This window comes from Chelon labrosus (genome assembly GCF_963514085.1).
Source record: "Chelon labrosus genome assembly, chromosome: 5".
Taxonomy (NCBI): domain Eukaryota; kingdom Metazoa; phylum Chordata; class Actinopteri; order Mugiliformes; family Mugilidae; genus Chelon; species Chelon labrosus.
Genome location: NC_140341.1, coordinates 15,756,756 through 15,858,875, shown reverse-complemented (window position 1 = coordinate 15,858,875; position 102,120 = coordinate 15,756,756). Strand labels below are relative to the sequence as shown.

Below are 102,120 nucleotides of genomic sequence, written 5' to 3'. Positions count from 1 at the left end.
TCTTTCAGTGAGCAGAGTGTCTGCATGTACACCACGTAATGCATTATTTATGTGTGTCTGATTAAAACAAACTAAACGAAGCATTAGCAGCTCTGTGAGGATTAGGGCACGGCGGTGTTAGAGCTAAATGCTAATATCAGGGCTGCTAACATGCTACAATGCCAGCGCTTATGTGATTATATTTAGCTGGTGCAATGTTGATTATATTGACTTGGTTTAGCACTTAGTATGCTAACATTTGCTTAAAAGAAAAGCTCAAAAGTAATAAACAAAAAATGCAACTGAAGCTAATAGAAATGCCAACAGTTTATCCACAGATGTGAGCCAAAAGGTTGGTTGACCACTCAAGGTTCATCAAACCAATATATGGTTGTAATTTTATCTGAATCTGAAATGTCAACTAAGTCTGTCGTATACAAGGCTTCATTGCCTTTTAGTATAGCTAAAAAGACACCTTGGCATCAGTGCACATGCAGTTGATGTTTTATCTAAACTACAGAATCTGTTTTGGGCACTCATATAAAGGATAAGGTGAGCGGGAATGTTACTCAGGTGTATATTCACAAAGCAGCCGGAGACTACCCAAAAGGATTCTGTCTGGTATCAAAAATAACATGTTTACCATGAAAGCTGGTAAACCTGGAGCCAACCATAGGTTTCACTTTCCCCTGCCGGCTAATCAGAAATGAAACCACTCTGTGGTGGATAACCCGCAACTAATCCAGCTGTGTTATCACACTATATAGGGGCTAGGTGTTTTATCCTTCTATTATAAAGGAGTCCTTTTTGTAGTAATTTTAGAATAAGGCAAATGTCTCTATAACGATCAGTAAAAAACAAAACAAATGGCTGTTAAAAGATGAAAGATTTGTGTGTGTGTGTGTGTGGTTTACAGCAATAAGGAAGTGATGTTCGCTAATTATACACACTGTGGGCAAGCCCTGACACCTGTTACTTTCATCCCATCACATTGGAAACAATCATTACTTCTTCAGTATCCAACTTGACAACAGAACACATAGCAGGACCTCTTTTCAATCCCTCATGTGAATAATGTTCTTCCACTTGGTGAGTTAACTTTGCTCATTTGCTGTAAAATAACATAATTTATAAGTAGTCAAGGTTTTCTTTGATCAGAAATGTTGCAAAATACTAGTAGAAGAGGAAAATGAAATGTCAGCTTGTACCATTTCCAGCTGTATTACAAGGTAGAATTCTGCACGTGCCTTTGTAGTGATACTGCTTGCGATGTGCATTGAATGTGTTTTCTTTGTGATTTAACTGCATTATTAGCTACCAGCTCACATTTCTCACAGAGCCATCTGTGTTTTCATGCAGATGTTTGTGGCACTGCTGGGCCCCTGGCCTTGTCTCTCTGTGTGGACAGCTAACATCTCTTACCCCAAAACTCTGCCGTGTGATGTTAGTGAGGCCAGCAACGGGAGTGAGGTGAAGGTGGACTGCACCGAGAGAAGCCTAAAAGAAATCCCCTTTGGCATCCCTAGAGGCACCACCAATCTGACTCTCACCATCAATCACATTCCTACATTAAACTCCACCTCCTTTCATGGTCTAGAGAACTTGACTGAGATTGACATGAGGTGCAACTGCGTGCCCGTCAAAATCGGACCCAAGGACCACATCTGCATTGAGAGTGTGACGATTGAGGAAAACACCTTTAGCAAACTGGGGAACTTGCGAGCGCTCTATCTAGATGGCAATCAGCTTTCCAGCATACCAAAAGGACTGCCTCCAAATCTGATGCTGCTGAGTTTGGAAGTGAATCATATATTTCAGCTTTCTAGAGAAAACCTCTCTGAGATCAGAAATGTTGAGGTGCTTTACCTTGGTCAAAACTGCTATTACCGCAATCCCTGCAACTATTCCTATCATGTAGAGGACGGTGCATTTTTACAGTTTAACAATTTGACATTGCTATCCCTTAAGTCAAACAACATATCCTTCGTACCACATCAGCTGCCCACAAGTTTGAGGGAGCTGTATCTCTACAACAATAACATTCAAGAAATCACAGATGAGCATTTCAAAAACTTAACCAACCTTGAGATTCTAGACATTAGCGGAAACTGTCCTCGTTGTTATAATGCACCTTTTCCATGCAGACCGTGCCCAGATAACGCGCCGCTTAAAATCAGCAAGAACGCTTTCAAAATGCTGACAAAACTAAAGACGTTACGCCTGCACAGTAACTCCTTGATGTCTGTGCCATCTGAATGGTTTGCCAAGATGACAGACCTCAGAGTGCTTGATCTCTCATCCAACTTCTTAGCAAGAGAGATAGGAGACACTGCCTTTCCAAATTTTCTGGGGAAACTAGAAGAACTGGACCTTTCCTTTAACTATGAGCTTCAGAGGTATCCTCAAACACTGAAACTTAGCTGCAATTTCTCCAAACTCATGTCTCTGAGAATTCTCAGACTAAAGGGTTTTGTCTTTCAGCAGCTAAAACTAGAAAGTATTGAGCCTTTAAAACCTCTACCAAACTTAGAGGTTATAGACTTGGGCACAAACTTTATCAAATTGACAAACCTCAGTATTCTGATGGAATTGAAAAGCTTTCAAATAATCAGTCTGTCTAACAACAAGATATCATCTCCCTCTGATGGTCAAGATGCTGTTGGTTTCTCGGGAGGAGAGCCCTTGAACTGGTCTCCCATGTCGGCTGCTGCTGAGTACAAAAGTAAGGAAGTGAGAGAGATCCACTACTTCAGATATGATGAATATGCACGCAGCTGCAAATACAAAGATAAAGAGCTTGGAATTATTACATCCTTCGTCAACCAGGAATGCAGTCAGTTTGGCAAAACTCTGGATGTGAGCAGGAACAACATATTCTTCTTGCATTCAAGATTTTTAAATCTTGAAGACCTGAGGTGCCTCAATCTGTCCGGAAATGCGATGAGCCAAAGTCTGAATGGCTCTGAGTTTACCTTTTTGTCTAATTTACAGTATCTGGACTTCTCATCAAATCGTCTGGACTTGCTATACTCCACAGCATTTAATGAGCTGACAAATCTGGTCATCTTGGACATAAGTAATAACAACCACTATTTTGAATCAGAGGGCCTGACTCACATGCTTAATTTCACAAGAAAATTAGCACATCTCAAGGTACTAAAGATGAACCACAACAAGATCTCTACATCCACTAACACTGAGATGGAGAGTGAATCCCTAGAAAGGTTAGAGTTCAAAGGTAACCGCTTAGATATGCTGTGGAGAGATGGGGACACCAGGTATGTCAACTATTTCAAGAAATTACTAAATCTTACTGTCCTTGACATCTCCCAAAACAACCTCAACTTTATTCCGGCTCAAGTGTTCAGCGGTCTTCCGGACAAACTGTCTGAACTCTACATCAACAACAACAAACTAAAATCCTTTTCTTGGAACAAAATACAACTTCTACGTTCTTTGCAAGTCTTGGATCTCAGTAGAAACAGCTTAACCACTGTTCCACGAGTGCTGTCAAACTGTACAACGTCCCTCAAGAAACTCATTTTGCATGACAATCAAATCGTAAAACTGACACAGGACTTCCTCAAGGATGCCTACAACTTAAAATACCTGGATCTTAGCTATAATTCAATAAAGCACATTGAAAAGTCCAGCTTTCCAGATGATGTTGTTAATCAGATGGACATGTTACTTCTACATAAAAACAAATTCCTCTGCACTTGCAATGCTACTTGGTTTGTGACATGGCTCAACAGCACCAAAGTCACCATTCCCAGACTGGGCACGGATGTTGCTTGTTTTGCTCCAGGGGCACAAAGAGGTAATGCTGTTGTTTCAGTGGATCTACTGGCCTGCCAGCACCACTACCTGTCAATCATCCTCTACATCCTCATGACTTCCTTCATCATCAGCTTCATCACCCTGTCCATCTCCAGCCACCTCTTCCTGTGGGATGTGTGGTACATCTACCACTTCTGCAGGGCCAAGCTCAAGGGCTACAGTCGCCTGCATTCTCAGAGTGCTGCCTACGATGCCTTTGTGATCTATGACAAGGAGGATCCCGCAGTGACCGAGTGGGTGATGAAGGAAATGTGCGTTCAACTGGAGGGCTGCGGAGACCGTCGCCTGACGCTGTGTCTGGAGGAGCGAGACTGGATCCCTGGGTGTCCTCTGATCGACAACCTTTGCCAAAGCATCCACAGGAGCAAAAGGACTGTGTTCATTCTCACCAAACAATATATTAAAGGGGGGAACTTCAAGACAGCTTTCTACATGGCCCACCAAAGGCTCATGGATGAAAAAAATGATGTTATTGTGCTAATTTTCTTAGAGAAAGTACCTTGCAATTCAAAGTACTTGAGATTGCGGAAGAGGCTGTACAGGCGGTCAGTGTTGGAGTGGCCAACAAACCCTCAGGCCCAGCCCTACTTCTGGTTCACTTTGAGAAGTGTATTAGCAACTGAAAGTCACAAACAGTACAACAATCTCTTTAAAGAGACACTGTAAAGAGAAACATTAACTGTAAAACTTAGTTCCTCATCTCAGTGTAGATAGTCCAGGATATACTTCTGCATATGGTATGTAAATATTTCACTGTTTAAATATCAGCAGAATTATTATTAATGTCATAGTAATGGCTGATTTTGTGCACGCGTATATTGCTGTTGATTGTGTAATTGACTTGCATTATCCTGGGTTTCTAACTGTCATCTTGCCTTAAAGGACAATGAAACAGACAACATATAATGAAACAAGGAAATGAAACTAGTGTACTTCTTCAAATGGCATGCTGCTTGTCTGGCACAGCCTATTTGCTGTGTGAACCAGCCGGTTTGTTGATTTTATGCTTGACTTCATCAAATGGGGATTTTTTTTTTTATAGTGTGTGGACGCAAAGATCTAGAAGAGACATTTTGAGATGTAATGACTTGTTGAGACAGGTGGCAAGTATCGTTTTTACAAGCAGGTTTTTTTTTTTTATATTTGTTTTTTTAAATTGCACCAGAAAGAATTTAAAGTGTCAGAGCATCATCTGGTTTCAAGGCTGCCATTGAGAAATCATGAGGGACCAATACAGTACATGCATAATGGTGAGTTTTCTCTGTATCTTTCCAAGCGTTGCGTATAGGAGGTTAGATTTATCTGTTTTTTTTTTATTTTTTTTATTTTTTTTTATGCATTTTATTCATCAGATAAAATTAATCAGCAGGACCTTGTGGTTGCATGTGCATGCGTTTGCTTGGTCGTTTCTGGAATGTGGTATTTCTTTGTGCAACTTGATCATATGTGGAGTAACTCTGTATATGTTTATATTATTCCAGTAATTCACCAGAGACTGTTTTGCATTTTTTTTTTAAAAATGTTCTGCAGTAAATACAGTTCATTAAAAAAAATAAATAAATAATCATGTCTTATTTATTCTGTCACTTCTCCCTTCCATTTTTGGAGAGGAAACATTTGTGGTTTATATTGTGATTATAAGATATAAAGTCGCATGAAACTATTCTAAATTCTTATGTCCAAAAATACCAGTTATCAAGCCGATACTGAGATATTCAGTGTCTTCATTAGATGCAGAGGTGTGGTGTATATTATTCACTGCAAAGAAGACCAGGAACATGCTTAACTATAAAACATATGTGTTACTATCCATCTGTGTGTAATAAAATACTTTTAAGAACCTAAGTACTGAGAAATAATACAGTTAACTCAGTGTATACAGTAACTGACAAATACAAAGCGTTTTTAGCCTACCTGACTGGATCACAGAGTTTATAGAACTTCCTCTACTTGTGCTACTCATTTAGCATTGTGTTGCATTTTTCACTTGGGCAGTCGCTATGTTATTTACCTCTTGTTGTAAAGGTTTAATCAGTCTGACAAAAAGCAAGAACTGCTGTTACAATTTCACCTGCAACCTACTGCCACCTGCTGGATTAAAGGGGTAACTTAGTGAGAAGCTATGTATTTTTAAGATACATGCACATACCATATGAGCATAGACTATTTGACAGCAGCAAGGAAAAGCACAGGTGTAGTTAACAGCATTAATGATGGCTGTATTCCATTTGGATTTGGTACATGTGCCTCACTGGAGGGGCCTCCTGTGCCATTGGTATATTACCAAAGAGCCATGTTAATGTTGTCTGCTATGAAAAAGGTCCATGAAAGGAAGCATGCATGGGTACAAGATTAGTGCTTTATCACAAAAATAAGACCAAATCATTCAATATAACACAAAAAGAAAATGGTGTACTGCATATTTCACTGATTGCTTTGTTATCTGTTTGTTGCACAGACTGTCACGTATGGGATGTTGCTGTTCTGTCTCTGTTGCCTCTATGAGATCCGGCCTGCCGCATGCAAACCCATATGGATGTCACGGCAATTCCCTTGCGATGTCAAAAACTACAATGCCTCTGAGGTCGTATTTAACTGCAAAGAACGCCGTCTGCGTGGAGTACCTCGTGGGATCACTAGCAACGTAACTGATCTTAACCTATCAGAAAATTACATTCGGAACATTACAGTCGATGCGTTTTCCGCCATGCTGAATCTGACTCAGCTGAATCTCAACTGGGCAAACAAGGGTAAAAGGCTGATCATTGCTGAGAATGCTTTCAAAAATCTTACAAGACTGCAAAAACTGAGACTTAACGGCAATCACCTAAAACGTATTCCAGGGAATCTCCCTCTCAGCGTGGAAGTCCTTGAGCTCGAGCAAAACAAGATTGTGCCATTAGACAACGGGAGTGTTTCAGGCATAACACACGTGGCCCATCTGTTTTTATCCAAAAACTGCTTCACGGCAAATCCATGTGGGCACCCCATCAGGATTATGGAAAACAGTTTTGCAGTTATGACCAATCTACAGACTTTGGACTTGTCGTACAACAACTTGACACATGTTCCTAAAGGATTACCCCAGTCACTGACTAAATTAAAGCTGGATAGTAACAAAATAGAGAACATAAATGAAAATGATTTCTTTGGGTTACAAAATTTAACAATTCTACATCTACAAGGTAACTGTCCAAGATGCCAAAATGCTCCGTTTGCCTGCGTACCATGTAAAAATGGTTCTATTGGCATTCACCCTGATGCTTTTCAAAATCTAACACAGCTTGAGACGCTGCACCTGGGAGGAAATTCACTCAGTTCCCTGAAACCTTCTTGGTTCAAAAGCCTGAACAACCTCAAAGACTTGTTTCTGTCATTTAACTTCTTACAAAAAGTTGTGACTGAGGAGGCCACGTTTCTAAGCTACCTCCCCAAGCTAGAAAAACTTGACCTGTCTTTCAACTTTGCTCTCAAGTCCTACCCTCTGACGTTAAATTTGTCACAGGACTTCGCAAATCTTGTGTCGCTAAGAACTTTGCATTTGGAGGCTTTGGTCTTCCAGAGTATTGGACCAGACACGCTCTCTCCTCTGTACGAGCTCAAAAACCTGTCTGCACTGAACTTAGGCACTAACTTCCTTATTCACTCTCATTCCACCATATTCAGCAAATTCCAACACTTGAAAATGATATACCTTGCAGAGAACAGGCTGTATCCCATTTCAGTGGAAGATCCGCCAAGTCCGAGAAGATATGGATATAGTCAGGGGTTGGACCTTTCTATTTCACCACTCACAGTACACTATCCTAAAGACTTTGCTTTCGAGATATCACACAGTCTCGTAAAACAAGAGTGCTTTGACTCTGGACGAGTGCTTATCCTCAGCTCAAACAATCTGTTCTTCATTTCTCCAGAGCAGTTTGAGGGCTATGGAAATATTGCATGTCTCAACCTCTCACGAAATGGGTTTTCATCAGCGCTTAATGGCACAGAGTTCTCCTCGCTGCCTAATCTGACCTACCTGGACCTGTCATACAATAAGATTGACCTGGCGTACAACAATGCCTTCAACGAACTCAAGAAACTACAAGTACTAGACATCAGTTACAATTCGCACTACTTTCAAGCGTACGGAGTAACGAATAATTTGCACTTCACAAGAAATCTCCCAGTCTTAAGAGTGTTGAATATGAGTCACAACTTGATTTATACACTAACAACAAAAAAGATTTATAGCAAATCATTAGCAGAACTTCAGTTTACAAATAATAATCTAGGGAATCTTTGGAAAGATAACGCTTATGACTCACTTTTCACTAATCTTACTAATTTGACAATTTTAGATATATCCTACAACAAAATAGAAGACATTCCAGAGAATGTTTATGAAAAATTGCCTCGTAACCTCACCGTACCGCGCATAAGTCATAACTCACTGACTGATTTTAAATGGGACCAACTTAAGTGGTTCCGTCAACTGCATATTCTAGACCTGAGCCACAATTCTTTAACTGTTGTGACAGTTATCGACTCAAACGTCACACAAACTTTGACTGTCCTCGACTTGAGTCATAATGATATTATGCACTTGGACAATGGATTCACAAAAGGCCAGAGAAATCTTGAAACTCTGGGCCTTAGCAGCAACAAACTGACTATGATCAATCAGTCTACTTTCCAGCTGGGACCTGAAAATCACATCAAGACTCTGTTCTTGCAGGACAATCCTTTCCAATGCACGTGTGATTCACTGGATTTCATTTTATGGATTGAAAAAAGTGACGTAGACATCCCTTGGCTGATCACTGAGGTGACATGTGACACACCAGCAAACCAGAAGGGTCAAGCACTGATAAAGTTTGACCTTCAGCAGTGTATAAATGACAATCAGGCGTTCCTGTTGTACATTTTCTCAACCTCCTTCATTGTTGCTTTTATGTTTGTGGCAACAGTTGCTCACTTATTTTACTGGGATGCTTCTTATGTCCTACACTATATAAAAGCTAAACTGAAGGGATACAAATCGCTGAACTCACCAGACAGCATTTATGGTGTCTTTGTGACGTATGACACTAGAGACCCACATGTCTCTGAATGGGTGATGAAGAATTTGAGGGTGCAACTGGAAGAGGAAGGGGAAAAGCACCTTCCTCTGTGTCTGGAGGAGAGGGACTGGCCTCCGGGGGCCCCACTAGTGGACAACCTCACACAGAGCATCCAATATAGCCGCAAGACGCTGTTTGTGTTGACACAGGGCTATGTGAAGACTGGGGTTTTCAAGCTGGCAATGTATCTGGCCCACCAAAGGCTGCTGGATGAAAACGCGGATGTGATCGTGCTGCTGATGCTGGAGCCCGTCCTGCAACATTCGCACTTCCTGCGCCTGAGGAGGAGACTGTGCGGGAACAGTGTCGTGGAGTGGCCGAGAACAGCCGCAGCAGAACCCTGGTTCTGGCAAAACTTGAGGAATGTCGTAAGAGTAGATAATCAGGTCATGTATAACAAGACTTATTCAAGGTACTTCACAAGCAAGTAGTTTAGTTTTCTACGTCTTGGAAGGTTCTCCGTTATCCAGGTCATGGTCTATACAAAAAAAAAAAAACTGAAGCTGAAACAAAGGCATCTGGACTCGTTGGGTTACCTTCATACGTTTCATCACTCATCCAAGTAGCTTCTTCCGTTCTAAAAGACTTCTGGGGAGCATCTGTAGGTGTTGCCCACCTTATATTGTTTCATGTGACTATTCTATTCTATATATGGGGGCTGATTTGGTTCTTCACAAGTTTTGCCTCGGAACTATATCTGCAAAGCTAAAGACATGATCTCATCTAAATATCTTGTAATTTGTGAGCAAATGTTTGCAGTATGTAAATAAATAACTCTGTTTTGTACACTCTGCAGTCTGTTATTTGGTTTCTATCTAACTTACTAAGTGTGGAAATATCTTTGGGGGTTTCAAGTGTTTGCTGTCAGTTGTTTTATCATCATTATTTTATTCAACCAGCCAAGATAGTCTACAGTGAAGGCCCTGGCGAGTACCAGAAGACACTTAGGGAGGAAGAATTATCACAAAAGATGCTCTTAAAAACATATCTGTCAATGAACTGTCTTGTAACAAATTCCAATCACTTGCAGCAGCAGCAGTCTGGGTAGGGCTTTACTTTAATTGCACTTTGTTCACAATATCCATTAATAACAACGAAGTCTTCCACTGCAGAACGTTTAATATTTCATTCGCCCGCATGGTGTCGCGGTTGCCACGCTTTAATATACTGCCGTGGGCGAGTTATTATAAACCCCTTGTCCTGCTAAGAAGTCACTTTGTTGTCTGCGCTTTGTGCGCTTTTTGGCGCAGGGAAACATCTGGAGCCGTTACGCACGCCTTCCATGTCCTGTCAGGAGGATAAGATTATTGACTGCTCTACTCATCCGTGCCTGTGCAGGTTATTCCGGTAATTTTTTTTAACAAGTTTGTACAAGAGCAGGGGGGATGTGACGTCAGATGGTGATTTGCATACGGCGCAGTATTTATGGTGTGATTGAGGCTGGACGCGTCACTCTGCTCCTGTGACAACGAGTCGTGCATCCCGTCACTCTTTTGACAAAAAAAAAAAAACGGTAAGCCTTTTCATTATTGACTGATCACAGACCGTTATTATGCCCTTTGTCATTCGGTGGTTTGGTTAGGGGTTAAGTTTATTCCCAGCGTCCACCCTTTGCGAGTGTGTTTAAAATGCTCTGGGAACAAACCAACATATTCCAAATGTTATCTGACTCGAAACGTTCCTGCCTCGTCAGTTTTGTGAAACTAAAATGCTGCACGATGAGTGGAAAATATGCTCCGAACGGCGCATGTGTCTGAGTGAAGTTAATTAGCAGGGAAGGGGGAGGGGGGGCTGTCACGGTTGCAGGTAGCCCGCTCCTTCATATTGCTTAAAAGGGCGGTGGTCCCCGACTTTTACACGCTTGCAAACAAAGGTTCTCTCAAGCCAGGCGCAAAAAGCATGCATATACTCGTTTTTTTGTTTTTGGTTTTTTTTTTTTGCATGAATTGCAATGATACTCTGAGCTTTTCTTTTTCTACAAAGATTAAAAAAAAAAAAATTGTAAACGGCCCAAAAACTGTTCTGCATGCTCAGGTGAGCTGATTGATCTCGGATGAAAGACAGGCGTTTAATTACATGTCTCCTTCCTTGTTCAGAGCCTCTACAAACATGTCTGACAAACCCGACATCCAAGAAGTCACCACCTTCGACAAGACCAAGCTGAAGAAGACGGAGACTCAGGAGAAGAACACATTGCCAACCAAAGAAAGTATGTACTCTACTGCACATGCACTGGTTGCGTCGTCTTACAACCTCTTGAACTATAATGAACCAAATTTGTTCTTCCTCTTGCAGCCATCGAACAGGAGAAGGCAGAGCCATAATGAAGACCAGTCCACCCAAGCGCTGTACATTCCACCAGCTTTGCAATTTTCCACCTTTTCCACCGTGTTTTACAAGCTGCATTACTCACTGACATGAAAATGGCAACCAGACAACCACCCACTTGCCCAGATGGCCCCCTGTACAGTAAGGAAGTGCGGCTTCATGTCGGCGTTGGTTCCTGGTCATCTGTTGCTGTTGTCTGCATCTCCTTGACTAGCGGGCGTGTCGCGAAACAACTGACGGGGTCATCGCAAGAATTGTAGCCCTTCTATAGCCACGTGAATGCTAACAAAGCAAACTGTTTTGTAAAAAAAAAAAATCTGGAATGCACACTTTGTTAAATATGCAAAATAAAAAATGGAAAGTGAAGAATGTGTCCTTGCTTTGTATTGTAGGTTTTTCTGTTCCACCTGCTCTGGACTCTCACCACAACAAACTAGCCAAAAAAAAAATAAATCTAATTCATTGTATTTAGTGCTGGCATGGTAAGACTGCCAACTGAACTAAAATGTGTGATTACTGCTGAAGGTTTTGTTTTAATGATCCCACAGCAAAGGTTGATAGAACAGGCACATTTGGACTTAAATATGTTCTGGCAGTGGCACAAATGCCAAGTTAAATGGCTATAAGAAGGTGTTAAACCCTTACAGGTCACCCACTGCTGCTGTTTGCTACTCTTAAAAACACTTTGCTCAAACCATGTTGAACTCTTGCCTGGCAGGCAAATAATACCTGCCTTTTAGAGAACATGATCGCTTTACCCCACACTGAACCTTTATACGGTGCACTCAAACTTTTCCTTCCTTGCAGCTGCACTGGGCCCATGTTAAGCCAGCCGTATCCCTCCCTAGTCTGCCTCCAGCTGTAACTACAGCCGCTTCCCACTGTGGGGCAATTTTCAGAATCTCTCCTGCCCCAAAACGTTGGATTAGGGTGGAGCAGTGCATTTCAGTTTACTGTAGAAATAGATCAAATGATGTCCGGTTGTTTTGTGTCCAGTAATTGTTAGAACTGCTGTGAAAACGAATGCGGTGGTTTAAGTCTTAACTCTTAAGGTACGGTTGTGTTAAAAACCTATCTTTACATAACTGTCTGCTGTAACATGGCTGCACGGTTTACTTACAGATGACGGGTAAGGTGAGGCCGATTGTTGCTGGATGCCCTGAAGTAATGTGTGCTCACACAAGCGAAAGCATTGCTGAATCAACAGAGTGAGCTTGAGTAAAACACAGTTCAAAACTTGGCCCTGCTGATTGTAAAATAGCAGAATGAGTAATGCTCTAAAAACTTTTAATTAATGCAAGTCCGGATCTTTTTGACCTCATTTAATGTGCGAACTGCGGCACTATTTTGAGGCTGTCACCTCCAAACTGAAGTAAAAAAACACAAACCTGTTTCACCTCATTCTGCTGCACAGGGACATCAGTTGTATTTTAAGCAGGGAGAGAGATTACATAATGCAATGTCTCTATAGACTGTAACAGCTGGGCTGAAACAACAATAAGCTCTGCTGAGGGATAGGGACAAGTTCACATTCATCCTCTTTCCCATGAGGCTGCATTTAATCTGAGGTCATTTTTAGTATGGGAATGGGACATGTTAGTTTATCGTTTATTTGCTATTTTTAAGTAGCTCAAACAGGCCATGAAATTTATATGATTGCACACGTCTGTGATGCTAACCCTCCTCCCCTCTGCGTCCTCTAACATCCTTTTCTGCTGTCTGGTCAGACAACAGCTTCTCAGTGTCCTTAAACTATGTGTGCTTTTAGGATCACTTTAGCCAGTACTACATTATTCCATTTCACTCACTGCACACTTTGTTTATACTGTCTTTAGTTTGCTTGCAGACGCTCCAGCTTAAGCTGAAAAAATCCAACCTGATCTTGTTTTTCTTCTGGTCTTGATAATGTTAATAAAACGTATCGCTAACGACACTGAGCGTTGATTGTAGTGAACATAGCATGAGACAACAAGAGGCCATCTGCTTCGTGCTGTGACGAGCACATTCAGGGCTGAAACTGGGACTGACTGCAGCCCGCTACGAAGAACACAGATGCCTCTGAGACTGCCTTTAGCTGCATATAGTACGTAATGCGCAATGAGAATGAGACCACATTGGCACCGCTACAACCCGAAAGGGGCTTATACTGCACATTAACATTGTATTGTTAGTTTGACCGAGTGGCCAGAAATAACTCGTGCAGAGAGATACAGAATAAACAAAAACAATGTTGTAACATTATATTACATTTCCTTGGCTACAAATTAACATATAAGGAAGTAAGTTTTACAGTTTTAGAAAGAGTCCTTTGCCTGTGGTATCATGGGCAATGAAGTCTACAGTAGTCATTTTGTATTTAGGACAGTTACTGTAAACTGTGTATTTATGGTTGAACAACATGTTTCTTTCTGTCTGTGTCAGGCATAACATTATGAACACCTTCCTAGTATTGTGTAGGTCTCCCTTGTGCCTCCAAAACAGTTGTGACTCATCAGAGAATGGACATGGGCCTTCTGAGGGTGTCCTGTGGTGTCTGGTAACACAGTGTTGTTAGTGGGGGCCTTTGGGTCCTATGGGTTGAGGGGCCTCTGTGGATCATCTCACAGATACTTGATCAGTTTGAGATCTAGTGAATTTGGAGGCCAGGTCAACATCTTGTGCTGTTTTTCATGTTTTTTGTTTTTTTTAGTTGTTCCTAAACCATGGCTGCTGCCATCAAGGAGTGTCATTGCTATGGGGTGGGGGGTGCCCGGTCTGGTCTAGGTGGGTGCTACACGCCTAAGTAACATCCAAACGAATGCCAGGCCCAAAGGTTTCCCAGAAGAACATTGTATTGTCACAAGATAGACAATGTTATGTATTTCTCCTGTCAGTGGTCCTAATGTTATGCCTGATGAGATAGATATAGTCATACTCTGCTCTGTAATCCCACGTGGGATGATCAACCTGTGTACACAGTGAGTCACAATGTGAGAGGCAAGGCTGTTCCAGTCTCTCGTTCTTGTTTATCTTTCACATGTTTTGTTTGCTAATGAGAATAAAATGATTGCCAGTGAGTACGTGATTTTAAGACCATAGGGGAAATATAAAAAGAAGCAACTACAAACCACATTCTTTAAACCTCAAAATGAATGTGCCGTCACCCATAACCTCCCATTGTCCTTTTAACAGGAACTTCTTCAGGGGCAAAACAAGGCATGTTCCTACAGGTTATTATTTTTTCATGCGAGACAAAGTGAGGGGATCACAGCTGCTAGCAGCGACATGGTGAAACCCATTTCTGTGTCTCTGCTGTTTCTTCATGTTCAGTCTAAAAGCTGCACGCTCGCTCTTTATTTTTTGCTCTGTTTCCATGGTAGCAAACTGGAGATTTCAATATTTCCACATGACCTGAGACTGTTGTTCAGAATCGATTCGGTTCATGCACTCTATTTATTTCTTTTTTGACTAGAATTACTAAATCAGTGCAAGCAACAGTTATTCCAGAGATTAGCTTATGTCCTTACTGTTTCTTCACATCGGTGTCAGTGCTTAAAACAACTGTAATCCTTAACGGTTACATCTGGGCGTGCCATCACTTAACAATGACATTTCTTGCATGCAATAGAAAATCCCACAGCTGTGAGGTGACGTAAAACTAAAAGAGAAGCTCAACTTCCAAGTAAAGTGTTTTGTGCTTTCTTAGTTACTAGTAGAGTTCAATCCAGTTCAGGATATTTTCCCTTTGGGGAAAGAGTTAACATTTTCTAGCTGCCACAACATGTATTTTCTTGTTTAGGCACAGCATTGCATTTTTTCAGGGGGGCGGTTAGGTATGTAGCACAGCACGAATGAATGCTTTAGGAAAGAGTGAAAGGAAAAGAAAAACATGAACTAGTATTAACAATGAGAAAAATCCTTGTACTCGCTGGGAAAACAAGAATTTTCATAAGCTCTATTTGTTTATGCAACACAGGGAACAGTTTCTGTATCCTTCATTTTGCATGGGAAAAGAAAAAAAAACATACGGGCACTCGTCAGTCCTCAGATGGTCACACAGTAGAAACTATTTGGAAAGAATCAAGGATGTCTTTTGTTCAGCAGAACACACTTCTTCCTTGAAAATGTAAAAAAGAAAAATTAGATGAATAATTAAACTGGTTAGGAGGCCATTTAAAGGAAAAAACTTAATGCCACAAAATGGGTGTGTCTGTATCTGATTTCAGAAACTGAAAGAGAATAACATTACATAACATTATTATTAGGAGGGCATCCAACATGTACTCACATCGCAAAATCTGCAAAATCTTAATTGAGTTATACGTGAACGTCTTATTCTATTTTTTTGCCATTAACCGTAAAAGGCCGAAGCTGGGACAAAAATGTTCATTCATCTGCCCCTTTAAGGAAAGGACAATTCATCTTTGTCTTCTTTCTCATACACATGGTGGGAAAGAGCAGTTCTGCTATTGTGTGCGAGGACGACACAAAAACCGAGGGTGTGAGCTGGTGAAGCCAGTGACACACCATGAAGGTTCTTATGTGTGACAAAGAAAGCATGAGATCACAAATGAGACAGAGGGGGGGAGGGAGAGACCCGCCCGCGTGTCCAACAAACTAATCGATCAGCAGAGATGTGGAAATGGCTATATATATATATATATATATATATATGTGTGTGTGTGGGTGCGTGTGTGTGTGCAGATTTTCATAGGAATCTCGTGAATGACAAAAGAAGTTGTATGAAATTAGAAACGGTTATTTGAAACCTTATTAACAGAGCGGCCCAACCCGTTTCTCAATCTCTCAAGGCAGTTAATCGCCACTTATATTACCGCTCAGTAGAAAATTCACTACTTTGCCTCACCTGTCAGATTTGCAGAATTACAAGAGTTGCAGGTTTGAAGATATTTGGGTCACTGAGCAAATAAGAACTCACTAACTCACGCGGAAGTAGGCAAACAAAAGCGTAAAAAAAAAAAAGAAAAACATCAGAACTTCTACAAAGAACTATGAAAATAACAGAGCTAGGGTTGATTCAGTTTTGTGATTTGACGTAACAATAAAAGTATGCAGTGAACAGAGATAATAGTATGTAGAAGCATGTTAACAAAAAGTGTCTGCGTCGCAATCACAAAGAATTTGAGAGGTGTCATCTGCTAAAGATGTCTGGAAATTAGCAATCAACTGTTGGAGTACTGTGCAAAAGTTTTAGGCGTTCAGATGATCAGACTCCTATCGATTATGCACTACCATCAGCGAGACTAATTCATTCAGCAGCATGGCAGTTAAGTACCCCGAACATACAGCCAGAGTCTTCAGTGACAAAAAGAACCAAGAGTCCTGCAACAATATTCACCCCTGACCCCTGGTCCTACCATCGTCAATCCGGTCTGGCATATTAGAGGTTGACCGATCAATTGTTTACGACATTATTTTTGAAAGTTTCCTCACTTTAAGCGTTTACATATCTGCAAAGTAATGCTCCACAAGCCAACCAGCAGTCTGAAAAGGACGCACATGAGAAGCAAGCTGGAGGAACAGGAAGTTGAAGCTGAAACTAATCTGCAGACTGTTAATACCAGCGGGAGCTTAATTTGCAACTAACTCAAAAATGATTATTTATTTATTTTATTTAACTCACTAAAATGTGGTCTCAAGTGTTGCCTCAAAGATTCCTGCTCACTCCTGTTAAAATGTCTGAAGTAAATGCAAACTAGTGGGGCTAGATCATCCACATATTCTCATTTCTTATTTCAGGATATTTGCACGAGGCGAAACGTTACAGGCTGATTAAGCAATCGCAACCCAAAATCAACCTCGAAAAAGAGCTCACTCCTTCTTTGTCTTGCCGGATCTGCAATCTGAGCAGCTAGGCAGATGTGTCCCGAGTGCAGAGATGTAGTGTGGTATGATTCAATGTGACACATGCATGCAACCTTGCAGCTGGAGGAGAGTCACCCTGGTGTGCACAGTAGCTAACCGGCTGTGAGCCCCCCCCCCCTCCCCCATTGGCACTACGGCCCTTGTGGCGTATGAACACAGAGAATTATACTTCAGTGCTAAAGCCTGTGTCAAGCATGTAAAGCACAACGGACAAGGTGAGAGTTTGCGTTATGCCAGAGATCAGATTTGAAGTTAGAATTGTGTGACATCTGAGACAGGAACTGAGAGGTGTTGAGTGTGAAGTGAGATGTCAGGTCGCATATGTTTAAAGGGTGTCTGTGTGTGCGTAGGGGTGTGGAATATGAGGGGCAGTAATCATGTGATGTAAGTAGTGGAAGTGAATGTTTTTTTTTTTTTTTTGTGAGAAAATACAGAGCCCGATCAAGGTATAGCACAGACGACTCGTTTATGTATAGTCTGAGTTTATGTGGTCATTCTATGCACTGCAGGTAACAAAAGAGTGACATTCCTTTATCTGTTCAGAGTTCAGACTACAGTTAAGTCTGCAGTAACGATCTTTCCGTACAGTTAAGTCCTTTTGGTTTGCATGCATCGTCACAAAAGAGCAGGGTAATGCTCTTGACAAAGACCCACGTGTCAACTACTTACACAATCGGAGTGATATTTCTATAACCTACAGTACGGTTTCCCAACTGTCGATGACTGTCTGCACAGGATCAGCATTTCTCTGAGATGATCTTCTTTGGGGATTTGACTTTTTCAAAGTGTTTCTGTTGGTATTTGATAGTAGCCCTGCCATATCACTCAAGACGTTAAACAGTAAGATTGTCATTCCTTCCAGAAATTTAATTTCAAGAAAATGTCATCATGCCCGTCCCTTTAAATCTCTTTTCCACTTTGCAATGCTTGTTTGTGAGTTTCAAAGATGCTGTGTTAAAGGTGCACAGCAGGATGTGGTTAAAGTGTTGCAGAACTGTACCGTAGAGGCAAAACCATAGATAAATTGACTGAACTTGCTACATAAATAGGCTCATACAGAGTTAAAATAAAACGGAAGATTTAGCCAACCTGAGGCATGAAGTATGGTAACACCGTCGTGCATGTGTGGAGTTTTCACATGTGCTCAGTCATGGTTTGGGCCTGCAAGCGCTCTTGTGCTCTGCAGCTACTTCTGCAGGCTGAGGCATCTGCGTGTGTCAACTTCACTGGCAACGATGTCGTCAGGAGTTTACAGCGTTCAGTGAGATTTTAACATTACGTGCTGTGTCCTAAATTATCATGCAGTGGTAAAGAACACTGTGTGCAGATCACTGAATCCTGCACACATCATGCTTGAGAGATGTGAGACTTCGACGCAGCAGTCTATTATTATATTTTGAGAACTGATGATGCTGCCAGTATCACTATTAAAACAACAATTTCACTGGAAAATACAACACTTAATGATAGACAAGTCTGCAGTCTCTCTAAATAAATGCCGCCTCTGACTGCTACTTTTAATTTCAAGGCATTGCCACAATATGGGCCCACTCGGGCACCTTGCTTGTCTTTCAGATATTTCTTTTTTACCGTCTAAATCAGATCTAAACTCACTTTTAAAAACTTATATTTGCATACGAATTCCTTCTTCTAACTGTGTTTTATTGTGTGCTTTCTACTTGATTTTATTAAAGCAATATGTCATGTTATATTGACTGTATTTCGTTGTGTGCATTGTGCATTAAACCTGGTGCTGGATCCAGACAGTTTGAGGAAAACTATTTGATGAATGAACCCAGCTATCAGTGACAGCCATATGTGACATGTCTGAACATGTTTGGTTGCACAGTAAATGCAGGAACTTATTTGTCAATCCTTCGTAAAGTCCTGCAGCTGCGTTTAAATTTGCTGTGATAACCGCTACGCAAACTAACTCTCATTATGACAAATATGTTCTGCCCCCATGTTTGCAGTAATTTAAAGAGCGTTTTGTGAGACAAGCTAACGCTAAAGCATTCACATTCGGTCTGCTTTAAACCCCCCCCTTTAATTAATGTGGATAAGTACTGTGAGGTGTGCCTTTACGTGTGAGTGTACTGCTCTACGTGGGACTGTGGAAGCTGTCGAGACAAAGCACAGTTTAAGTTTCTGAACTGCAGCTTCCGACTTCTGCTATTTATGACAAGTTCTCTCTTCCCTTTGTTGTGGCCTGTTTCCACTTCACGCTGAGCACCAGTGCAGAGGAACCTGCAGTCGTTACATACGAGTCTCGCTCCACCAGCACTGTGAAAAAATCAGCCAGGAAGGACGCGCATGCTAAGTTACAAAAATGAAATAAAGTTTTATAAACAATTATATTTTATACAACCCCCAAAACTATAAATACCATGTCTGGATACTTATTATCCCTGTCTTTTGTGAATCCCTGCAGCAATGGCTACAGAGCTCCCTCTAACTAGAAACAGGAAATGAAATCTGGATATTTTCATTTTCATAAACTTTTGGTGATAACAACACAAGTCTGCAATAACAGCACTGCCATTTTGAACATGTATTATCAGAAGCCTTTAATCCCTACAATAGTGGAGGGACATTAAAGTTATGTGTGCAAACGAAGCAGGAGGCAAAAGTGATACTGCAGCATGTCCTATCTTGTTAGGCATGCCGTTTACATGATCACTGCACTAAGCTGAAGTGGGTACATAGTTGTGTAATTATACCCAGCACGAACGTCCACAGTTAGAAGGAAGAAAGGGCAGCTTTAAACTCTGACCTTTGGGGTCTCGCCGCTTTAAAAGGTGAAAAGGTAAACCGAATCCAAACCGACATCAAAGAACAAAGCAAAATGCCACTGTAGTATAAATCTGTGCTGTCTTGACAAGGGGCTTCATTATCACGGAAACAAGGACCTTTAACTGCAGCTTTGATTAAAACCTGAGGACGGGAAATACACATGTTCCACCACAACTAGAACGCAGCGAACACAACAGGTGAAGCAGGACAGCATTAGCGACACAAATGAGAAGATCTTTTAGGTCTCCAGGGCATGAAAGGTTATACATTTTGTTAATAACAAGAAGTTAATAAAAGCTGATGTGGATTTAGATAAATGTCACATGACAGGAAGTGCACTGGGGAAGTTCCCTCTTCTCTAACCACAGATTTGAAGTCAAAGGACACAATGCAACATCAGTATGTTAGTGTATGTACAGTATTTGTCTTTTTTTTTAAAGTTCAGAATCAGATTCATTTGTCCCCGGGGGGGGGGGGGTTTAATGCACGAGTGAGCAGCATGACGTGCAAGTACAAGATACTTTTAAGGAACAGAAAATGGAACAATACAAAGTATATACAAAAAACTACGCCATAAATGTTCTGACTTTCCAGACTGTCCATGGGGGATGTAAACATGACTGCATGAGTAAAGTGACTGAAGTGCAAGTGCAAACAGGAATTACAGGAATTACAGTTCACATTGTCACTTTAGGTTATTGAAGAGGCAGCGTTCTCGCAGCAGACATACCTAGTCTCCTCACGCAATACAGGAAGACAGTGGTACAACTATGGCAAAGCAACGGATGCGGTTCAATATAAAAGACTCAATTTTCATATGTAAGATCTCTAACCAGCCGTGCCCATAAATAACTAATAATGAGCCACACATCAAACCTCTTAAGAGGTCTGCTGCTTCCCCATCAAGCCACCATCACATCGTGGCAACCACCGCGTCCACTGTTGCATTATTAATAAAGGGAACGAGTGGTGTCCAGCTGAGGCCGCAGCCCGTGTTTAGCACATCATACCCATCATGCTGAGGGGTAAAAGTGTCTCTGCCAGACTTGCGGGAATCCCCAAAGGTCTGTCTGTGTAGCCGAGCGGGGTTCAACCCCACTTAGCAGCAGCCTGTCATTGTGTGTTCTGTAAGCAGCAGGCGTTCAGAGGGGAGCACCTGCACTGAAGATCATCTGTGTTTGAATTACAGGAGATTTCTGCCGGGTCACAACGAGGACAGGGCTATAACCCTAACCCGTGTATAATTACTGTTTTTGTGTCATTAGCCACCACGTGACACTTGAGCATCATCGGTTACTCAAAGACAGTATCCATTGTGTTTACTTTAATTTACTTTCATATAAGAAAGCACCTGCACACACTCTTTGGTTGTGGTCCTCTGTCTTTACAAACTTTCAAATTTGCCACTAGACGACTGGGAAAGATGACAAGTCCAATCAGAATTGCACACACCAGTCAAAGTGATGTAAGGTCACATCAAGTTTTGCAGGAGGAAGTCAGGTTTGATCGTTTTTAGACGGATAGCTCTTCTTTGAGTCTCTTTTGCAGATTTTTAAAGGAAGCCTGTCATTGATGTTTGCCTCATAAAGGGTACGCATTATCTTAGATAATCAGTGGCCCATTTCTACAGCAGCTAGCGTTGTATGCAGTGCATTCATAGCTCATGGTATCTCCCACTCAGCGCAGGATGTGGTTGTGTAGTCACATCACTTTCAAAATAACTCTTCAACAGCTTCGTCTCTCCTTTTATAGTAAAAGCTAATTGCACCACGGGCCGCGGCGAGAGACCAGTGAATGTGTGTGCCCACGCAGAAGAATTTGTGGACAGCGCATCTTGCGGGGCAGAGGGTTTAACAGGGGTCCGTTATGCCCGGTATCGTCTGTCAAATTGTCAAATTAGAATTTTAAAGTGAGAAGAGAGTGCCAGCATGAATAAGTACAAGGAAGTGAGAAGGCAAACTTCCTGCAGGTTGTGCAATGCTGTAACAAAGTCACATTCTAAGATTATAAGCAAAGAAAGGCACAGACAATATGTGAAAAAAAAAGCCATATGTGAGATTTCGGAGTCTTCATCTAACACATGAGCAAGAGCAAAGCAAACCACTGACCAATCAGTAGCCGCCTCCTTCTTACATTTGCCACATCCTGTACTATGATTCTGCATATAAGGCAGCGTACTTCAACCTAAATCAAACTGTGTGCAGACAGGGACCTCTGGTGACAGATAAATAACACAGCAAGTTAAATTCTTCCCATACAGGAGGACCCATCTGCTTGAGGCCAGAAAGGCAGAGAGAGACGGGAGGCTTCCTTACGTGGGAAAGAAGAGGACAGAGGAGAGACTGAGAAGAAGGAAGCATTCATTCATAAAACATGAAGATGACTGCATGATCTTGTTAGGCCTCCACAGTATAAACATACAATGACAAAAGTACGTGCACTTCATAACTACAGCTCAGGGTTTTGTAAACTTGCTGAAACTAAGCTGAAAAGCCACTAATCTGCACAGAAATCCAACAGCAGAATCAAGAGTTTTGGTCAAAAGGCCGGCGCTTTTGCCTGGACAGGTGAGGGCGCTGTTGTTGTGACCATAACGCCTTCATCAGCTTCACCCAACACCTAACCACAGCACGGCACAGATGTCAACACGGCAGCCCCAAGGAAACAGCTCTAATATATAGTATGCGTGACCCACATGCCAGAGATGTCGGCCGTACAGAGTCAGATTTCACACTAGAAATGGAAAACAGAGTGTCTGCGTGAATGTGAAAGTATTGTATCTGAAGGTAGGAAACGGTCACCGCACGTAATGTCAGGCTTTCGTAAAATTGCCTTGTCTGCAGTCACTTACAGATGAGAACTGATTATGTACAGTACAGATAGAGTCATTGTTCTGTGGTTATTCCTTTGATTGCCACTTAATTTCACGCAAATATATTATGTTATAAAACCAAATGCACCCTGAATTTGTCATGGGGGCTATGTCTATCTACCTGTTTAAAAAAATGCAATACGTTTTTACCTATTCTATTTTTTTGACAATATTCTCTTGTTTGTCCCCCTGTTCTAGGCAATAACATTATTAAGGGTGGAATAAGACATTCCTGAGAAAGTGGGTGGCTATTTTACTTCACCAGCCTAAAAAACACACACCTTTCTTCAGCGCTCTGTCAGATGCTCAAAATTCAAGGATGCATGTTGCCAAGGCAAGGACACAATCAAGAGATAGCGAATATACTATGATGAGCTGAGAGACTGATCAAGTTTTGAGGAACTGCTGCATGTGGATTTATGATGTTAATCTTAATAATTAATGATTAATTAATAATAGTGTATCCCCCACTTCATTATGGGGTGATTTCTTTGACATTGTACTTGAGACTCATTGGGTAATTGAGTAGCATCAAACTCAAATGTGTATCACTTTTGCATTGCAACAATGGTCCAGACTGAATTTGTTTTGTTTTTCTAAACACGACATTAGATAATGCAACCATTTAGCAAGCTGAAACACTTCTCTCTCCATCCGGCAGAATAATCACAGACTTCTATTGTTCAGCAACAGTACTTAACAGCAGACAGCGATCTCATCTGAAAGCTATTTCCATTGCAATTTACAAATCACGGCCTCAATTCCCAGAGTGGAACTGAACAGACATTTAAAGAGCAAACAAAACAGATCTTGGGACTGACAGAAAAACTACTCTCATACGAAACCCCCGAGAAGCATTTCGACAACAAACCAAATGGTCGACTTGTTCGTTTATAAGGCAACGGATGAGCAGGACCAGATGTTAGAGTTGACTTTGAAAGTGTGCATACTCATTAAACACTTTTATTGCTGAACTTGGAATAAACATGTGCGAGAGCGCGAAGCTTTACGTGCTACCTGTGAGCAAGACATCAAAGAGCACAGCAGCTGGTAATGACAGGCCTGTGCATGTCTGACTTCCATAATTACCCGATACAGCTAATTATTTTTACCCGGCAAAGGCAAACCATTGGGGGACAAAATGTAAAGCTCACATTGTCTCAGCAAAAAAAAAAAAGCAACAATGGGTTGTGTTGCATTCGTCAAATAAACATTATGACTTTTTTCCTACTGGTGATCCACAGGAAAAGTTTCATGTGGCTGTGTGCTGAGTTTGAGTGAAGACAGGAGCACCCCTAAACATAATCCCCACCCCCCTTACAAACCCACTCCTACCTCCAAAAGTCACCACCTATCCGTCTCAGTGTCATTTCACAGAGTGTCAACCCACCTCTGGAATTTCAGAGAGGAAGAAGGGGTAGCAAATTATGGGACACAGAGTTTGTCTGCAGCTTTGAAAAGAGTGTGAGAGAGATTTCTTTCCCCCCCTGGAGGAGACTTTGACTTTGTGTTCTGGAAATACATGAAATCCGCCGTGCCTCGTGTAACGGCTCAACTGAGACTTGCTCCTGTCTAAACAGTTTAATGAGCGTAAGCCCCTGGGAGGAATAGTCAGAACTCACTGCAGGCAAAGTCAAACCCTTGGGAAACAAAGCGGCGCGGCTGCTCACGGTGACAGACATGCAGCCGTTTACTTTGTTCGGTGCTCTCTTCCTCCTGCTCCACATCTCCTCTGGCAGCACAGCAGCCCATAGGTAAGTCAATCAAGTAGAGCAACAGAGCGTGTGATGTTGTGTGGTGCGTTTCAAACCGGAGACCTGCAGCAGGTGGAAACTTTGCTTGGATATTTAGTCAGATACTCAAGTATGATGTCGGATAGATTTCTTTTTAGTGTAAAAATCTTGCACATTTCAAGGTGCCTGAATGCAAATACTAAACCCAAAATGTTACTGTATAATTTGACCCGCTTCCTGTGGCCAATAAAAGGGGAATTACTAACACTTGAGCTGCTAGTTTCTCCACATACTATTATTTTAAGTGGAGCAATGCGAACCCCTCTATTTTGCACTGAATTATGGGCTTTAAATCTTTACAAGAAAACCTGTTGTTTTGATGGTAGGTATACACTGCTGCCCCTGCTAACAGAGGGCTATGAGAGGGACAGCTAAATGTGGCACAGCAACTGTTAATAGAAGAGCACCTGTCACAGTAAGGAGCCCCTCTCTCCTGTGGGCTATTCTGGTTGATTTCTATCAAGTCTCAGATTCCTCCAGCCCCAATGGAGCCAATGCTGCTTTTAGGATGCTAACCCCAGCGACGCCTGAACATCTGGGATATCACATCTTAAAAGTAGAAATAAAGATGCCGAAATCTAGTCGGATTCGGACGTGTGGCTTATGTGACCTTGCGTTCACCCGGTTTTTAAGTTGTTGGAAAACGGATCTTTAACATCTTAACTTAATTTACAGGTTAAAAATACACACGTGCAATGTAATCTCTGCGCACCACGATATTTTAAAAGCGATGCTGACTCGTGAAGCACACTCAGAATAACTTTACGCTTAAATTCTCATCTGAGCCGCGGACAGACATCAAAGCTGAAAAGGGAGGAAACAGGGCGTTGCATGAGGTATCAGTTCAGCGCGGGACGTGCCTGATTAGTGTGTTTTTCTCCATTTGTAGCCTGCATCCTGTCAGCTGGCTGGTGCTCCACAGGGAGCCCCACTTCTATCACAAGCCTGTGAGGAGACACTTTATTTAGGTTGTTTGTTGTTTGGACCGTAATTAAAAAGTCGGCGCCTCGAAGCGTGCATTTGGGAGAGCTTAGAGTTTGTGGGTGTGCGAGACTAAACGAAACCAGATTTTTTTCTAATAACCTAAATTTGTCATCTGTAGTTTATTGTTGCTACTGATTTTACTATATATACTGAGACTGATAAATCACATCTTACCTTCTACTCGTCTCTCCTTCTGCAAAGGCACTACAGACAAGTCCTTACTGGAAACCAACCAGGTGTGTGTCGCTATGGCAGGAGACTGGAGTGTTGCTATGGCTGGAAGAAAAACAGTAAAGGGCAGTGTGAGGGTAAGAAGAGTCCTGATTCCAAGTTTGGTTTTGATACAAACACATGAACATGAGGAACAAAGAATATTCAGAGAAAAGAATCTAAATTTACAGCCACAAAGTCCCAGCTATTGTTATTCTTTTCACTAAAGATATTTTCCTAAACCAGAAAGTGGAGGAAATAACAGTCGAGATTAAAAAAAAACTCCCCTGCATAATAGAAGCGTGTGGTTTGACTGCAGTCCATCGTTCTCCGCCACTGACATTTGTGGTGGTATTTTCTTCATGTTAAATGTTTTACCAGCTCAGTGCGAGCACGGATGCAAGCATGGAGAGTGTGTTGGCCCCAACAAATGCAAGTGTTTCCCTGGATACACCGGAAAGACGTGCAATCAAGGTAGGTATTTGAGGTCAGTCAAGAGGGCCTGTGAAATATTGGCCAAACTGGGTAGAGGATAATTAAATTTCCAGCTGAAAAGATTTATCTACTGCGTTTCTTTAAAGCTTTAAGTTCAATGTTTGACTTTTAGAAAAGTTGCAAGTGGAAAAATGAAGACGACTCTCATTTCTAGATCTGAATGAGTGTGGCCTGAAGCCCCGGCCCTGCGAACACCGCTGCATGAACACACATGGCAGTTACAAGTGCTATTGTCTCAACGGATACACCTTAATGCCTGATGGATCGTGCACCAGTGAGTCCCGCGCTGCAGCTATCCACGCATACGTTGAGCGGACACACGGAGAGTAGCACGGTTTGCCTACCTGATGATGTGTGTTGTTTGTGTTCATGCACGTAGACTCCAGGACGTGCTCTATTGCACACTGTCAGTACGGTTGTGAAGAAGTGCAGGGGGAGATCCGCTGCCTCTGCCCGTCCGCAGGCCTGCAACTGGGGCAAGATGAGAGAACTTGTGTAGGTGAGCAATCACACTCGCGCATGACACATCAAAACAACAGTAGATTACAAATGCAGCACAGTGTTCCAGACAGGCTCAATCGCTGCAACAGATGGAGCGACTGCCTTTATCTGAGCAAGAAACACGAAAAGAGATCGAAAGAGAGACAAGGGGTTGACTTTTGCACTCTGTGTCACATTAGCTGGGGTTTTTGGACACTGGAAGAAAATCTGTAAGGATTCTATTACATGGCTCTTGCATGCTAGGCTCGTAAATCAGATGGATATAATTATGTTATATTTCTTCCCGCAAAACTGCTTGAGCAGGGACTGAGCCAGCCTGACATGATCACACACGGGATGTAATAAACTAGTATTCAGTTTCAAACCTGCCACGGTTCCAACACACTCGAAAATAGATTTATAACAAGAGCATACGTTTATTCTGAAAATGCGCCAAAAAGCAAAATCCTCTGAAGTACAGAAGATGAAGTCTGACAAGACAGACTTTCAGCCACTGTATTCGCTATGAAATTTCAGCCTGAGCTAAATGTAGACAATCTGCTCTGCACCAGATACGATAGACTCCTAACTGGCAGCTGGCCCAGACTTTCAGTGGAAACCATGAGCATTTGAAGGAATAAATTTATGTAAACACGCTTATAATCACCGAACGAAGCACAATTTTCTTCTGGGTTATTCTCTCCGCAGCGGTAGGATGATTACTAGGACAATGTGTCACTGTATCTCGTCCAAACCCATCAGTGATGCCTTTATTACTAGCAGCTAGAAATCCTCCTTGTGCACATGTATCAGGAGCTCATTTCCCACCACATCAAACACAGTGTAGCAACGCTGCGTAGTAGGAAGCCAGTGAGGGATCATGTTTATGATTACCAGGATGGTGAAGCTTCCCGCTGGCAGATGAAAAAGAGTAGTTAATAACTCCATGTGGTTAAGTGGAAGCAGACAGCTGGTAAGGATAATACTCAACGGAAGTGTCACGGACTGGAGGGTAAGTGGAATTACATAGCAACTCCAGTAGTGTTTGTATAGTGCTCATCTCAAGGATTCTGCTCGCTATTCTCTGAATGAATGGTATAAACCTCATGAATATAAAATCCTTTAATTTTGCCCGTTTTCATTCCCTCCAGATATCGATGAATGTGTAACTGGGAAGAACGACTGCCCATACAACAGGCAATGCGTAAACACCTTCGGCAGCTACTACTGCAAGTGCCAGGATGGCTACGACCTGAAATATGTCAACGGCAAATATGACTGTGTAGGTAAGGTATACGAGTTTGTTAAGAGGAAACATCTGCCATCAATTCTGCTCCCGAAGGTACAAATAGGCTTCTTCCAATTCCAGAACTTGATGAGTGCGCAGCCGGCACCCACAAATGCAGCCACCATGCTGTCTGTCTGAACACTCAAGGATCCTACAAGTGCAGGTGCAAGTCTGGCTTCAGAGGCAATGGCTTTGAATGCTCTGGTGAGATCCCAGATTTGCTACACAGAGTTAGGAAGCAGTTAATTTTAGGAGTGTCTTTTAACGTGTACATAAAAAAAAAATGTCAAGTAAAGCCATTAATTGCAAAAACACGTGTCTCAGGCCTTTTCCAGGTGAGAGTAGCCAGGGAGACACTCACATATTTCACTAGGACTCTTTAAGCATTAGCAAACTGCAGTCCCGCCAAAGCTAGTTTCCAGCTTTCGGGCTTCACTACCTCTTTACAGATGTTAGCATGAGAAAGGCACAGATTGAAAACACACCTGTGTAAATATGACCCCTCGTTATAGCCGTCCATCTGAGGAGGAAGCGGAAAGAAAGTTAGAGTTGTACTCTTTGGGCCAGGGCCAGATAATAACAGGTGAAGCCTCGTGTAGCCAAATGAGTGAATGAAGATGCCTGTATTTCTTGTAGTCAAGCCATTTTATCAGAGGCCGTGGGATGGAGACAAAGGCAGTGCAGATGATTCCCTCAATGGTGAGATTACCGCGGAATCCAGCTTCTGCTTCTGTTCTCGCCCTGCAACCCCATTCATTCATCCGTTCCTCTTGCGTACTTTTATGATCGCCTCCCCCAGCTCTCTCCCCCTTGCTCATGGCTGGAAATGTTGTATGTCCACAGCTTGATATCAGACGGAGAATCTTCAGCATGACTTTTTAAATGCAGAGCGAAAGTGACAAAATGCTTGTGCGGCTATGGCACCAATTCAAATTGTGCGGAATGAACACTTTATCTGCATGGACTTGAATCCCATCTATTGTCTTAGCATGTTCCTTTGTAATGTTTTGCTCCTTTGGAAAAGTTTTCATCTACCGGTAAGTAACCGCAAGGAAGCAATCAACGAGAACAGCTGCAGAATACATGATAACAAACCCATCTGAATCCCGGTAAAATACTACTTCCTACTCATGACTGCAGATCCTTATGTCTAATCTGATTCCTCTTCCTGCCTGCAGTCATCCCAGACTCCCAAGTGAAACCTCGGATTCTGGGAGGTAAGCTGAGCAACGAGGACATCAAAAATGCTATCCCTGAGCCGGTTGCAACGCCACCCCCTAAGCTCCACCAGCAGCCCTTTGACTATGAGGGAGAGGTCTACATTGGCACCCAGACTGAGGAAAGACAACTGGAGGAATTTCCAGAGGAAGACGAAGGTGAGGAGGAGGAGGAGGAGGAAGAAGACAACTTGCTCAGTCCAAGAGGAGATGTTTTCAGTAAGTGTCTTTGATTGCCAACGTACAGTATAAATGAATCCATTCTACTACTCTGGGCGGTCCATAGCATACATAATAACCACAAACAGGCTGAACACACTCATACTGATATCTCTACAGAGAATTTGCAGCCATGTCACCACAGCATATGAACGTGTTATACATTTTTCAGTGGGAAAGTCTTTAGCCTATAGCACTGTCAACTCCAACTAAATAAACCATTGCCTGAGAGAAACCCAGCAATGCACGATAAAGTATTATCTGTTTCAGCCTGTTGATTGTGAGACGTAATGGACTGGCAGTGTGGTCATATTCATCTCACCGAGAAACCCCGTGAATGCGGTCGCCTTTCCCCGCTAATCTTGATGGAAACATCAGAGCAAAAGATCCGATAGCAAGAGGAGACAGGCCCCGAGACATCCATCACCTCCCGGGAGGAATTTTACTCTTCTGGCATGTGAGAGCCCAAGGACACGGCTCATCCTGGGCCTGCTTCCCATCTCCCGGGAGGAGGGGGAGGAGGGGAGGGAGGTTGCAAAGCCTCCAAGCCTTTTATTATGTTTTCCCCAAAACAGCTGTTGTGCAAACAGACTTGACTCCTTGCAGGAAAGTCTGTCATCAGCACTCTAGACCTCTTCTAACACTAACCCACTCTAGCTGAGCAGGTTCAATAACCCCAGCTGTCACTCGTCTGCATGTCTGAGGCTGCTTTTCACGGGGGTGATTTGCTTCAAGAGCTTTAAAATGCTCGGGGGGTGGTTATATCCTAGACATGAGTGACAGCGGGACAGGTCCACACCTGTTGGCTAAAAGCCCCTATGTAGCTTTTGTGTCATTGTGGAAAATCTCTTTGCTGCATTTTTCTGAAACATTTTTGCACAAGCATAACTATGATAAAGATGCGTTTTTACCGATTATCACTGAAATATTACACCGAAATACAGTCGGATGCCAACTTATTGGGTAAACCTTACTACAACTAATGTGGTGCAATGCAAAGAACCTGGATGGTCCCAACCTTAAATGACCCCTACTTTCAGTTTTTGTTGAAAATAAACATTTTAACAAGTTAGGATTTTTAGCAGAACTGTTGTAGTAAACAGCAATGGTATGAGCTAAGTGTACCTTGGAACCTTGCAGAAGGGTGTGTATTTAGCTGAAAATCCATGTATTTAAACAGATTTTCTCCTTTAATTTTCCAAACACAGTATCAGAGGACTTTGAGTCAGTGTTCGGCCCAGCCACGGAAGTCAAGGAAATCCAAATAGCACCAGTTCAGGAAGGTAATCAAACATGTGTTTATGTGCCCTTCTTATGTCTGTTGCCTTAATATCTGTTCATGTGTCTAATTTGAAAATCCGCTTCTGCATTTTTACATCTAGAGTATATCATGGATTGCAACTTTGATCAGGGAGCATGCGAATGGGTCCAAGACAAGGCTGACAACATGGACTGGAGTGTAGCATACCATGATAATGGTAACACAATTATTAATATATTGTATTCACAACATGAGCAACTCATTTTCTGCATTCAGTTACTTATATGGGCTATAAACTCTCTCAGGTGAGTACTACATGGCTTTGAGTGGCCTCCTAGGGGAGCAAGAAGACGTGGCCAAGCTGAAGTTGCTTCTCAGTGACCGGGTCCAGCAGGGCAGCTTCTGCCTCACCTTTGACTACCGTGTGGTGGGCCATAATGTGGGCACTCTCAGGGTGATGGTGAATAACAGTGCTTATCCAGTATGGGAGCAGGGCCAAAGCAGAGACCAAAGCTGGCAGACGGAGCTTCTCACCGTGGCCTGGACAGAAGAGGCCCCAGAGTCTGTGAGTCCTTTACTTATTCGACAACATATTGATAGATGATTTCCAAAGCAATGAAGTAGCAGCTAAATAATAATAATATCTATAATAATAACTATACTTGTGGCTAGCTAAAATTAAATTTGTTACCACTGAATGTCTTTCAGATCATCTTCGAGGCTCAGCGTGGGAAAGGTGTCGGAGGCGAGATAGGGCTGGACAATGTTGTGATGACCCCAGGTCCCTGCCAAGACGACACCGGTCCAATCTTTTAATCGTCTCCACTTCAGATCAACAACTCTGCCCTAAATGAGTCCTGTTTCTTGTCCAAATTATTCTGCCTTCCTCATGGAGTGTCTCAGCCAAGCGGTCTAAAGGGAAGAATACATACAATCAGTGCATGCAAGTTGACTTAATCATCATGCTGCTAATGTACAGCAACGCATCCTGCTACATTGTTTGTTGAGATATTCAAGGCAGCCTCTTGTAATACAGATAACTCCCATCTCAGGAATTGGTGGAAATGCTAATTTTATCTGTTAGTTAGGTTTAACAGTATTGTGCTTAGCCTTTTTGTTGTGTATGTGACCATGCGTTGCCGAAGTTAACTAAAAATAATCAGTTACATGTAATGTGAATCCTTAGGTGAGTTATATATTAGATGAGTATCTGTTTTTGAAGGCAGTGTAGTTTAAAAGGTTCATAGAAGTATTCGTGCATAAATGCTGTAAAATTTGCTTTCAAATTATACTGTATTATAACATTAAATCTTTTTTTTCTAATTCTGCCTATCAGTTATTTTTTCACTTCGAATATTGTGTGGATATGGCAGCTCGTGATCAAGTTACCTACTGCAGGCGTGTGCAAACTTGGCAGACAGCATTAGGGTAACTTGGGAATATGTAAACAATGGAAATGCCACCACAAATAAACTTTAAATTTATGGATGCCAGCTGTCAATTTACGTCCAACATGTGCAAGAAAGAATGTTTTAATAACAACACAGCCATCCAAAAAAAGTAGGGATTATTTTCTCCTACAAACGACGAGGGGCAGACATTATCTTGTGGATTTTATAAAGTCAGGGCTGTTCCAGGTGGAGCTTAATGTCTGTAAATTTCTGAGGTATATGAGTTTTCTTGATTTGGAGGAAATGAAAATGTGAACGTTTACTTACCAGAATTGCAGGATCTATTTGAGTACATGCCTTTATAATATTTTTAGATTGTGGTATTGTTTTTTCTTTCTTAGGTGGACATTTTAGCTCAAATCTGGCTACAGTGCAACAAATGCTAGCTAGGCGATGCTAGCTCTGCATCTTGAAAGCACTGCAGCTAAATGTCGCCCTCTAGCGGCGGCGCCTCATTAATACAAAGATGTAACCGTTGTTCACTAGCTTATGTTACCGGTGGACTGATGTTAATGCTAACTAACGGCAGAATAAACTGTAACGGTTAAAAGGGAATATATATTGTCCCCCCCCCCCCCCCCCCCCCCATATAAGACCACTGTGAAAATATTAATGTTACATGTACGAGCCTGAGACGTTACCTCAGCGCACGTCGGCTGTTACTGTCTGACAAGATCACATGATCCGAGGCTGTCGATGTAGCTACCGTTAGCTAGTTAGCTAGTTAGCAGCGTTGACATCGAACCCCTGGAGTTGACCAGGAAACGGTGCGACCTGACGTTGTGTCGAGCCACGCCAAGTCGAGGAGCTGTCAAACTAAACTGATGCATTATAATATTTCCTTGTTTCTGTTTCCATGACTCGGTAGCTGTGTGCCTGTCCCAAATTGTAAGGTACGTGTCTTGGACTCTTCAAAACCCGAGCTAGCCGAAGCTAATTTAGTGTACAACATTAACCTAACTCCAGCTGTGCTGTCTTGTTTTCCCCTTTCATGTTAGCCTAGCTTAATTAGCAACAAGCTAGCTGACAGTCCCATAATTCGGATTCTTTCCATTGACGCGCTATGATGTTCTTGTTTAATATTGTGTATAATTACGAGCTAGACATTCATGTGATTCTAATCAGCGTAACGTTTTTGTACCTTTAATGCTAAAGAGTGTTTTGGAGCAATGGTCTTTCTCTACTGTAACTGCTGCCCTGGACTATCAGATAATAAGGAAACTGACCGTTTGTCACTGTGTTACAGCTGGTTGAACTTTACCTGCATGGCCGCTCACAACAGCATTAAACAAATGAGCATGTGACCGAGGACTGGGGTTTTACAGCACATGGTCCTGACAAGTAGAGGTGTTCTAAATCAATCAGGGGTAAGGAAAAGACGTTTAAAATATACATCAATCAACAACTTGTAGTACTATGTAGTGTGATCAGTGATTCATTTAAAAATCAGATCTTAAAAATATTCTCCATATGTTGCGTCTTTCCATTAGGTAAATTATTTTTAAGTGGTCGATAAGGAGCGAATAGCCATGACAGCGAAGCCAGCCCTGCTGAAAGTCATCCTGCTGGGTGACGGTGGTGTTGGGAAGAGCTCCATCATGAATCGTTATGTCACCAACAAGTTCGATGCACACCTTTTCCACACCATCGGCGTCGAGTTCCTTAACAAGGACCTGGAGGTAGATGGCCATGAAGTTACCCTGCAGATCTGGGACACTGCTGGCCAAGAGCGCTTCCGCAGCCTGAGGACTCCTTTCTACCGTGGCTCTGATTGCTGCCTGCTCACCTTCAGCGTAGATGATAACCAGAGTTTCCTCAACTTAAATAACTGGAAGAAGGAGTTCATCTACTATGCAGACGTCAAGGAGCCGGAGAAGTTCCCGTTTGTAGTCTTGGGCAACAAAGTGGATGTGACAGAGAGGCAGGTGTCTTCTGAGGAGGCTCGACAATGGTGCCAAGAGAATGGTGATTTCCCTTATTATGAGACCAGTGCCAAGGACGCCACCAATGTAGCGGTGGCCTTTGAGGAGGCGGTGCGTAGAGTATTGGCAATGGATGAAAGAACGGACCACCTCATCCCCACGGACACAGTCAAGCTCCACAGAAAGCCTCGCTCCGCTGCCACTTGCTGTTCATAACATCCAAGAGTTAATAACATTTCACTATTACGCCCGTTACGTGACGAGGCTGTAGGTGTGCAATGCTGTAATAACATCTTATTTAAACAAATTATGCTACTGGCTTTGTGATTTGTTACACTGTTAAAGGTTTGATAATGCTAATAGATGGACTAATGTTTAAAAAAAAAAGAAGAGAAAAACACTAAAATTAATCCCAGCTGAATTACAACTAAACCTCACAGCACTGAATCTTTTATACTGCCACAGTTCAAAAGTCAGGCTTTAAATGGATTACAGAAAATGAGACTATTTCGTTGTGACCCAAGGCTACCGGTTGTCAATGAAATGTTTTCAGTTCTCACATGGCTCATAGTCCATTCTGTCATAAAGGAAACTCTATAACGTAACTCTTAAATCTTTGGACTAACAATGGGCTTTAAAAAAGCACCGTGATGACCAGTATATTTAGAAAATAATTGCATTATTACAATTTTTACCTCTCAATAGCATTTTTTTCTGAGAATTATGAAGTAGCTAAGGCACTACTTTGTTTAACTAACAACTTGAGGCTTGTGATTACTGCACCTTTAGATTTGTTTGTGCACACTGCATCGTGAATGACTTTGTGCTGGAAGCACTGAGGGGTTTGTCCCCCTATCAGAAAATAAATATTAAACCTTAACATGCATGGGATATGGTATATTTAAGTTTCTGGAAATTTTTATATTTTGTAAGCTGTTTTTACCTTGAAAATCACTGAATCAAATCATCAGAGGACTATTTCCTGAATGATCCTTGTTCCTTATTGCTGGGTTTATTGTTTTAAATGACGGTTTTTGATTTTAAAGCACTCAGTTAACATTTTTTTACACTTAACAGTTGAAAGCCTTTCCCACAGCTTAAAAAAGTAGCGAACCATTCATTTACCTAAACTAGTTCAAATACATTAATCTATATTCAAAGTTGTACTACTGTTATGCCAAATGATAAATAAAAAAGCCTGAGAACTGTCTGTAAAGCATGTTTCATAGCCTGAAGACTGTTGATAAGTCAGTTTATTTTTCTAATTGAACTAACTCATCCCATGCTGCCACGCTTTCTACCCACTGCGATGATTATTTCAACTGTTGGATGAAGTAAAACCTATGCCTTTGTGTCTCTTATTGTAAATGTTGTTCTCATTGTATTTTGGCAAAATAGCAATTTCTAAGCCTTAATGTTGATATTATAAGTAGTCCTGCCTGTACCAAGCAAAAAATAGAAACTACATCAGACAAGAAACATTTTATACAAATCAACGATGCATTTTGTAGAACAGGAAATCAAACATAGACATTCAACAAATGTGTCAAGTATAATACAACAAATAGACAGGATGAATTAAAGTCCGTGTGTCAAACGATTAACTCAGGAGATGCTTCTTTCCAAGAAACTGGACTTTCCTCTCAAAGGCTGTTGAGCGGATCGGCGCATTGGTTTCGTAGAATGGATTCATTGCGAACTGAAAGGCAAAACGCAATCAGATTGAAATGCTGACCAAATGCAACAAGTTGTTCGTGTCACATAGAAGAGTGCTTACCTTAATGTATAGGTCATATACATCATTAAAAAAGTTTTTGATTCCATCTTCTTGTCGCACATCGTGCAGCATGATGAATCTTATATGTGTGGCTAATTAAAGAAAATAAAACGATGACGTACAGAATAAAAAAAATGACAACACGATCGCATTATGTTGCAAAGTAAAATGTTATATAGGACCACAACTATATGACTGTTTTTCATTAATCTCTGATATAGAAGCAAAGAGATCTCGCAGCGCAAGGCGAGAGCTCCAGAATGCAAATTTTGTTCAGACCATTACTAAATCCTTAATGTCATAAAACACTTAAATACAATAAATCTTAAATGTTGAAGATTGTGTGAGAGAATAATATATAAAGTGCTCCTTTATTTTATTTTTTATTTTTTGATTAATAAAGGAATTGTGTCTGCTTCTTTGCATCATTACTGTAACCAAACTCCAGATGAACACCCCTGAAATGAATTCATTAAAACTATTCTACTGGCCATATAGTTTTTTTTGTATCTGACTCTTCTTTCAGTTAACTACAGCACGATTCCAGTCATTTTGTAATAGCAGTTACTGCACATAAACAATGTTCGGAGGTATTCATGCGGGCAATTAATATCTTACGAGGGAACAAAAAAAACAGAAATCCAGAGGAATAGAAAAAGGATATGTCCTGCAGTGACGAAGGCAGAAACAAACCACTCGTTGAACTTGTCCACTGTTTTCAAGTACATGTTGTTGGACAGCCACATGTTTTCATCCACCAAATCCAGGGCTGCGTGTGCAATGAACTGGTTCAGGTGACGATGGTCATCCTGCAGTCAATAAAACACATTTTATCAAAAAAAAAAAGAAAAAGTAAGAAAACACTCCCACAGAGATTTAAAGGGAGTGATAGTTTAGTCTGCTAGATTGTCTTATACACTGTAGTCTAAATAGTGTCATCGTTGATAACCACTGTTAGAATTATGAACAATTTAAAAACATAAACTAAGCTTTCAAGCAAAGTGTAATGGTGTGCATAAATAAGCCATGTTACCTTTGATTCAGGCTTCCCAGATGGTAAGAACTCCATCTCAAACACTGGATTGTCGCGATGACCAACCATGACAAAGTAGAAGCTTCCAGACATCTTTTTCTGTTCTTCTTAGCAAAGCCAAACCTATCCCAAATCTATAGAAATCAAATTAAATAGGTCAAATAGGTGCAGCAGTTAGCATACCTTAATAACAGTGTACCATTCGGCTAAGGAAGCTAACGTCAACGACGTTGTTTCACTAACACTTTATATGAGTATGTCTTTCAGTTATTCTAAAGCTAAACATAATACGACGTGAAAAGGTATAAGCAAACAGTACAGGCACAACAAGGATTTAATCCTAAAATTGATAATAATCGAATTTTGTTTACCTGTTAATTTAGCTTCCTGAAAAGCTGAAAAACAGTCGCAAAAAGATGACGACATAGGGAAGTAGCCAAAATATATTTACCGCTACCTGTGTAAAACACGTTAGCAAATGTTTTTGTTTTAAATAACTTTATAGAAATACTGAAACTTTTGTAACACAAATTATTATTATTTTTTTGAGTGATAATAAACAATTTGCTTTTATTTTTATTCCGGTTACGTCATAACTATGAGCCAGCTCCGAACTACAGTTTCCGTTGACGGATTTAAATGTTTCAGGAACTCCTCCTAGTAGAAAGGGACGCCGAGACACTCTCTGGTTGCCAGGCTGGTAACTAACGACATAATTCTCTTTCTTGGTAAGAAGATAAAGTGATAAAAGTCCAACACTGGTGAAGAATATTTGTTGAAAACGACTGGGTCCTCGCCGTGCTGGACTCGCAGACATTCAGCAGTTATGTCCTCGTCCAAAGAAGATGCGTTATCCCCAGATGAGTTAAGAAAAAGACTCTATCAGACTTTTAAAAATAAAGGAGTACTCGACACACTCAAAGTAAGTAGTGCTAATAATATTGTTGTTGGTTCTTACTGGAAAAAAAGGGTTTGTCTTCATCCTTCTTCTTGTTCTTTTACTCTCCGCATCGGATTCAGGTCCAGCTGCGAAATCAGCTCATCCAGGAGTTAAAATGTCAACCTGTGACTGGACCAGAACCGGTTCCCAGGCCAGTACCTGCGAAATCTGAACCCATTTTAGTTTCAGCCTGTAACAGCATAGTAGCTGATCATCTTCGCATCTCAGGGTTTGAGTACACACTGTCTGTCTTCTACCCTGAATGTGGCTTGTCTAAAGAAAAGGTGCGTATCACTCCTTTTGTTTATTTGTCAGGAATATCACTGCAGACTAAGATGCTGGTCTCTGATTCCATTTTTGCAGGTTTTCACTAAAGAAGACCTTCTTCAGATTCTTAAAATTAATCCCAAATCAGCCCTTTACACATCCTTGGTAAGTAAGAATATTATTTAGAGTATTGTTGTTGTTAATAATTATGAATGGGGCATAAATAACAGCTTTTAATAACAATTGTATTATTGTTTTTTTTTCAGTATTCAAATAAAGAAAACAATGATAAAGGTATGTGTGGCATCCAGTTTCATTCTTATAAGTCCACTTCTGCTCCCAAATCCTGTCTTTAATATATTGTGTATTTGTCTTGCAGGGTTCCTGATCAATCTTCTCACACAGCTAACGCACCACCACGATCACAGCCTACACCATGATGCTGACACCCAGACAACCAGCTTGTCAAGCTATGGAGAGTCTCTTGGTATGATCAAGCAATATCGGATGTTTTATATTCCAAAAGCCTCCCGCTCGGCCTGAGAGTTTTTAACGTTTTCTGCCTCTCTGTCCATTTGTAGTGGAGAAGATGAAAATGATTGACAAAGAGTATGAGGGCTTCAGCTACAGCGACGACAAAATGTTTTCATTCCAAACGAAAATGGCTGCATATAGAAAAGAAACTGAAGCACAGCTGGAAGCAGAGATGAACACAAAGGTTTGCGCATATATCCGCATACGTGTTTAAAAATAAGCCGTGCTTTGTGATCGAGTAACTTTCCTTGCGCTTACGTCACTATGGTGTATGTTATGCTTCTGTTTTTAAGATGCAGCATTTTAAAGATGTCGAAATTGCGAAGGTGAGGATGGAAGAAAAATCCAAGTTTCATAAAGAATTTGATAAGCTGAAGCAAGAGTTGGAGAGGACCTATGAAATGAAGGCAAAGGCACTGATGGACCGGGAGAAAAATGCCATTGATCGGCTACAAAAACAACAAGAGGTAAGGTTCTGTAGCGCTAATCTTTCAATATATGCAATGAGGTCCAACAGTCTGATACTATGAGTGAAGATACTTCTATTTTACATTTGATTTAACCTTTGTTATTTTATTTTACAAGTAGCTTAATGAATTGAGTTGAGAGATCTTTGTAAAATGTGCAGGAATTTTGAATTCCTTGGTATTTGTTTGCCTCCCTTTTGTTGTTTGCATAAAATCTGATCTTACCCCAGCATGGACTGAAAATGTTTCATAGAGCTTCTGGTGGCATTAGGAATGTTTGGCTTTCTCAGTCTTTGAGTGGCCCTATAAATGTTGAGCTGAGGGCAGGTGACTCAGGAGAAAGGCCCATGGCAGTCAGCACTCCTGGGTCTCATTTGACCTTCAAATAGTCAATGCAAAGTTTTGAGGTGTGTTTGGGGTCATTACTTTTGTTGTTGCTGCATGAATCCTTCTCTACAAAGATGAGAACAAGAGGGTGCAGAATATCTCTAAAGAATGGAGAGCTGCTGCTCCTTGGTCACGGTGTAGTGTATTTGGTGCGTGAGTCCCAGTAGAAAAACACGATTAGACTTGAATATTTCCAACACCATGTGCCTGTCTCCTTTTATTTCCTTACATACACCCTGCTATTACTGCCACAAATCTCAAGCTTGGATTCATTGATTAGATGTTTAGAGACACTTTTTGTCCTTGAAGACTCTATTAGACATTTTGACAAGCTAATTGTGAGCATTATGCTCTTTGTTTACCAAATTCTGCAGCTGTGCTGGTGTTGCTTTTCTATCTCGGAATGAACAAAGCTTGATTTAGTTATCTTCTAATGTTGGGGTTACTTGTGATCAGCCTGATTTTGCAACTGATCCAATTTCCGATGTTCCCAAGGAACCTTTAGTCTAGCCGTGATTTGATTCTGAGAAAGCTCATCCTTGCTCAGAATAATAATTTTACTTCTGACTTTTTAATTAATTTCTAATGCCATGTTTAGTAAGGAATGGTCCGCTGGAAAAACGAGACACAGCAATATTTTTGACTTGTAAATAATGAGTGAATCAAATCCACCTGAGTTTCATCTAAACATTACTTCAGTGGAAGGCTACATCTGAAGGAAACCTTTTGTGCAGAGATGTTGACATGCTCTGTGCCACAGATCTGATTCAATTTGCTTGCTGACGTATAAATAGAAAAGAATCTTGAATATTTCTCCTGTTTCACGTCAGAACCTCATTTTTTGTTTTTCCTGATTATTTCCTGCTTTCCTACGTTAAAATATGATTGATACTTTTGGATACCATATAGTTAAAGTAGACTCTGAACATCACTCTGTTCTTAAGTCCCTTATTTTTATTTCACTTTTCTTTAGATTGAAGAAAAAAATGTCTACATGCAGAGACAGTCAGTGCTGAAAGAAATTGAAACTGTCCGTAACAGAGAAAATGAGCTGAGGATAAGAATGGAGGCTTTTGAAAAGTAAGACCCGCTTTTAACTATTCTTGTTAGTAAAACAGTACTATGCTCTCTCACTGTGTTTAATGAGAATGTTACTGTGTTCATACGTTGATAGGACTTGTCAGATTCATGAAGAGAAGATCAAGACCACTGAAGAGCTGCTGAGGAGGCGAGAACTGGCCGTGAGGACTATGGAGGACACATACGACCAAAGGTTGAAGAACGATCTTTCCAGGTATTTTCATGCTGAACATCGAATGTCTCATTTGACCCGCTTGATGTTACTTCACATCCTCATAAACACATTATTTTGGTCACACACACGCACTCTCTGTAATTCACTTTACTTCTTACACTAAATTTAGGGTATTAATCTGTTTTATGGTTGTTCGTGTGTGACCAGGGACGTCATGTTTTTTTTTGTTTTTTTTTGGAGGGTTAAAGTAAGAACTATTCTGTCAGTACTAGATTTGCCATTCAGATACAAACGGAACAAATTTTCTACTCAAGCAGTTTGAATACTCTTGGTGAGTTTCAGAAAAACGATTTTCTTTATGAATAAATGTCAAAGATTAAAGATAATCTGGTAAGATGCTTGCTGTGACAACTATATAGTAACATATCATACAAATAATGCATTGCTTTTATGAGTTTGTATTGTTTTTTGTTTTTTTTTAAATGTTCTTTATAAGTTTTAAACCTTTATACAACTAGGTATCAGCTTGAGCTGAAGGAGGAATATATCAAGAGAACAGAAAAACTCACAGAAAGCGAGAACAGAAACAAAGGTAAGTATTTAAGTTAATGCAGTTCACGAACGGATGGGTTGCTGTTGCCCATGGTTTCATTGTGTTTGCATCATTTTATTTTACAGAGGAAACTGTTCGTATTCAAAAGGAGTCAGCTTTAGTCAACTCCAAATTAGACGACCACAACAGAGCGTGTTCAAAGCTGAAACGACTGCAGGTAAACATCACATGTCCATTCATCCACTTTATGTTAAATTATCCCTCTTCAGTGTTATTCGGTATGAGTCTGTAATAACTGCATTGTTACTCTGTAATTCATTTTAAGTCTCTAGTTATGTTTTGCCTGCTCTGTAATGTTTCTTCTTTTGTTTTCAGGTTGAGCTAGACACAGCCCAGCAGCAGATTTTTCTGCTCACTCAACAGAAGGAGCTGTTAAGGGAAAGACTAGAGACCATGAGTGACTACCCCAGCCTCAAGAGAGACAAAGCAGAGCTGCAGGGGCAGCTGCAGCTGCTAAAGAAGCAGCTGGAGGATGCCCGAGAGGAGAGCCGGCTTCTCCGTGCAGGTGAAGAATGGCATCTGTACTTATGTACCTCCCAGGTGTATTGTCCCGCTGCAGTTTCCCCTTCCAGTTAATATAAGAAAAACAGACTCTGGTTTTTCGGTCTGCTTCTCATAATGCACAAGTCATTGCTTTGTGTCTTGGAGATGAACTGTGTGCAGGTTATCACTCTTAAAATGTCAACCTTGCGTCACTTTTCTGATTAGGAGATAAATCCAGTTCCTGTGTGGTGTTCAGAGTGCTGGAGTCTTTAGCTCTTTGTGAGCTGTGTGAGGAGCAGTGTACTGTGAAGCATTCACGCTAGTCTTTTCCACTGACTCTGAGTCTTTTTGAATGTGTCCTGCCTGCCAATGTGGGGCCTCTGTGACATGTTTGTAGCTTTGCAGACAACCAATGAGGGGAGGGAGGGTGAGAAGTGGAGTGAACAGGAGCAGAGAGCACTGTGAGCTGAGAGAGAGAGAGAGCTTCCTTTTCTCATTGCAAACTAAAATTTACCTCTCTCTGAGGGATATGGCATTCTTCCTGTTTGAGGATGGGGCATGGGAGCAGTGGGCCCTTCTTGTCCTCACTAACGGAAGACAGACATGTGGTGATAAACTCCATATGCTGCAATTTTATGCTGGTCAGATCCAATACGGCTGAAACTCTGAAATGGGAGCATTACAAAATGTTTTACGCCTTAAATCTGAACCACTTCTTCCAGTCACCAGATTCTTTCCTCATGAGACATTTTTCCCACAAATCACAATTTGCACTGGAAGCGGTACATTAAGTTTATGTTTTGAATTCTGTTTGGACCCCCTCTCTCAGATATGGCCAAGCCATCCAAAGAGCAACTAGCTTTGCAGATGGAGCATCGGAGGCTGCAGAGCGCTCGCAAACTGGATGAGGACGAGTTTGAAAACCAGAAACAGGTGCTCCAGACGCAGCTTCAGAGTGAGGTCAGCCCCTTGCAGACTGTGGGAAACTATGTGATCTTTTTTTTTTTAATGCAGTTTTGGTTCCCCTCTGAGAATTCCTTTTGTGACTGGAGTGTGTCTTTAAGCTTTAAGCGTTTGGTGTGTGCTGCACATATCAAATACTTCGCACAGACCTTATACAGTGCGTAAACAATAACCTCTCATGTCCTCCTGTTTGCTTTCTGCAGGTGGAGCGGAGTGCTCAGCTCAAGGCTCAGCTGATAGAGTGCGAAGAGAAGTTACAGTGGACGAATAACCACACTGAGGACATCAAAATGCAGCTTCGCCAAACGCAACAAGGTACCTGTGATGAGACATGCATGATTACCATGTCTTAGTGTGACTAGTCACTACAAATCACATTAGTTACTATATAGTTATGCATGTTACAATGGATAATTTATGAGTAGTTAACTTTATTTAGCTCCTTTCTTCCATAGATCTTTTTGTTCTGTCCATTATCTCTTGTTAAAGGGATGGAAACAAGAAAAACAGCCAAATTCAAGTAGTAGTAACTGGATTTAAGACGTAGCTGCATGTAACATAGTTTTCTAACCATTTCTCTGAACTTTTATGGTGGCTGGTCTTCAGTATTAGTGCTCAACTTTCTTCTTGTTTGCTTTTCCTCTCTCCCTTTATTTGTTTTGTGTGATTCATTCAATGATGGCAGCTCTTGAAAATGAAGTACTACGTAACCCCAAGCCCTCCCTTGTCGATCGCTCAGTGCTGGAGCTCAGTGCTGACAAGCTGGTTCCCCCTGACATCTATGTGGACAGACCCCTGCTGAGGGCCAGGGTGGGTTATGATGATGTTTGTGAAGCAGGTGGGCCTCAGCGAGGACACAAATCTCATCGGAGTGACGGTCCAGACCCAGACCTTGAGATGGTGGCCGAAGCCAAGGCTCGGATCAAGGAGCTGCAGGAGGAGGCCGAGACCTTGGAGGAAGCCTACAGGAACTACCAGCAGAGGGCAGTGCACTCCACCATCTCACACATGCGTCCCCCAAGACCCTTTTCCCCACAACATCCATCGCATCGCCCCGACTCTCCACTTAGAAAACAACACTCTTATCATTCACATACCCACTCAGCCCACAAAGCGCAGATCTCACAAGGACCACTCTCTCCTCAAACGATCCGATCCCACTCCTACGACACCAGAAACACCTCACCCCCTGCTCAGACAAGAGTGACCTTCTCAGAAGACCACTATCGACCCAAGGCGACAGGTTTCATTGACCACAGTCTCCACTCATTGACTGAGCCTCTGTTCCTAAGAGATGGACACCCTCAGGACGAAAGCTTCGTTCCATCAAAACGCCTTCCCTCCACTCCGCGCTCTTCTTCCAGAAACAAACTTCAAACGGAGATTGTGGAAGGTACCTTCATAAAATGCTTTATCCCGTCAAAACACTTCACAAAGCATAACACTATTTTTTTTGTGTCAAACCCTTCTCCCAGATGGTATTTTCTAATCTAAACTTTTCATTCTTCTTAGAAGCAGCTGTGTCTGTAGTACCATTCCCCAATCTGCCGTCTGACAGACAGCTCCGTAATGCCCCCTACAATGAGGTGGCGACCTCAGGTGACTCTTCCTCTGAGTTCAGTCCACCTCGCAGTCCTCAGCTCAAGAGCACGGCGCGAGACCAATCCAGGTACCATCTGGCATCGAGTTGACAAGGACATTGCAGCATTTTATACACTTCACATAAAGGTGGTGAATACTAATGCTCGCCTCTGTTTCTTTCAGTCCACCGAAGCTACAGGCGGGCTTCTCCAGCTTGGATTCTTCCCCTCAGCCTGAGAAGATAAGCCTTGAAGATCTCACAGGTTTATTGTCAGGTAACCTAAACTACAGTGTAAATGTAACAACAGTCATGGAACTATGTATTTTTAAATTCACTGTTTCATTGCACTTGACTTGACATGAAAGATTCAATTCAGATGTTATTGATTTTATTTGACATAAAAAGATCAAGACCAGGATTGTAAACTTTTAATCTGATGACACACAGTCCTTCTTTAGGTAGTCTGACTCTCTGTAAGACGTGGAGTAGGCATGACAAGCCCCCTGGGTGTCTATCTTGAAAGTACTGCTTTAGTATGACAATCAGTGCTGGGAGTGTTTTTCTGTTCCTCCTAAAACTGGAAAACTTTCACTGTATCCTGGGAGGATCAGTCATACACATGGTTTGTTTTCCATTCAGGACCGTTATGCATGACGTGAGTACTGTGTAAAGTCTGAATCAACTAAGCAAATACCCTATATGTTAATACAAAATATTTCAAACGTAATATTTGTTGAGTTTTACAAACTGATTCAAACTCAGTTCCAGTAACAAACTGTAGAGTATCCGGTACGGAGGTGTTGGATTTGAGAATGGCCGTTTTTTAATGAGTGTGTGACTGGCCTCCAAAGTGTCCTTTCAGCAGCCCTGCACAATGGTGAAGATGAAGGACAGCTGATTATGTATTCTGTGCTGGTCCTCTGGCCCTGTTGCATTATGGTGGAGCATAAAAGATCTCTTTGTGCATGTCTCCCTCCAGAGCCCAGCCACATTCCAGAGCTTCTCCTGGACACTGCTGTCCCTCTCTCTCTCCTCAGAGAGAGGGACACTGCTGTCCCTCTCTCTGAGGAGGCCCCTGGCGGCCCCACTGCCTCCCTCCCACGGGACCTCCCAGAAGACCCAATAGACTTGCAGGGCCAAGCGGGTGAGTCGCTAGTCCGCCCGTTAATGACCCAGAATTGTGGTTGACCCCAAATGACGATATCAGCCATCTTGTACTGTACGCTACTTGTCTGACTATAAATCTTTCATGGTTGGCTCATATTTTAATCATTTTGGAGCCTCTTTACCAAAATGATTCAAACTGACAAGGATCTGACTCATGTCAATACATTTTTATAGAAGTCCTACAAACGTCAGGAGAATCTGCCAGGGTAGAAGATGAAAATGACGAGGAGCAAAGTTGGGAAAGAAAGCGAAAAGAACGACAAGAACGAAGACAACGGGAGCTAGAAGAAGCCAGAGAGAGAGAGCTGCAAGAACTTGAACGACTGGAGAAAGAGATGGTAATGATTCTCTTACCCCAGGTTCATCTAAAAACATGTCTACTGACAAGATTCATGTACATTATTTTTGTCTAACCAGCAAGAAGAGGAGCAGCCAGAACACAAAGAAGAAACTGTCATTAAGAAAGAAGGACACGATGAGCAGAAGTTAGAGGCAGATAGGGAGGAGCCCAAAGGTGAAAATCCACTGGAGAAATACATGAAGATGGTCCTGGAAGCAAGAGAGAAGCAGCATGAGCCGGTGAGTTGCATGCACAATTTTCCGAGGCTGCTGTAGAAGACGGATAAAAAAACTTGTAGCACGTCCCGAGTGGCTTTTTTTTGTTTTTTGTTTTCAGAGCCCTGAAAGAGAGGAGGCATTACATAAGAGCCCAGAAGCCAAGAGTTTGTCCGAAGAGAAAGAAGAAAGGTAATTCAGTACTTTTCACAAAATAGATTAAATGATTTGTGGCTTGAGTTTTCAAGTTCAAGAGCTATGCTGTTACTCTAGGCAAGTTTAATAAATATAAAAGCTTACCTAATCCTCTTCCAATAACATTCAATTGCTTCTGTGGTTTCTCGTCTCCTTAATGTAATTTTTGTGCTGAGTTAATTTAGAAGTGCTCTCTACTGTTTTTTAGTTTGTCTGTTTTCCATCCTTCGAGGCTTTCATTAATCAACCTGATTTTGTTTTTCCAGCATCGCAGCATATTCACCAAAGGACGAAGATGATGATTTCTGGTGAGCTGATTGTCCCGACAAAAACCCGGATTATACAAGCCTCTAAACGGCACGGTTTACAGATTTTGCTTCTCAATTTGTATAGTTTCCTTTTTGTATTGATTGCATATGTACAAATAAATGCACTTCTGTTTTTTTTTAGCTCTACACAAAAAGAAATTCTATCATGCAAAAATCAAACACACACCACAACAGGTAGATTTGTATTTTTTATTTATTTTCTTAAAAACAGTCAACAGGCCAGGTCGTGTCATAAAGGGGTCTCCAGTCAGACAAGATGGTTGCTGATTGATTGCTGTCCTCCTGGTGATTGATAGATAGCCTTCTCTTCACTTTTTGGTTCATTCAAGAGGAAACACAACATACAAAGACGAGACGGGATGTACATTAGCGCCACGTACACCTGTCACCTTTCTGCTCGGACACTCCGGCCTCGCATCTTCACAGATACCATTTAATACACTGGTCTCAAGTCACCCTGGCATTCACACTTTGGCTAAATTTACCATTTATATTCTCATTCAGTTGTTTAAATGACTGGAATTGTGACTAATTGTTACTTGAAGTTGAATTAAAAGTCACGAGGAAGCCCTTGACATTCATAGAAAATACAGGTATACTACCAGGCAACAAAATAATATATTTCTGAATAGATTAAAAGAACCTAAAAAAAAACATCTATAACTAATCAGCTAGATAAAACGGGTTAATTTTAGTTAGGAAAAAAAAGGAAACGGGCAAACACTGCCTACTACTGATGCCAGCATACATGACCGTACATCACGTGTGTCGCTGCTCAAACAGTTGTCTTCATGCAACAAAGAAACATCAAGTTATCACTGTAACTCAACTAATAGACATAAAGGATTACACGAGTAATTAAGTCAACATTATGACAATTGCACATGAAAAACAGATGCAATTTATAGAAAATTAAAAAAAAAAAGATTTTCAACGTCAAAAAATAGCAAAAAAATACTAAAAGCCTGACTTGTAATAACTGTACACCGTTAACACCTCGAGTTCAGATCTTAACAATGCACATGGGACATAGTTATGCTTGTTTTGTAGTAATTCTCAAGTCATTTTTGATCATACAGATATCAAAATAGACAATCGCTAAGAAACAAACAAAAAAAACGGCATTAGCAATCAATCCATTGGCAAGCGTTGATTTTCCTTTTCCATTTGCCTAAATGAACACATATGGGCCAAAGTTTTAGGACATCTAACACGCTGAGTTTGTCTTGGCAGCATTCACATTTAGCAAGCGTGTTATTCGCATGGCATTACCTGTAAAATTGTGCTAACTCCTAATGCGCGTCCACGTCGTCTCTACCCAGCGTTTAATCATTTTGAAACCATAGTTTTGTAAGGGAGGAGTGTTTGTTCCAGTTAGGCTCTAGTGCACACCTGAGGTAGTGTTAATGTAGGCCATTAATGCTCTGAATGACTTAAGTAGCTGTGCAATGGAAATTAGAGTCAACAGCACTGAAATGGACGCTAACTGAGATGGCAATTCAGTTAAATTCTCACGCGCTGGTGATTCTAGCTTTAAAAAGCGCATATAAACAGCTTTTTTTTTCTGGTGCACATGTTATGTTTAGTTCGTTTCCTTACTTTGACGTCGTTTGTTGACGTCGGTCTCGTGCCAGTCCGGCGTGACACACAAAATCAGATTGGGTTGTAAGGCGTTACAAGTTAAGTCTTGTAAATTTCGACTGGAGAAAAAAAAAAAAAATGGCGAAAAAAACAACAACAGCAATGACTTTGTGCCTTCCCTAGTTAAAAATGGACTACACAAGAAAGACAGAGCAAAGACTGTAAAACAAAGGAGTCATTGTTATGAGAATAGTGCAATGTCTGAAGCATCACCAGCAAGAACTGGCTATAAAAAAGAAAAGACCAGAGAGAATCAACAGTTAGATGAACATCAGAAGTCTTTTCCTCTTGAAGACGGAAAGTAAAAAATCAGCATGAAACCCTGACATAGCAGTTCTGAAACACTGTGAGTTAGTGCAGAAAGCAACACTGATGCGTTAGTTTGTTAGGAGCCTTGTTAGTACTGCACAGTGTCAGTGCAGTTGGCAGGTTATTTTAGCGTTGCCTTGGTCCAAAGGGGCCACAGTGGTTGGCCTCAGTGTCTATGTCTGTCTGTCTGTTTGTACGTGTGTGTTTGTTTCTGTGGACTGAGGAGTGTGTGAGTCCTTATGTGTAGGAATTGAGGCATTCCTTTGAGCGTGAGGTGATGTCCTGCAGCTCCCGCTCTTCCTTCATTTTGATGTCTTGGTAGGCATGCATTTGACTGGCATCCTTAAGGTAGGCCCAGTTTGCTGAGAGAATCATGAGGAAGTGGATCTGGAAGAGAAGGGTGAGGTGGATGGCCGGTGAGCATGTCAGAAGACGCAAAGCAAGCTACAGGAGTCAGAGCTACAGTACTTCACGGACATACACAAACATAAAGTTAAGCTTTTTAAAAACCACCTAACGGAGGACGGGACAAAAGACGGTATTTAAAAAGACATCACTGTTACAGTTATTGTAACGTTACTGACTGAAGAGTTACTAACTTTCTATGCACAGTACTACGGAAATGACACTTTTAAGGGCGAGAGGATGAGTGAGAGAAGAGAGCCAGAGGTTGTGCATGCAAGCTTTGTGCAGCTGTAAAAGCTGGAGGTTAATGCAAAGCATGAGTATTTTGAGAATCTGACCCTGATCCATACCATTACCCGTTTCAGTATTATATATCGCTGGAGGACTTACAAGAAATAGACCAGATAGGGATACTTTTGTAAACAAAGACTGTTTATTTTATATAGAAAGTAAAAGCTACAGTGTCGGGAAAAAAACTTAAGAGAAAATTAAATATATGAAATATGGAGTATAAGTAACTATAAACAGATCAAAGAATCTGAATATCGTAAGCATGCAGGCTCAGTGTTAGGATAAAAACAAATGGCTCTTTAATGGCACTTTTGAGAAAGAGTAAAAGGAAAATGTATGAAACAAAACATCAACTTCACAGCTGAGGCAATACCTAGCAACAGCTCTCATAGAAAAAAAAAAGAAATTTATAAAATACACGGAAATAAACCGAGGCGTAGGGCCCCTTGCAGAAGTATACCCCTGGTACTGGCCTAACCCTTCGTGTGTGCTCTACTAGATGTGTGCAGTTACTTCGAAATCTATAATACACAACTGGTCGGCGTAATACTCGTCAGCGTAATACAGTTGATAAAAGGTTTTTAGTTCAGTTTAGAATCTAAATTGTAATTAAAAAAACAAATAATAATAATAATACTGAAGGTTTCGTGTGTTTCACAGGTTGGTATGAAAAAGGCAAATGAGCCGAAAAAATATACAGACAAGGCACTTGGCTACAGCTGCTCTGCCGCTATTGCAAATCTTTTTACAGTTCATCCGCACCAGAACTGCTAATCAGGCAATCGATAACATTAAGGCTGTGTCATCAAATGTCCAAATAGACTACTCTCAGAGCTCGGTGCTGTCCATGTCAGACGTTGCAGACCGTAGCATGCCAATTTAGATCAATTTTAAAATCGAGTTTGACAACTTGCACGTATCATTTTATTTTTTTTTATATTTTACAATTGTGTGCACAAATCAATTTCAGCTCTGACTGTAGTCAGCTTATGCAAGGTGAAGTACTGCATGCTGTATGCGTACATGTGTTTGTTGTTTCTTTTTTCTTCTCTAAATAAGTCATGCAGTCGATGCCGTTGCGCAGCCCAACGCCAGCTTCACACGTTACGAATATAAATAACACTATTGTGGATTTCTAGCTGTGCACATTTTCTTTAAAACTTCGTGGTGACATATTTTCTAGAAGTGAGTGCCAAGGAAAGCAGAACAAACCAGTCAACTAAACGCCACCCCACTCTGAAGACAATCAATATCCCTGGATAGCAAATGCTAAAAGAAGCATACAATCAGCTATTTACACGTCATGTGATTACTAATAGAGAAGTTGATTTTTTTTTTTTTTCTATTCTCAGGTTTTTCATTTTTTTTAGTTCGTTTCTTGTCAGTGGCAACTGCCTCTACTCGGCACAGGCTCAACTGCCGCGCTTGTGCTCTTAAAAACAGTTTAAAACTTAGTGCAGCAGTCTTCTCGACTCTTAAACTTCAAAACAGCAAAGTTATAAGTGGTAGCCATCATGTAGATCAGCTGGTGGAAGAGAACAGAAAAGGTGGTAAGAGCACATGCCAGTGACCCAAGATTTAATAAATAAACACTTCTGTTTCTAAAAAAAAATCCAAATTCACGAAGCCCAGACTGCACGCTGTTCCACCCGTCCTTAAATTAAAACCAGGGCCAAGTGCAGCTAAGCAGATGGTAAACAGCAAATGGAACTGGCGCTGAGCAAAAGCCTATGTGTCGTCGTCCTTGGCGCGGTTACATAAACCATATGGTGAATGAGAAGAGGAGCGCTTGACACATGATCTGCTGATACAAACCGTGCAAAGATGGACTAAAGGGAGAGGATGGAGAGACTGGAGGGGAAGCTTACCAGAGCGATCACAGTGGCTCCTGCCCCGGCGCATGCTACGATGTACAGGTGGTAGGACAGGTAGAACTGAAAAAAGACAAGCAACAGTAATTATTCTTTAGTTTAAAAAAAAAAAATATATGCCTTCCTGAATGCCATGCATCCTTCTGATTTGATATCGCGTGAAAAGAGGATCTTACCTCACTGGTGTTGCAGATATCGCCTAGCGTAGATCCACAGGCCTTGCCTGGAGTGGCATTCCATGGGATAATTCCTGTAACCATGAAATACAAAGGTTTATTTTTGCACCCAGCGGTTTCCTTCTGGGTGCAAAATGTGCACAGTGAATTTTTTCAAAGATTCAAATGGGCACATCGCGGATTTCACACATGAGGATCCCTCTATCATCGCAATCATCATGCAGCCTGTGAAAAAATCTGTGTATTCTCCTCATTGGCTTTCTGCAGTCTGACAAAACGCTGACAGTGTTGTCAAGGTTATCTTAGCTTGGGCCTGGGAACTTCAAATTATAATGAAAAGTCTGCAGTGCAAACTGGGCATATGAAAACAGGAAGGCTGTGAAATGTACGATCCAGTGCTTTTAGGGACTGGTATTAAAAGTCAACATGTCTTGGCCTCTGCTGCATCAATAGTGATCATTCTTCTTTTAATGACTCCCTCTTCCGTTGCTGTGTAGCATCTGTAAGGATCATACAGCTATCTAAAATCTCATTTCTCAACCTGTGGGTTCATGTGAGAATCACTTTCGTCTTTCACTTGTGAATTACTGGACAATTTTACCCTTTGAGGATTTTGCTGAAATAGTCACGATTAGAAGATATGCAACAGGTGATGGGCTCTCAAGAGAAAGCCAGTGTTTCAAATTTTGGGACCCCCCCAAGTTTAGAGTATCGCATTGGGTCTAGTGTCGAGTACGTGCTCTGACAAGAAGTGTGACCTCAAAGCAAACGATGCCGAACAAGACAAAGTGCCGTTCTCTTACCATACTGGCGAACATCCACGCAGATGGAGTCAATGTTTGTGAGGTTGGCTATGGGAGACTTCATGGTAGCACAGGTGGACCACATGTTGTAGAAGAGGAAGACGGGCACGGCGGAGAAGCCGAACACGCCGAGCCAGGCCACGCCCAGGATGTATGTGAGGAACACGAACTGCGAACACAGAACAGGCAACCAACTTAGTACGCATCATTCCTATAAGGAGATTCATCACCTGGCGTGCATTGTATGTATTAATCACGTGTCAGAGAACCTATGTTTAGCACGCACCGTTTAAAAGTCAGATTGGACTCAGGAGTGCGGTTGTTTTAACATACCATTCCACTGATGCAGCGTCCGCAGATGGTGGTCTTGAACTCGCTGTGCAGCTCCTTGACTGCGCTGGTTGTGTAGAAGCCCTCGGCAAGCAGAATGATCCCGTACAGGAAGAAAAACGAAGCGATGCCGTAGATGACATACTGCATCAGCTGTATTCTGTAAAAAAAATTGTCATATATACATACACTTAATTGCACATGTAAAGATACTAAAAAGTTAAAAGTGCAAGTTCAATTTAACACTTTAAATTTTCTGATATAACAGAAGCAAGACACTCAATTGCACGCGATGTGTAAAACACGAGTAACCAGGGATGGTAAAGCATAAACACATGGTTGTGATTGTGTCCACGCTTCTCTGGGACGTAAAGAGAGACGCTAAGCCCAAATGTGGAGAAAACAGGTGATGTACGTCTCTGGAATTTATCCACCAACAGACAGGCCGCCCTCTGTGGACATCTTAAATTAAACAGTGCACTTCAAATCCACCCCCAACATAAAACACATGTGCAACCCCTGTGTCGGCCCTCTTTTATTGTCTGGACTAATGGATGAAGGATGGTTAAAAAAAAAAAAAAGTCCGTATTAGGACTGTTCCCAGGGATGAGGTGAACGTGGGAGGCATTGTCAGCTAAGAATAGCTTACATAAAGTTAACCTTATTAGAGGAGTTATCCGTCTTCAGTTTGGACTTGTCTTCACCGGGATGGTTATGTAAGAACACATTTTTGAATGAGCTTATGGTGTAATAGATCCCAGTATGACGTTAAAGAGGCAATATTTGAAATAATCCCCATTTCCTGAGAAGTCTTTCTTATCGGTTTTCTCTGTTTATCAGACCCTTTGCGTCATTACAGGCAGCCATGCGGCACGCGCTAAGAGCATGAGGTCACTTACACATCAGTCAGCATGGCATGATCACTGGTGACCTTGGAGAAGTGGGTTTCCAGGATGGTCACAGTTCCAGTGAGAGCCACGTGGCCACATCCACAGAACAGGGCAACGCCAGAGAAGCAGAGGATGGTGGCCACCAGGGACGCATAGGGCACGCCGCCTAAACATTTGATGCAGCACTCAAAGCAACCTGTGTGGGGGAAAAAAAAAAAAAGAAACAAGTATGTCAGAGGCTTTGTCAGTTGACGTAATTTCATACCAAATGCTTTTACTTGATGTCGACATGAGCCCAGTTTCATACAGGGAACCGCGTTTCATTTTTAGAACAGAAAACAATCTCTTAATGTGATAATAAGGTCTTAAATCATCCATTCGTCCACAAAGCCTGTCCCAGCGCACATTGGGCAAGAGGCAGGACACGCCCTGGACAGATCACCAGTCCACCACAATACTTTTGCAACTATTCAACAATGCAACTTTTCCAAATGCTGCAAAGGAAACAATGCAGACGCAGCCGACGTGTCTGTTCAAAACAGCTTTCACAAAATTTGTCTGTGGTCACGCTTGGTGCGTCGTGCTTCCTGTCAAAACTTGCACAACGTACAATAAAGTCCCCGCGGGAACAGAACAGCTCGCTGTGTGCCACTGAGGTTGTTCATTCTTCACCGCCTCGTGCTGTTTCATTTGACAATTCATCAACTGCACTTAAAGGGCACTAATGGCCGTCCAGCAGGTCAGAACAATTGGTGTCTGCCAAACCGTAATGGAAATCAGTGGCAGCTAACCATGAGGGAAATGAAGTGACCCAGATGGCTCTGTCTCATCCAGTGTGTTCTTATGCCTTGCGAAACGGAGCCAGCCGCCACAATGCGCCGTCTGTGGATGGATGCAAACGAGCTGCAGTGTGCTTCCAATCAGATCCACATGTGTCTGTCAGGGTGTTATAGAGTCATAGGACGTGCAGATCAATGTCTGTCTGTGTTCGAAATCCCACATGTATGCCAGCTGTCGCCCCGCAACCCAAGGATTTAAAGCTGCTGCAAATCAGTAGTTTTACATTAAATGTGTACGGACAGTTGTCAGCGGGCAGCTATTTTAAGCAACAAGAAGCCGGGATGAATCAATGGCACACTATTGGCAAAGCATTGAGATGTACAAACTAACTGATGAACACAGACGACCAGACTTCTTTCGGAAGTTGGTGGAGACCAAAACAGAGCTACATGAACAATTAATATTGGACTTTGATGTCAGGTGCCCATATACAGACCTCCAGAGAAATGTTGACGTTGCTCGGATCTGCTTGAAATATGGAAATCTTGGTTCCACACAACTTTGCGTTTTGAAGAAAAGCAAGAAGAAACTCTACTCGCTTGCCCTAAAAGTTCATCTCTGTTTGTTCTCTTAGCCGTGACAAAGGAAGTTAAAGTAGACACACTGCCTCTGAGCCAATGCTTTTGCAGTCAGGTGGTGCTGACTGTTTGTGTAGCGCGGGGAGATGAAAACATTTGCGTCCCACAGTGAGTGAATAGGGAGTTGCCATGGCAGCATGTTAACCACAACTCAATGAGCGTGCCCACAGCAGAGTCGCTGACTTCCACCGCAGCCCACATTTCTCAGATGAGCATGTCGGATAGGGAGAGAGTGGGTTGCTGGGAGTCAGATCACAGAGCTCCGCAGGATATTGAGCCCAGCTGCAAAGTAAATACAGTCCATTTGAAGAAGGAGCTGCTCTTGTAGATGTAGATGGCACTGTCAGGTACGCAGCTCTGATCCAAAATCAATTTACTCTCGCCATTTCTAGACCGTTTCCACAGCCACACGCCACACTTTGTGAGGGATTAAGTTTACCGTCCCGGAGGGAAGTGTTTCCATATGAAAAGTGTGGTTGGGTTTTATATCTATAACCAAATTAAAGAGGAGCAAAAATCGACAGAGGCAGTAGCAGTAGTTATTAGCGTTTGAAATGTCATGGTGGAAAATCAGCACCATTGCCCAATAAAAAAAAAGAAAAAGAAAAAAGATTGCTGTGAAATGCGTGACTGCTCCCAGTAGATCAGCTATTTAAAAACCAATGGTTCACCACTTGATAGCATGGCATCCTCATGACAGCCTTTACCGCTTGAATTTTACTACATCTGACAACGACTTGTCTGAACCCATATGAGGACGTCTAATATGACGAGGAATAAAACAGAGGCGCTGGCACATTGAGCCACTGCAAATGCATGTAATACGTCAAATGCTGTAAAACTTTGTGCGCGTTGCATCCCTCTCATCCAGTTTTTAACAGAGACAGTCGGACTCACTTGCAATGCGAAAGAAAAGAAGAAAATGTACATTATGTTTGAAACTTCTCCCATCGATAAGGCAGTTTGATTAGTTTCCGTTGTGCAAGTGTGAGTTTCTTTTGAGCGTGTTGGTTAGACATCTCTCTCTCTCTCTCTCTCTCTGTCTCTGTCAGTGCACAAACCTTGAGTCGCTTGTGGGTGTTATGCTTAATAACACAATAAATCCACAGTGGTATTTTCACAGCTGGACTAGTCATGTGTCGAGTTAGTACGGCTCCGACTGAAACAACCTTGACTCTGATATGGTTCAGCTCTTGGCAACAACAGCAGCACTATTCTGTAGGGCCTCAGTCAAAGATTGAGAAGTTTTGGTAACAGGGCTCAGACACGCCAGAGAGCTCCCGGTGTCTGCAACAAAGACAGACGGTGATGTAGCTTTCTCGTCGTCTGCGGCAGCCAATTGCGGGGCTGCCCTTCATTTGCCAAAGCAAACCTTTGACACATTTTGTTAGCAGGGCTATACTGTCTCAAGGGTGCGACAGCTGGTGACGGGAATAGAGAAAAAAAAAGACCCTGAAAAAGCAGCAAAAGATATTTTAAGATGGTAGAAATAGGAGGCGTCAAACAGAAAATGCGCCTAGGACACCATGTCCTATCTACTCCGATCAGGCATAACATTATGACTTCCTAGTATTGCGTAGGTCTCCCTTGTGCCTCCAAAACAGTTGTGACTCATCAGAGAATGGACATGGGCCTTCTGAGGGTGTCCTGTGGTGTCTGGCAACAGGATGTTGTTAGTGGGGGGGGCTCTGGGTCCTACGGGTTGAGGGGAGGGGCCTCTGTGGATCAGGCTTGTTCCAGTGCATCCCACAGATGCTTGATCAGTTTGGGATCTAGTGAATTTGGAGGCCAGGTCAACACTTTTGTGTTTAAAAGTCCACTTTTTGATAGATGAATGGACAACACAAAACTTTAAAGAGAATAGTGTCGTGTTTATTTGAGAGCAGACTGCCGTTGTCTGAGTGGTCAGTGTGGGATTTCAGAGTATACAGGATGTTACAGTACATACTTTGGGTCCAATCCTCGTCCTCCACGGGGGGTAGCAGTAGGAGCTGGTGACTCTCTAAACAACAAGCATGTAGTAAATGGATCCCGCTGAATTAGTCTGAGTGGAGCACCATAAATGAAAATCATGTTGGTCCCTTTCCCCTTTGATGACTCTCACATGCTCCCTGACTAATACTCTCGACTAGAACACCAACTCCTTCAAGACACTCCATTCTCCATCCCCTTGTGCGCTACGTGAATGAAAGGAGGAGCGATGAGATGAAAAAAAAATAAAAGGGGGTGAGAGAAAGAGACAGACAAGTTAGCGACTGTTTGGAATGACAATATCTGGCCTTACAGCAGAAGCTAGATTTGCCACATCGGGATCACGAGGAGAGAGGGAGAAAAAAGACGCTTGTGTGAGAAAAAGTGTACATGTCTGAGAGTGAGACACTGTGTGAGGGAGACAGAAAAAAAACAGAGAGAGAGAGAGAGAGAGTCCAAAAAGGCCTGATACAAAGAGCCACTGTGTACAGCCCCAGACTGTCCATCACACTGGACTCTCAGGGGCCATTCAGAATAGCAGCGAACCAAGGCCCAGCTCTTCCGGCCCACAGGCTGGAGGCCCAAGACAAGCCCACCACTGAGCTCCATCCTGTGTGCCCCCGCCAGCACTGAACACAGCGTAGCCACAATGGGCCATAGCAGGCTCTTCACACTCCAGGAGGATCCTGTTTGTCAAAGCATCCCAAATCCATCAGTGTGTGAATGAGATGGCTCACTAAGGCCGACGTCAGACGGAGGCAAGCGAGACAGAGGCACAGCCTGACGGAGACATCAAGGAAATTAGAATGAGTCACCGTAATACTGGATCACAAATTGGGTGAAGTGGGCGACTGCTTCTGGGCGGCAAACCTTCAGAGGTCCAAAAACACATGTTTTGAACATTTTACTCCTTTATTTGATAGCCAGCAGTAACTTGAGACGACACATGTAAACGAGAAGAGAGAGAAAGATCCCTGGCTGTGCCTAGACTTGAAAGGACAGACTTTATCAGTTTCATCAAACTACCACACTGTGTAAAGGTGGACAAATCCTTGGTGACATCACCTAGAGGCAGTCCCTGACCCCGCCTGGCTTCTGGGCGAAATGTGGCTGGTGGCTGACACCTAGGCAGACATCTACCCGTGATGGCACCCACCCTTCACTCAAATTTGCCACGCCCTTATACATTAATAAGGACGCCTGGGATTTGCAATCGAGACCAGACTGCACACATTTACATGGGGATCTACGGGGATTGACACACTTTTGGAGCCAGCCTCATGTGGCAATTTGAAGAACTTTTTTTTTGGCACTTTTGTCTTTTGCTTTCATTTTTTAGACCAATAACATAACCATTTGTTTCTTGGTTTGTCTGCAAAATGCTATATAATGGAGTCTACCATGCACTCTACAGGAAGCAACAAAGGCCCCAACAGCAAATGTTGCCCCCACGGTGTCTCCAAACAGGTTACTCAGCCCAGGCATCCACCCAGAGTTTGCTTGTGCTACGCATCATCAGTAACCTCTGCAGCTGGCCCTGCTTCATCACTACCCTCCGGTCCCTCAACTACAGCCATCATGTAAACACGGCCTGTCATCACCATAACTGAAACCTCCCAACAGCTGAGGGGGGAGGTTCACTGGAAAGCGAAAAACTGTCCTTGATTGCATAGAGAAATACCAGCAAGATGTGATCAAGCGAGCGTGAGGTATTCCAAAAGAAAACTGTTCAATTTGATGTCCGGACCAGACAGAAACACAGACACCTACCCAAACAAAGAATTATGTGCAACTCAAACACACACAAACTCCACGGGATCATATGTACATAGAGAGGTATGTATAAATGATACACAAACCACGCTCGCACACAAATAAGCATACACACTCAGTTTACGATGAAGACTTTGCAACTCTTCAATTTCCTCCCCGGGTCCTGAACAACAATCTGGCTTCCAGCTCCATTAAAAACACCATCCAGTGCCAATCTAAAATCTAGCCTCATTGCTTGCAGATGTGTTTGTTTACAGCTAATACTAAGTGTTGTTGTTTGTTGCTCCACTGGCGCAGGCTGCCAAAGCACCATTTATGAGAGAGTCTCATTTTCCACACTCTCCACTGAGAGGGGCGATACTTAGAAATGCTATAATGGCTATAATAGCAACGCTCAGGAGAATAGGGAGATCTTAGCCTGCAAATTTATCAAAAGTGGTCCAACTGTTTACTTATCTAACGAGACACTTACAGCCAGCTTCTAGCCGTTGACAGCAGCTCACCCGTGGCTGTGTAGATGGGCTGAGGGATGTTTACAGTATACATTTAATCACTGTAAGAGGCACTGATGGTTGTAATGGCTCATTATTGGGCATTAGGGGACGAGAAGAATAAGGAACATGGCTCCTACGCTATTTAGTAAACAACGGAAGAGTAATAGTCGAGTCGGCTCTATTAATAAGACAATGTCATATACAGTGGACGCCCAAATCTCTTCATACAATTTCCAAGAAAGAAAGAATGAAAACACAGTGGGAGATGTTATTAAGTGGCTTGTGGCTGAGAGCGAAATAAACAAAATGTTTTAGCACTTAATAGTTGTACAACATTGTGATTACCAAGCTATTCATTACAAACAATACATGTTGCATTGAAATCTAATATAAGTGGTCCAGCAAAAAATGTTCCAAGTATTGAGTAGAGGTGTCACGAGCAATAAGTAGTTCATGTCACGAGCCGTGGCATGCAGATAAAGCAGAAAACCCATAGAAGGAGATTTTATTACATTAAAGGTCCAGTGCGTAGGATTAAGTGCCACCTAATGGTGATTTAGCAGATTACAACCATTTGAATACCCCATGACGAACCTTCCCCTTTCTAGCGTCCAAACATGCTAAAGTAACTCTATAGATAAAGTGTTTTATTTATCCATTCTGCCAAACCATAGAGACACTACACTGCAAAATGACACAGTAGAAAATGACCCCCTCACTCTTTATATATATATATAAAGGATTCAGCATAAACACGAGGATTCTTATTTTTAGATGTTTATAGACCAACAAACACATAATTAAGTAAATTATACTCAATTCCTATCAATAGAGTCCACTGAATTTTATAAACTTGACATTTAACGTAATATCAGGGACAGGAAATCTACTGATTCCTGTAATTATTTCTTTAGGTCAGCTATTTTGAGTTATTCATCAAAATGTGAGGATAAGCAATTGGTTTCAACGTTTGTTTTACGTCTTTTCCAGAAAAATACATTACATCGCTATACATTACTCTACAACTTGCTTGGGTGAAATGTTCTTTTGAATGTTAAAATATTTTAGATGGTATAGATGTTCGGGGACAAAGAGCCATAGAAAATGTAAGGAGTCGTGCTGATTCCTGGAAGAATGGGCTGAGCAAGTTAATAGCAATCTCTCTGTGGTGCACACACCGCTCATGGCTGTCTATTTGTGATACCGCTTCATTTATCTTTGTCTTTGCCCCCTCCTCTAATCCACCTCATTAATCATCGGTCCCCTGTGAAAGAACAACCGAAACGCACCCCGAGGTTTGACTGATCGGCTGTTGACTCTGCAACAGGCTCATTGTCCTTAAAAGTGACACCACCACGATGATGACCAGCGGCAATGTGACATCCCTCCTGCTGCAGGAGTGAGGTCTGCTGAAAGCGTCCCACAGCCTTAAACTAATTAGATCATGAAACACAGGCAACGTACAGAAGACAAAACACAGTTGACGCATGACAGCGGTGCCAGTTGTGCACAGGTAGTGATGCATGATTTGCGAATGAAATCAACAGTTTTGTTCGTACGGACGTTAAAACAAGGATGCTGTTCTGACATCTGAAAATTCCCCACTGAGCAAAATCTGCCCAACTATTGTGTGGAATGAAACCAAGCAGGCTGGAGAAGGTTAAAACCCCAGTAAACACAGCAGTGAAAAGAACTGAACTAGGTCTTTGTAAGCGCTCATCGGTACCTCTTTTGTCCTGCCTCTGGTCTTGGTTTTCTTCTGATGGAGTTTCCATGGTTGTTTTTCTTCCATTCAGCAAAAATGCTTTCTTTCAGCAAATTCTCCCTTCCTTTCTCCTCGTTACTCTCTCCTCTCTTGCTCCCTCTTTTGCTCACTTTTCTCTCTCTCTCTCTCTCTCTCTCTCTCTCTCTCTCTCTCTCTCTCACTCTCGCAGCCACGTTCGCTCTTTTCATCTCGGTTTGTCTCACGAAGGAACCACTCCACTGTATGTGTTCCTTTCCGAGATCCAGAGATCTTGCCAGCAGGAAATATGTTGAGCTTATTGTGAGCAGATATCCATTCTGTTTGCACTAATTATTTTGAGATTAACTTTCCAGGTAGTCAAATTAAATTGCCCTCCGAATGACACACAAATCCTCCCCTTGATGCACTAAACACACTCTCCTCCTATCAGGCATCCCCGTCTCAGGAACTCAAGTAGCACCATGAATGGCAATCTAGAGAAAGCTTCACGGTGAGAACTGGAAAGCAGGGACCTTTACTTTAGTTGTAGCTGAAAACCACTGAAACCATGTAGGCACACAATCACCTTTGTCTACTTCCCATCTGACCACGGTCCCAGAGAGGGGGTGTGTGCATGTGCTGTCAGGTTTGTGGTGTAGAATAATGTGAGCCCTTCATCTTGTGATTTGCACCATATGCCTTCTGCTCCTGCAGCATACATTAGCAACCTCTGACCGCTGTCTCCCCTCCATCTGGTGGTTTCTAAATCATAAATAGGACATGCGAAAGAAAAAAAGAAAGGCATGGCTACATTTCCGAAAGGGGGAGGCACGGCGTCCTCTGGGCTGATGCAGAAAACACAGGAAGCAGCATCGGTAAATCGAATGGGCAGAAACGTGTAGCATGTGAGAGGGGTGAAGGACAAATGAGGGGTAACTAAGGGCTAGGAGGGTGATGAGTAACAACTTGTTGGAAATAACAGAGAGATCGGAAGAGAGACGATGAGAGATGACCAAAGAAACATACAGAGAGAGAGAGAGAGAGAGAGAGAGAGAGAGAGAGAGAGAGAGAGAGGCAGGGAAGAAGATCTTGGCTGTGTTTGTTTGGCAACAGCAGGCTGAGGAGCCCCAGGGGCATGCTAATGAGTGGAAGGCCTTTCAGACAAGGAGGAGGGGGGGCCCTGCTGGAGGGGAGCTGGAGTGGGGTCTTCTCACGGATACGAGATCTCAGAGAGGAGGGGGATCAGCAGGGGAGGGGAGCCTCAGGGGTCAGGGAAGTGAACTTAGCGGGGATCCCACAACAACAAATGCCGCACTAATCTTCAAGCTTCTTTACCGTCAGCCCTGTAAAAGCCAGAGGAGCTGACATCCCGCTTGTGTGAGTCTGGGACTTTAGCTCATAAGTGGAAGTGATGGCTGTTTGTATATGCGTGTTTACAGCTGATTCGGAGGTAGCTGCACTTCTAAGTTTCCAACTTACCAGGAGCCGAAGTGAAGCGTCAAACGAGGTCAATTATGCACAGGACTAAATGTATCAAAGCGAACCGCACAGGCCGCTTCATGTTATACCAGAATCAGACGCAATCCTGTGAACCATCTGCAAACCTTTAAGAGACTACGGACAACAAAATGTTTACTGCATCGTGTGAGAGGAAATTCAAAACATGTGACCAGGCTTTTTTAATATATTCAGTCCTAGTACAGAGAAGAAAAAAAAAAGTGCTTTTGGAGGAAAATAATTTCACATGTCTCCTGTGAATAAACAAATGTTTTAGGCCTTGAGATCGAGCTAGTAAAATTTAACATTTGCTTTGCTTTTTTAATCTTTTTAATCTTCTTTTTTTGGTGTACGTAAACATTGAGATCCGATTTATACTGCAGCATGAAGTTAATGAAGTAGTCCGTTATGAGCTTTATGTGGAAAGTCATCCATTGCATATGGGTGATTGAGTGCTGTGACAAAAGTCAAAACCAGAAACTGGGAACGTCTAGTGTTTTGTTTACAGATGTTTGTTACAGATGTGGTCTATGGGGAAAGTGCCATTGGACCACATGGAATTCTTTTATTTCAATACCACAAGGGGTAAAATTAGCTATAGGGCTGAGTGGTGGCGCAATACTAGCGCTAAACATCCGTGGGATGTGTTGAAACGTGAAATTAAATGTTCATTGGTGAAGCTTAAATATCAATTTAATGGCAAAAGAGTATGTAAAGAAATGAACCCAATGAACAAAGACTGATTGGTCTCCGGCTTTACCAAAACTTCTGACAGGCTGAGTGGCTGTGGGAATAATCATGAGAACGTAGGAGTCAAAGCCTGAGTGCTTCACGCTCAGACTCAGCGTTGAGACAGCGCCACTCCCCTACTTGAGGACACAATCTGAATGATGATGAAGCCCACACAAATGAAGGAGGCTTCATTGTGGGTCAACCTTTCACGCTGTGAGACTGGGGGCCCTGTACGCTCCTCAGTGATCAGTCACCCGTGAAGACCTGCACCCTGCCTGGCTCGCACCGAGGAATTAGTTCTCAGGGAACCGGGTCCGTGACCACAGACCCAAGCACCACTCACGCCCACTAACAGCCTGAGAAAGCAGGCTCGCTACATTGGAACAGAGGACGGCCGCTGAAGCCAAATGGGTGCGCAGAGCGGACCACGAGAGAGAGGTGACTCACAGTGAAGGTCAATGTCTGATGGAAGGGAGAAAGAAGCCAAAAGCGGGAGGCGCACTGATTATTTGAGTATTTTGAAGCAGTCATGGAAAATAACTTTCCGTGTCTTGGAGCTTGAGATTCTTGCAAACATAGCTTTGGTGATTTGTTGCAGCCAGAGAGGTTCATTCCTTCGTACTGTAGTGGTATTACTGACCTACTTTTTAACGCATCGGTCGATCTGCTCCGCATGTCTGCCTTCATGTTTGGCATGAACCCAAATTATTGATTGGTGTACAACAAACCCATTATACGGATCCATTCATGTGTTTGCTGACCCATTTCCCTCTCCAAATCAGTACAGAAGCTTTACACATTCTCTGTGACTTTTGCTGAACTGCTCGGTGTAGGATTTGTTGAGAAATGAACAAACAATAGATGGAAATATCAGTCTCCAACTCACCCTAAAAGTACATCTATTACTGCCATATAAGGATTAAAAAAACCCACTGAAAAAATATATGATTCTGGGTTGTATGCTACCCCTCTTATATGGAAAGAACGAATATTCTAGCCATCCTCATTCATTATAGTAAAACATGTGGAGAGTGAGAGGGAAAACCACAGTGGGCTGACTTATAATGAGCCTCGTGCTTCCCTTTGGCTCTGTCAAAAAGCCATAAACCAAGAAAAATATCTTCTTTTTTCTTTCTTCCAGCCTCGTTGTGTACATTATAGAAAAAAGAGAAATCAGAGGAAACTCTAATACACTCAGTCTCCGAGCAGAGTAAAGGTTAAAAGGCACTAAATTCTTTTCACGGTGTCACGCTTATATAAAGGGGTTTTCAATCTTCTCTTTGAACTTGAACTTGAATGTTTTGCTTTCATCGCAAATGATCGTAATTCTGGAGCTTGTCAGTGTCATAAATGCTGCCGGAGCAGAGGCTAATTGCAGGGCTGAAAAATGAAGGCAACGCGCTGCAGTTCCTCAAATGGCCACTAGAGGCTGGCTCCAAAAGAGAGTCAGTCACCATAGACTCCCATGTTAAAATATGCAACTTTACAGCAAAAATAAACATGTTTACAACCTGGTGCAACAACAGTTTTGGTCTCTATAGCTAAAGGCGGCAATCAGGAGATCTGAATGTTTACATAAATCACCCATTAGAATTGTACTAAACCTTAAAGTTATGCAGGCTTAACCACTTTAAGTTCAGTTCAGGCACTGCCAACATGACAACATCCCATCAGCCATCTTTATATATAATGATCTGACCACCAATCCAAAACTCCTTTCAGCACCAACTCTGGAAATCAAAGATTCCCTGCTGTCTGATTTTAAACACTGATTGGTAGCTTTAAATGAAACCAGATGTTGTTGAAGTTTAATTTTTGGACCTTACAAACACAAGACCACGTCTCTCTAGCTAGCCAACCATTATCCAACCTCACAGGCAGAATCTTAAAACCAACCTCCTGCATCCATTTGCGGTGCAAAATACCCTCTCATGGACCAGTGCATTGTTCCTCCTGCTAAGGAATTTCACCGCCAGAGGACAGCCGCTCAAATACGTTTAAACTTCTTGCAGCGTGGACGCAAAAATTCAACATTGCTATTCATGTTTCAACCACTTTAATAGAGACATATTTCATGTGTTTTATGTGTCTGCGCCATTGAACAATTTCCAGATTAAACCTTTCTCTCCAGTGTTAGTGCGTGTGTTTCACCAAACAATGCCCAGGGTATCTGAGTCAGCACTTCTCTAATTGCATGTTTGTGTTACTATCGTGTTAGGTCTGGACGGGAAGCAACGCTCACTCATGGATGCCTGGCAGCCATGTTTTTTCCTCTAAAAATGACTTCACAACCCTGACTCTCTGGCACCTCCACAGCCACTGTGGTTTTGGCCTACGTGTGCTGAGGGGAGGGTAACAGGCACAGATGCTTCGTATTATCCAGGCCGTCTAGCTTACAGTACCTTGGATGCTGTGATCATGACTTGGCCGGACAGAAGACAATTCATTTATTAAAACCCGAAGGCAGAGCCTGAAGAATTTCATAATTTCAGTCTGGAGTCAAAAGAGTAAATCAGTGCCAGGAAAGGGAAACATAAACCTGCAAGAGAGTGTAAGAGAGAGTAAGAAGAAGCAGTAGTTATAGTAGATGTGCCCCAACACCCCCCTACACAGGCCACAGAGTGACATTTTATAGAAAAGTAAAGGTCTTTGTGAAATTGTTTTTCTTTCAGGGTGCACCAAATATTTTAATGATGCCTCTGGTCTGGAAGCGGCTCCGCTGTCTTTGCGGTCTGCCATGCTTACGGCACCAATCAAACAACGAGAGGTACAGCAAGAAGACGCCTCTCCATTATCCAGTTAGAATAATGCTCCATAATAACCTCCTTTGCCAAGAAGCAGAGAGCAATCAGACTACCCCGAAAACTTTTTAGAAAACCTAGCGGTGTAATACGCTCCATTATTTCAGATGAGGGGATAACAACGCCGTTCAGCCGCCCGCTGTGCTACTGCTGTGCCGCTCTACACCGAGATGACACGCTATCATTTTGCCATCAAAGTGAAAGCGGCTCATTCTTTTGGACACTTGGGAGCGACTGAAAGAAGTCGTTTCACGCGACACTGACATATTATTACCTGTCAGCTGAAATGGAAAAATGCATTAGCCGAGATGAAGCCATGCTAGCATTAGCAGTTTAGTGTCGCCGTGCCAGAGAGCTTTATATAATAAATAAAATTCGCCCAAATTGGTAAAATGTTACGAAATAGGCCCATATTTGCTCCACTTTTGGTCTCCACCAGCCGATTTGCTTTTTGTTTAGCTGCTAGATGTTCACTAGCTAAGATTAACTTTTTGTGTCTGTAGTTTGAAGCCTGGAATTCAGTAAGCTTTTGCTGAACATAGCAACTTGCTAGGGCTGGGAACAACAGCAAAACAGAGCGCTGAAATACTCTGTAGGGAGGTTACTACAATTCTAGCTGCTTTCAGGTTCTTCTTCATGAACTTCTAAAGTGTAGCCGTCCCTCTAATTTGATTTCATTTCTCGCTCTTCTGTCTTTCTCACTGCCCTCACAAGAACACCTCTAACTGCAAACTAGGAGCCACCTCACGGTCACCTTTACACCAAACATCTCCCACAGCCACATTGAATGTATGACGGGCCTTTAAACTGCACTGAGATTAAAATGAAATCCTAAAGGACTTTCCTCGGGGGTGCTAATCCTTTAAATACAATGGCTATCGCTGTAAGCGTTTTTATATTTAGCTCAACACAGAGTCCACCGAGTTGCCTTTTCTGTTACTTGAGTGAGTGGACAGCAATTTTGTCTGGAAATTAGTAGATTATTGGTTTTATCTTGCACAACAGATGTTCCCATAAAATGTTAAGAAGTGAAAAGCTTGTGAGGACGCTGCAGTTATTATAAATTACTGACTAGTTGCCTTGAGACCGACATAAAACCTGAAAAACAAACTTCGGAGACAATTAACAAGAAGGTTCATTTTTTGACAAACGAAAAATCTTTTGAGATGTCCGGTGCAAAATGTCGCAGCACATAAAATCTGGCACACAAATGTGCTATCTATAAGGAAAATGTAGCGGCTTATTTCATGTCAGGGGGCGTAACAGGTTTTTCAGCTTTATGTTAAACACTCTTGAGGATCTCCGCAACTCAAACGTTCTCACACTCCAGCTGCTTGAATGTGAAACAACACGGCGAGTGGAGACTTTCATTTTCCTACTTGTTGCGCAGTGCACAAGCATGTGAACACACACACACAATAGAGACATAATGAAGCGCAGAGACACGGAGACAGCAGACGAGACTCTCCAGCTAATCTTCCCATGAACATCCCCCACCCTCCCATGTGTCTCCCCCAGCTGCTGGGATCTCTTTCTCCCCATTTACTCCCGCCGGTCCTATTGTCCTCTGCCTCACGCTGCCAACCTCTCACCCCTGACCCTAGACTTTACCCTTTTCAAACCCTCCTCCCAGTTCTGTTCCCCCCAACCCTCATTAGATGGAGCCTCCTCCTTTCAGCCGGTCAGACCCCTCTGTGTCAGGATTCGCCGTCAGCGCTATGACAACAGAACACGGAGATCACTTTAATGCCATTGTTGCGCAAGCCTCCTCCCGTGTGTCTCAAAGCCCCGCATCCTGAATCCTGGAAGGACGTGAGAGTTGATCGTAACCTGAACCTGACACTCCCCCCCTGCAGCGCTGTGTTTGTCCCTCAGATTCGTGACGTGGACAAAGTGCTTAACAGGTAATTGGCAAATGCAGGGCATCGCAGGAAAAGCATGGAGGCTAATCTCTCTAGTGATTGGTATATACTCCACCCTGGCTGACCTCTGTGAGTGGGTCAATCCATTACTTTATTGCTTTAAGCAGTGATAGGCACTTCTCCAACAGCAGAGAATGTAATATCCAGTGCATCAAAATGGACATTACAAAGCCTCTACTGTGCAAAGTAGAATCCATTTATGGCACCATCTGATATGATGCGGTCTCCACGTCGTTATCGGTGTCTAAACATTGACATTCTCGCTGGATGTATGCTGTGCACGCACCATCAGGGAGAATTGTGTCTCCTTAGATGGAAATAGATGACGCATACTTCACACGCAAACCCCACGCTCATTTCGCGCTTCTCTTTTCACCTCTGTAATGTTGTGTTTACAAGGGCAGAGCCATTTGACTCTTGAGCTATATTAAAAATCATCTGCATAATTTTACCTGGTTGACTTGCTGTCAAAGACGACGCCATGAATCTTTACTTTTTGCAGATATGCAGTCATCAGGGTCATGAATTCATTACAGTGACAACAGAAAATATTTTTCATACACCGGGTCACGTCTTCAGTTGCAGAGAGCTTGCTGTGTACACTCTTCTTGACACTCCTTCACTTATCCATTTTCAGCTGTGGTCAGTCTATTGTTACAGTATTGTTTTCCCATTCAGTAGGGGCCAAAAGCTAAGACGACTTAAGAGACCTCTCAGTGGTGTGGCTATAATATTCATACTGCTAACTGATCTCTTTTCTGGTCCGCGTGTGGTTACGAGGTCAAGCTGTTTTTCAGACAGAAACATCTGGGAGTTCCTCTCGCCTAACGCTGCTGTAGCTGGTGTGTTTCCCCTGTATAACATAGAAATGTGCAAATGGTAAACGCATCACACATTACTAAACTGCTCAGTTATATATTTGATCCAGTACATAATATTCTGTCAAACTGAAATCCATCTTCTCAAACCCCCAAACAGTCTGTGTCCGCGAGGCAAACAGCCTCCCCTAACATTCTCCCCGAGCTATTGGGTTTCCTGCAGCTGTCGCCTTATAAAAACTCGGCTATTGCTGATTTTCATCTGCTTGGCAGAAGTGCCTCTTCCTGTCTATCAAGCTTCTCTCCAGAGGATAATAAGCAGACAATGCAAACTCTCATTTGGAAAGCTTATTTCTTGGTCGGGGAAAATGATTCCGGGCAGTGGAGAATGAGTCCTCTAACCGTCACATGTGGCTCTGCATCACGACAACACGAGCAAAGACGAGTCATGTGCATTTCCCGAACTCAGATGAGCAACACAACAAGCTTTGAGGCGTCACTACATTTACTTTTCTATCAGTGTAATTACAGAAAACTTTGAGAATCTTAAATAGGATTTCACACATTGTGCAGACGCACAGAGACAGTCATGAGGGGTTACATGAGTATTCATTTAAATTCCTACTTAATTCATCCCAAGCGTAGCGTTTGGCTGCATCCCAGTGGTCCCAGGCTGTCTGGCACGACTCCTCATATGGTGAACATTTCTCATTGGTGCTCTGGGGTACCCCAGATGCCTTTGTCTTACGGTTGTTTAGCAGCTGCGTAAAAGCACTGAGGGACAAAGACCTATCTGTGGAGGGTTGAATACGCTCAGTGGGCACGCAGCCAACAGCTCAATACCTATAGACTCTCGAAGCTGAAAAGCAGAGCGATGCATTCGACCCTCACTCCTGACAGATGATCTTAACGGGGAAATTATCTGGAGGCCCCTTTATTTCTTCCCAGTTCACCTAAGTCGTTTTACATCTGAACTGTGGTCACACCAAGCTCTTAAATGGCTTTTACAAACTCAGAAACCATACTTGAACTAGGCAGAAATCACGCATTGGCTTAGCTCCCACACTTCCTCAACTTGTAGACGTAGAAATATATCAAAAAAGTATAATCAGTGCCAGCTCCTATAAGTTTCTGAAGAGAAATGCTGGCCCCCAAATCTGGACCTTCTACTTGCCAGCAAGTACTTGCCTTCTACTTGGTTACTGATGACACCTGAAATACAATCCAGTCAGCCCACTCAGCAACAGATCGATGCCTTTGAGAGCTTCTGTCTGGCAAAACTTGAGTTAGTTTCAACCTTTTCAGTTAACAACCCTGCATTTTTTTTTTGCACAAGTCTGTTTTGGCAACTCTTCCTCGTGCGCTACCTTCGAGTCCTGCAGAAAGCTCCAAAATTGAACCCTAGTGGTCGACCCAAGGCTATCCCCCCCCCCCCTGGCTCTTATCCTGCAGACATGATTTCATCACTGTAATCAGTTGTTTTTTAACACTACACGCTGTTGTGATCTATTTACTCGCTTACACGAGGCAGGCAAAGAAAACTGGTCACCCTGGGACAACATTATTGACTATTTAATCTATATGCCCTGCTCATGTGACACAGAGAAAAAGTATCAACGGAAAGGCATTTTTTTGGAGGGGGTAGGAGAAATTGTGGTGACCCAGAGTGCAGTGATATGGTTCACTGTTGATAGCAGAAAATACCGCAGTGGGGCCGAACGCCTGAATGAGTAAATGTTCATGCAATGTTGCTTTCCCCGACCCTTTATTTCCCCACAGGCCTTCTGGAACAATCATCTGACTGTGAACAAAACACTGATGCAGATTGCTACTCCACTGGCAAATACGACCCCTGAGCCCCGCATACAATCGCTGACTTAAACACTGTATTTGCCATAATCACATGTGTTTGCAGATAGGATAGAGGCCAGATTATGTGTGTTTTTTTCTACATATAGGGAGTATTATTAGATATAACGCCATCTTGTTTCTGTCATGTAGATCTGTAACTATCCTGACAAACACACACACTTGCATCCCTTCTGTTCAGCTGTGAATACGCTTTTAGGAAAAGTGACGGCTTGAACGAGCCTCCCCACTCAAGAGCTTCTTTCCCTATCATTTCAGGTCACAATGCTCAATGGCCGTCTTTGTTGTCAGAGGAGTTATTAGCTCAACAAATTAACGCGACTGCTCGGGCAGACCTGGCTGGAGAGGGCTGCAGCAAAGATGAGTAGAAAAGCAGAAAGCCCAGAGAGAGAGCGAGGAGGGAAGTTTCAGAGGAAACAAAGTGGTGCAGGAAGAGGATGGAGTCCTGATTGAACTGAAGCGGTTTCTTTTTTAGAACTGTAAAAGCACTGTATGGCCCTCATCTGATGTTCAATTACCGAAGATGCTCGGTCGCATGCTATGCCAAATGGAAGTAAGCCCAGAAATCATGTTACTATGACAGCGACCGCCTCATTATGGAGGATGTTCACTGTAATTAATGATTGCAAAGCGAAGCCGAAAGGCAATTGAGGAATCACTGATGGTTACATAAAAATGTGGGATGAGTCGTAAAAGGTTAGCACTTTCTTTACACGGACCGGACCGCATTTCAGTCCCGGATTCAAGGAAGACATATTTTTGGAATTAACGAGGCAACTTTTTGATTTACACGCCCAAACACAAAACAGCAGGGTCCCAATTTGGCCCTCAGCTCCCTTTGAACATCTCCGCAGTGACTCATTCCCGCATGTCTTTTGTTTTTCTCAGCATATCTTGGGAACAGACGAAAAGACCTGAGGTTTGCCTCTGAGCAGAATGACCACGAGTCAACTAAAAGTAGGGGACAAAAAAAATGATCTGGCCCTCTTGTTATTCAGCTGCCATGACTTGACGAGTTGTTGATTCCAAAGAGTGCAAAAACACATCTGCTGGCACAGCATTAGCCGTCATGCGTCTTTCCTCTCCTCGGATTCAGGATGCTGGGGTCACAGCACATACAGTTCGGCGCATGAAATCTGTCACAGCGATCACTGCTTATGCGCAATCAGACTCTTTCCAGACATCCTAGCGCAGATGGAGCAGGAATTTAGGAGCACGAGGCAGCCAACACCTCAGAGACGCAGAGGCACGACTCTTCCTTTGTCGGTCACTGACAACGGATCAGATTTAATGCAGTCGTAAAATGTTCACAATAATCATGAAGCTGCTGATGGTACCATGTACACCAGCAAACCGTGAGTCAGTACCAGCTGAGCCGCGGACACATTCGAAAACTGTCAGCTGTGATTATCTCTCATTTTCCCAAATTACGCAGAAAAATGTGATGTAACATTTGGAACTGGTTTGCATCCAGCCTTTGGTGACCTTTTCCACAAGACCACCACGGCGAATACAAAACTGTCTGGCTAGGAGGTTCACAAGTTTCCATAAGGAAAAACAGCCCCTCCTTTTTTTTTGGCCTCTGGAAGAACAGACACAGTGTTCATAGTCATGTCCATAATTTGCTGTATTTGATTATCTGAATCTGCCGTCATAAATGTTAAGCAGATAATCGAATTAAAGCCGCTCAAGATCATTCCACACTGAACTGTTCTAAACATCTCTCTTTAGTGAAACCTAAATATATATTTAGCTTCATTTTTGTTTGACACTTTGTTCCCTGCAGCTTAAAGGCTACAATCTGCAGCAAATAGAAACTACTAAGATTCCAGTGCAGTGCAGTAACGTGTCAGGCTTTTTGTGCTTAAATGAGTAATGGTGTATGGTCATCACATGCAAGAAAGAAAATGATTATCTTCAGGCCAGCACGCTCTCTTCAGATGTTTTTACTTGAAGGGCGAATGGAAACCAAACACAGGTCTCTGGGTAATTGTCGCAGATCTAACACAAAGAACTTAACAAGATATTTGTGGAAAATGCTGTCTCCCTCCGAACTGAGTTCAGTGGACCGAGGCCCAGTCATCCTCCCACGTCTTCCGCGCAGGCCAGTGCGCTGTTAAATCATTTGGGGGACAAAAACGGAGGAGAATCTCTCCGAAAAACACGCAGAGGTGAAGGTCACCGTGAAATCGAATCAGACGCAAGTTGCACAGCCTCTGGACGACATCTTTCGCCGCAGCGGCCCCGCACACAATCAGCTTCGTGACATCCTGTTTAGTTTGGGCTCTGATAAATGAATCAATTTTTCTGTTTCACATGAAACGGCAAACCACAAGCACAGCAGCGTGAATTCTCTGTAACAAAAAAAGAAAAAAGAAAGAACCGAGACCTTTACAGCAAGTCTCTAAATGAATCCCCTCATGCACACAACAGGCTATACTACTTTCCTGAAAGGGCCACAGAGACTATTTGAATATAAAATAGAAGCCTTAGAAAGTGGACAATGCACAAAGGTTGATTGCCATGCAGAGTAATATCCTCTATGAGACAGTGAATGAGGGTCTGTGGGGAATTAGTTCACAGGGCATCCGCTATGAAACTTGCAATTCAGTGAACTTCTCTCTCTCTACATTAAGAGCCACTGAAGTCTCACAAAGGAGCAGCCCCAAATTAGGAGCACAAAGGCGCTTCTGTGAGAGCTTCAGAGCGAATTAATGAGCACTGATACACATTCTCACACAGTGTTCTTCCCCGGGCCTCAGCTGCGTCGTGGCAAACAACGCAAGCTGTTAAATGCTGCCCAAATCAGTGTCTGTAAATTGTAGAATTGCCACTGTTGAAACCAACCGATGCCATTTTCACTGTTTCACTGTTGTATTCCCGTGCAAGATGAGAGGAGCTGGGAGTCAAAGTTGGCAGTTTCAGTCTCAAAAGTTGAGTGAGAAGTTACTAAACCTCCCAAAGTATGGGCGCTTCATTCCTCAAGCCCCGCAGGTTGAGAGCACAGATGGCCAACACTTGGGACTCATTTAAAGATGGGACAGCTCAACCCTTCACATGGCAATTATTACAAGCTCTGGGATGACACACGCAGGCATGCAGGATTCAGCCAGCAAATATGCTTCCAGTAACTATAAATCAGTTGGGGGTTTTTTTTAAGCAAGAAAAAAAAAATGCAAATGCAACCTGTTATCTTTCTGGCAATCCTATCAAACTTTAATCAGACAGTGCTGCAGATCAATAAATAATCACTGTTGGATGATAAAGGGTGCGGCCGACTCACAAGAAGTTTTGATCAAATAGTTTATCACAATAGCTCGGCTCTGAGGATCGAGGCAGTGAAGGCAGCACCAAGTTGATCTGCACTTAACACCTCCGCAGACTCGCACAGAGATGACTGCAGGAATCCCCATAATCTCTCTAATCGCTTTCCTCCAGTTGCTTCAGAGGACTGCTCTAATGCCCACTCTCGTGAAACCGGGTCAGGTAAGCAGCCTGCTTTCTGCGACGCAAGCTCTCAGAAAAGTTCGCCCTATGTGTTCACTTTAAAACAATCGGCGCGCCCCCCGTGAAAGTTGGAGCCGAGCGTGAATCGCATCACGGAGATTTGCAACGCGTCTGTCAGACCGACATTTGTTGGTAAAACAAACAAACAAACAAACTTACCCATTTTCGTTTTGTAACTTTCCCAAAGCGTCCGAGGTTTAGAGATGAGACGAAAGTTGAGCCCCAGCTACACTGATGTTGCGTCCTGGGATGCACACTGGCCGCCTGGCTGCACAAACGCTCAACGCTGCGTCCCTCCGGAGAGAGTCTGGCTGACGTCACCGCAGAGAGGATTACAGATGGGAGGACGGAGCTCTCTCAGCCTGCCCCCTCCTCACCCCCCCCCCCCCCCCCTCAACCCTCCTCACCAAGAAGTTTCACTGGTTGCTCATGATGGACAACTTTATCCTGAAGCATTCCTGTCCTGCGCGCAAAGTCCTCCGTTGCGCATACAGTAGAAGTGACTGGATTATCGTCCACGAAGTTGATCTGCCAATCAAGATTACAACCTGCATCTCAAGCTATTGTTCAGGACGACGACAGAGCAAGAGAGTGCAGATTGCTGTTAGATCAGCTGAGTCAAACTGACAACAAACAGAAAAAGGCCTGATCACAGGTCAGGGATCACCGTTCAATCTGTGAGCTGCAGAGTCAGGGAAAAATATATCTCTTTGTGCCTCTCATTATGTTCCACACACAGATCTAACCATTTGGTTTTCAGAAAAATTAATAAATAGATAAATAAATAAAATAAGACCAATGATCAGGATTTAAAATAATTCCACTGACTGATAAAGCATTTGAACCTGTCTCCAAGATTGGGACTACTTCACTGAGGTTTATTTTGCAGGATAAAAACGTAACTCTGGGACTTCTGTAGTTTAGAATATATAATTTCTTTATTCTTCTTCTATTTTAAAGTTACAATGAGTCAAAGATTCATCCCAGTGGCATAGGCTCTACTAAAGAGCAGTAAATCACTTAGTGAATCCACCCGCATTAACTTTAATTTTAATACAAACATGCATGTATGATTGCCCCCAACAAAATCCCCTCTTGGCACGTGTTCATCCAGAGTTATATTTGTGGGAAAGTATTTCGCTTCTTGTAAACAGACTTGCTCGGGCGCACGGGCCCTCTGATTTTTAAGATATCTCTCATGCTTGACATTACTTCTGTGGAGTGGGATAAATGGCGGCCTTTCACAGAGATGGGGCCTTTAAAGAAACAATACCAGTCACCATCAGTCCAGCTCGCTGGTATCCGGTATCCAAGGAGGCCTGAGCACCCCCTAATCCATTCCAGTCTTTTCATTGGTGGCCAAGTGGGCAATTCTCAATGGTTTGTTTCATGGTCAAACAGGGCATCTTCCCAACATGGCAAACACAAAAGTGGCTGAAAGGCAAATATTTAACTGGTCAACTTCAGAGTTTTATGTGTCACTTTTTGGGCAGAGATTATTGTTTTAATTCACTTTTTCCGAAACAACAATATGTTTGGCTGCAATGAAACTAGTTTGTTATCAGAAATCGGCTCGATTGCAAACCCAAAAGTGCCACAGCGGCTTCGGTGCGTGCTCTCTTTCTGTCCGTGTGCATCAGCCGCATGTCGGTGTGTGCTGTGAATAGAGGATCTGCATGGGAACGTTCCAGCACTGGGCTGGCTCTTACAGCAGGCGCAGCAGCTGGTAGACAGCAGGCATGCAACTGTTATAAGGCCGGAGCGCGGAAAAACAATACGCACCAGACAAAGCCTTTTTATCTGACATTATACGGCACGTATGCTCACGTCACATCGACACAGCAAATTCAGCCGGGACATTTGCTTCATAGGTAGATGCTGTAGTCTTCGTGAAACCCTCTGTGTTTCTGGAGATGGTGACGTTTATTTTCAGACTTAGCAGACGTTGCTGTTGGTGTAGTCTTTGCATTCTGATCATATTTGTAACTGTTCTGAGATCCAGTACATCATATCTGTTTAATTATATTCTGAAAATGCATTGTGGATATAAGTGAGAGCTTAGCATGCTTCGCTCTCACTGAATAAGATTCTGAATGCTTGGATTTATCCACCCCCTGATTTATTGAGTGTTTGATTAGTGCAGACTGATACCTTGTGCAGGGAAACTATCAGGCGCAGTAATACGTGTCGTGTGTTTTTCTTACCAAAGAGACAATAAAATTAATTGCAGCTGAAGGCCGAACATTTCTTGAAGCAATGTTCTCCGTCCTAATTTACGCCGTGCTCCTATTTAAGAACGAGCACGGCGAAACCGGGGACGATGGAAGCAAATTGAGGCAATCCTGCAGCGTCTAATTGCAGATAAAGTAAAGCTGCTGAAGCGCGGTACCAAACACAACAGCCGCCATGGTTACCGGCCACTGAGAAAGTGGCAGACTCTTTGAATGGGCCCAAAATGAGGGGCAGTTTAATGCTCACTGAGAGCAAAATTGGCATAACATCAACTGTTACATGACTTGGTTGGACAATTCTTGCCTGCGAGGCGTTCCTTAATGTGTCAGGTCATTACGCTGTTATCCCCTGCACATATGAGTCATAGAATAAAACAGAATATGTTCTAGTTTAATAAAAAAAATAAAATACGAAGCATTGCAAAATACTCATTCTTTTGAAAATAAACAGCCCGGTATTGAATGTTTGCTTTAATTGATTACTTTTAGTTTGCCTTTATCCGGGTCAACAGATGTTAAGAAACATGGCTGCAAACATTCAGTTCCTGCATGCACTTATGGGGGAAAAAAGCTCAATAGGGTCAGCGCAGACAAACTGGTTCCAGCTCAAATGTTTTGTGGCCTAATCTGAACTGCAGAGGCGCCCGTAATGTATGGACACGTTTGACTGTTTTCCTGGAGAAGCCAGGGTTCGGATAAAATGTCTGATTATTTCACCAGCCGTACGTACACTGTGTGGTACGTATGGCTGGATCTGTTCTTCGGCAAGTTGGAGCTGAAATGAAAGGGGAGGATCTTTGCTATAAACCTTAAGGCTAGCCAAGGGTTTGCAAAGTAAATATTTCTTGGGTAGCTATGTGTTTATTTCAGCGTTAGTTCATGCACAAAGAAAAAAATATATAAAAGCATGAGGAGCGTCTATTCCACTGGATAGAGACCAGACTAAAGACTAAAGAATCTCCACAAGCAACAAGAGCTGAAGGCAGCTGCTTTGAAGGTCTTGATGAGCATCACCAGGGAATACACAAAGAATCTGGTGATGTCTATGTGTTGAAGACTTCAGGCACAGGTTTTTCCACAATGCTTGTTTTGTCTGACTTCATGTGCATCTGTCCGCTTCAGCTGAATCCCCAAACTTTGTGCAATGTGCTTTGAAATATTGCATAGTTTGTCCAGTAATGACTTGTGTATTTTTGAGCAGTAGAAGAACAGATTCTCCCAAGTCTCCTAAACATCCAGTGAATGGCGTTCAAAACGTGCTTTGGATGCATTCACATGGAAACAAGTTAGAGAATGAACATGAGTCCTGCGCAAACCACGCTGTATTCACATGTAAACTCAAATCTCCTTGAATACGACTGCTCCTGAGACTTTGACCCTCGAATTGCAGAGAACACACATCTGGTTTAGTATTTGAAAAGAAAAGTGGAAAATTATGTTTCCATTGCCATCTCAGGGATATTACAGCTGACCGTGCGTGTTGTTTACCGCCACTCACAAATGGCTTTCAGAAGAATTCAACTTGCCTGTGAAAACAGAGCCCTGCTTACAAGTTGAAAAACACACGCCGCTCACGGACGAAGTTCGTGTTTGAGTATTTTAATAGAATGTTTTCTTCGAACTAACCCCCCTGACTTGACCGTGCTTCTCTGATTATGTCTTGAGCTTAACAAAATAAAAGTCCTGGAAAGGGTTTGGAGGAACATCAGTCTCTGCTAGAGGCTCTTCAAACACGAGTCGAAACAGAGAGTGGGGAAAGTGGCGGTGACCGACTCCAGCAGGTCGAAGGGAGTGATGAACGTGTAAGCAGCGCTGAGCTCATGTAATTTATTGCCCCTGAGGCCCCCAGGCAGAGGGCAGTAACAAAACAGCTCCGCACACAGCTGGGAGCTGGGCAGGAAGTTAGATCCAGGCTGCTTATGTGTGAAAAGACAGAATAAATGAAAAAACTTATAACGCTTGTGGCCTGAATATCCAGAGTTTGAGAAAACAGAGCCGCGTTGCATCTGCTGCCCTTGATTTGTGGGCGAAATGAGTTGGGAGTGGCCAGATTTTGAGGACTCAACAGACAGACTTAACCCTGCGAATGGAAAAACAAAGCAAGCTATGCACACCCTCGTGACTCCGGCTCCAGAGATAATTGGGTCACTGCGACTCTGTTGCTCTCCACAGTACACAGGATGCGTCATGAAGGAACCATCAGCGGTCTTTTTGGGTGTTTAGACATGAAAGCATTTGATCCTTGCACAAATAAAACAAGCAGAGACGCATTATGTCAGGAAGAAAGTCAAAGGGGAGTGAGGGGGGTGGGGGCGTGGTGGATCAGACTTGAGCAACACTGGGGCAAACATTGCGAGCATGGTGGTAAACTTGTGCTGAATTCTTCCTTCACCACTCCCATCATTTGGTGGCTGGCAGTGAAGGCCATGAGCAGCGTGAAACATCAACAGCGATCAATCAAAGTTGAGTCTTTGACTATTGAGCTCCATTTTATTTGAAGCAGTTTCTCAGATGAATGTGGTGCAGGAGTCCTTATTTGTTCAAAGAGATTATTCTAAATGTATTGTTACTGCTGCTGAACTGATGGCAAAACAAGCCTTTGCTGCCATCTAGTGGATTTTGGTTTTATTGTTGCCCAGAGGCGTAAACTATGAAATTAATGGACAAAAATGTGTGTTCTCCAAACTAAAGATGTTCTTCCGATAAACATGTAACAAAGTAAGACACAAAACATTCAAAGTTATTTCCAGTTTTATAATTTCTAACCCTTTTAACCTAAACTCGCTTTGTAGAAGATCTGCTGCTGCTCGTGTGCAGGTTTCGCATAAGAGTCTCCTGAGTCACAGCTTGTAGACGCACTGTTTCTACAAACACAAGTCATAATGTGAGAAAAATCTCATGATAAAAACTGCTGAGGGGTTTGAAGACTTTGCTGTATATGTTTCATAGACACATTCAGTGCAATCGAGCTGTTGTGCAACAGGTTTGGGAGATTTTGCCGTACTTTTTTGTGCAAGGGTGTGACCAGCTCCCCCCTTCGAAATGAGAGTTTAGAACTGGGTTTAATTAAGGTGTGCACGTTCAGATTTAATACACCACTCTCTGGGGGTCATGTACATCAGATGATACGACTGCGTGTAGGTTAAAGGTGTTGATGCTAAAGGTATTTGGCCGGGTATTGCAGAATATTATATGCATGATGATGACCCGACTGTGGGCTAAATTAAAGGATTCTCTTATCTTCTTAAACACATGGCCTAATATTACAAGTATACAAAAGACCATTTATGTGTATAGAAATGCTCTTGTGTTTCCTGAAATGTGCACATTTGATACCAGACTCTCATTTGTTAATGAATGGTATAGACGGTTTGGACTGCAGGGCTGTTAAACAGATGTCTATTGAACACATGCTGTTTCCTGCTGTGATTGATTTGCACTTTGGCCACCTAAATCTAAATGTGGCTCAATTGTCTGAACTGATGTCACCGGTTTGAATGTTCTGCGGTGCGCTTTGCATGTGAAGGCCGCTTCATTATCAGGATAGTGTTGTAGACATTTGTTATCGCTCACAAGTAGTTCCTCCCATCACCATGCAGAGCACCACAGAAAGCGCCACCGGGAGCTGAACCTGTCGAATTCACGAGCCCGTTTGGATCGGGTCAAACAGAAGTGTGTGCAAATAAAACGCCGTGCAGCCTGAAGTGTTAATCAGGAGATTAGTCGGTGTTTTCAATTAGAAAAAAATGGCAGGGCGCAGTGTGGCTTTTCTTCGATCGCGACTGTTGAAAGTGAAATTTCTCAAGCAGGCTCCTGTTATGTTACTTGACAGATTAAGTGGTATGCTCCGGTTTTACCTGAGGAAAATCATCAACTCACGGGATAACAGGCGACTCGTGTTATTTGAATGGTATCACCTCCCAGCAGCTGCTCTCCTGTTGACTCTCCTGAGCTGGGAATAAAGGCGTGCAGTCTTGTGTGTGTTTGCTTTACATCTCTGTCCTTTTTGAACTCTTTAAGATTTACATTAAAATATATATATATGTGTGAATATATATATATCTGAGGTAGAAGGAGTCAATTCTTGCCAACTTCTTGAGCAGCGACGTGTTTTTAGAAATCAGAAAAGTCTGAAATATAATGAATAAATACATAAATAAAAGAAATGTGAGATTAACACAACAGTATGATTAAATGAGTGCCAGTGAACACTCCAAATGTAGTGTAGGAAGTGATATTTTTTGCAGGATTTTGGAAATAGAGCATCCACGGCTTTAATGGAGGCCCATCTGCTGCAGAAAACAGATTTAAATTTTCTATTTCGTTCCCTTTGTCATCTATTTTACTATTATTAGGAGTGAAACTGTTCAAGATTCAGTATTTATTTTCAAAGACTTTCCTCCTTCCTCACTAGAAACATTGGCAGGTTGTGTTCTTAGAGCACGAGGTGTCTATCTGCCCAATCAATAAATGAAATGGACAAGCTTCAATACCTCTTCTCTAAACATTTGTTATCTTCGAAACTATTACCGTCCCCTTAGGCGATTATGTCAAAACTGAATAGTTGCATCGTTCAAGGTTCACATTGAGGTGATGCATCACGGCGTCCATTTCCAAGCTGATTACTCTCCGCCAGTCTTCACCACAATCTCCCCGCTCTGGCTTCCCCAAACACTCAGCGCCAGCGCCGAAAGGAGGCGAATGCGACTCCTCATATTTTATTCATTCGCAGGTTCGGTGACCTCCAAATGTCCACGTCTCGCCGTGGTTTCACTCATACCTCGACCAACAGGACATGGTTAGTCATTAGCACTCTACATCTCAAACTGGAGACTTTGTTGTGGTTACTTATTCACAGGATGCTGCCGCACTTCTTGTTCTTTGGAAATAGCAAACAAGGTGAAGGGTATAGTGGGAACTGGCCTTGTTTACTGTATATCAGTGGGACACAGACAAGCATAATACAATAGTAAGCACTTCTACTTCATTATCACAGTCAGCATGCGCCTTATTACGATTTATATGCTCTGCAATCTTGCAATAGCACGCTGTTTATACTGATGTGCGTTTGTGCCGGTGGCTCCGCTCTCTCGTTGGGAATTGGGCTCATAAGAAGGCGAACGTAATTGTTATTTGCCAACGTGGTAATAGCAGGCATTCATTGTCATTTTTAATTATTTTACCAGTTGCTCTCTGAAGCTATTGAATGCCGCACTGATTTTAGAGTCTGCACAATTTGCTGTAGGGATTGTAGGGTTTTTTCAAAAGAGTTAATTATTTGATCTTACTTATCACGCTCACCCTGCCTTATTTCTTGTGCAGCATTAAATGGCTTTCTAGGATGTTTGCACCCGCGTATCTTTGAGTATTTTATCACGGCGGCCACTGTAAAAACTGACAAGGGACCATTTCAGAGCTCCACTCACTGTCAGGGCCCGGCAGAGTGTCATTATTTTCCCCGGAGGCCCCGCTTCATTAGAAAAACAGACCCATCAGACAGCCAGCGGGGGAACGAGTCCATCACTGAGCCTCACCCACATTGATCCGCACTCAATACAGCAACAGAATGAGAAATGTACACCTTTAAAATGTGCCAAAGCTTCCCAGACAAAGCGAGAAGTAAGCGGTGACATATTTTCGGCCGTTGCCGTGGATATCCAACCACCTGGTTTACTGGTAAACGCCACGGATGCTGTAGATGGAGCTGTGCATTCTCCAAGAGTTGAAGGGAAAAAAAGCCTGTTTTTAGGTCAGTGCTCTCGTACTTTCTGTGCAGTCCTTTCAGGGTCACAGAAGCCACCGAGGGGAGATGTGCAGCTCTCATGACACCATGAGTTTCACTGTGATCAAATTGTCCTCTGTGTGTGTGTGTGTGTGTATGTGTGTGTCCTCCCAACAGCTGAGTCTCAGCCTATAACCCTGGAAGACTTTGGCACACAGTCTTAAAACAGCCTCCTAAAATTTGACATTTAAACAGAAAATTTTAAACTTTAAATTATGTAAAATTTTGTAGGGTTTCCGGGTTCGAGTCCAGGCCGACTGGGGTCTTTCTTAGAGGAGTTTGCATGTTCTCCCTGTGTCTGCACGGGTTCTCTCCCGGTACTCCGGCTTCCTCCCACCGTCCACATGCTCATTAGGTTAACTGGTGATTCTAAATTGGCCGTAGGTGTGTTTGTGAGTGTGAATGGTTGTCTGTCTCTTTGTGTTAGCCCTGCGATGGACTGGCAACCTGTCTATCAATATGCAAATATTGTTCGGTAGGCCTATAGTTCAATATTGTTGTAAATATTGAACTAAAATATGTTTTTAAGATGTACAAACCATCATTTTGCATGGTAAAGTTGAGGTTCTATCTAATCTATTATGTGTCCTCAAAATAAGTGAGCGAAGTAGTTTTTTTTTTCTATTTTCTTATTTTTATTTTCAAATGAATCATAAAGTTTTTTTGTTTTTTTAGGAGGATTTTCATTTTTTATCTTATTTTATTTTATTTTATTTACTTTTTTACTGACCCTTTCTCCCTTCTTCATCCCTTCATCTGCCTAATACTATTGACTGATGCCAAATTAAACTGTGCCTGATTGTTTCTCTCCAGCCTGATGAGAACAGCTGCACCGGATCAATATATCCATTTGTAAAGTAAAATCTAATTGGAAATTGGTGCCCATTTGCCGTCGCTGCTCTCAGGCGCAGGAGCAGACCCCGCTGGCTGGCTGGTGAGACAGGCGAAGCCAGAAAGGGTGCTTTTGGCGAAACCAGATAAGAGTCGTTTGTTATCTCACCTCATAATGAGAAATCAAACAGATTCCTCTGCTTGTGTGTGTGGACTCCCCCCCACCATCCCCCACTTCCTCCCTCCCGATACACTGGCAGTGTTTAATTGTGTTCGCCAGCTGAAACCCTCACAGCTTTTGAGGTTTCATTCGTCATCAGAGAAATACAGCTGCTGCAATCCGCTTATCAATGTGTGTCTCGGTGATGTTTCCATGGAAACTGTGTTTACTGCCCCACAGTGTTCTAAAAATGGTTCCAAAGTGATAACGGCGCCAGAGTAGTGAAAGCAGTGCAAAGATGTGATGAACAATGACAATGACTGACACTGAAACAAGTGAATTTAAATGCACACAGGCACCGCACGAGCTGCTCGTACGCTGTTAAGATGAATTCAGTGTCTGAAATGAATTAACGTTTTGTTTTTGATCATTTAAAGGTAAAAAAGATGTTGAATTTGAACGCCACTCTCCCGTCTGGCTTCTTTCTCCTAGTCCCTGTTCGTGAATCTCGCTGGCAGCTCTGCAGAGGTGACGGTGAATACAGAAATACAAATTACACATCGGAATTGAGGTTGACCCTGTGGCAGTCCGTGCTTAGTGTGAAGTCCAAATAGTGGGATTTAAAAGGCTAATTAATGTCATTATTTCTCTTTCTTCTAATAATAATGCGAGACTCTACTGACACATTACCCGAACCTGGACAGACTGAGATATATCCATTCATGCAGTCTTCTTTAGTCTGTGTATGTGAAAGCGCTGTCCCCATTTCATCCCACTGATAATTCTGTGAGCTGAGATATAGCGAAAAGAAAAAAAAGTAAAGATACAGAAAGAACGCAAACACGCCGCTTTTATATATATTATTATTACAGATATTTTATTCCTTCTTCCTTCCTTCCCATTTTCTTGCCTCAGCGTGAATGTTGAGAGACGTCTTTTGAAGAAGACAATAATCAGCTGTTTTGGATGGAGGAGACAGTTGCAGCGCTGTTCCCATGGCAATGAGCTTGGAGGATGTAACTTTGCATTCATCAAGTTTAAAGAAGTGTTTCACAGTCGCTGAGAGAAAGCCGGGCTTCAGTGAAGTTCTGATGTTCAGTTCAGTTTGTTTTTCTTCTGACAGAACTTCTTAGTATTTGATTGTTGTTGCCTAAATTCTATTATCCTCATGACAGGACTTGTTTCATTCAAGTAGCTGCCATGAGAAACAGAAGTATACGCTCGCTCCCTTGGAGGTATACACTTTATGTTCGAGGTTAAGTCTGCAAAAGTACAGAAACATTGTTCTTGTAGCTGGTTTCAGCAGCCGGAAAAGGCTTTTAATAATAAGAATCATGAGATTGTGTGATTGACTATGTGGTCGTTCAAAGATGAAAGGATGAAAGACACTAAAAACTGTTTTGACGATGAAGATATGTGGCTGTGGCGCATGGGAGGAAACAAACAACAAGAAAAAAAAAAAAGATAAATATTTTATTGTATCATTTTTGGGCATCTGATCTGACAGATTCAAGGTTGTGAATGAATAAAAAAGAAAAAGTCTGTTCTTATTAAATTATCTCCAGGATCGCACCACTAAAAGATAGTTGAGTGAATCCAGGCAGGCTCTGGACTTAATGAGAGCAGAGCTGTTTTAACAATACGTAAAAGATGCGGTAGCTGTCAGGTATCTTCTCTGACCGTCTCTCATGATCTTGACAGCTCCACATCGCGTCCACCACCCAACCAGAACCACACTTTCCTTCCAGAATAAGAGCTGAAATAAATATATCAGTGTAAGATATACTGCATCCAAACTGACTCCCTCCATAATTCCATCCTATGGCTAATTAACGACCTGGTTAGCAAGTGCACACTTGGAAATGCACATTTGGAAGTATAAACTTTCCAGGAAACACTTGCGAGTCCACATTGGCTCCCTTGGAAGTATGCACTACCTCTCTTGGAAGTATACATTTGATACCTTTGAGGTGCACACTTGCTCCCTTGGAAGTATGCTCTTGCAAGTGCACACTTGAACATGCAAGGAACGGTGAAAGGGAGCAAGCAAGGAAGCAAACAGCCTAATGACGGTGCAAGAGTACAGGGAGAAAGCTATCAAGGTAGCGAGCAAGGAAACGCGGTGCAAGGAAGTAAAGTAGCAAGGCAACAAGGGTACTGAACGCAAAGGTCAAAGTAAGCGTCCAAGCAAGGGAGCAAGGGAACAAGCACTGGGACGAGGGTGCAAGAGAGAAAGGAAGCAAACCTGGCACATGAGAGGAAACAAACAACGAGAAAAAAAATATATACAGTATGTATATATTATTATATAATTTCTGGACATCTGATCCGATCTGACAGATTCAAGGTTGTGAATGAATAATAAAAAAAGGCTGTTCTTATTAAATTATCTCCAGGATCGCACCACTAAAAGACGGTTGAGTAAATCCAGGCAGGCTCTGGACTTAATGAGAGCAGAGCTGCTTTAACATCACATAAAAGATGCGGTAGCTGTCAGGTATCCCCCCTGACCGTCTCTCATCCCTAGATGATCTGACAGCTCCACATCGCGTCCACCACCCAACCAGAACCGCACTTTCCTTCCAGAATAAGAGCTGAACTATATGACTGTAAAATATATGACACTGATGGAGTGCACCCAAGTGTACTCTCCCTCCATAACTCCACGCTAGTAGCTAATTAACGACCTGATTAGCATCATGCAAATGCGATTGTTTGTGCATTTAACATGAATCACATTAGCACCACTTCCAAATAAATCACCCTTAATGAATGCTACTAGTTTTAATAATTGCTGTGATAAGATAAATCGGCCACAGTCTGTTCATAAATAGATTTGGTATAAATAATACGTGTCCTATCCCATTAACTGAGAGGCAACATGATCGTGTTTTTAGTGAAATCATCCTCTGAGGTGCTATAGCAGGTGATGGCACAGACTATTGTGTTTTATCCTGTACTTCTATTTTTTTTTTTCTTTCACTCAGAGTCACAAAGGAGGAGCTGACTATACACTGAAGTGACGTAGTGTGCGAAAGATGCAAATGAAGTCTTGCCTTTGAAAATTCAATCAGTGGTGCCTTATTTGAATATGATGTCCATCATCAGTTCGAGGATTTTACTTTGAAAATACTTACTTTGATGTTTTTAACGTTACATGTCAAGAAAGCAGTGACTATTTATGGCATCCATACCTTAAAACTAATTAAAAACGTGCTTTATGTGAAGACAATGCTACTGAAACAGATCTTGATGTAACTGTATTCCAATATAAAATGTTAAGCTGTGGCCCAGCTGTCCTCTCAGAAGGTTTAAAGACAAACAGGACGAGCAGGAGAAGAGACGTGGCTTCAGTCGAGGAGACACTGATGCTTGATAATCAAGAGCAGTGTTTTAGTTTCCTTCCCCGGGATAAGCCCAGGCGCACGAGCTACAAATGAAATGCTTTTACTGTAGCTAGTGTTCAAGTGTAAACGCATGACTGGGACAGAAAACATCACAGACAGCCCTCTTCAGAACAGTAAGCTGCTCACTTCAATAGAACTGGATTCACTTTGAGTGTGACAGTCAGTCATCTTTAATGCGTTCTTCCGTTTGACAGGCTGCATGCTAATCACTTTTACGGAGCCATGTTTGTGCAAGCGCACCATGTCTTGTGTTCCGGGAGTGAGCCTCCCGCCCCGCATACCTGCACATACTCCACTTTTTGACGTCAATCACGACGTCCCGTTTATTCTGACGGACCTGACGAGATGCTGCAGCCAGCTGCGTCTGAGAGTAATCCCGTGGGGAATTTTTCCCACCACGGTTAAGAAACGGTCACATTAAGGTGGTAGTGTCAACATACATTAATATTCAACAAGGCGTCCTGCATTTAAGGGATTAGTTTTCCTATAAATATCTTGTTTAAAAATAAAAAATAAAAGGCCAGGGAATAAGCGCTGGTGCTCTGACGGTGTCCCTCTTGATGGTAATGGGCCCCATAACGTCTAACATCTAAGCCGCGGCGGAAGGCAAAAAATGTTTAATACAAAAAATAAATAAATAAATGGACGGAAAGCAGTTAAGCAATTGAAATTGCATTCACTCTTCAATCTACTCTTGCATCACTTTGACAGCTTTGACAGCAAGACAAGCCTGCAAGCTAGAAATAGATAAGTCGAGAGCCAGTGTCAGCATGGAGCAGAAACTGGCCAGGAAAAAAAAAAAAAAAAGCATGTGTATGTTTGTGCTGCTGTTTAGGTTTTGCATGTGTGCATGGCTGCACAAGAACTGGAGCTCAGGGGGGAGATATCCCAATGTGCAGGTCTGAGGGGAAACACTGTGAGTCGCTTGGGGAGTGATTGCCTAACAAACTTATCGTCCACGACAATGCAAACATGTGCCATTTTTTATTTTTAGCTGCCTGAATGTGCGGAGACAGAACGACTGTGGAGGATGCATGGGGGTCTAGACAGGGGATCAGTGGGTTTTCAGTGCTCAGTGATGGAGAAAGGCTCTGTGGTTGTCAGGGGGCTCCGACTGGTGAAGGAAAGCTGTGATTGACACACGAGTCTTAGTGAGGACCACCGCCGGTACCTTCGCTTAGCCTCTGGGATATCAGGACTACGGGGAGCAGCATCCTCGTATGCATTTTCACGTGACTCCGGATGCCCCTGCACTATATCTTAAAAAGGAGCACAAACATGTGTGTCTGTGCTGCAGCCAGAGTGCGTGCGCCGTATAATCTGAACCAGTTTATCACTCTCTTCTCTAGGAGACTCAAAATAGCTTCATTTTTGCTATGACAGAGGGCTTATGATAATTGCGCTGGGTGTTTTGGCACTGGAGGATTCTCAAATCCTTCCTTCTCTTCAAGAATCCGCTCATTAAATCCTTTACATTCTTCCTCCTGCATGTTGCGCAGCCTCAATCAAAACACCTCCAACCACAAGTTACGTCTCTGTATCCCTGCTAGGCCCCGAGATCAGCTCCATGAGTTGAATTATAGAGCGGGAAAGTCATTAAGAGGGATAAAGATACAAGGGATCGATGGAGCAATGGATAGTCGGCAGCTCTCAATTGTCTCCAGTCCAGTGCACATGAGCATCGGGCGGTAAAGCCTGCTTGTTGTTTCCAGGTGGGCTCACCAGCCAGTCTACAACTCCTCACTTACTGAGGGGGGGGGGGATCAATGTCAACCTCCCACCCAGACTATATGGAGCTTTCAGCTGGCTGCTGCCCCCAACCACGTTCTCGCTGAACAAAAATGGTTCTGTGTGCAGAAACGCCGCAGGTTTCAAACATTCAAAAAGGCTAAATTAATGTGTATATTACTTTGAGGGGTGGGGGAGTGCAGCAGCATCATAGCAGAGAGATTACAAAAGAGGAAACGGTTTGATTTAATTTCAAAGTCATAAATTTGGCTGCAAATCCTTTAGGACAACACAATAAACCAGATGATGTAAAGCCCTTAATTCCCTGCAGAACAACAGGCAGTAGCGAGCAGTCTTTGTTGTGTGTGGGCAGCTTTAAAACAGCGCCTTCGCCCGTCCTGAGCCTGTAATTTTAATAGCTGTGTGGAAACTGCTGGATAAATGAGGCAGACGTTTCTTGTCTAAAGGACTGTTCTGTTTTATTCTTTATCTTTTCACACTCACACAGAGAGAGAGAGAGATGGAGAGGGAGCAACTCTCATTTCTCCTCCCTTAACAACACGCTGATTTGACTTGTTCTCCTTTAATTATGTGACCCACCTGGCCCGAAGTCTTTCCTTAAGGAAACTAATGGCCAATTGAAGCTCCGGTTGCTTGACATTACACAGATGTGCCACATGCAGCTGTCTCAGAGAAGGGGGAATAAGTGGCTTGAGCGCAGGGAGGATTTTTGGCTCACACCAGAAGAAAATGTATTCATTAAAGAAAATACCAAGTTATTATGACCTCAGATCAGACGCGGTGACATTGGGAGCCGTGCACACAAACGTGGACGATGTGACGACACTGTTCTTGGTGACACTCGCAAGACAAAGCAAAGTTTGTTCATTAAAAGCTCAGTATGCAAGCTGGTGAACACGGGCGGCCGTGGTGCTGCACGAGCCACGCAGAAGACGACGCAGTAATGTTAAATCCCTAAAGTGGAGAAAGCAACGGATTCCCAAGCATGAGACACAGTGTGACACTTAATCCACGTAATTTAGACTAGCATTAAAGGAGGAGGAGGAGGAGGAGGAGGAGGGTGAGACGAATGGACCTCAGGCTGAGGCACACCAAGATGATCTGTTAACTGGTCAGTAACCAAGTGTCAGACTAAAGTGTGCGATATGGCCCCAGGCATGTCACAGCAGTGAGGCATGTGACGCGCTGAGAGTAATCTTACAAGCACAACGTCTGAGGTCGGCTTGATGTGAATGAAATGTTGTTGGCTTTTTTTCCCTCACTAACTTTAGCTGCTTCCTCCACAGCACATGACTGTGTGCTCATGTAGAATGAGTCATTCATGCCTGTGGTCCACGAAGCCTCAACAACCCACCCACATCCTGAGACTGCCAGGTCCCTATCCAGCCTCAGCACCAAGAGCTTATATACATATATATTGAACAATGCTAAATCAGTGTGGTGGCCTACTAAACCCCAGTTCCTCCACCCTAGGGCTTCAGCCTCCCCTATACTAAATTTCCTGCCGTCTCAGTCTGTGTCTGTCAGTCAGCTCTCTTTGGTCTCGCTCTGGGAGGCCAACCTTTCAGCATTTCCAGCGATGTGCCTCTGAAATCTGTTTCCAGGGCAACCGGGGTACCAAATACTCTCCCAGCGGCTTTTTTTTTCGCTGGTGCGTCCTTTGTTTACACTTTTCATATCTGTGAGGATGTAGGTTGCTCTAAACAGACGTGGATAGGAACAAAAATAGCATGTTGCTTACAAATACACCGAAGGATGGTGTAACCCAGCGGATCTGATGCTAGAGACCCACAAGCATCAATCATAATTTTAGCTCATTCCTGAAAATGATTATTACAAGAGAAGGATGCGAGCCACGTTTTCACCTCAGAATGACTGTCACATTATACCAAACACGATTCAAATTGTACCTAATTTCACTTTTTTTTCGAAACATGAAAAAAATCCGAAAACCTGTTAATCCTGGTGCGCAGCTGCGCGCACTGGGAGATTCCCCATCAAGCCCATGTCCTGAGACAAAAGCTGTCATTTCAAACAGTCGTCATGCAACAGACTCTGGCGACTGTGTTTGGATGTCTTTCTGGTGATTACCCCCCTCGTTTAGCGGACTTATTGAAAACCAACTCACGTCCACCACTTTTAAGCCTTGCGCTTGCGCGTAACGGAACCGGGAGCTGTCCAAGTGCTGAAATGAGAAAAGGCGTTCCTCTTCCATTCCTTGACGGTCCTCCACCTGAGAGAGATTTCACTTCCTAAGTAACACCACAGGCCAGCGGGTTGGTCTCCACGCAGGGGAGCTCGTTATACCTCAGCCAAACGCCAGCGCAGACCCTCCAGCCGATGCGTCTTGGAGTTTCACCTGCGTCTCGGCGTCTGACCACAGGACCGATGTTTCCTCACACCTCCGCTTCGAGAGATCTGTTTTTGGGAGTCAGAGTTTCATGAAAACTAAACTATGATCCGTGGCTGCGTTGAGGAATGTCTCCTGTATTTTTGTGTGACACGAGAACACCCAAACGCCCACGACTTGGTCAGGAAGAAAGCGGCATCCCTATTTGGATTATGTGTCTGACTAATGTAAACATATGGAAGAAATAGAAAAGTGAGCACATGGGGAAGCCACCGGGAATGAATCGCTCCTTCATTAAGGTTTTGGCAGCTTTGTTTACATGTTTCATGGAGACAAACAACTTCAGGTAGGCGAATTTATTTAACAGACATATTTGATATATATATATATTTCACCTTTTTAAATCTGCGAAAATAAAATATGAATTATTATTTTAAAAAATCAATATGAAGGAAGTAGTGCAGTTTTTCCTGCACAAAGTTGGCAGCTGCATAAGTCACTGATTGGAATTGACTAAACTTGATATTTATTTACAACTCTTTGTTGATCCCAACTGTCAATTTATAAGTCTAATATATTTTTTAAAATATACATAATTGCCTCTGCTACAACGACTTGGTGACATTTACGCATGCACTACTGTTATTATTATCTATACTCTTGTGGTATTACAACAGTATTTCTGCAATATTGCCATTGCTGGGGTATCTGTGTAGGAATCTCGCGTTATGAGAAGAATAATCTTTTTTTTTTAGATGCCCACGACGTCGAAATCACATCTGATACGTGTGTGTGCGCGCGTTAACGCATTTTCTAATTTAACTCCGGGGCAGCTGCCGGGCGACAGATAACCAGGTTTACCTCCTGGTTCTGAGCTCTGACTTCTGCCTGATCAAGTGATGTTTTTTGTTTTTTTTTCTTTCCCTCACCAGAGTTGTGGATGCCAAAGAGTACGATACCAGATCATCCTCTAACCTGTCTCCATCAGACTTTCTGGACTCGCTCATGGGTCGCACGTCCGGGTATGACGCACGGATAAGACCGAATTTTAAAGGTTTGTTCATCTTTGCCTTTTAGAAATCTAGACACACTTCACTTCCCAGATATAAAAGTAGAAACATTTACAAAGCACACACTGTGAACACAGCAAAGTTTTTTCCTACTTATCTAGACATCCACTGACTGCTATCTGTTGCCCTTTGATAAGAACAATCAATCACTTCTGTTACCAGTAACATAATTGTCCTGGCTTGAATTAAATCATGAACTAACCCCTCCTCTTAACATTGCATGCTTGTTTTCATTTTGTGACGCTGTTTCTCAAGACAGAAAACTCAATCTTCACCAAATAATTGTTTAAAAACAGGGTGGACGAGGCCAGCTTGTACATATCAAACTCAGACTAGTTCTCACAGCAGACAGGGATGCCACCATGACAGGCCAAATGATGGATGGTGCCCCTGTGGCAAGGCTGCAGGCTACTGACTTCCTCTGTTGTCTTTGCTGTGATGCTGAGGATAGACGTGGCATCTGTCACTGGAACGGAACTGAGCGAGGAGAGGCTGGCCCGCCAGGGCTCGGGCCCACTCCAGGCTGGGTCAGGTGGGCTGGGATTTAGCGGCTTTAGGGGAAAGCGGCCAGACAGCATAGGCTATAGCGCAGGGATTGATCAGCAGGATTCAAGAAACACGCGTCCCAGATCTTTTCTCTTCATTCGGGAGAAAAGGAAGATTGCCGAACATGAGAGGAGGCCTGTTTAACGCCGGGTGGTGTTTTCAAAGGAAGGATGATGACTTGTTCCTTGCTAATAAGAGGAGGATTATAAAAGCCATAAAGCCTTATTTAAACATTGCTGGTTCCATTTTTTATTTTGAGGGCAGATGCACAATTAGACTGCCTTGAACACACACAAGGCTAGAAAACAAACGCTTAAGCACAAACCCACTGCTGTGATGTAATCAGATGATTTTTGGTTGTGAACCCCGCTAGTCATACTTTGAAGAGTGTTGAACTGTACTTCTGAAGACTGACCCAGATTTACTTGCTGAGCTTGTTGTGACGAGGTACGCGGCGGATTTTTTCAGCCTCTGCTGTTAAATGCAGCTACCTGACGAGAAACTGAGGCAAATATTAACACCATGAAATATAGATGAGGAAAACATAGGGGAAGGGCACCGGGAAGGGTTTACAACTTCACTTATCAGACGGAGAAGAAAATAGATTTGCAGTGGCTTTAAATGGCATATAACCTGCCACGGTTTGCAAAGAGCTTGCACTTCAAGCAGCTCTATGGATGGGGGGGGGGGGGAAAGAGCATGCTTGGTATGCTTTACTCACAGTGTTGGAGAGAAAAGCATTTGATGCTAGGCCAACATATTACTGAAAATGCATTTTCACTATTTGCAGATTATTTTATTAACTGATTATGAATTGTTTAACACAGGAAATACCAGAAAATAGTGAATGATAATTTCCATTTTGACAAATTTAAATGTTTTTTTTCCAATTGGTACCACAAAACCTGAAGAAATGTAGTTTAATATCATAGAAGGGTAAGAAAATATTCACGTTTCCAAAGCTAAAACTGATCTGTTATCAGATTTCTGCTGATTAAGACATTGATTATTCAGCCCTGTGTGTGTGTGCATGCCTTTCTTTGTGTGCGCATGCGCGAGTCAGCCTCCAGATTTCCAACATCATTACGCAAGACATCATTGCATAATTATATCATCAAGCTGACACTCTGATGTCAGCACTGATTGATATATTCAGTTTGAGTTGAATTGCATTATTTTAGACAGTCAGTGGCGTTTAGGAAACACAATTTCAGCCTCCAGTGGCGTACGTTTAATGCAGTCTTTGGTCTGATAAAGCATGCAGCTCGTCACCATCCACTCCTTAAACTCTCTTAACAGAAGACTGTTCTGTTCGTGCATGTTTACCTACAGGGTGGAAAAAGAAGCGTGTGAACCAAGAGATCACATCTCCCCCTCTTCAAACCGTGATGACTTGTCTGCTTTAAGCCTCTCTCCTGTCATGTCATTGTCATTCCATTTCACAGGTCCCCCTGTAAACGTTACATGCAATATTTTTATCAACAGCTTCGGCTCTGTCACAGAGACAACCATGGTGAGTTCCTCTGTCATTTCGGTCGATTATTACCCTGCAAACTGTGTCAATGTGTTATCTATCCCTCAACCTGCAGGTCCACCAGTTAATGTTACCTGCAACATATTTATCAACAGCTTTGGTTCTATAGCAGAAACTACAATGGTGAGTTGAGTGTTTGAGTGCTTGGACATGTTCCACAGCCCCGACCCCCTCCTCTGGAGTTAAGACTGAATCATCCTGTTTTTACCCAGCCTAATCGATTTTTCTTTATCCATGGTATGTCTTCCTACTCATAAAAAGATTTATTTATTTATTTTTGCCATCAAGGAGTCTATTGGCGGGCTATCCAACCCCAGTGGTTCCTTCTTGCTCCCATGATGCCCTTTGTACAAGTGCTCGACCAGGTTTAATAATTCATGCAGCAAATCCTTAAGTGTAGGCAATAATTGACAAAAAGGGGGGGCTTGGGCTTTTAAACGAGCCGTACAACATGCTACGTGTGAAGGCACCCAACCGCCAAAAGGGTTAATAATAAAAAACCTGCGAGGCTGCATAGAAAACTAATCACGATCAAAGGATTCATAATGAGTGATAATAACTATTTAGATAATAAACGGGAAACGTTCATTTGCGCAGGAGTAGGGACGCGTAAGACTGCCAGAGAATTACACAGTATTAGACAAGCATGCAAATATTTGGAACCGCCAATATGCTGATGAAATGTCAAACAACATAAGGGCCTCTCATCATCATGACATATCAATTACACTGAGCAAATGAGATTTGTGACACTCAGTTCACTACTAACTGCGCTGTCACAGTTTTCCTCATCAGGCTCTGTATCTAATAAATGTGTCATTTAGCTCCTGTAATGGCTTTCACATGATTCTGGTATAAACTTATTGAGGTTAATGTTTTTGCGAATGCAGCTCGTAACTATATGTAATCATCAAAGCTGTCATGTGAACACATGTACTATAATATTTCAGATTATGAACACTGGGATGATTGTTGTGCTGGATGATATAGATTAGTCAAAATAATTTTTCCACCATCATCCATTTTATTATTTGTCATATGTTGTTATTGGTGTTAGGACTGCTATTGGAAATGATTTTGAGTATTTAAATGCACAGTTTTTACTTAAAAGTAGTGGCAATATTCAATAACATTGTGAAAAGTAGAAGTCGTCGCATTTGTAAAATAAGATTTTTGTATGCATTTATGTCTAAACTACATTTTAATTTATAGTTTATGAAGTTATTTTAGCTATTTTACAAACTGGAGTCTCAACAGTGTAGATTATATATAATTATATTCTGTGTATGTAAAATCTTGATTAAATATGGCTGTCAAGTTAAATTGTTTCAGTCTAAAATTAAAAATAAGGTATAGACCTCGTTGAATTTCTTTAATTGTATTATTTTAGCCATGATATTTTTGTGTGTGTGTGTTACAAAAATGATTACTTACCTCATCAAACCGAGGCTTATGTAATGTTAAAAACTGACACCAGTGACTGGCGTCCCGTCGTCAGCATGCATGCTCATGGCACAAATCACAGCCGCTGCGAAATATGCAAAGCCGCCTGTTATCTCCGCAGGATTACAGAGTGAACATCTTCCTGCGGCAGAAGTGGAATGACCCACGGCTGGCGTACAGCAAATACCCGGATTCCTCCCTCGACCTGGACCCGTCCATGCTGGACTCCATATGGAAGCCTGACCTCTTCTTTGCCAACGAGAAGGGAGCCAACTTCCACGACGTCACCACGGACAACAAGCTGCTGCGGATCTTCAAGGATGGGACTGTCCTCTACAGCATCAGGTGCAGCACTGGACCTTCGTACAGTCATTCAATCAGAAAATGAATCGACTAATTGAGTGACTTCTCAATGAAATTCCCCAGACCAAATTATTAATTGAGAAGTAATAAGTATATAAGTCAAAAGTGAAGATAATTGTCAGTTGCAGCCGCAGTTAGCAGCATTTGGTATTGTAGGCGCGTAGCCGAGGTAGAAACAGCATCGTCTTGCAAGACGATGCTGCAGAGAACCAAAAGCCCTGATGCATAGATTACCCCAGGACACGTTCACTCATGGCATTTCTTCCATTTCCTCTCCAACATCAAAGACTGTCAATCCAAAGCATACAGTTTTAAATAGATTTTATCTCATTATGATCGCTCCTTTGAAATGGTATCACTTACTGAACTACTGCAGAATCCTGTGTGTGATGTAGATTTCCAATAAAGGAGCACTGATTTCAAGGGGATGCACTAACCTCAGGGGCATCGCTGAGACTATAAAGCAAAGATGGAAACAAGAAATCTTCATGTTCATGTTCATATTTCATATGCAGTGGCAAAAAAATATATAATAAGACTCTGAAACATTCAACTCACTCAGGACTGATGAGATTTTAAAGGCCCAACGGCCCGACTTTTGACTAAGGTAAAGGTACGAGACATGAAAATACCTTGTATTTCATTTCAATACGACTTCAGTCGCACACAGCATTCAATTTTTTGCTGCAACGATGCGATGTAAGGCAGATCAATTTTGAGTCCATTTAGAGGACAGCTCCAGGCTGAGCGGTGCTCAGGTGTGGAGGTAGAGAGGGTTGAGGGGGAGAAATGGAAGGTGGTTAGCAGTACTCTCCATTCATGGGAGAAATGACAAGAGTGTGCCGACTGGGAGCCACGGTGTATCACAGAAACAATAAGTTGTGGTAATGAAAGTGTGATAGGAACCTGCTGAAGGGAATCCTACACGATATGTTGGAGGTTATCACACAGAAGAAATAAAGCACCAAATACAAAGATTGCCACAAAGAAAAGTACCAACTGTAATTTAATTTTTCAAGCTAATTATTTTCTATTCACATGCCAACCAACTAGTTTGAGGTTTAATAAATATATTTCTTTCAAAATCACATGTTCATGGGTGACTCTGTTGCTCATCACAGGTTGACTCTCATTCTGTCATGCCCAATGGATTTGAAGAACTTTCCCATGGATGTCCAAACTTGTACGATGCAACTGGAAAGTTGTAAGAATCGATTTTCTCATTTTTGCCCCTGCACTTTCTGAAATGAGTATCGGCTCAATGCCTAAATCCATGTGCTCTGTTTCTGTCTCTAGTCGGCTACACCATGAACGACTTGGTCTTCGAGTGGCTGGAGAACGGAGCGGTGCAGGTGTCAGACGGACTCACCCTGCCTCAGTTCATTATGAGGGAAGAGAAGGAGCTGGGCTACTGCACCAAACACTACAACACTGGTCAGAGGGAGAACGCAGACACACACACACACAAGCGCCGTTATTAATATTTCATACAGCTGTAACGTTTCTCCCGGGCTCGATGGTTAAATTGCATTTGTCGAAACAGGTAAATTCACCTGCATTGAAGTTAACTTCCACCTGGAGCGCCAGATGGGCTACTACCTGATCCAGATGTACATTCCCTCCCTCCTTATTGTCATCCTCTCGTGGGTGTCTTTTTGGATCAACATGGATGCCGCTCCTGCCAGAGTGGCGCTGGGCATCACCACTGTGCTTACCATGACCACCCAAAGCTCCGGCTCCAGAGCTTCTCTTCCAAAGGTAAACCTCTAAGGATCTTTTCTGTCAGGAGCACAAACAGGGAACATGTCGCAGTCATTTAAAGCACAAAAAAAAAAAAAATCTGTAACATATTGTAAAGGGACTAAGAAACCGAACACTTGCCTTTTTTTTAGTCATATGCATTTTAAAGACTTTGCTTACGCTGACGTTCAAACACAGCTATGCATAACTATGACACAGTGTTCAAAGTTAAAACCAAACCGTATCAAAAATCGGCTTTGCACAAGAAATTTAGGAACAAATGTTATTTAAAATTAATCTTAGGATCGCATTTTAGTGCATGATTGTGGCACAACACATGTTTCATCTGCATCTCATACATCACTAGTTGCATGCAAAACATCCGAACTAGGATTAGATCAATTTTACTTAATAATTTTCTTAAAATTTTCAAAGATCAAGATTAACTGTATGGCTTTGATGCATGTTTATCACACACACAAATTGCACAAGACAGATTTCTGCATTTTAATCTGTCGCGTATATTACGTACGTATATTTCAGACAGTGACAAAACTTCTGTCACATCTGTCATTAAGGTATTAGAATAAGTTCTTTGTGAGAGACTTCTACTGTAACTGTGGTTTATCGAAATGTCTGTGATGTACTGTATATGGAGCTACAGAGATGTAAAGTCTCAAATGATGGGTAACAAACGGATGAATTAGTTTTCTTTAAGAATTCAGTCCCTTAATGCAAGACTCAGCCAGCAATATATCCGACAATGGACAGATTTATACCTAACACATTATTCAGTCTAAAGAAGAAATAATTCTTCATTGTAGCATGAGTACAGTTTATCACGTGTCTATTATGTGAAAGCCACGGCAATACATCAGAGGAAACGAAACGTCTTATTTTTGACACATTAAAAGCAGAACCAAGAAAGCTGATATCTACTGTTCAGCATTTTTGTCGCAGCAACAAAGACGCTGTGATCTAAAGCATATGTACATTACAGATGCCGTGGCGGCGTGTGGTAGCTTATTTTCAATCAGGGGAAATTGCCATGCACATATTGCGAAGGGTGCTACAGACACAGTGAGAGTCGGATCCTGATGATCAATCACTCTCCGCGCATCATTCTGTACACGAGCGCTAAAGGCCTCAGCCACGTCAGAGATTCTCACATGAAAGACGCGCATACTGATAAATATTTAAGGAGCAGGCTCCGAGAGCGTCGGCTCACGAAAACAATAACTCAATATGCCGTAAGTGCCCTCAGAAAGCTGAGTTGTTTTTGCCACATGCTAATCAGCTGTCACGATGAGGTCACACTGATGAGGCTTTCAACTGAATCCTTACTTTCTCGAAATGAGCAGATCAAGACCTCTGCTAAAGCTACACAACTAATACTGGAGTTCTCCTTGTGTTGGTAATTAGGGCAGCCATTGTCTCCCACTGTTTACGACTGTGCAATCACTGACATTACTGGCGGCTCTGATAACACTTGTTGGCAAACATTATCTATAATTACAGTCATATAGAAGTCACGGTTAACTGATGTAATGAGGAAAATAAAAGTGGGGATACAAAGCAGCTAACTGCAGATCAAATAATCGAATTCATTAAAGAAAGGGAAGAACAAAAACCTGCAAATATTTTGAAGTCAGATTCAAACTGGATGTGAAGTGTTATCTGATGCTGTCACCTTGAAGGAGCTAACAAAGGAAATCTGCTTTCTCTCCCAGGTCTCTTACGTGAAAGCCATTGATATCTGGATGGCTGTGTGTCTGCTCTTTGTATTTGCTGCATTGCTAGAATATGCTGGGGTTAATTTTGTCTCCAGGCAACAGAAAGAGTTCCTTCGCCTGAGGAGAAGACAAAGGAGGAGTCACAAGGTAGGCTTTAAAACTCTTTACAAGGTTGTTGTTTGGATGTCAGACTTTTTAGCCACACTGGCAATACGGGCTCTGGGGGCGGCAATGTTGATCAGCTAGATCTAGTCCTTAAAATATATTTGTTCCTTTGGATAGATTGCCATAAATTTGGTAAAACATTCAGCCTGGACTGACGATAAATCATCATGATTCCAGTTTTGAGAAACTTCTCACTTCTGCGGTTAAACATTTAAACATCGAGGTATGATGTATCTCAGTGGTGGCCACCATGATATTTGAACTTTGAACTTTGTTTTTATCTATCTGAATTATCTATAAATTTTGTGCAAACACTCATTATCCATCTGGATGAAGTCTGTTTTATTTGTATAACCTCAAATGGCTAATTACACATTAGCCTCCAATGGATTGGCGGATTGTACAAAAAGACTATATCCATCCTTCAAGTGGTAATCTTAAGGGTTTTAATCCTGGTTGATAACACGGGTCACAGAATTTTAGGGAGCAGCAAAACCAATGATTGTCATTTAAAGACACTTTTGTCAGTTGAACGATTTAACAGTTAAGCTGCCGCAGTATAAAATGTTTGGTTGGCATTAGCAGCAGTGTCTGAATCCATCAGATGACAAAAACAGAATTTAGCACTAACCTAATACAGCATTTTATTTTTCCGAGAATGTCACCACAGACACCTGGTGCATAATGACCAACTACAAATGTATTAATATTGCCAATCTTTGGGACTGGCGTTTTAAGCCCTTGATTTGGAACATTTAACTTAACAGGATAAAAAAGGAGGAAACCTCAGGTGCAACAGAGCAGGGATCCGTCTTCCAAAGAGGGCATATATGCAATAGATGTTGCGTGCACTGAATAGTAATAAATGTAAAACTACCGAAATACCCATCAGCCTAACTCTTGATAGCATCTACAAACAAAGAAGTGCACTGAAGAAGTGTACCATTATTGTTGTTAGCCTGAATTAAGATTCATCTCCTAAAGCAGCTGTCCTTGGTTTAATTTAAGTTTTATATTTTTAATATCTCATTATTAAGGTTTGTCACTTGCTGCGGAAACACAAGCCTGCGGCCACTAACAAGTAAAACATAACGTGAGGTGCAGTCTAGCTGAACCACATGTGCGCATGTTTTTTTTTTTTTTGCAGGATGATGATATGCGTGAAGGCCGCTTTAATTTAGCTGGCTACAACATGAGTCAATGTCTGCCAACGAAGGACGGCTCAGCTGTTAAGAACGCTGCCCCAGCTCCGAACCCTCCACCGTCAGTCCCAAAGGACATCGACACCATGAAGAAAAAGTTTGTGGACAGAGCCAAGAGGATAGACACGATCTCCAGGGCCGCATTTCCCCTGGCTTTCCTCATCTTCAACGTCTTCTACTGGGTTACCTACAAGATCATCCGGCATGAGGACATCCACACGAAGTAAAGACTCTACCCTCGACAGATAACATTATATTTTTCATTTCTCAGATTGAGAAATGCTTGGATTGGAAGGCGGGGCGAGAGGGAGAGAAGGGAAACTGTGCATTGAGAGGCACCATGGTGATAATGGTGGTGTTCTTTCAGGGATTAGCGTACAATGTTCATGCATCACACAGTAATGCTCATGTTCTGATAATGTGAACAGCTCTTGAGATACAGTGGCTTTACTTGTACTTGTACTGCTGCATAATATTTTCTGAAGAATCGAGACTTAGTAACATGCTGGAGAAGACGGACCAAAATCTTTTTGAATTCTGCCTTGGTGTCTGTGCAACCAAGCGACAAAGCAACATTCCACAGATCCATAACTGTAAGGTAGCCTAGTCAGACCTTTTTGTGATTGCAAAATTTCTTATTAAGGATGTATAGGACTGTTTTTGTAGTGCACTATTGTCACAGCTTCTGATCTATACAAGCAGAGAACACACAGATGCATCTCTCAAACATTAGGCAGCAGCACACATCTCAGGCATGAGTGGGAACAACGCAGATGAAAAATCTGGAATTGGATACTGCATTTTTATGAAATACCTGAGGCCTTAGATATCAAAGAATTGATGAGATGAAGTGCAACGCGTCTCTATTTTTTCAAGCATCTCCCGTTGTCGAGCGGTCTCTCACAGCCAAACGCACCCTTGGAGCTTTTCTACCTATGGCCAGACATCCAAAGGTATTTCTTGATGTTGATTCCCTTTTCTCTAAGTGAATTCTAATTAATATTCACGTATATCACCTAAAATCACTGATGTTTTCTCTGATGTTTTTTCCCCCCATTATTTTTGCTTTTCACTCTAAAGTATTTCATTATATAAATTGACATATATTTCACAAGCTAGGTTCATAATAAGTGTGATGGCTAATTTTAAAGTGTACAGGTAAGGCCACAAACTATGAACATGCACTACATTATTCAGTGTTGTCATATGCCCATATATCCACCATAGACTGTATATAAATATGGACAATGCGTCCCCACTTCCTTGTATTAGCTAAACTAACGCTAGTTTCCCGCGGATACGGGCATCGCCATCTTGCAAGTTTGGAGCCAGAGTCTACGCAGTACGGTCCTAGAGGGGAGCCGCGCTGAAACGTGTTATCAATGACTCACTCACACTTCCGCCAGATTTACCTGTTTTCTTTTAATTAATACTGCGCTCTGTTCTACCTCCACCAGTTACAGAGAAATGTTGGATTATACACTGCGATTATTTATTTATTAAAATTTTTGGAACTCTCACTTCACGGAACGGTTGGCATGGCAACTTCACCATGCCAACATAGTGATCATGATGTCACATCCCGTTAACTAAAAAGGAACGTATCAAAAAAATGGACACTTGAACACGCATCAGCATTATATCCTTGAAACAAATTCTTTGATGTGTATTTTAGTGTTTTAGTTTGACCCAAGTCCAATCCACTAACATGGAGGGGGTGGAGCTTATGACATATACTGCAGCCAGCCACCAGGGGGAGCTCTACTTGCTTTGGCTACACTTTTGGGGAGCTGTTCCGTCGTCCATCTTTATACAGTCTAAGATATACACATGAATTCATTTATATTCCAGGTAAATACTCAAGGTATCCTAGATATGGTTTTCGAGGTTGTTTTTTTTTTTTGTTGGTAGATTTAGTATATTG

At 42.4% G+C, this 102,120-nt stretch overlaps 9 protein-coding genes across 15 annotated transcripts; 7 read left to right on the top strand and 2 right to left on the bottom strand.

The window, feature by feature from the left end:
• Positions 1–1,338: 1,338 nt before the first annotated feature.
• LOC311487907 (toll-like receptor 7) lies at positions 1,339–4,497 on the top strand (the record flags this gene model as incomplete). Its single annotated transcript, XM_084544332.1, has 1 exon — positions 1,339–4,497. One exon carries the CDS (start codon positions 1,339–1,341, stop codon positions 4,483–4,485), a length of 3,147 nt encoding a protein of 1,048 aa, XP_084400458.1. The 3' UTR covers positions 4,486–4,497.
• Positions 4,498–4,967: 470 nt separating this feature from the next.
• tlr8a (toll-like receptor 8a) lies at positions 4,968–9,710 on the top strand. The gene is made up of 2 exons (XM_084544333.1): positions 4,968–5,069; positions 6,278–9,710. Exons 1-2 carry the CDS (start codon positions 5,040–5,042, stop codon positions 9,353–9,355), a joined length of 3,108 nt encoding a protein of 1,035 aa, XP_084400459.1. The 5' UTR covers positions 4,968–5,039; the 3' UTR covers positions 9,356–9,710.
• Positions 9,711–10,338: 628 nt separating this feature from the next.
• tmsb4x (thymosin beta 4 X-linked) lies at positions 10,339–11,624 on the top strand. The gene is made up of 3 exons (XM_084544334.1): positions 10,339–10,437; positions 11,021–11,133; positions 11,220–11,624. The coding sequence occupies exons 2-3, from the start codon at positions 11,034–11,036 to the stop codon at positions 11,246–11,248; spliced, it is 129 nt and encodes a 42-aa protein (XP_084400460.1). The 5' UTR covers positions 10,339–10,437; positions 11,021–11,033; the 3' UTR covers positions 11,249–11,624.
• A 12,601-nt stretch (positions 11,625–24,225) lies between these two features.
• On the top strand, positions 24,226–32,026 carry egfl6 (EGF-like-domain, multiple 6). Of its 3 annotated transcripts, XM_084544328.1 has the most exons (13): positions 24,226–24,536; positions 25,761–25,867; positions 26,151–26,243; positions 26,419–26,538; positions 26,644–26,763; positions 27,896–28,030; positions 28,114–28,236; positions 28,669–28,731; positions 29,211–29,468; positions 30,677–30,751; positions 30,851–30,946; positions 31,035–31,294; positions 31,438–32,026. In XM_084544328.1, the coding sequence occupies exons 1-13, from the start codon at positions 24,463–24,465 to the stop codon at positions 31,543–31,545; spliced, it is 1,632 nt and encodes a 543-aa protein (XP_084400454.1). In that variant the 5' UTR covers positions 24,226–24,462; the 3' UTR covers positions 31,546–32,026. The 3 variants fall into 3 exon arrangements, with proteins under 3 accessions (XP_084400454.1, XP_084400455.1, XP_084400456.1); XM_084544329.1 differs by lacking the exon at positions 28,669–28,731; XM_084544330.1 differs by lacking the exons at positions 28,114–28,236; positions 28,669–28,731.
• An 806-nt stretch (positions 32,027–32,832) lies between these two features.
• On the top strand, positions 32,833–35,312 carry rab9a (RAB9A, member RAS oncogene family). The gene is made up of 3 exons (XM_084545489.1): positions 32,833–33,073; positions 33,427–33,547; positions 33,671–35,312. Exon 3 carries the CDS (start codon positions 33,710–33,712, stop codon positions 34,316–34,318), a length of 609 nt encoding a protein of 202 aa, XP_084401615.1. The 5' UTR covers positions 32,833–33,073; positions 33,427–33,547; positions 33,671–33,709; the 3' UTR covers positions 34,319–35,312.
• Positions 35,313–35,572: 260 nt separating this feature from the next.
• On the bottom strand, positions 35,573–37,319 carry trappc2 (trafficking protein particle complex subunit 2). 2 transcript variants are annotated; one of them, XM_084545490.1, is made up of 5 exons: positions 37,284–37,319; positions 36,913–37,046; positions 36,546–36,688; positions 35,880–35,967; positions 35,573–35,801 (listed from the first exon to the last, which is right to left on the bottom strand). In XM_084545490.1, the coding sequence occupies exons 2-5, from the start codon at positions 37,003–37,005 to the stop codon at positions 35,703–35,705; spliced, it is 423 nt and encodes a 140-aa protein (XP_084401616.1). In that variant the 5' UTR covers positions 37,006–37,046; positions 37,284–37,319; the 3' UTR covers positions 35,573–35,702. The 2 variants fall into 2 exon arrangements, with proteins under 2 accessions (XP_084401616.1, XP_084401617.1); XM_084545491.1 differs by lacking the exon at positions 37,284–37,319 and having other exon boundaries at positions 36,913–37,238.
• Positions 37,320–37,359: 40 nt separating this feature from the next.
• Positions 37,360–46,803, top strand: ofd1 (OFD1 centriole and centriolar satellite protein). Its single transcript, XM_084545364.1, has 22 exons — positions 37,360–37,834; positions 37,933–38,136; positions 38,216–38,284; positions 38,386–38,413; positions 38,499–38,606; positions 38,701–38,837; positions 38,947–39,120; positions 40,481–40,587; positions 40,682–40,801; positions 41,281–41,354; positions 41,441–41,532; positions 41,691–41,880; positions 42,688–42,818; positions 43,025–43,136; positions 43,507–44,214; positions 44,334–44,490; positions 44,586–44,677; positions 45,383–45,547; positions 45,745–45,908; positions 45,988–46,149; positions 46,247–46,317; positions 46,587–46,803. Exons 1-22 carry the CDS (start codon positions 37,739–37,741, stop codon positions 46,630–46,632), a joined length of 3,207 nt encoding a protein of 1,068 aa, XP_084401490.1. The 5' UTR covers positions 37,360–37,738; the 3' UTR covers positions 46,633–46,803.
• Positions 46,804–46,845: 42 nt separating this feature from the next.
• gpm6bb (glycoprotein M6Bb) lies at positions 46,846–74,182 on the bottom strand. Of its 2 annotated transcripts, none has more exons than XM_084545366.1 (7): positions 74,050–74,182; positions 53,375–53,561; positions 52,479–52,635; positions 52,146–52,314; positions 51,343–51,416; positions 51,164–51,229; positions 46,846–48,986 (listed from the first exon to the last, which is right to left on the bottom strand). In XM_084545366.1, the coding sequence occupies exons 1-7, from the start codon at positions 74,051–74,053 to the stop codon at positions 48,837–48,839; spliced, it is 807 nt and encodes a 268-aa protein (XP_084401492.1). In that variant the 5' UTR covers positions 74,054–74,182; the 3' UTR covers positions 46,846–48,836. The 2 variants fall into 2 exon arrangements, with proteins under 2 accessions (XP_084401492.1, XP_084401493.1); XM_084545367.1 differs by lacking the exon at positions 46,846–48,986 and adding an exon at positions 49,008–50,820.
• Positions 74,183–90,660: 16,478 nt separating this feature from the next.
• glra2 (glycine receptor, alpha 2) lies at positions 90,661–100,543 on the top strand (the record flags this gene model as incomplete). 3 transcript variants are annotated; one of them, XM_084545308.1, is made up of 9 exons in its annotated part: positions 90,661–90,746; positions 91,333–91,454; positions 93,606–93,673; positions 95,115–95,338; positions 96,478–96,560; positions 96,653–96,790; positions 96,900–97,114; positions 98,827–98,976; positions 100,142–100,543. In XM_084545308.1, 9 exons carry the CDS (start codon positions 90,661–90,663, stop codon positions 100,421–100,423), a joined length of 1,368 nt encoding a protein of 455 aa, XP_084401434.1. In that variant the 3' UTR covers positions 100,424–100,543. The 3 variants fall into 3 exon arrangements, with proteins under 3 accessions (XP_084401434.1, XP_084401435.1, XP_084401433.1); XM_084545309.1 differs by lacking the exon at positions 93,606–93,673 and adding an exon at positions 93,462–93,529; XM_084545307.1 differs by having other exon boundaries at positions 93,462–93,673.
• Between the last annotated feature and the right edge of the window lie 1,577 nt (positions 100,544–102,120).

What these genes read in the sequence shown, in the direction of transcription:
- tmsb4x (XM_084544334.1), top strand. Translation starts at nt 11,034, where the DNA reads ATGTCTGACAAACCCGACATCCAAGAAGTCACCACCTTCGACAAGACC. An exon ending in CACATTGCCAACCAAAGAAA is followed by an intron (nt 11,134 to 11,219) that starts GTATGTACTCTA and finishes TTCCTCTTGCAG; the next exon opens with CCATCGAACAGGAGAAGGCA.
- ofd1 (XM_084545364.1), top strand. Translation starts at nt 37,739, where the DNA reads ATGTCCTCGTCCAAAGAAGATGCGTTATCCCCAGATGAGTTAAGAAAA. An exon ending in AGAATGGAGGCTTTTGAAAA is followed by an intron (nt 40,588 to 40,681) that starts GTAAGACCCGCT and finishes ATACGTTGATAG; the next exon opens with GACTTGTCAGATTCATGAAG. An exon ending in AGACTTGCAGGGCCAAGCGG is followed by an intron (nt 45,548 to 45,744) that starts GTGAGTCGCTAG and finishes ACATTTTTATAG; the next exon opens with AAGTCCTACAAACGTCAGGA.
- trappc2 (XM_084545490.1), bottom strand. Translation starts at nt 37,005, where the DNA reads ATGTCTGGAAGCTTCTACTTTGTCATGGTTGGTCATCGCGACAATCCA. An exon ending in CTGGGAAGCCTGAATCAAAG is followed by an intron (nt 36,689 to 36,912) that starts GTAACATGGCTT and finishes TATTGACTGCAG; the next exon opens with GATGACCATCGTCACCTGAA. An exon ending in TCTGCCTTCGTCACTGCAGG is followed by an intron (nt 35,968 to 36,545) that starts ACATATCCTTTT and finishes TTAATTAGCCAC; the next exon opens with ACATATAAGATTCATCATGC.
- tlr8a (XM_084544333.1), top strand. Translation starts at nt 5,040, where the DNA reads ATGAGGGACCAATACAGTACATGCATAATG. An exon ending in AATACAGTACATGCATAATG is followed by an intron (nt 5,070 to 6,277) that starts GTGAGTTTTCTC and finishes TTTGTTGCACAG; the next exon opens with ACTGTCACGTATGGGATGTT.
- gpm6bb (XM_084545366.1), bottom strand. An exon ending in GACGCTGCATCAGTGGAATG is followed by an intron (nt 52,315 to 52,478) that starts GTATGTTAAAAC and finishes CTGTGTTCGCAG; the next exon opens with TTCGTGTTCCTCACATACAT. An exon ending in CGTGGATGTTCGCCAGTATG is followed by an intron (nt 51,417 to 52,145) that starts GTAAGAGAACGG and finishes TCATGGTTACAG; the next exon opens with GAATTATCCCATGGAATGCC.
- rab9a (XM_084545489.1), top strand. Translation starts at nt 33,710, where the DNA reads ATGACAGCGAAGCCAGCCCTGCTGAAAGTCATCCTGCTGGGTGACGGT.
- egfl6 (XM_084544328.1), top strand. Translation starts at nt 24,463, where the DNA reads ATGCAGCCGTTTACTTTGTTCGGTGCTCTCTTCCTCCTGCTCCACATC. An exon ending in GGCAGCACAGCAGCCCATAG is followed by an intron (nt 24,537 to 25,760) that starts GTAAGTCAATCA and finishes CCTTCTGCAAAG; the next exon opens with GCACTACAGACAAGTCCTTA. An exon ending in CAATGGCTTTGAATGCTCTG is followed by an intron (nt 28,237 to 28,668) that starts GTGAGATCCCAG and finishes TATTTCTTGTAG; the next exon opens with TCAAGCCATTTTATCAGAGG.